Source organism: Silene latifolia, chromosome 2 (assembly GCF_048544455.1).
Source record: "Silene latifolia isolate original U9 population chromosome 2, ASM4854445v1, whole genome shotgun sequence".
Taxonomy (NCBI): Eukaryota; Viridiplantae; Streptophyta; class Magnoliopsida; order Caryophyllales; family Caryophyllaceae; genus Silene; species Silene latifolia.
In genome coordinates, this window is record NC_133527.1 from 174,057,869 (window position 1) to 174,201,560 (window position 143,692).

Below are 143,692 nucleotides of genomic sequence, written 5' to 3' on the forward strand. Positions count from 1 at the left end.
GCCTATGTCTTGATTGGATCTCGACACGTACTCAGAAAGTTTTGTAATGCAAATGTATACATTACAAAGGAAAACGAGTATGTAGTAAGGTTGAGTAAGGTACAAGAAGTTGATAAAACCTACTAACCAAAGCCTTCTCATAGGATTAACATGATGCGTCATGTCATTTCAATTAAATTGAGATGAATAACTACATAAAAGATCAAATTAGATTATAGAATATGAAGTAGTAATCAAGCATTGACTATTCATATGTGATAATCGCATTTGTCGTTTGAGTTTTACTTTAAAACTCTTTTATCATACCTTGTTACATCCAAACGGGTTGTAGAGACAATTGAACCCCGTTAAAGTGAACGCGGATTAGCATGGTATTCGCCCATAGTCACTTGTATGAGGTGACGTCTCGAAGTGACTAGAGTGTGATGCGATTGATGACAAGTTCAAGTGCCATAGAGTCATGTGAGATGACTAGTCGATCACATAGGCAGACTGTTAGGAACTTTTGTCGGGCCTAATGACCGCTTATAGAGTTCTGACAAATTTATATAGCCTGGTCGTGGCGAGAGCTGCTATAGTATTCAAATGAGTCGATTCTTTTGACTAAAGACTATTCACCAAGATGGCTCAGTTTCAGATTAACTTTGATTTGTGTTACTACGACCTTCGTAAATGGGGTCAAATGGGCATATTTTGGGTTATGATGGCTGTGGCTAGTCGAAGGGAATGAGTGCGATAGGAATTGTCCATCCCCTTGTCAGGGTTAAAACAATATCTCAAGGCCACTCGAGGAGTAATAAACTGGAAATGCGTGGCCACGCTCGGAAGGTATCCAGAGTGGATAAATCCGGTCAATCAGTTATTCTCCAGATCGAGGAAACCACTCTCGATATGATCACTTGCAAGTACGACACGAAAGACACCTTGCATTGAGTGGGAGATAGTAATAGGACAAGAGAATTGGTGACGCACACTTGTCGAGGACAAGTGGGAGATTGTTGGAATATGTGTCCTCCGACAATAATGCGATCACGACTGTTGATCATAATGATCACATGTTTAAGTCTCATTAAAATGAATGCAATTGGGAAGTAATATTGTTACTGTCAACCGGTCAACATATATCGGTAATGATTGTCGACTAGAGTTTGACATTCGTCGTGTGACGGTGGTGATCAGTTGACCCCCTAGGTCATACCTAAAGGGCAATACTCTTAATTGATTATTTAATTAATCATATAATGTTACGAGTTAATTAAATTACTTGAAAATTGACGGACGATTTTGGAAGTATAATTTACGTATCAAATTGAAATGTGATTAAATGAGATACGGTCTGAGTAATCAAATTGTATAATTACTCGGATGAAATAAAATTGTTTAATGTAACAATTAAATTTGAATGAATTGTTATAAATACAATCTGTTGTGATTTATAAATGGTAAAATATTTTGGCACAAGTAATTATGAAATTACTAAGTCGTTTTTGTATGTGACGTATTTTTATTAATACGTTGATTTTTAATATGTTAAAATATACATAACAAATTTATGTCACATATGACATGTGACATATTGACAATTGACAAAAATAAAATGGATAACTTGTTATCCAAATGTGCCGAAATTAGGGGATGTAAAGGGTTAATATTGTGTTTGATTAAGATAATGGCAACACAATGATTACCTATTATTTAGCCATGCAAGCCTATAGTGTATTGTAAAGAACAACACTTGCATGCATTGGCTACCCAATAAGCCCCCCTCCACCCGGTTTTTGATAAGAAAACCATCATTGGTTTTTCATCCAATTTTACCTAATATTACACTAAAATGTGTTAGTGATTAATTCATTCAACTCATCATCCAAATATAAGTTCTAGTGAGAAGAAAAAGCCTCCTCATCTTCTCTCATAAAAACCGAAATATATAAGTGTTTTATAAATATTTTGGTTCAATTTTCTACCTAGATTAATATTATACTAGCTCAAATAATATTAATTAGATTAAGAGAAAGCCTTGGGTATAAAGCTTAGGGAGAGATCCTATACTTGGATCTTTGTTCTTCCATAAGGGAAAGCTCAAGAACAAGAGAGAAAGGTGATCTCTCTTGTGCCCATTAAACCGAAAACATCAATGTAAGGATATGATTTCTCCTCTTTTGTTATATTTGTTTGCATGCATAAAATCCGTATTTAATTTTATGACAAATTAATTTTGACATATATGAGTATGTTAGTATGTATATAGATCTACATTTCTTTCAGATGTACTTGGGGAGTTGGCAGTATGGTGTGCTGTTCTCCAGGCTTCCTTTCTTGCATCTCTAGCCTGCCACTTCTCCCTTGCATTATTTGCCCACTCACTTCTAGCAATGGGCCTTCCACCAGGAGCTGCAACTGTCTTTGGAGGTGCAGGAGGATTTTTGCAGGTTCTTTTGTAATGCCCTGAGCCACCACTGATATGCGGGTAGAGGTCGTCGTACCCGATCAAACAAATTCTCAACTAGTAAAGGGTAGTCGAGGTCGAATCCACAGGGAGCATGGGTGATTACTAATTGTCTATATTCTTATGCTTAGCTAAGTCGGAAATATTTGGATGAGGTTGTTAAACTAAACAACTAACATAAATGAAATAAAATGCAAATTAACTAAAGATGATAAATGAGTAAGAGAGGAATAAAGTTGTAAATCAAATGAATAAAAGGCCTAGAACTCGGTTCTCCCACAACAATTCGTAATTCCACATACTAATTCCCTAGGCTAATCACTCGGGTAGACAAGCAAGGAGGAGATGGCTCTAATTCGCCTAAGACCCCCCTCTCGGGTTCGAAGTAGGACACTAGCACTACCCACCAACCCCCCTCTCGGGTTCGAAGGTCGGAATCCTTAACTCAACACCCAACAACCCCAAAATCATGCACAATTCCGAGGAGGTCAAGAACTTGGTCAAGGTCATTAAGCCCCCATCGTATTCCGGGTCATCCCACTCCCTCTCTCGAGGGTCGATTTCAAACGCTAGTCTAGAGGCACCCTCCCTTAGTTCTCCCTTTCGGTCTCAACTAAGGTTAGCGATAAGACCAAATTCCGAGTACCCGATTCCCAACCTAACCAACTCTCGTTGGTGGACAAGGGTCACAAATCAACATTACCCAAAATCGATCCTTAAACCATGTAATTCCTCTAAACTACCCTCACCAATTTCCCCAAATAATTAGCCTTCATGAGATTCAATTAGTGAAATTACTCATGTCGGGTCAAACCGAGTCCTAGTAGAAGACTACTCACTAATCATGTTTCTTAAGACAAAGGAGACAATAAAGAAGGATTCTTTAATCATGAACATGGTGGCAGAATAAATTCTACTACTAATCATGCAATTAATCAACAAAATTATGAGGAAAGGCAAATTAATCTAAGATGGAAAGAGATTAATGCAAAAAGACGCAAACTTTAACAATAGCAACTCAAAGATTCAATCTTTGAGAGCAACAATAATGAAAAACAAAGAAAAGATGAACAAGAGAGAGAATAACATCAATTAGACAACAAAAGAGGAGAATTCAAACATAAACAATTAAACAAAACTTAAAAGAAGGCAAATGTAAACTATTGAAATTAAAGAGAGAAATAAGAGTAAAGAATTATACCAATAATACTTTAACTTGAATTGATGGAATGAAGAACTTGGATAAACAAGAGATTAATTAAACTAATTAAGGAATGATTACAAATTTTATTGAAGAAATATTGAAAGGGAAATATTTAGGGTTCTACAATATTGAGAGAGAATGAGAAAATCAAATCAATTTAAGGTAAAGTAATTGAAGGAGTCCTCTCTTTCTAATTCTAATGTGTGGTCCTTTATACTAGTTTATTAATTAATAATACTACTAATTACTAATAATAATTATAATAATAATAATAATAATAATCCTAATAATTCTCTAATTCCCTCAAAAAAAAACATCGACACAAAGTTTTACACAAACCAAACAATTGAAAAACAAAGAAAAAGGAAAAAGGGGAAGGGGAAACACGATTAAAACGCAGCAGAGGTGCTCTGCCGGTCCACCGGCGGCCGGGCTTGATGCCGGCAGCGAGGCCATTGAAGAAAGAGCAGAAAAAGGATGGGTGTGCGTTATGCCGGCCTGTCGGCAGCCGGGGCACCGGCATGGAGCACAAAAGTGATGCGAGGTAGTTGAATTGGTGTGTTGTGCCGGCTAGACGGCTGCCGGTCCCTATACCGGTAGCGAGGCCTTCACAAAAAGGAGGAAAAATAGGTGTGTTCTGCCGGTTGAGGGTGTCGACTGCCGGGGCACCGGCATGGAGCACAAAGCTTCATGAAAGCTCGGTTTCGATCCCGAGTTCGAATTCAACTTTGAATACGATGGCTACGGTGGTTGATGGTGATTTGGGATTAAAATGTCGATGTCGGGTTTACGGCAAACAAACATGGTAATGGCGTGTTGTATGGTGATGCAGGGGACAACAGGAACAATGGTGAATGATGCGAAAAGGTGAAGACGGGTTTGGAGTATGGTGATGTCGGGTTGATGATGAATGATGAAGGTGGCGTGAATGGAGGAGCAGATGGTGACCGGTTTTGCTGGGTTTTGTATGTATTGAAATGATGAAGTTGGTGTACTGGGTTTGGACAAAAGAAATGGTGATTGTGAATGGTCATGAAGATGATGAATAGTGGTGTGCAGCAACCGTGTCATTGAGCACAAAAGTTGTAAAATAATGGGTCTTTGATTTGATAAGGTCAATGGTTGACCTTACTCCTCTATTATTTACATTTCCATTGTTTTCTTTATCCCCTTTGAATTTATTTCACCTCAAATCGGAGTAAAGCATAATGGAAGGACCTGAAATATGGTAAAACATTGCAATTAGGACCTCAACTATAATTACGAGGCTTTAAGGACCCCAACTGATTTATGCCGTTAACATTTCTACTTCCGTCTATTCACTGTTGTCTAATGTCTAAATACTCACTTTTAGAAGTTTAACAAAAAGTAATTCAGCTAGTCTTGCTTGTGACGGGCTATTTCCGTCACAAGCTTGTGACCTCTCACAAAAAGGGGAGAGGGGACAAGGTGGGGCACCCCCCATGTGCTTTTCCACTCACCTCTTATGGGTCATTTGTGAGAGAAAACGGTATCCGTCACAAGCTTGTGACGGATATCGCCGTCACAAATGAGAATTTGTGAAAGTAATTACTGGCCTCCATGCGCTCATCTCTCTCTCCTATTAAGTCATTAGGTAGGTTGATGATAGTTTTTCACCAATTCTTGTTTTTCCATTAAAGTGGGTAATACTTGACACGTTTTAATCATAAGACGGATAATTTAGTCTTAAAGAAGAATTATTTGTGATATAAATAAGCAATATCCTCCCATGTTGGTTTTATTTGACCCGTCACAAACTTGTGACGGTATCGGCCGTTACAAATGAGAATTTTTGATAAACAAGTATGTGCCAAATAAGAAATATACCGAAGTTACCGAATTCGTAACTTGCTCCAACCAACTCGTTTGGCAGGTCTAGATGGAAAAAGTATAAATTTAATTAAAAAGATATTTTCGTGTAATAAGTTATTCATGAAACAATATTTGACAATTTATTTTTATAATTTAATGACTTAATGTAAATGATATTAAATACTCCATATGATTTAATTTTGGTTCATTTTGGCTCACTTCAGTTGATTTCAAATGTGTTAGCTATGGACCTTGTGATTTCAAGCTCGGTTAGCGCTGAGAGTATATAAATGTATCATTCAGGTAATTTTCAGATTTTGGGTTCGTTTTATACTCGCCTCCGTTGGCGTACAAAAATTTCAAAGTCTTTAGTCGTATATCATTTCGAAATTTGCCCCGCTAAAATTTTCCACTCCCGATAACTTTAAATCCCGACTTTGCCATTAATCTTATTGAATCGTTTTTTTGTAATGCGTAAAAACTAGTGTTATTAGACATCCGTTTTTACAATAATAAATTTATCACCGTCTTACTCCCTCCGTCTCGGTCATTTTTTTTTAAATTTTTTTTTTCATTTTTGGGTGTCTTAGTCATTTGTTTGTCTTTCTATTTTAGAAATGCATATGATGGGCAATTGAATCTTCAACTTGTCATCTTATAATTGACTCTTTTCTCTTTTCTCGATCTTTACACCAAAAATAAAGGTAAAACAAATGACCGGGACGACAGAACTGAAGGGAGTATATACGTAATTGGGCTTAATGATAAATTGATAATCTAAACGCAACATCATTAACATTGACAAAATAAATTTCAACAACATTAACATATGGCAGCCGTTAAATGAGGGCTTGAGGTAGGGGGCTAAATAAGAGAGAGAGTGTAGTTAGCGAATTTAATTTTCATTTTGTATATTGTGTTGATGCAGAACGTAGATGTAAACGGCTCAAGTAGTAGAGTTAACGGAATAAGGTAGCTGAGGTCCTTAAAGCTTCCTAAAAATAGTTTAGGTCCTTATTTCTCCTTTTTATCATATTTGAGGTCCTTCTTCTTTACTTAACTCCCTCAAATCGTCTAGTCCTGCATTGCTCTTCAATTTCCGTTTCATTTTGCCCTTTTACCTACACATTATTACAATAACATAATATTAATACTAATTATTATATAAAATCCGACTAATTATTAAATATAAATAAAATGACTAATTATTATAAATTAGTTAAATAAATGAGCTAGTTAGCAAATTAAGCACGCAAAATCGAGTCGTAATAAGATATAAATGCGGGGTAAAAAGTGACTAAAATACTATTTATCAAACCTCCCCACACTTAGCCTTTACTCGTCCTCGAGTAAGCTCATTTAAACTAAATTGAGACCCTTAATATAAAAGACTAGCTAAACTAATAATATCCGATGAGAGGCAATTAACGGGCCTTCTCCGTCCCTTCAACTCACGCCAAAACACAATGAGGTATGCATTCCGATGCAAGGCAAGCAATTAGGGATGTGAACCAATAATATAGTGTTGAAGACAAAGTAATTAGGGGATTTGAAACAAATAAACTAGTGTTTAAGACATAAATTAAGAATTGAAACCCAGAAATTTGGGTTTTAAACCCAGAAATTAGGGGTTTAAACCCAGAAATTAGGGTTTCAAACTCAGAAATTCGGAACTAAAATCAAGAAATTAAGGTTTAAAAATCAGAAATTAGGATTTAAAACCCAGAAATTAGGGTTCCAAACCCAGAAATTAAGAGCTCAATCCCATAAATTAGGATTTCAAACCCAGAAAATATACATAAATACACATAAAGTTGGGTTACAAACCCAGAAATTTGAATAAAAATGACATCAATTTAACCTATAAACTGAACAACACAATAAATATGACTACGAACAAATAAATTCATTCGAACTTAAACCCAGAAATTTGAATAAAAATGACATCAATTAAAGCCCTAAATGAAAACACAAGCAATTAAGTTCATAAATTAAAACTAAAGACATGAATTCGGGGGAGGAAACTTACATATATGAATCTGGAACCGTCACAAATTAGGGAAGGAATCACCAACGCGCCAATTTGAAGGAGGATTTTAGAGTAAAAATTTGAATTTTTTTGTCGAGGAAAGTGAGGGAAATGACTGAGAGTTGTAAAAATTGAAACTGAAGAGACAAATTGGAAATGTTGGGTTAATCACAAAAACAAGGGCAAAACGTTCATAAAATCATACATTTCACCTGAAAGTCCATTTGGGTGCAATATTTGATCAGAGTAAGTTTTATGGGAGTAAAAAATTAAAAAGTTTTCATAAGGGAGTTTTTTTAGAAAAGTGATTTCTATAAGGGAGTAATTGTTAATTTACTCTTAATTTTCTGAAATAATATTCCCCATAAATTTTTTAAGTCGATTAGCCAAAATCTTCGACACGAACTTGTACAACACATTACATAAACTACGGAGTAATTGACAATATTATGGTGGATAGAATGATAAATAGAATCAAGGGTGGAACACACACGGATCGCCAAGTCGCCACACCTAAACTCTCAATCTCAACCATCGATTTCATCCACACCAAAATCCACCTCATCAATCCGTGTCCTTCCCCACTCACTATAAATACATTTCCTCATCCTCAACATCTCCCACAGCTCTCTCCATTCTCTCTACACAAACCCTCTCAATCTCTCACTACTTCTCTGAAATATCCTAACCAAACCCGATATCGTAAAATGGACACTGCTGGCGGAAAGGCGAAGAAGGGTGCCGGAGGAAGGAAAGCCGGTGGACCGAAGAAGAAGTCAGTTACCCGGTCCATCAAAGCCGGTCTTCAGTTCCCGGTCGGTCGTATTGGAAGGTACTTGAAGAAAGGCCGGTATGCTCAGCGTGTCGGTTCTGGTGCTCCGGTTTACTTGGCTGCTGTTCTCGAGTACCTTGCTGCTGAGGTATATATACAATTCAAACTTTAATTTTGATTTTTTTCCGTCTCAATCTTTTGTTTACCTTTGATTAAATTAAATTCCGCTCACAATGTATATACACAATTGAACTTTAATTTTGATATTTCATCTCAATCATTTATTAATTTCTTTAGGTTTTGGAATTGGCGGGAAATGCGGCACGTGACAACAAGAAGAACAGGATAATCCCAAGGCACGTGTTGCTGGCAATAAGGAACGATGAAGAGCTCGGAAAGCTGTTAGCTGGAGTGACAATTGCTCATGGAGGAGTTTTGCCGAACATTAACCCAATTCTGTTGCCTAAGAAAGCTGCTGAGAAGTCTCCTAAGGAACCTAAGTCTCCATCCAAGGTGACTAAATCGCCAAAGAAAGCTGCTGCTTAAGGACTGATTTTAAGTGATTTGTGTATGTAATCAATCTAATTAGGGTTTCGGAATAGTTTAGTATTGGTAGCGGTAACTGGTATGGTGTCGTATCTTATTTTAGAGTTGATTTCTGATTGATTCTCGTATTTTGTATTCTCTGAAGTATTATGAATGGAACTTTTATGATATATAAGCTTCAGTTCAGGCCTCTTCCAGTTGAATGTTTTCTTGTATTTTGCTGATCAATTCTGGTCATTTGCTTTTGTTTATTGACCGCTTTTCTATTGATGTTGATCACTAGATGTGATTTTGGCGTATGTTGTTCAGTGACGGGTTTATCAGTTATTTATTCCAAGTCTTGTTATGAAATCTTGAGTTAGTCTATAGGAGCGAGTTTTAACTAATCGCTAGCGGATTCGCTTGGAATTGCTGGTGAGTTTTAACTAACCGCTTTTTCGGAGTTTGCACTGTACTGAAATTTTGGAGTCTGAACTCTGTAAGCGGAATGTTAATGGATCAATGACTAAGAATGGAACTGGTCTCCCGTAATGAATACTCGATTGTATGGTAAATGGAAGTATTACTTGCAGTACATTCAGAAAGAGAGATAAACGGAAGTCCTGGAGTACGTTTCTACTAGTTCGGATCTAAGTTTTAGAACTGTGAATTGAAATCATGAGACTCGCTGGATTTTTGTAACATGCAGGTGATGCAAGTTCGGATCAACCATTGAGAAAAGTCGGTAAGACTGTCAATCGGAATCATGAGATTCTCAATTGTATCAGTATCTCAGTCGTAATATAATTACTCCCATGCAATTCTGTCAGCACATCAACTTTCAAGAACTGTTCTTGCAAACTGTAAGAATTTGGTGTGCTGGTCACTTATGAGTTCAGTTGGAAGTTAAGGAATGTGCCGAGAATTTCCAGATTCACCTCAGAGTGTATATTGACCGTGTATGATTGGATTTACAGAAACCCGCTACTCCAGCTTATATATATGGCTTGTTAAAATAGAAGAGAGATTTTGTATAAAGGGGAGACCTGAACAACCAATACAGGCATAGTGCCGAGACACGAAAACAAAGCTGGCTATTTGGACATACTGATGATCGATCACACAACAATTCAACTACCACAACTCCCTGACACTAGTCGCAGAATAAATGGATCTACAAATCAAATTTACAACTCGAGAAAAGTTCGATGGCGGTCAAATCAAATTTCAACAAAAGATGAGACTGAAATAAACACTTGCACAATAGATTCTGGAAATTTGGAATGCGTAATAAAGCAGTACAGACCATTTCCATCTCACATAAGAAATGCTCCTCAGAAACAGTTCTGAAGTACATTTCACAGAATTACACTTACCTTCATAACATGGAAAATTCTTACAGCAATAAACCATGAGCAAGTTTAGTAGCTTTTCAAAAGCCAGCAAAATCGAGCTGTCAACCTCGCAAACAAATACACACTACGGACATGAAAACCAGAAGTACGACACTGTACCAACAGACTGTCACTCAAAGAATTAAATCCATCCAGGTGACAATAGATTGTGAATATTGATCTAGATAGGCATAGCCATACTTCACAAGATTTATAAGGTCAAACTCAGAAAATTTAAGCAATATAACAGCCGGCGTCGTCCATCAACAAACTATTAATGTCACATTCTTTACACGTTTGGAAATAGCATGCAAGAAAGGTAAAACATGCTCATCCTAGCAAGCTGAACCAATGTGCGCGATCCTTGAATACATCTAGACCCATCTCTGTAGGATCGGTTGCTTGCAACTCTACCTGAATGCCATCCAACTCCCTCTTGAATCTGTCCTTCGAGCTTGCATATATCATTTTGCTTCTCACCTTTGCTGTGTCAGGAGACCTTCATAAAGAATCCAAATTGGCCACGCAACTTAGACTTGTCATATTACGTCTTGCAGCCTTGACAAACACTCCACACTTAAGACACTAGTAAAACTGTAAGGGAGTGTTTGGATAGCAAACGTGGAGAGAAAGGGAGAGGAGGGGGAAGGAGAGAAGGGAAGTGGAGGGGGAATGGAGTGTGGTTGTTTGGATACAATTTCCCTCCAAATCTTGCCTATTGTGGAGAGATTTTGAATTTTTGATTAGGCTTAGAGGAGGGAAAATGGATCCCTCCAAATCCATTTCTTTCCCCCTTATTTGCTATCCAAACAAGGGATATTATATCCCCTACTCTCCTTCCCTTTTTTTTTTTTACCTCCAATTCTTTCAATCCAAACACATCCTAAAAGTCCATAACATTCGAATGTTCATAAATGGCCGAGTAATACACTTAGATGCATCCGCATAAGATAACACTAATTATTTCAGGTGTTACATCTTATTAGATAAAGGCGCGACCGCGCGCAATTAGCCTCACATTATTTCATCATGAGATTGTGTTATGGAAGATTAATTGGAAAGAATTAGCTCTAAGCCTCTAACCAAATCATTTACCTTCTGGTAGCTATGAAAGGGATTGAACCAACTAAAGATGCAAGTCAAACATTTACCATGCAATGAAAAAAATCTTGCTTTTCTGGCAATTCTCCTCCGTCAGAAAATCAAAGTCGAAAACAGCATAGCGGCATTCATCAGCTGGAAGTGCTTTAGTGAAATCTTCATAAGTGTCAGCTGGCATCCCCAACTTCTCAACAATTACCTGCTTTTGCTCCATCTCAATCTTGAATACAATGAAGCGGTATGTGCGCTTAGCTTTCAAGTCCAGAAAATTCAGCTTGCAATCATCATGCACAGCCATCCCAGAAGCTGCGTTAGCCTGTTAATTGTGCAGGCAAAAGAGAATAAGATATAATTGGTTAGCAAAAGAACTTACGCACGACAGTGAGGGCACACCATGACACCAGTATATCCATAGGACCATACATAAGTTAAAACAAATACACTGACAGCAGTTTAGAGTGAGTAAGACAGTGCAGCTCAGAACCTATTTAAATTGAGTTACGTCTGTTACACCCTCTTCACTAACGCCACCATTTCATACTATTGGCGAAAAGCCACTGTCTATTTGCTAAACAAATGAATCGATAATCTGCCTTTCTCATTCTCATTCCAAAACTATATAGGCAATACAAATTAGGGTTAGGCTCACAGCTCAATACAAGACAACATGGATACGGGCTTAGAATATAAGACCCGTATTATAGTCTATTACCCCCCCCCCCTCAAGTTCGAGCATACGGGTTGAAAGTGCCCAACTTGCGAACCAATGACATGAACTGAGATACGCCAAGTGCTTTGGTAAGGACATCGGCTAGCTGAACCGTGGTCGAAACATGAGACGGCGCAATGAGGCCGAGCTGAATAGCATCATGGACAAAGTGACAGTCGATCTCAATATGTTTCGTACGCTCATGGAAAACCGGATTCTGAGCAATGTGCAAGGCGTACTTACTATCACTGAAAATCTCGACTGGCATAGGATGGGAGACCCCCAAGTCCTCTAGTAACCCCTTGAGCCACTTAACTTCACATGTAATGGCCCGAAGAGCTCGATACTCTGCTTCAGTGGAGGACAAAGACACAGTGGGCTGCTTTTTGGTCTTCCACGAGACAGGAGAAGAGCCCAAGAACATAAGCCAACCCGTTAAAGACCGACGAGACTCGGGGCACTTAGCCCAATCCGAATCACAACATCCGGACAACGTCAAAGGAGAGCGAGCAGATAAAAGATAAAAGAATGCCTTGGCCGGGAGTGCCCTTCAAGTAACGCACAACACGAAGAGCCGCATTCCAGTGATCCTCCCGAGGAGCACTCATGAATTGAGATAAAAGATGGACCGAGTAAGATAGGTCGGGTCGGGTAACAACAAGGTAGACCAACCGGCCCACTAGTCTTCTGTATGGCTCGGGATTGGTGAGAAATTTACTACCACTGGAAGCAAGGTGATGCTGTTGCTCAATAGGAGTAGCCGCGGGTTTGCAACCGAGAAGACCCACCTCTTGAAGGTCTTGAAGGATGTCGAGGATATACTTGCGTTGGCATAAGAATATACCATCGGAGTTACGGGCCACTTCGAGCCCCAGAAAGTATTTTAAATCACCTAAATCTTTCATATGAAAGCATTTATGCAAATATTCTTTGAAAGAGACAAGAGCAGGGAGATCATTTCCAGAGACAATAAAATCGTCTACATAGACAAGGACATGAATGCGGACCGCACCTTTCACAAATGTGAAGAGAGAATAGTCATAATAACTTTGAGAAAAACCGTACCTCTTCAGAGCGGACCCAAGCTTAGAAAACCAACACCGGGGTGCCTGCTTGAGACCGTACAAAGACTTCTTCAGGCGACAAACAAGACCGGGGACCGGAGACTGAAACCCCGGAGGTAACCGCATATATACCTCTTCCTCCAAATCACCGTGAAGGAAGGCATTGTGGACATCCATCTGATGAAGGTACCAATTGTTTGCAGCGGCCACGGTCAGAAAAGCACGAACAGTCGTCATTTTAGCAACCGGGGCAAAGGTCTCGTCATAATCCACACCTTCGGTTTGATGATTCCCGAATAGAACCAAACGAGCTTTATATCTTTCCAAGGTAGAATCGGACTTGTATTTAATTTTGTAGAGCCATTTGCTTCCAAGTGCTTTCTTACCGGAAGGAAGGGACTCGAGTACCCAAGTATTATTATCAATCAAAGCCTTCATCTCAGATTCCATGGCCGCGCGCCATTCTTTACTGTGAGCCGCTTCTTTGAAATTTCGTGGCTCGGTATGAGTAATTAAAGCTGCCAAGTAAGAACGATGTGGAGACGAGAATTTGTTACAGGATAAATAATTAGCAAGAGGATACGGAGTACCTGAGGTGAGCGTTGACACGTGGAGTGGAGCAGCACTAGATGGACTACTATCATTGTCATCACTGTCGAAATCTAGCACATAATCTCGAAGATTTGTCGATGGAATACGGGCTCGGTGACCACGGCCCATAGGAGGTGACGGTGGGGAGCTATCAGGCGTGGGCCCACTCGGACCAGTCAGAAGAGAGCCACCGGTTGAAGACAGGGTAACTGGTGGGGTGTCCTCCGGGTTATTAACGAGTGGTGGAGGGCCCTGATCAGCTGTCTCATCGTCCCATTCAATGATTTAGTCAGTTTCAGGAGTGTCACTCAAAATAGCAGACGAGGGTACAGTAGGGGATGCTTTATCTAGAAAAGGGAACTGATCTTCATAGAATTTTACATCGTGTGAGACAAAAAATTCTTGACGGTCGAGATCATTGAGGTACCAACCTTTTTGCCCGGACGGGTACCCCATGAATACACATTTTCTGCTTCGACTAGCAAACTTATCCCCTTTCGACCTTTGATTATGAGCAAAGCACAAAGACCCAAAGACCCTTAACATGTCGAAATTGGGCGGAGATTTAAATATTAGCTCATATGGTGTGGCACCGTTAAGTAAACGAGAAGGAGTACGATTAATGACAAAAGCAACTGCAAGAGCACATTCCCCCCCCAAAACCGAAGCACAGTCCCCCCAAAACCGAATCGGAAGACCACCCTGAAATCGCAAGGCCCGAGCTACATTCAAAATATGTTGGTGTTTCCGTTCTACTCTTTCATTCTGTTGAGGGGTCCCCACACATGATGACTGAAACAAAATTCCTTGTGCGGAAAAAAATGGTTTTAATGCATGGAATTCGGTGCCGTTGTCACTTCTTACAATTTTTATGTCAGCAAAAAGCTGTCTTTTAATCATGGCAATAAACAATAAAAATTTACTAGTGACATCGGTTTTGGCATTTAATAAATAAATCCATACACCCCGCGAGAAATCATCCACCAATGTCAAAAAATATCGTGCTCCGGTCGTCGCAGGAATGTCATAAGGTCCCCACAAATCACAATGTATTAATTCAAATGCATTCAGACTTTTATTATTGCTCAAAGGAAAACTGCTACGAATATGTTTAGCTCGATGACAAACCTCACATGGTTTTTGACAAAGAATGTTTGCTATTACGTAAGAAAGGGAGCAATTTAACAATTTGCTCGGATGGATGACCCAGCCTATTATGCCATAGCTTAAAAACAGACGACCCAACTGTCACAACATTCACCTCCTCCGGTTTTTGACAGAGATAGTAGAGTCCATCTAGCCTTTCACCCTTGCCAATCGCCTCCCTCGTAGCCCGGTCCTGTATAGTACATGAAGTGGCATTAGTAATGAATTCACAGTGAAGCGCATCACTCAACTCAAATGCGGAAATTAAATTACACGTTAATTGTGGTACATATAAAACCGGATCGAGACAAATAGTCGGAGTGACATCGACTCGACCAACAACGGAAGCAATAATTTTCGAGCCATCAGGTAAGCCCGCAACTCGACGTGAGGTATTTCGGACATCACATAGCAGCGCATAATTACCAGTTACGTGATGAGAACATCCCGTATCAATTAACCACTTACCAGAATGATCATGGGTGGGTGTGCCATATACCGTTACTAAGGATGCCGAGGATGTGGACGCGTCAGCAGTGGATGTCGTGGGATTAGTTTGAACCGAATTGGTGGCTTCGGGCTGGAGACCATCACCTCGACTACTGCCCTCCTGATTTGAGCGAGGACCACTTCCACTGCCACGGCCCCCACCACGGCCTCGAACAGACGACCCACGGCCGGAACTCCGCCTTTTGTTTTGTAATTCATAATACCAGTCGGGAACTTCTCCGGTGAGATCAAAACACATGCTGCGATCGTGACCACTACACTTACAATGGTTACAATATAATTGTTGGCGCTCTGTTCGCGACATCTAAGAAGGAGGTTTATGGGGAATTAAACCTTGTGAGCGGACATTAAAACTGGCAATTTCAGTCGAAACCTCGGGTGTTTTACCAAAACCGCGGACTCGCTCTTCTTGACACACCATATGATAAGCCCGAGCCACAGTCGGCAGCGGGTTTTGGGCCAAAATTAGAGAGCGTAGAGATGCATATTGTGCGGAAATAAGGCCTAACAAGAACTGATGTAAACGGTCTGATTCACGGCGTTCAAGGTGTTGCTTGGCGCTAGTACAATTCGAGCAGCACTTACACTCAATAATGGGTTGATGTTTGTCAAGGTCGTCCCACAGTTGACACAATTTTCCGTAGTAGACCGTGACAGACATCCCCTCCGACTGATGACAGTCCCGGAGACCCGCCTGAATTTGGTGAATCCGAGACCCATCAACGACTGCAAACCGCTCGTGAAGAGCATCCCATAAATGTTTAGCGTTTTCAAATTTCGGAAGTAGGGCATGTACCTCATCGGAGATTGTACGAGACAACCACGAGACAAGTATAGAGTGGATAGTTTCCCAATCATCATCCGAACAGGGGGGTTTTGGTTCGTTAATGGTACCATTAACGAAGACATACTTTCGGCGCGATTTAAGCGCAACACGAACATCGTGGATCCATTCATCGAAATTGTCGAGGGTAAGACGGATGTGGGTGATAGTGTCACCTGGTTTGTCTTGAGGACCCAGGTAATACGGGGAAGAAAGGTCGATTTTCCTCCCTGAGCTGCCTTCACCGTTTGTCATGGTGACGGCTAGGGTTTGTATTTTTATGATTTTGAGATATTAGACACTGATACCATGCTAAACAAATGAATCGATAATCTGCCTTTCTCATTCTCATTCCAAAACTATATAGGTAATACAAATTAGGGTTAGGCTCACAGCCCAATACAAGACAACATGGATACGGGCTTAGAATATAAGACCCGTATTATAGTCTATTACTATTACATCCTAGTTCCCATGTTGAAATTCTGAATTCCACTATATCTCTAGCAAACATGAACCGATTCGCTCACATAAAACTTAACAAACTGGCATTTACATTAGGATTATTTAATACGAATACTCTTAACTATAGGCGGTCTTCTCAAAATACTCTCAACTTCATTTTATTTTAGAATAAACTCAAGTATTAACATCTCTTCTCATAATAGACTTGAGTGACCTATTACCTGTTAGTCAAGTCATCCTTCAAAAGGCTATCCTATTATTATCATCTTTTTCACCCTTAATTAACAACCATAGTCCATACATCATTCTTATCACTTGTTCACCATTATTTTGAACATTGACAACCACACATCATAAACCATCAAATTTAACCACCGCCATTACCACCCGCATAAATCAACAGTTCAACACCCACGCTTCTTTACTGTTTTATGCAAATATTAAGATTAGTAATGATCAGTAGCATTGAATTGAATTCTAGACTAACTGGATTCCAATTAATAATTGAATGTATGAATCTGAAATGGCCCACGTTTAATTTCATCAGATGAGAACTAAGTTACAAAGAGATATTATCTTCGTCGCGATTTTTACGATCTGATACCTTACCATGACTAATAACATAGATTGTCACCATTCTACTCACTGTATTTTGACTATAGTATACCTTAACATTGGGTTTGATGGGGCATATTCTGCACCGCTGACCAAGTCAACATAATTGAACAAGGTCAAAGATATCCACAGCAAGTCAACGACTTAGACAGCCTAGCCGATGCAGCCCATCGGCCTGTTAGCCTGGGTCTCGGCGTGACAACCTGCCAGCCGGGACACATACCCGCGTACTCATATCCAAGACCCCTCGGCGGTGAGTCAACATGGCCCGCCGGCCTGCCATAGGTCCCTCGGCCGAGGGGTAGATCGGTCTTTCCACCTGCTAGCCACTTGGCCACTACGTGACAAAAGGTGAAAGCCTATAAATACTCCTCAACCTTCATTGAGGAAAGGATCCCACAACTTAACCTAAATACACTATTCATCTGGTAATATCTTCCTTATCTCTCTACAATACATATCTAGCCAAGTAACACAACTTAATCCTTTAAGTTTACTGACTTGAGCGTCGGAGTGAGTACGCTTGGCACAAAGCCAAGCCCTCAGTTCGTTCATTGTTGCAGGAGAGGCCGAGAGGAACGATAAAGGCAAGAAGGGTTCAACTCAAGACATTATTCTACAAGCCACGGGTGGTAACGATACTTGCTCTGGAATTACACCCGGAACAATTGGCGCCGTCTGTGGGGAAAGACACTAGAAGCTAGTCACATTCATTCCCAAACAAAAAAAAAAAAAACAAAAACCCACCCAAAAAGCTAAAGAAGATGTCGAAACAACAAGACGCAGTCGTGACCGACGAAACCGCATTCTACCAAGATGATACTTTCAACAAGTGGAGTCGTGCGGCCCTCCACCGGCGGAGTAATCCAACCGGAGTTCGGGATGCCAACAATACCCGACACGCCGCCGCCCGCCCAACCAGGTCACCATCATGGGACATGTGGTTGACGTAGCAAAACCGAAAATGCCCCTGGACCTAATCGCAATACGCCCGCTCACACCGTCACGCCGACAAGAGCGGCGGAAACCGTCCAGGAGACCAGGGCACAAAACGTGACTCCGAGAAATTTGAACGGAGCACTAGGAGAAGCTGACGCAGTCAAGTCGCCGGGGAGCCCAAAGTGGGCGCGGTAGACCTAAGTCCTTCCCGCACTCATGGGAGGACAGCGTCCCCCAGCAAGACGAACGAGGCTTACCCCAAAGGAGCCGTAGGAGTCCGACTCAACGAGTTGGAGGAGAAGTCCAAGTCGAAGAAGGAGTCCTTCCCGCTACGAGGAGAGAAGCCGGATTAGGAATGCGAGGAGCCGATCGCCGCGTGTCGTTCGACACGTGGTCGATGACCCCTCGCGCCTACGTCCTAGAAGTCCGGTGCCAACTAAGCTCAAGTTGCCACCTCTATCATACAAGGGGATAGCGATCCACCGACCACGCCGAGGCTTTCGAGTCTTACATGTCGGTATGGGAGCAACCCGATGAGGTCTGGTGCCGAGTTTTCCCAACAACTCTGCATGGAATGGCTCAAAGTTGGTACAAGGGGCTTCCCGACGGCTCGGTATACTATTACGCCGACCTAAGGGACGCCTTTCTAGCCCAGTACTCTTGCAACAAGAGAAGGGCCGTGGAGACATCGGACCTCCTAACTATCAAACGGGAGGGAGGCGAGTCTCTACGAAGCTATGTGAAGAGGTTCGACGGAAAGGTCCAGCAGATTCGGAAATCAATCCCGGCGGCGGCCTTGACCGATGAAGGGCCTCCCAAGGGGAGATTTAAAAATGAGCTCATCAAGTGCGGAGGCCTGGGCTTGGACGCCGCGAAAGTTGGCCGACCAAGCCATCAAGGTAGAGGACTATCACAAGACCGGGGTAGGCCCCAGCGAGGCCGAGCACTCGTAAAAAGAAGAGCGCCGGGAGGACAACCCGGATGAAAGACGCCGTGACAACAACGGGTCACGGTCCGATGAAAGACGCCGTGAGAATAATAGGTCACGGTCAGACAAGTCTGCCAGGAAACAGGACTCGGCGGGCGCCGGGTGGAGTTCAGAACGTACCACCGAGGCGGTATAGTGATAAAACCCCTCTCGTCGTATCGCCGCCGAGGTCTTCGCCCGAGCAAAACGAGGGCCGAAGTGGGAGAGACCCCCAAGCCAAAAAGTGATGGTGACACGAGCCGATCGTGAGTACCACGCCACACCGACCATCTAACCAACGACGCCGGCATCGAAGAATGCCATTGAAGAGCCGATCGGAAGGGGAGCCTCGACAAGTACGTTGCCAAAAGCCAAAAGACCGACGCCGACGGTTCGGGTAAGAAATCCGTCTTGAACGGATAGGAGTGATCCATGTTGTCATCGGGGCAACGAGAACGGAGGGTCCGCCCATGGGCACAAACGGCACCTGAACGAGCTATATCAGGCCATCAACTTTGTGCCCACCACAGCGATCCCCGCTTCCAACATCCCCGACATAACCATTGGAAGGAAGGACTACGAAGGAGTCATCGCTCCTCACAGCGACCCACTTGTAGTCAATTTGGACATATCCAACCACCTGGTCAAAAGGTGCACGATTGACACACAGCGCGTACACGAACATCATGTTCAGGGAGTGCTTCCTCAGCCTCGGCCCGAAAGTCAAGGACTTGAGCCCCCGCACCAACCCACTATACGACTTCTCCGGGGCCGGCCCGGTACCACTAGGATCAATCGGACTCCGATGACGTTCGGCGAAAAGAATGCGGCTAAAAATGTCCTAGCCGAGTTCGTGGTCATCGACGGCTCGTCCGCCTACAACGTTCTCATAGGCCGAATCACCCGAGTGAGGCCGACACGTGATGTCCATCGGGCCCTAACACCGATGTATGTCTCGGACCGGGGAAGCGCATAAGCTCGTCTCCAAAGACGAGAATGACGAAGTGGTCAACGTCCGATAGCCGCCGGAGGATGCAACATGCAATCCCTCAAAGTAGCAAGGAAATCAGAGAAAGGGAAAAGCCTATCCTTACAACAGGAGGGCGACCTCATGGATGTAGCTAGCGGCTGACCGGGAAGGTGTGCCTTTGATCGATAATCTCGGGAAAACTCGTGTAACGACGGAGGTGTCCAATACGGTTGTGGGCACCCCGACGCATGTTTTTTATCTAATGAAAAATCGTCCAAGTCTTCCATCAGAACGTTCATTTTCCCCATAGTCACTAGGAAGGCGGACGCCGCCGCACTTTGTCATACCGACAAGAGCGGCAGTCTCTATCAATAAGCGACGTCGGCTCACACTGTCACACCGACAAGAGCGGCGATCTCCTCCAAGAAATAGGCGCCGTCGCAGTCACCCCAAGTAGTAGACGCCACGCAGCGATCACCCCAAGAGGCGACGCCGTCGCATCACTCCAAGTGGTAGACGCCACGGCCGTCATCATCAAGAAACAGACGTCGGCTCACACTGTCACACCGACAAGAGCGGCGGTCTCCTCCAAGAAATAGGCGCCGTCGCAGTCACCCCAAGTAGTAGACGCCACTAGCGATCACCCCAAGAGGCGTACGCCGTCGCAGTCACTCCAAGTGGTAGACGCCACGACCGTCATCATCAAGAAACAGACGTCGGCTCACACTGTCACACCGACAAGAGCGGCGATCTCCTCCAAGAAATAGCGCCGTCGCAGTCACCCCAAGTAGTAGACGCCACGACAGTCACCCCAAGAGGTAGACGCCGTCGCAGTCACTCCAAGTGGTAGACGCCGCCGTCATCATCAAGAAATAGACGCCACTCACACCGTCATACCAACAAGAGCGGCAGTCACTAACAAGGAGCACTCGCCGGCTGACACCGTCACACCGGCAAGAATGGCAATCACCCTCAGGAAATAAATACCTCGACGGTCACGACCAGCGCAGTTGGTATTCGCAAAGCGATCAAAACGCCTTAGAAGCGTTGCACAGTTGAGGAACGCACTCTAAGACTGCCTCGACCAAGCCAAGGCGGAAATAGAGGAGACGCCCAATTAATAAAAAAAAAAAAAAAAAAAAAACTCAGACAAGGATGAGAAAAGACCTCGGCCGAGCCAGAGACAAAGTGAAACGTTAAGTACAGATTGAGATGCTCAACTATTAGCACAAGGAAAAGGGAATGAGGTAAAGACCTCGGCCAAGCCGGAGGCAGAAGAAACGAGCTCTTATTAAATATGTTCAACAAATTACAAGAAATACAAACGACGGCCGTCCCTATAAAGGTCAGCCAAAGGACAACCTGCCAAAGTTGTACAAAATACAAAGACGGAAAGGCAAAAGGGTACAGACATCATCTCCCTATGATCGTTCTTTGCTCGCCATCGCAGCGTAGTAGTAGCGCGTCTCCTTCGGTGGGCAACCCAGCGGCTTTCCTGGCAGCCTCAGCCTTTGCCTCGGCAGCCTCAGCCTTTGCCTCGGCAGCCTCAGCTTCCCTCATTCTCTTGGCCTCCTCATTGGCCGTCTTTGCTCTCTCAGCAAGGGCTGCTGCCTCCTCGGCCGCCTCCTGCTCTATCTTCACCCTCACCGCCTCCTTGACCCTCTCCTCCACGGCCTTCTCCTTAGCTTCGAGCTTGTCGTCAAACAGCTCGTCGAATTTGCTCCACGGAAAGGAACCTTCAAGAGGGAAGAGCTCCTCAATTACTTCCCTGGCAGCTGCTTCGGCGGATCCGGTCGGAGCACATGTCGGGGAGCATTTTGGTTTGGAGCATCTCAATGTCATCCTCCTTTTGCCTGATGAAGGCCTCCTTGCTCCGAATCACCTTCCCCGGATCTCGAAACCGTTCCTCGAATTCATTCCTCTGCTTTGGAGATAGAGGTCGGCGTGCCCCGAACGAGGCCACACTTCGCCGGCGACTTTTCAACTTCGGCCGCGAAGTCTCGGCCTTGGCCCTCTCAAAGAAGGACCTCCTTTTCGGCGTCCTCCCGAGCTTTCTCTCGCCCAAGAGCGCCTTCTCGGCCTCCCCGAAGCCTCCGCTCATTGAGAAGATCCGGCTTCGCCTTCGTGGCCACCTTCTTAGTGGCATTAAGCTCAAAAGCGGATTGAGCCACGGCCTTCTCCCCGCTCCATGATACGAGCGCGGTCGCTCGTTCCACCTTGATCTCTTAATCAACCTCGCGCCTTCCGCCACAAGCCGAGATGAAGAGTCGTAGCGACGTTATGATCACCACTGCGGACGGAAAGGAAAACCTTCTCGGGATGAAGAGTCGAGCGACGTTATGATCACCACCGCGCGGGTTCTCCTCCGTTTCTTCGCTTCAACAAGAGCGGCGGCCGACAGCGGTTGATCTACAAAATTTTTTAAAAAAAAAGGGGGGCATCAGTATCAACATACATAGGCATGCCGAAAAGCCTGTCATCGGCAGCGCCTGATGAACCGGCTAAATCTGAGCCACCGGATAGATCAATACCGTGCTTGGCCTTCTTGGCCGAAGGGTGCATTTCCTCGTCAGCAGCAGAAGCAACGGCAGCGGTAAAGGCTGTCTGCTTTCTTTTACGGACAAGGGGAGACCCCTCCTCCTCACCGGAATCATCGCCATTGGAGATATAAACGACTTCCACCGTCTCCTTCTGAACAGGGGGGGTGGAAGGCGGAGCCGATGTCGACGCCATCACCGCCGAAGGATTTGTTTTTCGCGTATGGCGCGGCATATTACTAACAACCTTCGCCTGGGCCTCCACCACATTCAAGCGTTTCAGCTGCTGGTCCATAAGATCATTCGGCGACGTCCGACGGTCGTGGGTCAGAGCCTTGGGATGCAAGTTAGCAACGGTTTTGTCTTTGTGCAGCCCCATTCTCCGGAGGATATCCTCGGACAAATCCGGTCCAAAGTGGTCTGCGAAGGAAACAAAGCAAGAATTAAATAGAGGAATTAAATCGGAGTTCGAAGAACAGGAACATTGACAGCGGTGATGGGCCTCATACCGACCCCACTCACCCTGTGCTAAGGCCGGTATGAGGCCGACATGGCAGAGCGGCACATCCTGAAGAATGATCTGCGTTGGGGGAATCCATCTTTTCGGCACCCCACTCTTGTCCGCCTCAAAGAGCCTCATGTGACCTCTCATCCTCCCTAAGAGAGACCCTGCTGGCATCCATCTTGAGTTTTTTCCGGGAGACCCATCTGTCGTGTTCCGCCTTAGTCTCACACCGCAAGTTAACTTGGTGCTGAAAGCAGCGGGGCAGCGGATAGTCATCCGACACCTTAACGTACACCCACCGATCTCTCCAGTCTTTGCAAGAAGTAAGTTTGTCAACAGAGACATAACCTTTCTCCATGTGCACACTGTACCAACCGACGCGGCCAGAGATTGACGGCTGGAGATAATGCAGCCGGCGGAATAAATTCACCGTCGGGGCCTCCCCCTTGAGGAGACAAAGCCACACAAAGCCGACTATCGTCCTCATGGCCAACGGATGCAGTTGGGCCACAGCGACGTTCATAGCTTTGATGATAGCCATGACGTACTCGTTCAGCGGAAACCGGAGCCCGTACTCCAAGTGTCGCATATATACACCAGTATGGCCCGGTGGAGGGCAACAGACGGCCTGACCCTCCTCAGGGATGACAATCTTATATCCCCTGCCAAAGAAAAAGTGGCCCTCAAAAAACTTCTCACCAGAACAACTGGCCAACTTATGGGTCCAAGCTCGGTCAACGCTTGCCTTACAGACGTCACCGTGATCCATAACGTACTGCCTCCTCTCTTTGGGACGAGCACTTTCAGCATCATCACCAAAATCGTCTGCGTCATCATCGACATCATCGTCATCCTCCCAGTCCTCCAAAATTCGAGAATCGACTTCAGGAGAAGGAGACCTAGGGCCCCCAGGCCTTATCAGGAGGGCGTCCAACTTCTCCTCCTCATCAAGACGCGACGGGGAACCCCCGTGCGCCGGTTTACAAGGCTCGGCATCAGCAGAAGACATGTTTACAATAAAAAACTTACAAAGTTAAGAAATTGGGAAGTTTGTTTACCTTGAAGAAAAACACTCGCCGGAGTAACAACTCTGAAAATTAGAAGACAAGGAAGCCCTTGAGAGTTTAGAGAGGAAAAATTTTGGAGAATGAAATTGGTGGCCAATTTCACGGAATAGCTGCCCTATTTATAGGGAAAAGCCCATAAAGAAGGACCAATCAGCGAACAGCCCATGAAGCGTCAACCAATCAGCGTGCAGACACGTGTCGGACATGCAACCACGGGATGTCAATCGTTGCAACAGTTAGACGTCAATTAATGCAACAGTGACCAAGCGTCTTCAACACGCCCATTCATATCTCTCCGCCTATTCACCTTCCTCAAAAAATTCCCAAGCATCTGTTCTCCGCCGGCCACTCGATCAACCAAGCTAGGTAGCGCCGGCCGGGGGCAATCAAAAACATCCGGCACTCTCAACCCTGGTCTCGGCCAGCGTCACTTTCTTTTCCACATCGGATACCTTTTACGCATCCATGTGGAGGGGGGATATGGTACGGCCTAGGGTAGACCAGGCCGAGGTAAAAGAAGCCGCCGCAGAAGAAGCCGATGCAGAACATTTGTTACAAATTACTTGCGCAGAATATACGCTCAAACGTACATCGGAGCCCATACCACGACATAGACTACGCTGGGGGCAAATTGATGGGGCATATTCTGCACCGCTGACCAAGTCAACATAATTGAACAAGGTCAAAGATATCCACAGCAAGTCAACGACTTAGACAGCCTAGCCGATGCAGCCCATCGGCCTGTTAGCCTGGGTCTCGGCGTGACAACCTGCCAGCCGGGACACATACCCGCGTACTCATATCCAAGACCCCTCGGCGGTGAGTCAACATAGCCCGCCGGCCTACCATAGGTCCCTCGGCCGAGGGGTAGATCGGTCTTTCCACCTGCTAGCCACTTGGCCACTACGTGACAAAAGGTGAAAGCCTATAAATACTCCTCAACCTTCATTGAGGAAAGGATCCCACAACTTAACCTAAATACACTATTCATCTGGTAATATCTTCCTTATCTCTCTACAATACATATCTAGCCAAGTAACACAACTTAATCCTTTAAGTTTACTGACTTGAGCGTCGGAGTGAGTACGCTTGGCACAAAGCCAAGCCCTCAGTTCGTTCATTGTTGCAGGAGAGGCCGAGAGGAACGATAAAGGCAAGAAGGGTTCAACTCAAGACATTATTCTACAAGCCACGGGTGGTAACGATACTTGCTCTGGAATTACACCCGGAACAGGGTTATTTAAAGTAAAATTTGTGTAATTTCAGGTCTCAGGATATTCAAATGACATCATCTCAAATCAGGTCATCTATTTTTCTTCTCCTAACCCCCAAATTGATTTGGGGATTTTTTTACTTAGTGCTAATTAGTCATTATAATTGGTGCTAATTAGCCACCCTATTCACAGACAAATGACCATGGAAAGAATGAAAAACGAAAGGCTGAAGTAGATGAATATGGCAATGGAGGAAATTTTAAGAAGAAGAGAGAAGAAAAAGAAAGTAAAATGGAAGAGGGGAGCGTTGCAGGTAAGGTAGTAAAAGGAATATGAGGGAGAGAAAATAGGATTATGAGGAACAAAGAGGGTCCTAATGTCCTATAAGAAAAAGGATCTGCTGCTTCCGGTTAATAAAACCGCAATTTTATTCTAGGACAATAGATGTAATAGTTGGGTATAATGTTAGTTAAATTAAAGTCTGTAGTAATTTGAGAAGGACCCTAATAGTTTTGGAGTATTTACATTAAATAACCCTTTACATTATCTACAAATACTAAAAGGTACATACATTCTCATTATCAAAATGGACAATCCGACATCTACATTATCGCGAAACAATGAAAGGCTGACTTTTGAATATTAATATATACTAAAGTACATACTCGTATACTATGTCAAAAGTTCAACTCTAAGAGCAGCCACAACGGCCTCTTCACGCCTCTTCACAATTTTCATGAAAAGTTACTTTTTAATAAAAAATAATAGAAAGGAAGAGAAAGGGTGTGAAATGGTGTGAAAATTCTCACCTGTGCGAGAAATGGAGAGAGTGTATGTGAGAATCAATAAAAAATTATGGAGATAGGGCTTGCCAAATTTTGTGGAATTTGTTTTTGTTTCTACCCAATAAGGGATTGCCACGTGGCAAACAGTCCAACAACTTTTTTATTTGCACACAATGACTATATGTAACGGCTCTTTTATGTAATATATTAAATAATTTTTTTTTTACAAAAGAAATAATATTCAGAATTTATGATTTTTTACCCTCTATAAAATGAGTCTAATATCAATATAGTTTCTCACACAATAATATGAATCCACCTAAAACGAATTAAAGTATGAGAGTTTCGAATTTACCTTAATTTATATGCAAAAAAGCCGTTTAAAAAAAAAAAGAAAATCGAATTTGCAATAATAACAATAAATTATAAAATCGAAAAATCGAAAAATTTATATGATTACAAATAATTAAAATGAAGTAAAAATAAATATAGTGTAAGTTAGTGGAATGTGTGGTGGAATGTGTGGTGGATAGTGTAGGGTATAGTAAAGTATGAAAGAGAAGGAAAGTTGAGTATTTGTTGATGTGGTTGTTTTTTGGTAAATTTTGGTGGTGAGTGGAAATGTGAGGTGAATGGTGAATTGGAGAGATAATAGGTGAAAAAGTGTAGAGTGAAAATTGGTGAATATTCACGGATGCGGATGGTCTAAAAGGTCGACAAAAATCTCATCTCGTTAGCAAATAATATCTAAATGGACACTCTTACTTGCCTCATGATCGAGCATAGCATGATTTTGGAATCAAAATTATCGGGCCACCAAATCTCATAACTCATATGCTATCAACTCCATAATACATTATGTCTGATACGCACTAACGCACCAAACACGCGAAGAACAGAAGAAGGGCTATTTAGTAATAGAGTAAATTATCAATTACACTCACGTCAAATGCACTTTTTTACATTTACTCCCACGTCAATTTTTTTTTTTAAATTACACCCAAGTTAATGGCTCAGGTTAAAAATTGCATCCCATCCCATTTTCAGGTGAAAAACTGTGTAAAATGACAGATTTGCCCCCGCGTGTTTCTAATTGTGAATCAACCTGTTAACTCTTCATTCACTTCCCCCCTTTCACTGTTAACCCTAATTTCATCCCAAATATTTCCCCAAAATCTGCCCCTTTCAAATTCCCCCAATTAAATCTTAATTATTAGTATATTGATCATCCGTCACCATCAATCACGTTAATAATCTTCTGTAAGTTCCCCTTTCATCTCTTCTTTATAATTTGTTTGTTGGTTAATTTTTAATTTTTGATTTATGTTGCTATCAATCACGTTAATAATCATTGCTATGGAATTATTCAATGTTGTTTATCCTAATTTGCGACTTTATCTTTGCTACCCATTGAATTAGTTTGGTTAATTTTGCTCATCCTAATTTCTAGGTTTTCATAATCTGTGTTTAAAATAATTTGCCATTAAATTAAGTTATGCATTTCTGGGTTTGAATTGTACTCTTGTTTCTTTATGCATTTCTGGGTTTGGTCTGTATTTCTGGGTTTGGGTTTGAAATTTCTGGGTTTATAGTGTTTAGGGGTTTTGCATTTCTGTGGCTTAGTTTAGGTTTTCCAATCTTTCAATTTCTTTATTGTTGTGGATATATTGTAGGAAATGGCTTCAAAAACTACTCATACAAGGGTAACTTTGCGTGTCTATTATGGTGGTGAATTTATATGTAACGAAGGGAAGTTTGATTATGTGGGTGGTGCTGTACATCTTCAATGTGGTGTCCTGCTTGATAATGTGACTGTAGACATGTATAAGAAATTGGCTCGTAGATTAACTAAGAGAGATGACTCAGAAATTTGGTATAGAAGACCAATGAGGAGTATTCGTGATGCTAATGGAAAGGGGTTATTGGTTTCTTGCTTTGATATAATCAATTAATTAAAGACTTTGTGTAAGAATACCAAGACACTAACTGTGTGGATTACTGAACCATTAACAATAGAATCTATTGCTTCTACTGTTTTACAAAAAGACAAAAGTGTCAATGTGGGCCCACTGAAAAAAGATGCTGTGGTGGGAAATAGTTCTTTATGTGATAAAGAACAAAGTACAGAGCCCCAAAGTTCCAGTGTTTGTCCTACCCAATTCAAAGCACCCACACAACAAATACCTACCCCAACTAATGCACCTCACTTACCTCTCTTACCTTTAAGAAGAAGCCCTAGAGAACACAAAAATACACCACAAACTTCAGCAAAACAGATCACAAAAGCTGACCTTGTTAATGTAAATGTGATCACTGGTAGGGAGAAGTTACCCTTAAAAAGGAAGTTAACCTATGATGTTCAACCTGTGATTGTGATTAGGGAAATAAATGGAGATTGTGAGCAGGAGACTGGTAGTGTGAGTGGAGTAGTTTCAGGGTTTATTGAGCTTGGGGTACATAAAAAAGCTAACAGAAAAGGTAAAGGTAAAGCTAAGGTCACTGATGTACCTGAGTTTGGTCATTTGAGAAAGGCTGCTAATGGCAAGAAGAAAGCAATTGTGAGAAAGGTAGAGAAGAAGTTAGTTGTGAGAAAGGGGCAGAAGAAAGAAGCAGATCTGGGAAAGAAATGAAAGAGAGTAGATCTGAGAAAAGGGAGGAAGAAAGTACCTGAAAAAATAGTAGAAGAATCTGAGTTTACTGATTCTGAGGTTAGTGAGCAAAGCAGTGATGATTTTGGTCTGGATGCGTTTGAGATTGGTTTAAATAAGACTGATGATTTATTTCAAAAGGAAGACACTGGGTTATCTGTAAAGGGAATAGAAGCTGCTTTAGGCATTGAAGAGTCAAAGGGAAAAGACAAAGGTGAAGTTGAACCTTCAAAAGCAAAAGAGAGGGTTTTATATGGGGTTGATGACTTATATGTGAATGTGGATGCAGATGTGGACTATGACTCAGATGAGTTGAGAAGTCTACATGGATCTGATGATGATGAGGGCTGTTCTAACCCTGCATTTAACCCTGACCATGACTTTAGCAAACCTATAAAGTTGAGGTTAGGGTTAACCTTCCCAAGTGTTGAGGTTTTTAGGAAAGCTTTAGTGCAGCATAACGTAGAAAATGGCTATGACTTCTACTACTCACACAATGGAAGGGACAAAGTAACAGCCCATTGTTACAATAGGTGTAAGTGTGAGTGGAACAAAAAGAGGTCAAAGTTGGGAAAGTGTGTTTGTGGGATTAAGAATCCATGTAAGTATAGAGTGCATGCTAGGAATATGACAGAAGAAATATTTGAAATCACTGGTTACACTTGAAGCATAACTGTGTAATGTCCAGTTACAATAGAAAAGTGGGTTCTGAGTACCTAGCTCAAAAGTACATTGAGTTCTGGAGAAACAATACTGATTGGAAGTTACAAAAATTCCAGAAACATGTGCTACAAGAGCTAGGAGTTCATGTGACCTACATGAGATGTTGGTTGGCAAGATCTAGGGCAAAGCTGATGATTCATGGTAATGGCAAGGATCAATATGCTAAGGTATGGGAGTATGCATTAGCAGTGTTGAAGTACAATCCTGGTAGTTCAGCATTTGTTGTGTGTGACAATATTGAGAGGCCTCCACCTATATTCAAGAGATTTTACATCTGCCTCAAAGCATGTAAAGAAGGGTTCATAACAGGATGTAGGCCTATACTAGGAGTGAATGGGTGTCATTTGAGAGGTGTATATCCTGGCATGTGTCTGGTGGCAGTTGGGATTGATGCAAACAATAACATATTTCCAGTGGCATGGGCTGTAGTTGAGGTGGAGAATAGAGAGAGTTGGACATGGTTTTTGGAGCTTCTAGCTAATGACATAGGCAGAGTGGAGGGAGAAGGGCTTACAGTGATGTCTGATAGACAGAAGGGTCTAATTGATGCCCTAGCTACTGTGGTGCCAAAAGCCAATATCAGATTTTGTGCTAGACACATTTGGGCCAATCTGAAGTTGAGATTTAGTGGTCAATTATACAAAGACACATTTTGGGCAGCAACCAGAGCTTTGACAAGGGTATGTTTACTCTTACATTTTGGTAAATTTTTCTTTTTTATGTTTACTTTTAACTGTTTTATGTTTACTCTTATAGTGTTTTATGTTTACTCTTAACTGTGTAGGCTGATTTCTCAAAAGAAATGGAGGGCATGAAATTTTTATCAAGGGATGCATGGTCCTTTTTGAATGACATTCCCCCAAGGCATTGGTCTAGGCATGCATTTGACTATAGTTGTAAGTCAAACCTTTTCCTTAACAATGTTTGTGAAGTATTTAATGCTGTGTTGAAAGATGCTAGAGATAAACCAATACTCACACAATTAGAATGGATGAGAAAGTATGTTATGCAAAGAATATGTCAAAAAAGAGAGGGTGCTAAATCATATGAAGGGAGAGTGATGCCCTATGTGAAAAAATACTTAGAGAAGGCAAAGGATGAGTCTAGATTTGCTCACTTTATGCAATCTGATGAACATGAATTTGAGGTGGAACTCAGAGGGGAACAAGTTGTAGTAAACTTGAAAGAGAGGTCTTGTGGGTGCAATTATTGGAACATAACTGGTTTGCCTTGCCCACATGCAATGGCTTGTCTCTTAGAAAAGAGAATGGACCCAAAAGATTATGTGGATGCATCATATTCAAAAGAGAGATATATGCTTACCTATGCCAACAAAGTTTCCCCTATGCCTGGGGCAAGACATTGGAAACCTGCAGGTATGCCAGAGCCACTGCCACCAGCTTTAAGGACCATGCCAGGGAGACCTAAGGTTAAAAAGAGAAGAAAAGAAGCTGGAGAGAAAGAAGACCAGCAACTCAGGAGGGGAAAAAGGCCTAAAACTTGCAGCAACTGTTGAGGCTCGGGGCACTACAAGAGAACTTGCAAAAACCCACCTGCACCTCCAAAGACTGCTGTGAGGGCACCTGGTGGCAGACCACAAAAAAGAAGTGAATGGGCAAAGAACATCAGAGAGAAAGCAATGGCAAGGGCAGCTCAAAAGGAGGCATGGAAAATAGCACATTTGAATGGAGCTTCAACAAGCACCTCTACTGCTATGCCATCAACAAACACTGCACCAACTACTTCTTTATCATTCACAGAGCTATTATCCCAAGCTTCTAGTATTCAAGAAAATCAAGCATGGCAGCAGTCTTGAGCATACTTATTCATTAGTTTCAACTAGCTTTTGTTATTTATGAACAATTAGTACTTGTAATGTTATTTTTGAACAATTAGTACTTGTAACCTTTTCTTTTGAACTTGATGTCATGTTGTTTTTCAATAATTAACATTGTACTGTTGAACAAGATGTTTTAATTCAACAAGTTTTTTTCACCCATCTGTGTCCAATTCATCAGTTCAGTATGATGCCAAGTGCATTATTTGTTTCATTTCAGTTTGCTAACCAAATGCAATTTGAGATTGAAGTGTGTAACGGAGAAACAATTAAGAAACATAAGGTCTGACATTATCATTAACCATTTAAAAGCCACATTGTCATTGCCATTACATTAAACATTGATAATTAGAATTACATACGACGAACAAATATGAAACTGATGATGATAAATGCAAACACTACCATAGGTACCCTTTGCAATAACTGCCCCCTCATACTTTGACATGAAGGCTTTGTTCTTCAAATTTTCAATCTCAAATTGCAGCTTCTTCCTATCCTCCTTCAACCACTGGATTTCACGAGTCAGACAACCAACTTCATAATCACCAATCCTCTTCTCCATCTTCAACTTGTTGATAACGTCTTTTTTCCACTCTGTTTGAACACGATCATGCCAATGAAACCAACGACAACCAACCATACCAGCTGTTGGGTTAGAGAACTTGCACTTCTCAAATCGTCTTCCTGGATTGTCTTGAGTCGAAGACGTAAAAATGGCAACTGGTACACCACAAAGACATTTCCTGGGTTGCTCATCAATGCCACTATGATGAGTGCTTTCATAGCTACTTTCAATTGACATTTTGATTGAATTTTTAACCCTAATATTCAAAAGACAACCTAATTATCAAGAACAATGACAACAATAAACGAAAACGAAATTAATTGAATAAAAATAAATAAAATTGCACACATTGAACAAAAACAAAACAATGGGGAATGAATTACCTTGAGGATGAGGAAAACAATGGAGGAAATCAAATTAGGGAAAATATGAGAGAAGGATGAAGAAGGGAAGGGAATGAATGAGAGAGTAAACATCAAACACACACAAGGTTCATAAAGAAAGGCAGAAGGGCAAAATCATCCTAAAAATATGTTTTATCCCAGAAATTTTGAAAATTGACGGAAATTTGGCCGGATTCCGATATTGGGTGCAATTTGTAAACTGAGCAATTAACTTGGGTGTAATTTAAAAAAAAAAATTTGACGTGGGAGTAAATGTAAAAAAGTGCTTTTGACGTGGGTGTAATTGATAATTTACTCTTAGTAATACTACCTCCTATTTTGTTTATCCTTTCGTTCCGATCATTTGTTGTCGTTTGGTTTTGGCACAAAGACGAAGGAAAGAGAAGAGGGCCAATTATTAAATGACAAGTGGACCAAATTGAATGTGTAGTATCAAATTACTCATCAAATGCAATCCTAAAATAGAAAGGATAACAATTGATTGAGACACCCAAAAATGGAAAATGACAACAAATGACGGAGGGAGTATCACTTACATTCCTCTCCTATTCCGTTAATTACATAGCTTAATCCGAGTCAATTCCAACCGATCAATGAAGATTAGCTTTAGATTGCTAGCCTATCAAGAATCAACTACTCAACTGATACAACCCAAAATTGGCCAAATGTCCACAACAATCAGACATTACTGCGATGCAAGATTATCAATCAGACTTGAAAAGTTTTGTTAGTCTACTGAGGTTTTATTTTGGAAAGCTAATATAATGATTCTTGTCTTGTGTTGGTAGATATGAAGGTTTTTTAGACATCATCCTAGACTAGAAACTAAAAAATGTTGGGTACTCTGTATATACTCTTATGTCTAAGTAGGAGATATTTTAAGCCTTTCTTTCGAGTCCTGTTCCTTGCTTGTTTGTGGGATTTGAATTGGACTCATGTCATTCTTAGCACATCCTTTATTATTTTAGATTCTATTGCACTTAATACTAGTTTTTAAACCTGTGCACTGCACGGGTGGTAACGAAAAGTGTTATTAAAAGTAAAACCTTACGTATTTTATTGGATTTAGTAAATTGCTAAATTTTAGAAAATTTCATTTTGTCTATTGATACACTTTGAAAAGTTTATTTTGCTTAATTTTATTTGAAATATTTTGTTTTTTTTCCTCGACTTTTTAACTTATGAGAGCTGAAATCTGAGAAGTGGATATAAAATTATTGTGGATTTCATAACCTGTTTATCTACACAATATACATTTAATTTTACTCATTGTTATACGCTTTTTATCAAATCTCTACCTTCTCTCTCATTTTTTTCTCCCACCCACCATCGTCTGGACGTTTGGAAGTAGCGTTAACTATCATTGACCGACCACCTCGAGACCCATCAGCACACCCTCCACCGCAGTGGTGACCGCGCCCAACATCTCAGACCACGACATCCTTTTCAACCCTATCTCAGCAGCCAGCAGCTACCAACAACTGATCACCACCTTGGAATCCATATCCCACGTCCTCCAACAACTTTCCTCCTTTTGCCTCCATTATCCCAGGCCCAACCCATGCGTGAATCTTAACCCTTTTCGTAACCAAACCCAGTCCAATCAAATAATTTTGAAAATTTAGGCTTTACTGAACTTCAAATTTCGATTTTGTCACATAAGATGATTTTTTTATATAGTCTAATCAAGTTTCGGATCAGATTTTTTTTTGTAGATGGATCGAGTATAGATTTGGAATGAATATGGATTTGAAAAAAGTATAATGAATCGGGTATGGATTTTGAAATATTTGGAAATGGATCAGTGATCCAATAAGTGGATCTGGTTTGGATATCGCAAAACCTGATCCAACCCGATCCATTGTCATCTCTAATTATTATGCTACTTACAAAAATACGCACCAACCATCACCGCCCCTCCCATGCTCATCGGCTGCTAGATGAAGTCGAATCACATTATCCCCACCCACCCAGACAGACTTCAACCTCCCAGAACTGCCACATATATCCTCTTAGACCCGCTTATGCACCCATCTAGACCCGTCTCTAGCCATCCTCCCGCCCTTTTTTCGCCTCCTTACGTACCCAACAACCATTGCTCCCTCGATTACATGCATGTCAGCCACCACATGAATCTAGGTCCTCTTTCTTTTTTCCATCCTAGCCACACTTTCCCATAACCTTGCACAACCCTAAATTAATTATTATAACTCCTTAATTTGATATAATCGATACATGCATAATATTATCTTCGTACATGTATTATGATTCAAGCATAATCGTGTTAGTTGTATATTTAGCCCCATTACTTTGCCTAATTGTGAAATTAAACCCAATAAGTTTAGATTGTAGTGATCAGGCCCCATAAGTTATATAAAAGATGAAATTAAACCCCTTACCTAAAATCTCATGGGAAATTCAATATATCATATATAAAAAGTGAAATTGATTATACTTGATATAAAATATACAATTAAAATTTAAAAAAATTAACAAATAAAATCATAATCTAAAATGAATTAACATCAATTAAAGAAGATTTTAAATTATTTTGTAAAAAAAAATATTTAAATTTTATAAATGAACTAAATATATTTCCAAAATATTTAACAATTCTTTAAAAAAATATACCATATATATATACTCCCTCCGATCTAGACAGATGGTAACACTTACCTAAAATGGATGAACCACACCAATGGTAACATACCATATTTGACATGAAAAAGGACTAAATTACCCTTACATCCACTACATATTTACAACTTTATCATCTACTTTTTTTTAGGTGAAATGTGAGTATGTATATTGATATTCCAAAAAAAGAAACTATTCCCAATTTACACTTTACCAAAAACTGGAAACACAACTCAAAGGCAACAAAATCAATCAGAAATCGAAACCCAGCTGGTTTCTCAATCCCGTCTCATCCTGTCCATTTCTGAACTTCACAAAGCTGCGAATCCTCTGCTGTATCAGTTTCTTCATCCTCTCAGCAACTAGCGCAGGCTTTACCACACTAAGCTGTATTCGGGCCTGATTTCGATGATACCAAACATAATACCGGTAAGTATTCAGAATCATAGCTAAAGCTTTCCATTTCATGGTTTTTCTGTTCTCCGCCATCAAATCATTGATATTAGGAAAAGGTCTAGCAATCCAGTCTTCAATGTGTCCACGAACTTTGCAGCTAAAAGTGCATTCCATGAATAAGTGGTCAATTGTTTCAGCATATTCATCACACAAGATGCATGAATCATCAGTACAATAACCATAGGCAAAGAGCTTTGATTTGATGTTAATCCCTTCTTGTAAAATCAACCAGGAAATGAAAGAGTGTTTGGGCAAATTCCAATCATTCCAGGCAACTGTAGTCCAATTTTGTTTGGGTGCTATGCCAGTGAGCCATTCGTACCCATTACCAATCGTATATCCTTTCTGGTGGGGTGTCCAGCAGCCGTCAGTGAACCCACTCTTAAGCTGCTCCTTCACCTTACAGATAGTTTTCCAGGTCCAAGTAGCATCATTTGCAGGTGTGTATTCATGCCAATTTGTGCCTTTTAAGTAAATACTATCCACCCATTTAATCCATAGTCTGTCAGACTTCGTATAGATCCAATTTACTAGTTTTCCAACAGATGCAATGTTCCAAATACTAGCCTTCTTAATGCCTAAACCTCCTGCAGACTTTGCCATCGTAACCTTTTCCCAACCAACCAAAGGGACTCTGTGATATTCAGTGCTACTATCCCACAAGAAGTTCCTGCATATGGCTTCAACTCTCTTGATGGCAGCTCTAGGTATGACAAACATCGCAGCCCAATAGTTATACAGTGTGTTCAAAACTGAGTTGATAAGAACTACCCTACCAGCATATGACAATTTTTTGGCTCCTAAACTCCTTATTCTCATCACCATCATCTCCACAAGTCAACTACAATCTTTTTTAGATATCTTACCAGGCTGGATTGGGACCCCCAAGTATTTAAAGGGCATTGTTCCTTTCTGAAATCCTGTGACTGATAAGATATCCCTTTGCAGGTCTTCTGTCATACCATTGAAAAATATTTCTGACTTCGTGTTATTCATCTGCAGGCCTGAAGCTTGTGAGAAAGAAGTGAATGCTCTCATCAGGAGAAGAATAGAGGGGGCATCTCCCTTGCAAAACATTAGCAAGTCATCAGCAAACATGAGGTGAGTAAGCTTTATCCCCTTGCATAATGGATGGTAATGAAATGGCCATCTAGCAGTAGCATAAGCAATGAGTCTAGTTAGGTAATCCATGCAGATAGTGAAAATAAGAGGAGAAACTGGGTCACCCTGCCTGAGGCCTCTCTGGCCCTTGAAATATCCAAAGTTGTTACCATTCAGAACTAGTGTATAGGAAGTAGTTCTGATACACACCATTAGGAGCTTGATGAAAGATTCAGGAAATCTCAACCCTATCAGTAATTGTTCCACAAAATCCCATTCTACTGTGTCATAAGCTTTCTGCAAGTCTATTTTGAATAAACATCTTGGAGAGACATTTTTTCTTGAATACTGATGCACAATGTCCTGACAAATCAATACATTCTCAATAATGGACCTTCCTTGCACAAAAGCCCCTTGACTCTCATGGATTATGTCTGGTAAAACCATAGCTAGTCTATTGTTATCATCTACTTACCCACTCACCAACTACTTATTTAATCCACCTAAACTCATGTGGCCCCAATCAAACTTTCCTACTTTATCCCTTACTTTTCCACATTTTCTTAAATCGGTCCGTTTTTCTTAAGACCATTGCTTTTGGTCTGAAATAAGACGGGTAACATGTCATCATTTTACAATAAAATGTTGTTATTTTTTGATAACATGTTACCATTATTGTTCACATCATTTTCAGGGTAAAAAATGACACCTTTAGTCATAACATTTTGTGAATTAATTGGTTACATTTTCTTAAAAAAATGGCAACATTTTATCCGTCTGACAAATAAGACCAAAAGTGTCCGTCTGAAACAAGAATTTGTATTCTTAAATAACCACTTTTTCCCTATGTTACCATTTGTCTGGATCGGAGGGAGTATATATATATATATATATATATATATATATATATATATATATATATATATATAGAGTGAGCATCCCATGAGTCTAGCATCTTAGATGAGTCTAGCATATCAATAAGAACCGTTGGATCTTATTGATCCAACCGTCCTGATTATGACACGTGTGTTTATTTAAAAAAAAAAAAAAAAAAAAAAAAAAAAAAAAAAAACTAGGCGCGCTGATATATAAAGAACGACACATTCATTATTCATCATAAATTCACTTCCATTTCTCTCTCTAAAACGCCTGTATCTCCCTGTACAAACCGCTTCACGTTCTTTTTCTTTGGCAGTTAATTCACTAAACCATAAATTTTTTCCGAAAATTTTATTACATCAAGCAAAATCGCACTAATCAAGTGAAGATCATTATTATATTTACTCAGAACAATCGTTTCGAAGATGACGAAGAGGTATAAAATCGCTCTATTTCATTATATTGTTTTTAAACTTATTTCGCCACTTCATGTTGTTGCTGTTGCTATTATTGTTGTTATTGTTGTTGTTTTTAGTGTTGATTATACTATTTTTTCTTCAAATAATCATCGACTTAGGGTTCCTATTTTGCTCAAAGCAGGAAATTGATTTTTCCGCGAAAAATTAGGTTATTATTGTTGTTGTTGTTATTCTTGTTGTTGTTAGTCTTGATTATAGTGATTTGAAGCGTTTATTAATTGATCGAAGAAAGAAATTGAGTTTTCAGTAAAAAATCAGGGTATTACTGTTGTTGTTGTTGTTGTTGTTATTGTTGTTGTTGTTAGTCTCGATTATAGTGATTTGAAGCATTTATTAATTGATCGAAGAAACAAATTGAGTTTTCAGTAAAAAAAATTAGGTTATTACAGTTCTTGTTGTTAATGTTGCTGTTGTAATTGATTTAGGCTAACTGTTTTGCTCGAAGAGAGTAACTGATTTTCTGCGTTCTAATTTTTCGCTTCAAAATTAAGGTCAATGATTTGTAACTAGGTTTGTGACCCATGAAATTCACGGGTTTATCTGTTTTAATTTTGTTATTTCTATCTTTTATTTATACTTGTCTGAACAATTAATTGATCCATTTAAAAAATATAGTCTTGGAATACATAAAAGTTAGTCGGTTAGTGTCTTATTTCTTTGACATTTTGGTTTATTTTCAAAACTATATATTGTACTTTAGTTGTTTATTTTGATTAATATACTAATAGCATGTGGTTTAAAAAGAAATAATTACCTTTAATAAGTCCAGTAATTCATGACAAATGCTTAAGATTACCTTTTAATTAGATTGTATAGATTATGTACTAAATTTTCTATGTGAAAACTTGAATGTCTTTTTGTCATTTAGGCCAATAAAGTTAGTACGTGAAGACGAAAGAGTAAATTAATCCATAATATTAAATTATTGATCCTTTTTTTTTTCTTTTTTTTTTGAGAATAATAAATCTCGAAATGTAAGGAGTTAAGAAGATATAGAATTATAGAACTTTTTATCTTCTCAATCTGTTAATTCTCATAAATCATGTTTTCTAATAGTAGAATAATTATGAAGTTTAATAAATGATAATCTTAATATATCGTTTATATCAATTTATCAAAAATCCTAAATTTTAAAATTTTGCATAAAAGATAAAATGAGTTAAATGATAGCCTACTACAAATCTCATTGTAATCTCATTTGTGTTATAAGACATACACACAAGATAATATGACATGTACGCATAAGTATTAGACAATAATTTACATTTAGCTATTATCAATACCAAAAGAGATTTTTTTGTCCAACTTGTTAATAAGATTGAGATCCTCGCAACTCCAATTTCATTCTATTAGAGCTATTTTTTGAATAAGAAAATAACACATACCCAAATAAAACATATAGTTAAAAGTTTCTGAAATAATAATAAAAAAAAAATATGAACTTAAAAACAATTACTCATTCACATTCATGTTGTCAATCTTGTAGTTAGTTTATAACATTGTATTGAGTGTAAGGGAGGGGAAGGGGGGGGGGGGGGGGAGTATTTGTTTAAGCAATTATAGTATTTCTCTCTTCATATAATCTCCTTTCTCCAATTAACTATCCTTACAAAAAAATCCATTGAGTGATTAATAACAAATAAAATTGTGGAATTTGATTTATGTAATATTAATTTTATCGTTATTAATTTAAGTTTTCTCTTATCACTCTTCTTCATATAGTCTTCTTTCTCCAATTAACTATCCATACAAAAAAAATACACTGAGTGATTAATAACAAATAAAATGGTGAAATTTGATTTATGTAATATTAACCTTATCGTTATTAATTTAAGTTTTATCTTAAATAAGGTAAGAAATAGGCATTGAATTATAAAGATATAAGTATATTTACCTTTGAATAGTTCATCTCCACAAATTTTGATAGTCTCTAAATGAAAACAAAATTACATATATATTAAGGTTAAAAATGTGAAGATTACTTCAAACCAAATAACTTAAAAATAAATAAATAAATTATTAATTTAAAAACTTTAATACACTTACCTTGATGATGATACAATGATAAGAAAGATTGTTGACACATATATACAATTCTTTTGGCAATAGGAGTAAAAAAAATTTTGGCTTGAATTTTGGCTCACAAATGTGCCTTCCATAAAACATTTATATAGCCAAATGAGGATGCATTTTATGAATTTTAGACTTTTTTTATTATTATTATCAAAGTTAATATATATATAAATATGTAGAAAGGTTTCATGACTTTTAAGTATTCATTTTCATTATTAGCATATTTATTATAGACATAAATATAGAGTAAATAGAAAGAAATGTAAAAGGTTTTTTTATTCCTTTTTTTTTTTTTTACAAAATTCACATTACATGAAAATTGTTTAGGGAGTTATCTTACGAAACTAAAAGAGGTGGATATTTTGCCTTGTCTTTTATTTATAAATTATATTTATAGATTTATTTATTTACCAAATTTAACAAAATTGAGCAAGTTTATTTCAATAAGATTTAAGAGGGTGTTGCACATATAAAAAATTTAAAATTAGAGTGATCTAAATTTTAAATTTTTCGTTTAACCTATTCTAGTTTTAAAAATTAAAATATTAAAATATTAATGTTTAATGTTAAGTATGTTATTATTTGCTCTTAATATTTACAAATTGTTTATTATTTTATAAATGGTGTAAAATTATAATTATGTGATATTTATTTATTGCTTAAAATATTCTAACAATAAACGTAAAAAATTTAAATTTAATATGAATTTATTTTTAATGGTTGTTTAATTTATCTAAAAATTAAAAAAGACAAAGTTAATGTTTGTTATGCTATTTGCATTTAATGGTTCAATTATTTTTCTTTTTAAATAAGAAATAATGACATGGCTTTCTATAATTGGTGACATGGAATTTTGGTTATGCAAGGTGGCATTGTCTATGTGGCTTTTAAGATTTACCCTTTTAATAATATTTATAGATAAATGAGCAATTAATGTGTATTACCGTTCTGCTTTCGATTGATTTATTTGTTCGTCGTGTTGAGTTATTTGTGATTTGCAGGGAATGTTCATTTTCCTGAAGTTAATAAAATTTCTGAACAAATCTACAAAGAATAACAATATATCAGTAAAAGCTGTCATAGTAAAAGTGTATCCCCTATCGTTTTAAAGAGTAGCAATTTCAGAATAGCAGATGTTCTTTGTAGTTTTATATTAAAACAATTGTTTGACAATACTTTTGTAACACTGTCTCATTCGGTGAGGATACTATCATTCTTATTCCATTCCACATTCTTTCTAAGACTCGTCCACCATCATTCCTCTTGATTGTAATATTTGTAATTGTTTTAGTTTTAATGTTATTCTGTTTTGGTTTTTTGATAAACAATCTCAGGAAAGCAGAGGTAGTACCGAAAAATCGACGTCGAGTAAGAAGGCTAAAGTGGAAGCATCGGAAAAGACGGCGAGCAAAAAGCGCCGACACAGAAGCCTTCCAAACCGTCAGCACAGAAAAACGTCGAAGCATCTCATGCTAATCAGTATGTCCCTATAACTCTTCGTCGTGCTGAGCTGATTTGAATGAAATGTCCCTTTTCCTGAAATTAATAATATTTTTCAACAGATCTACATTAACATTGTTACTGTAACACTATCAGAGTAAAAGTGTATCCCCTATCCTTTTCAAGGGCAGCAATTGCTTCTGTAACAGTGTTACTGTAGTTTTATAACAAAACAATTGTTTGACAATACTGTAACACTGTCTCATTCTATGAGGATACTATCATTCTTGTTCCATTCCACATTCTTTGTCAGACTCGTCCACCATCATTCTGCTTCAGTTTAATAGCTGTAATTGTTTGATAAACAATGTCAGGAAAGCAGACGTAGTAACTGAGAAAACTGCTGTCAGTAAGAAGGCTAAAGTGGAAGCTTCGGAAAAGACAGCGAGCAAAAAAGCGCTAACACAGAAGCCTTCCAAAATGCCAGCAACAAAAAACGTTGAAACATCTCATGCGGATTAATATGTCCCTATGACTCTTTGTTGTGTTGAGTTGTTAGTGATTTGCATGAAATGTCCCTTTTTCCTGAAGTTTATAATATTTCTCAACTTATATACATTAACAATGTTACTGTAACACTGATACAGTAACAGCGTATACTACCCCCTATCCTTTTAAAGAGCAGCATCATTACCTATCAGTGTAGTAGCTGTAATTGATTTACTTTTAATCTTATTCTGATTTTGATTTTTGGAAAAACAATGTCAGGAAAGCGGAGGTGCCCGAGAAATCATGCATGACGAAGAAGGCAAAAGTAGCAAAGATCGGAGAAGACACCTAGCAAAAAGGTGCCGACACGAAGCCATCAAAACCAACAAACATGAAGGAAGTCGAAGCATCTCATGCATCCGAGTATGTGTCTACAAATCTTTGCTCGACCGCAAGTCACTACTATTAGGGTTTATGATATATTGTCTCATTGTTCTGAAGAAATGAATCAATTGATCTTTAAAAAATTATTCGACCGCCATTATTCGTATTCCATTTGTCATTTCTTCAACGACTTGACTACCATCATTCCTTTTCAATTTAATTGTTGTCTGTTATATTGTTATTGTAAACTTCTGATTTTAATTTTTGAAAATAACAATGTTAGGAAAGAAGAGGTACTTGAGAAATCAGCTCCAACTAAGAAGGCTAAAGTGGCCGCATCAGAGAAGCCACAGAGCAAAAAGGTGCCGACAGATAACTTGCCAAAGCCGACTAAGAAGATGCAGACCGAAAAGCTTTCAAATCCTACGCCGTAAAAGGCGACGAAGGTGCCTACAGAGAGTCTACGCTGTGCAACACCCGCTCCTTCAAAAAAGGTGCCAGTGAAGGAAAGTAAGGTGCCTACTGAAAAGGTGCTTAAGCCACCAGCAGCAGTACCAAAGGAGCACGCTGCGAATGTTCCGATCCAGCAAAGTAAAAAAGAAACCAATGTGCCGAGGAACAAGGCAGCAAAAAAGCCGTCGCATGATGTTCCAGTGTTGTCGAAGGAGCAATCGGTGCCCATTGAGAAGCAAGCAAGTGCACCTCCTCAAAAGGCAGCAACTGTGCCAACGTCAAAGGCAGCGACTAAGCAATCAAAATCGGTTGCAAAGGAGACAAAAGAAGAGGTGCCCAAAAAAGTAACTGTAACAAAGGGTCAGACCCCGAAAACAGCAACGGCCAAATCTGCAGAGTTGGTGACAGAAGAGGTGGCAAAGAAGGTGCCCAAACAAAAGATGGCGGAGAAGGTTGTACCTAAAAAGAAAGTTTCAGCGGCAAAAGGGCCAATAGCAGAAAAGCTAGTAAGCAAGAAAGAGAGCGTGAAGGTGTCTGTAAAAAAGAAACCGACAAACGCAAAGTGCCAAAAAGGTGGCGAAACAAAGAAACCAAGACGAGTAACAAAAAAGAGACCTAGAGATAAGCCCATGTCATCTGAAGATGAAAGTGATAGAGATTATGAGGTTTCGGATGACTCGAGCGTCAGCACCAAAATGTCGAAGAGGGCTAAAACAGAGAAGAGACCAGCCAAGACGGTGGTGAAGGCTGAAAAAGGAGAGGTCTTAAAAAAGTATGTGTCTTTCTAGTGGCCAAAACTTGTATGTTTAAAGTTTCAGTTTCAGTTTCATTGTTACAGTAACACCTATACTGTAACATTTTTATTCTGTTTAAGTGCTACTGTAACAGATGTACTGTAACATTGTCGATTATACTTGTTTGTTAATTGATCTTAGAAGGAATTAATTTTCCACTAAAAAATTAGGTTGTTGCTGTTCTTGTTGTTATTGTTGTTGTTTGTGTCGATTATACTGATTCGTAATAAATTTAGCCTAACTGTTTTGCTCGAAGTGAGTTATTGATTTTCTGCGTTCTAGTTTTTCGATTCAAAATTAGGGTTAATAATTTGTAATAAATGAGCAATTAATGTGTGTTACCGTTCTCCTTTCTACTGATTTATTTGTTCGTCGTGTTGAGTTGTTTAAAGTTTCAGTGTTACAAGTAACACTTTTTTCGTATCCTTGTTTTGTTGCTTTCTTCGCTGGTTTGTTGGCATAAAATAGTGTCACACTTTGTTTAGCAGTGGTGCTAATTTACACTTCTTTAATACAGGCCGGATAAATACCCAACTAAGTGCAGGGCCCAGTCGTTGGTCGATGTTATGAGCAAGTTTACCGTAAAGCAAAAGAAAGCCATTAAAGAAATTGGTTTTGGAGGACTATTGAAGATGAATATATCAGTAGTCCCTTCCGGCTAATGAGACTTGCTTGTTGATGCTTTTGATTGCGGCAGTTTGAAGGTTCATGTAATGAAACAGAGGAGTTTGTCTTTGTCAAGTATGATGTTCATGACCTATTTTTACCGCCGGTGAAGGGTAATAATGTAGTCTTGACGCGACCGGTCGCGGATCCCATCTTGAGGACACCGAGTTAAAAAACAAATGGAGAAGGAAGTTCAACATCTCTACAAAGACCTGAGAACATCAAGCTAGATTTGGTGACTAGTTGGTTTAAGAATAACAAGGGTGCTTGCGGTGATGAGTTCAAGCAGATGTTCGTTGTTTATGCGCTCTCCACTTTTTTAGCGCCGACTCCAAATTATTCTGTTGATTTCAGACTGTTGAAGGCTGTGGACGATGTTGAAAAAATAAAAGCTTTTAATTGGTCAAAGTATGTCTATGAGAAGGTAGTTGAGGGTGTCAAGGGGTTGAAGACAGGAACGGTTAAGTGTCTTTGTGGGTGTATTGTGGTCTTCTTTGTTGGCCTACATTCACCGGTTTGAGTTCTATGGCGAGGTACAACCAACCGACTTACCTACGATACAACATTGGACAGATGAAAGTCTTTCAAAAAGAGTCAAAGACGAAGGGAAGATTGGCTGTCTAGGAGCTAATGAGATGTCAGAAACTGTCTATCCTATTTGCCTTGGCAAGGGATCCCCAGCTGAAGGTAATGTGGCACTGTCAGTGTAATATCGTCACTGTAATATGGTCACTATAATATCGTTACGGTAATGGCTTTCTTTGTAATAACATTATGTTACCTTACTATATTGTTAATTATTAATATTAATTACTAATTACTAATATGTTTCGTAAATAGGATGGGCGAGAATCGATGAAGGTGAGGATGACGAGGCGGTTTTTCTTAAGAGTAGTGAGGGAAGGGCGCATCTTGATGGAGAAGCTTCCCGGCATTGAAACAGATGTCGAGTTGAAGGAAAAAGTGTTGATGTGAGTTATTTTTATAAATTTAATTGTCCGCAATTGTTACAACTCCCAAAACGGTATCTAATTCATTTCTTTCTGTCTCGGTTTATTGACTTAGGAGACCGACCTGATGTTCTTTGATGTATAGAAGGGATTGCAACCTTGTTCACGAGAGATTTGCTCAATGATCGAAAGTTTTCGAATCAAAGCGTAAAAGAAATCACCACTAAAGCCCGAATACCTTAAATATGCCGAAGATGTTGTGCGAAAGGTGAATCGTTGAAGAGGAGGGCGAATGACTTCCCGGTATATACAAGGTCCAAAGTCAGTAGGAAGTTGGAACCATTTCCAACAGAGAAAAGTCCTAGGACGATTAAGTCGAGAATCCCGGTAAAGGAAGTATTGAGCGAGTTTAAGTGAGCAACATCATGAAGAAGATGATGAAGAGGACGAGGAGGTTCATGACGAGGACAGGCAAGATGAGATGGAGGACGGAGTGGAAAGTGATGATGAGGACGGGACTGATGATGGCAACGATGATGACGGGACTGATGATGCAGAGGATGATGATGAGGACGGGGATGACGATGGCGGCGATGTTGAGAGTCGTCTTAAAAACAAGAGGCTTCAAGAGGGTGGCACGGACATAGATAACGATGAAGAAAGTGCCAATGAGGAGGAAGACGATGAAGAGGATGAAAAGGAAAAGGAGGATGAAGAGGAAGAAGACCAAGAGGACAAAGAGGAGGATGTAAAGGATGCTGAAAGCCAATCTGGTGAAGGTAATAGATCGAGTAATGATGTTATGTTATTACTTTTAGTTATAGTTTTACAATAACAACATTATTCGTAATATTTTATATATATTAATAGTTAGTAATATAATATTCAATTACTTACTTGTGATGCAGATGAAGAAGATGATGCAGAGGAAAAGGATGATGCAGATGAAGACGATGATGCAGATGAGGAGGATGAATCTGGCAAAGGTCAAGAGGATGACGGAGATGAAGAGGAGGAGGAGGATAAAGAAGAAGAAAATGAAGACGACAAAGAGGGGAGTGGCGAGGATGATAAAGATGCATCTGATGAAGGTAATATAGTAACAATACTACAATAATCTAATCACTTGCACTAACACTGTTACATGATCGCTGTTATAGAGTTTTCATTTTACAAATAATTACTAATAATCAATTACTTTCCTTTTAGATGAAAACGATGATGTTGATGAATATGATGCGTCGGGCGGGGGTGGTGACAAAACAACTAGCGAGCCGGAAGATGGATATGGTGAAGGTAATAGTGTAATCTTTGTTATAGGCTTTCATTCATCGGGTGCTTTTTTAACAAACAATTTAGTAATATATTTTCATTCATTATACGCTACTGAGATGACAAGGCAGAGGCCGAAGGTGATGCATCGAGCCACTGAAGATAACCCAACTAGTGAGGCGGTGAAGAGGCATCTTCGAAGGTAATTGAGGAATCTATTTAAACTCGTTGTGTCCGAGGATGTAATCGTAACAATGTTCTTGTGACGTAATTTTAACAGAAATTTACGATTTATCTATTGTGCCTTTTTTTGTTCAAAGAAAAATTGTTAATATATATTGAATCCAATTACCGTGACACATGAGATGACGAGGAAGAGGCGAAAGTTGATGAATCAGGCAAGCTCGAAGACAACCAGACAATGAGGCGGTGAAGAAGGATCTCCCGAAGGTAATAGAGAAATCTATTTGCACTCGTTGTATTAGCTGATGTAACACTGTTAGCATTATTCTTGTAACATCTTTATATAACGCTTATTCTATCGTGTCGTAGTTTTATCGAAGTTTGAGTGATATATATATTCAATTATCTCGCTACACGAGATGACAAGGAAGAGGCCGAAGATGATGCATCGGGCCAAGTCAAGAGAACCCAACGATCGAGGCGGTGAAGAAGGATCTTCGAAGGTAATTGAAGTAGCAAATTTGATAAAGAACATCGTTAGTATAACTATGAGGCATTGTTGGTCGGAAAAACATTAGTAATTTATATTCAATTCAATTACTTGTGCCACAGATAACAAGGAAGAGGCCGATGATGATGCATCAGGCCAGGTTGATGACCAACCATCCAGTGAGGGAAATGAAAAGGAAGATGACGATAAAGATGAAGAGGATGATGGGAATGAAAAACCAGATGAAGAGAACGATGATGATAAAGATGAAGACAATCTTTGGCGATAAAAACGAGGATAAAAGAAGGAGGATGAAGCAACTGGTAATGAAGACGCCGATGGGAATGATGAAAAAGGCGAGGAAGGAGAAAAACCGGTGAGGTGATGATGAGACAGTTGGTGACGAAGAACCAATAACTACTCGGTGCGTCAGGTAGCGAGAAGATGACGACGATGATGAAGTTGATATTGTCGATGATTGCAGTGATGAGATCCTGTATGACAATTACGACGAAGATACTGGCGACCACTATTTGTTACATGTCGAAACAACTGAAGACTGGATGCACGTGATGGATCCTTGCTACGGCTGCACAATCGAATGTGGCCTACCAGCTCCGGATCTAACACTTGTGTCGAAGAGTATGATAAAACACAAGGAGATAATGGCGCCTATCCTTGAAGTTAGGAAAGAAACAATTGACTATTGTTTTATCGACGATGACGAGAACCTCTCAGATACGTGAGTACTTTATTTACTCTTGCACTGTGATAAACAAAACGTTTTACTTTGCAAGTGAATACTATTTCAATTGAATAGTTATTCTTTGTTAAACCGTTACTCTATTAAAAGGTGTTCGACTATTACATCTCATTGTCCAACAGGGAAAGGCTTGTCTCGTATGGGAAGTATCACTTCATTCCAAGGGAAGATTTAACTTCATTGGCTCCTGGTGAGCTTATTTATATAATGGTGACTGAATGTTGGTCAATGTTGCTCAATGACCTCATCTCCAGAAAGGTAGCAAGTGATACACCATTGAGGATCTTCATGGGCTTGGGTCAATCTGTATGTTACTGTAATAAATAAATTTTTATTCTTATTGATTTTGTGTTTCTATAATGTTTATTGACTTTGTATTTATATTTATTTTTGTAGGACGCATTAGCAACTATGTCTGTTGGAAAACCCATTCAAAACAGACATTTAGAAAGTGAAGTTTTGCTGTCCTTCACACAGTGGATCAAATACAACAAGAGTCCACTGAATTTCGACTGTGATATGGTAAACCACATTACTGTTAATAATTTTTTTTTTATTCTTATATAAGTAGAGTGTATAGAAGTTCTGTTTAGCAATGATATATATCTGCTTAATTGCAGATATTCATTCCACTCATTCTGGAGGACCACTTTTTCTGTGCTTGCATAAATTTCATGTCGAAAACCGTTGACTACCTAGACAACAAACCCTTGTATGCCAGATCCCGAAAAGCAAAAATGGCAAGAAATGCGGTAAGTTTCTCTACTTACAGTGACAATGTTATACCTTTAAATTTCCATTAATAATTTTGGCAATCATTGTTACAGTAACATAGATATAGTAACAGTATTACTTTTTGTGCAGGCAAATATCATGGGGAAAATGTTGTTAGAAATGCAAATTGCAAAAGGCTCCAAAGTGAAAAGTTTCCCACTTAAGAATGTGAAATTTAAATGGCAGAGCATTGCAAAAAACGTGGATTGTGGGGTTTTCATGATGATGCACATGGCTTTCTACACGGGGAAGGTTTTTGACTCGAGTGGGGATGAACGGAAAAGAATGTTGTACCGTCTTTGAAATATGTGCAATACTTGTTCTTAGCGACTTGAATCAAGTACGAAAAGAGGTGCAAGGAAGGATATCAAAATTCGGGAATGAAAGGGAACAGTGAAGGAAAAGTCGCAAAAAAAAGAAGGCTGGAAGAGAAGAAGGAAAAAAAGGAAGAGGAAAAAAAGGAAGAGGAAAAAAAGGAAGAGGAAAAAACAAAGAAGCCACAGGAAAAACAAAAAGGGGAAGAGCCCAAACAGCCGAGGGTGAAGTCGGTTGCTTACAAGCATTCTCCTAGAGCAATTGGTGAAGATGAGGAGATAATATTTAAATTTTTAAAGATGATGTTATGGGATGTTCTCTAGGTGACGGTGAAATTGACGGTGATATATTCCTAGTCTCTGAATTTATGAGAGAAAATCAGAAACTGCTGTCCAGTACAACTAATCTGAGAAGGCACGTTCTTGATTATGCGTTTATGGATGATATCGACTTCCACAAAAGGTAAAATACTTGTTGTTCTTGTGAAAGTGTTTCTTTGTTAATCGTTTCGTAAAACTGGTTTTTAAACACTGTTTATGTTACATCGTTGTCGAATTGTATGTTTACGATTTCGAGTTTCGAGTGTTACGATAATCATATCGTAACGTTATTATGTTGTTTCGATTGTTCTTGTTACACCTATCTTTGTAACATTGTTGATTACTCGATTTCTTAATTGATAGTAAAAGGAAATTAATGTTCTGTTTCGACGGGCCGGTTGCATGAGTGACTACCTGGACACAAAGGGCGACGTGAGGGTAATGAAATGCTCCGCTATCCTGTGGTAAATGTGAAGTTTAAATGGCGAAACGGGCTTCCGTATTTGAAGAGTCACCTGTATCACTATGATGTAGCCGTCTCAATTTTTTGGGATATGCAAACAAGTCTTCTTTGCTCAACAACACATTTTATCGGCGGGCATGTGCTTCCCAAATTGCTGCATGTTTGCTCATGGCTGACATCAACAAAATACGGGCTGAATTGTTGGACGCTGTTGAAATCTTCAAAAAATCAAAGAAAACAATCGGCCGATATAGCTGCAAGGAGGAAGCGGCTAGAATGCTCAAAGGGAAGGCAACGGAAGATGAATTGTCAGACAAAGAACCACCGATTGAGAATGAACCGAAGCCACTCAACACCGAAATGCCTGTACTTCGTTTTAAAGTGAAAATCAAGTGATGTACTCTAAAACAATGTTACTTTAACAACGTAATAGTGGCTGTCATAGACAGTGGAACATATTTTCGAATATTTTGGAATATATTACAAATAAGTTTGTTCTTTAATGAAGAACTTATTATATGCAGAATTCATTAACTATGTTATCAGAATAAAGATGTGTGATTTCAAGAGTGAAAAGAGAAAACATAATTTGACGTTTTGAATTCTTCACTCTTGCATGTTATTATAATCGCACTTCATAGGGAATACGAAACATGGGTTGGATAAGTTTCATGTCCGATTTTTGTCTGTTGGAATTCAAAAATTAACTGTTTGTTTAAAGCATTTAATTTTGAAAACAGTTTTTAAAATGTTAAGTGTTTTTTTTTTAAACAAAAAAAGTCGAGACAAAATGAAAATAATGTTACTGTAACACTGTGATAGTAATAAATGAAAATTATAATACTCCCTCCAATTTCATTTATTGTTCCCCTTTCTTTTTGACATAAAAAATAAGTGAATCAATTTGGACCACACAATACACATAAACCCACATCAAATTGATTTTGGACCACACAAAGTTATCCAAAAAAGGAAAGAGAGAACAATAAGAAAAATGGACGAAAAGGGAAAGAGGAACAATAAATGAAATTGGAGGGAGTAAAAGATTTTGACGCTTTGAATTCGCCACTCTGCAGCATTTATAACTGGACTTAATTATGGGGAACATGCACGTGGTTAACATCAATCATTATTTAAAAACAGTTTTCAAAGCAGTTAATAAAAGTGGTTTTTAAAGCAGTTAATTTTTTTTTTTAAAAAATAACTGTTTTGTTTTTCACAATTATCTATAAATAATGTCATTGTAAAAAAGCACAATTATGTTTCAGAATGTGACGGTTTTGACGCTTTGAATTCTACAATCTGCAGCAGTTATCTTTCTAAAACAGTTTTGCACTTTGTTCAAAGTGACGTGTTTCAAGGCAGTTATTTTTTTTTTATTTTTTTTTTTTTAAACTGTTCTGTTTTTTTCAATTATCTATAAATAATCTCATTTTCATTCAACATTTTTACACTTCATTTTCTAAACAAAAAAAATAAGCCAAGACAAATTCAAAGGTTTTTCATGTCTAATTTTTTTTAAATCTTTTGTAATATTAAAAACCTTGCTCTAATTGAGGGAAAACAGTTTCTGTTTGTTTATAAATAGATTTTGTTTTCTCTAATTTAGGGAAAACAGTTTATTTTTCTGTTTTAATAGGTTTTTTTTTTTTTTTGTTGCGTGAAGAGAAAAATGGAACGAATTCAAAGGAAACTAGAAGACACCAAGTTTGAACTGGAAGAAATGACAAGGCATAGAGATTCATTACTTGAGCAGGTTATATCATCTGATAGTAAGGTAATAGAAATGGCGGAACGAGTACAAGTGCTTGAAAATGACTTGAAAAATGCTGAAGCTCATATCAAGTTTCTGATGGCGGAAAACAAGTGTATTGGGAAACAGCTAGAAGAAAATAAGCTGAAGAAGTACACTGAAACAGATTTAGACCGTCAATTTCTCCTTGGTGTTACAGCTCTTAGGGAGTCATATGCTAAACTCAACCCTTCGATTAACAGGAAGTGGCCTCTTGTTGTCAAAGCTATTGAAGAGATGGAAGGTTACAAGAATAATCTGAAAAGGGAGTTGCTAGAGGGCGAAAGCAGCATTCATTCTCCTCCTGTGAATAAGCGACTAAGAAGGGAGTAAAAGATTTAATATTTCTTTCATTACATGAGTTTATACTTATGTGATGACTTATATTTAAGTTAACTCATCATTCTTGTTTCTAAGTATTTCGTTTGTAATCAGTGTTTGGAACACTTGTTTTTAATGAATGACATCTTAATTCGGTTAATTGTCCAATTTACTAATAGAATTGTGGTATATTAAATTGAACAACGATTATGTAACTATGTTTAAAATTGTCAAAAAACGGTCCTAAAACGGGACGGAAAAGGGTTTAGGGTTGGATTAGGCGGAACCGCTTCGCGGTTCTGCCTAATCCAACCCTAAACCCTTTTCCTTAAACAAAGGTTGTTACAAGAAAACCAAAACTAAACCCTAGGGAAGGACGGGTGATACCCTGTCGTGGACGGGATTTAAATTTGGGGAAAAACGCTCCTAAAACGGGACGGAAAAGGGTTTAGGGTTGGATTAGGCGGCACCGCTTCGCGGAGCCGCCTAATCCAACCCTAAACCCTTTTCCTTAAACAAAGGTTGTTCGTAGTACAACAAAGTGTTACAAGATAAAACCAAAACTAAACCCTAGGGAAGGACGGGTGATACTGTCGTGGACGAGATTTAAATTTGGGGAAAAACGCTCCTAAAACGGGACGGAAAAGGGTTTAGGGTTGGATTAGGCGCCACCGCTTCGCGGAGCCGCCTAATCCAACCCTAAACCCTTTTCCTTAAACAAAGGTTGTTCGTAGTACAACGAGTGTTACGATAAAACAAAAACTAAACCCTAGGGAAGGACGGGTGATACCTTGTCGTGGACGGGATTTAAATTTGGGGAAAAACGCTCCTAAAACGGGACGGAAAAGGGTTTAGGGTTGGATTGGGCGGCACCGCTTCGCGGAGCCGCCTAATCCAACCCTAAACCCTTTTCCTTAAACAAAGGTTGTTCGTAGTACAACAAGTGTTACAAAGATAAAACCAAAACTAAACCCTAGGGAAGGACGGGTGATACTGTCGTGGACGGGATTTAAATTTGGGGAAAAACGCTCCTAAAACGGGACGGAAAGGGTTTAGGGTTGGATTAGGCGGCACCGCTTCGCGGAGCCGCCTAATCCAACCCTAAACCCTTTTCCTTAAACAAAGGTTGTTCGTAGTACAACAAGAGTGTTACAGATAAAACCAAAACTAAACCCTAGGGAAGGACGGGTGATACCTGTCGTGGACGGGATTTAAATTTGGGGAAAAACGCTCCTAAAACGGGACGGAAAAGGGTTTAGGGTTGGATTAGGCGGAACCGCTTCGCGGAGCCGCCTAATCCAACCCTAAACCCTTTTCCTTAAACAAAGGTTGTTACAGTAAAACCAAAACTAAACCCTAGGGAAGTACCGGTGATACCCTGTCGTGGACGGGATGTAAATTTGGGGAAAAACGCTCCTAAAACGGGACGGAAAAGGGTTTAGGGTTGGATTAGGCGGAACCGCTTCGCGGAGCCGCCTAATCCAACCCTAAACCCTTTTCCTTAAACAAAACAAATCGTATAACAAATTGTATAATACATTCTTTGTAAAACTTAGGAAATATGCTCCTAAAACGGGACGGAAAATGGTCCTAAAACAATATGTGTTGCTGTATAAAATGTTGTAAGTGCTGTATAAAATGTTAACTATGATGTAGGACAATGGAATGACTTTTTACTGTGACATGTTATTGCCACAAAGAAGACACAATTCTACTTTTTATTTTTCTTTGTGACATATTATTGTCACAAAGAACACAAAATCCTACTAATTATTGCTAAGGTCACAATGTTATCGTAACATCATAACAAAGATCAAACTTTTTCTTTTTAGTCGCTTTCTCAAAGCAGCTACATCGCCTATGCGAAGAGGGCATGTTCTCTGTCGTGGGTAACTCTTTCTTTGCAAGTATGCACATAGCCTCTTTGGCTTGGCTGCTTTTTCAATGGCTGTTGTTTAGCCGACTTCAATCTTTTTCCACCGCCCTTGTTGCGTGCTTGTTAGGAGGGTGGATAGTGACTTCGAGACGACGAGCTGTGACCCAACAAAGACATCTCCATCTCTTGGTCTTTTGTAAGCGGTTCAATACATAACTTCTGCCGGAACTCAACTAGGACGGATGCTAACTCTTCCGTGTGTTCAACAGGTAAAGTTTTGAGAACACCAACTATCCGACGGAACTCGACCATACGTTGCACAAATGATCGTTATCGACGTAGCCATATATGAATCCTCAATGACATTCCCATTCGAATCAAGCTCGGAAGTAAAACAAGAGGTTCTTGTTTATCATGGTGACAATGTTACTTTAAGAAATTATGGTTACAATGTTATCAGTAAAACAATTACTATAACAAGTCAAAATCATCACAAGTAATAATGTTTCGAATCAAACCACATTCGCTGCGTGTGTGTTATTTAGCCAACGATCTACAATGTATTTGCTTGGTATTCGTCCAATTCCTTTGCCCTTGTACACACACAAAATATGCCTGCAGAGTAATCCAATTCTTTCGAACAGTTTACACTCGCATACTGCATCTGTGCTTCTAAGGTCCAACCTCACCTTGAAAATTCTGTCTGTCTCGGCATCGATTACATGAATTATGCGCACATGCTCCTCCTTCTCAAAGTCATCAACACCACATGAATCGGCCGCCATTACTTCTTCTTGGAACACCTTGAACACAGCATGTGTGTATATAATAGCGCCATGCTTTTCTATAGGTAATTCTGTCTTACGCTCAGGGAATGAGTGGTCGCTGTTATAATCATCGCACCTTCGTGTATAGCGCTGCTGGTCCATAGCAGTTTGGAACCTGGTTTTAATGCAACAAGGATTCGGCAACAAATTATTTATGTAACAATGAAACAATGGTACTGTAACATACACTGTTCCCGGGTACTGTAAGGAATGAAAAAGAGTTGTTTACCTCATCCAAAATTCGACCAGTGTACCAAAGTGATTCTCATAGCGCTTGAAAAACGAATTTGTACTTTCGATCGTTTGTGTTATTCTTAATATGCAGCCCAAGGCAAGGTCACGATGGTAGGCAGGAATCCAATGGTGTGTCGTGTCGAACATTGTAGTCAACCAATCATTATCTTCCGGCTCGAAATCGAAATGACCTTCCGCCACTTCTCTTCGAACTCGACGGCTCCATATCAGGTCCCAAACAACAGCGTTGAAGCGAGCAAGGAAGTCCGTGTCTCTGCAGAGTGCTGAACCAACTTTGTCCGTGATCTTTTGTGTAATATGCCACATACAATAACGATGCCTAGCTGTCTTGAAAACAGAAGGGAAAGCCTGTTGTATGCCAGGCATAATGAAACAGCAAGTCAGAACGTGATATTGACCAGTGATAGGGAAAGAGCAAGTGAGTAAATTATATGTTAGTAATTTAGTTACAGTGACATTGTTATTGAATAACCTTGTAAAAGAGGAAGAGATGGAACAGTGGTAGTTGGAGTCAGAAAGTTCTGGTACAATAATCTTAAATAAGTCTGTTACAGTAACATTGTCACACTATTACCTTCTTTATGCCAGGGCATTGATCCGTGATCATGAACTGCGGCTCTTTTTGTCCCATGGCAGTCAAGAAATGCTGAAAGGTCCATTGGAAGGAGATGTCATCCTCGTGTAACAGGAGACAACCGGCAAACAACACCGACTTTCTGTGGTGATTAACACTTGTGAATGGTGTAAAAACCATATCATACTTATTGGTTAGTAAGTAGGGTCGAAGCTAACAAAGATCCCCAAAGAATGAGTAGTTTCTAATACATGTAGCATCAGCCCAAAAGAACTTTGTTAGACGGTTTTGCGGATCAACATCATAGGCGAAGTAGAACTGGGGTTGGGTTGCTTTGAGTTTCTCGAGTCGATCGATGAAAAGGTCAGCATCTCTTAACCCAATGTAGCACTTGATATCTCTTTGAAAGTTCTTAAAATCTATCAATGTAGCACCGATATTTTCATACCCATTGACAAGTTCCTTAACCTGTCTAAAGGTCAATCCAGCGCCAATATTCAACTTGGAGTTGTCCAAGATAAGCGTCTTCTGGAACATATCAAGGGATCGTGAAATCTTATCGAGATCTCTGTTACAGACAGAGGTGAGACGATGATTGTGGACTTCAGAAAACTCGTCAATCATAGCTGGGCCATCAAGGCCATGTAGAAGGGCAAATCTGACGTATGCTCGGCATCCAATTCTTGTGATTTTAACTCGCCGTGTAACTGTACTAGCTGTGGACGAACCATCACCCATATTCTCATCATCCTTGGTTCTCGGGACGCCTGTTTCGGTTTAGATTCCCTGAACCCTTGACGGTTGCAGACTACGAATTTTTGGTGTGCAACACCACCTCGTAGTGTTTTCGTACTGTGCTTCCGAGGGGTAAATCCGCATGCCCGAGCATAAACCTCGTAGAACTTGATGCCAGCCTCAAGGGAGGCGAAAACTGCACCAATGGTAGGTCTAAACTTGTGCTCAACCACACGCATCCAGCGCTCACCTCCATTAGGCGTGTGAGACAGAACAAGCTGATTATTTGGTTGAGGATTGGGTTGCTCTTGGACAATTGGCGTAGAATGGGGTTGAGTGACAGTACTTGAGTCTGTAATACAAAAAGGAAAATACGAGTATTAGTGACCTGAAATACAACGGTGGTATTACAAAGAGTGACATTGTTACAGTAATAAAAGAGGACATCCAGAAGTGGTACAGCATATGTTATATGTGAAATGGAAAATGAATATATGTGATTGTGTTACTGATAACATTGATATTGTAACAAGCGAGCCTGTAAGCATTGACAAGCAGAACAGGAATATCTGAGACAATGGGACAGGAATATACAAAAACAGGAAAAGAGGTCAAATATAATGAAATTTGACCGAATTTGAACGTGAAAATCAACAAAGACGAGGATATTTGACCTAATATTTAAGAGAAAAGCAAGTAAGAGTATAATCAAAGGAAAGCAGACCGTAAATTGAAGTATAAGTGAACGAATTTCATTAAAGTTGAAGCAAACATAAAATCGATTAACCTAAAAAACTGAAAAGCAACAGAATAAAGACAAGTATAATCAAAATTGATGGAATGTAACGATAAAGCAACTAATGAATGTTACAGTAACAGTGAGACTGCTACAATGTGGTGACATTAGCATTGACAGCAGAACAGGAATATGCACACAGGTGGAACAGAGAGAAGAGCTCAAAAGCAAAGGAGTTTTGAAAATGTTTTGCAAAATTAATATCAGCGCAGCAGCGTATTGCTAATTTCAACGGGAAAACCAAGGACGATTTTAATCTACGGAAAGAATAAAGCAAATTTGCAGAGAAAGACGATTACAAATCAAATTCGATCGAATTTGACGGAGAACAACACCGGTGATAATGAAAGCAAAGGATAAAGCGAAATTGCAAATTCAAGAAAGAAAACAACGATTATAATCAAATCCGATGTAATTTGACGGAGAAAACTAGGACGATTAGAAGCAAAGCAAAGGAAAAAGCGAATTTGCAGCAAAAACATAGATTATAATCAAATTCGATCAAATATGACGGAAAACAACAACGATTATCACGAAAGCAAAGGATAAAGCGAAATTGCAAATTGAAGAGAGAAAACAACGATTCTAATCAAATTTGACAGGAAAAACAATCACGATTATAATCGAAGAAAAGGATAAAGCAAAAACAGAAAGCGATTACCTGCGCGGAAACTATTTTCAGTAGAATCGGCATCCATAGGAGTATCAACCATCAAGCAAAAACTGAGAACGATTGAAATGTAAAAATAATTGAATGATGAATTGAAAAGTAAAATTATTTGTGTATATTTTTTGCTGGATTTGTTTTATGCGAGAACGAAGAAAAACAGAGGGAAATTCGTAGAGAGAGAAAAAGTGTGAATGAAGAGAGAGAAAGTGAAATAGAATTGTAAGGTTTAGCGTGAAATCGAGCCTTATATAGTCTAATTATAATTTTTGAGATTTAATCTCAGCCGTTGATTAGGACTTGATCTAATGGCTGAGATTAAGATGCTAGACTCACCTAAGATACTTAGACTCACTTGATGCAATATATATATATATATATATATATATATATATATATATATATATATATATAGATTCGGGATCATATGAGAACCACTAGGATGATGAGAACCATGAGAACCACTAATAATACTACTAATATTAACATTACTAATTAATAATACTAATAATATTACAATTTACGCGCTCAACTCCCAAACCCTTCAACTTCAATCATTTCCCAATTTTCCCTTTCTCACTCATCTTCTTCTCTCTCTACCACCCTCATCATCCGCGTTTCCAACCGTCGCCATTTCCGTTCGTCTTCTCCGATCGTCGTCGTTGCTCATCTCTACCCTACCTTCATCGTTTCCGATCATCTGCTTCTCATATTACGGTTCAATCCATTCATCAGGAGCATTTTCGCGAGATTTATCAATCTCATTCCTACTAATTCAGGTACTATGCTTCCGATAATGGCGATTGTCCTGTAATTTTATCATGCATGTATTTTTCCCTTCGACATTCATCAATTCCTCCGAGATTCATCAATTCATATTAAACTATTAACCCTAATTTGCAGTAATTTCCCTAATTAAGGTATTTAAATTGTTATTCTATAATGAATTCTTAGATTCGGGGAGAAATTGAGTTTTAATGTGTTGAACACATTTGCATAGAAAATCGAGTTATACGTTGCTTATAGTTTAGTGATTTCGCAATTTTGTTCGATTGCATGTTCAAGTAATTTTAAATAATTGAATTTGCGGATTTATGAGTTTTTATTCTGATTGCATGTTCAAGTACTTTTAAATAATTGAATTTGCGTATTTTGTGAGAGTCTTTTAGTTTTAAATGATCTATATTGTTTGGATCTGAAAAAAATAGTCGAGTTGCTTGTTGTTTTCGGTATTTTTAGCCAAGGAAGCTGAGGTTTTAGGATACTTGTCCTCTGTCCGTGCATGAAATAAGGTACAGCGTGCATAAAATAGGGTTCAATGTGCATCAAATAAGGCCCTGTCCACATCAAACACGTCGTTACTTTAAAATTAACAGTAGGTTCATTGTCGATAAGGTGCCAATGCTTAATTAGTAGAGTGCCCTTGACTCGGAAAATCTGCATATTTACCAAAATCTAAATGCTCTCGGTTGTGCATTGGCCGAAATTTCTAATTTCACCTGTGTTAACATCAGTCAATACATTCACAGATATGAGGCGAAAAACTGTTGCAAGGAAGAAAAACACACCAGTCAAAATTACACAAATAAAAGGAGGTAGATCAGTGAAAGATTATTTCCCGCCAAACCCAACAAACTCAACTATAAATGATGTTGTTGACCAAAGTATGTTGTAAGAAACCTGCATAGTTTTGTCTATTTTTATGTTTCATCCCTTCCTTACCCCAAAATAATGATAGACTACATTTTAATGCTCTGTCTAAACTTGGATGCATTACCTGTATTGCTTGCTTAATGTGATATTTCCTGAATTTATCTTAGTGTTTTTCGGCATGCTTTATGTGCTTTTCAAATGACGGACTGCTTGTACTCTTTTCCTTACTAGTTTCTATTTCTAGTTTTTTCATTCGAGAGTTCAATTTGTGATGTTTGTAGGTCATTCTCTTACTGGTCAACTACTTATACATAGCCAAGTATGGCCAATTGGTGCAAGGGGTGGGTAGTCAATATTCATGAAGAAGATAAAGCACTTTTTGTCAAGAATTACGTAAGTGAAAAAAAAGAGGCTATGGGTTTGTCATTTGCTCCCTTAGCCAAAGTTCGGTTTCCGACAAGCGTTATCAAGCCCTAGTTGATGATGTTTTCAATAATCAAGATCTAGTGACTAACATATTTAACCAACTAGATTTTAACGAAGATAAGGCAAATATGGCGTTGGTCTGTAGGAATTGGTCTCAGCTTTTCCTCATACACCCAACTGCACCTCGCATTGAACATGCATATGGCATTTCTCTACGGACCAATGATATCAATGGTGTAAGAATTGTTCGTAGGGGTCCTAAAATAATTTATAAACGATGCAAATGCTTTATGACTGAAGATTTGGCAGCTAAATTGCTCCTGCATCATCAACAAGAGAAAAATATTTACCAAAGAGAACATCTAAATGCTCTTGATGATGCTGAACGTGCACATGTGAATGAGTTGCTTCATGCTTTAGCCACGCCATCTCCTGCACGTGACACAAATATTTGCCATTTCAACGAGACTTAGCAACTCGGGCATTTGCCTTTTTTCGGTTTTTTCCTCTATTTAGGCCTTTAACGGTTCAGGTCTTAAAGTTGCCCTAGTTTCAGTCTTTTGTGGTACTCTTGTATAATTATGTAGTCGGGTTTTCCCATTTTCAATGTTGTAAAGCTTTGTCATGTATGGATGATATATGTTTTATTAATGAAGTTTCTTTTCCTTATTTTGTTAATCATCGAGCTTTTCATTGTTTCATAATTACATGAAGTTTTTGGATCTATGGAACAACCTTGTAGATGCATCAAAAAATAATCTCAGTGCATTAAAATACCCCTGTATATGCCTCAAATAAGCTGCCTTTTTAACCTACTTACTTTGTCAGATAATCCTCCCAACCCAAGTACTCCGGTGCAAAGCCGGACAAATTCCTCCTCCACGTCGACGTGAGTCCACGTATCCAACCAAGAGTTCCGAGCAAGTACCACCAGATATGCTTTCTGGTAACAATAATGGTGAGGGTTTACCTTTTCTTGTCCCTTTTAAAGATTTCCAGTATATGTCGTTTGTTCGAATATTAATGGTGATGGTTTAAGGTGCAATACCCTTATGAATGCATCAAGTAGCCTTGTAGATGCATAAAAAAACAATCCATATGCATTAAACAACCATGCCTTGTGGTTTTCTTCCTGTTCGAATGACAATAGCAAGGGAAAGGGTTTAGGGTTGGATTAGGCGGACCCGCGGTAGCGGTCCGCCTAATCCAACCCTAAACCCTTTCCCGTCCCGTTTTAGGACACCCGGTCCCCTTTCTAAAATCCCGTCCCCAAAAAAAGGGTTCACTCGTCCCCTTCTAGGGTGTCTTTAGGTTTTCTTGTTCGAATGACAATAGCAAGGGAAAGGGTTTAGGGTTGGATTAGGCGGACCCGCGGTAGCGGTCCGCCTAATCCAACCCTAAACCCTTTCCCCTCCCGTTTTAGGACACCCGGTCCCCTTTCTAAAATCCCGTCCCCAAAAAAAGGGTTCACTCGTCCCCTTCTAGGGTGTCTTTAGGTTTTCTTGTTCGAATGACAATAGCAAGGGAAAGGGTTTAGGGTTGGATTAGGCGGACCCGCGGTAGCGGTCCGCCTAATCCAACCCTAAACCCTTTCCCGTCCCGTTTTAGGACACCCGGTCCCCTTTCTAAAATCCCGTCCCCAAAAAAAGGGTTCACTCGTCCCCTTCTAGGGTGTCTTTAGGTTTTCGTGTTCGAATGACAATAGCAAGGGAAAGGGTTTAGGGTTGGATTAGGCGGACCCGCTACCGCGGGTCCGCCTAATCCAACCCTAAACCCTTTCCCGTCCCGTTTTGGGACACCCGGGCTGATCGATGTTTTGTTTGGTGTGCACTAGTCTTGTGAATTAATGGACTAACCTTTTATATGCATCAAATAACTGTTTAAGTGCATTAAACAACATTCGTGCATGCATGAAATAAGCTGTCTTCCTGAAGCTAATCTGTGTTTTGTTTGGTGTGCACTAGTCTTATGAATTAATGGACTAACCTTGTATATGCATCAAATAACTGTTCAAGTGCATTAAACAACATTCGTGCATGCATGAAATAAGCTGTCTTCCTGAAGCTAATCACTGTTTGGTTTGGCGTACAATGGTCTTATGAATTCATGGACCAACAGTGTATATGCATCAAATAACTGTTTAAGTGCATTAAACTACTTCTGTACATGCATGAAATAAACTGTCTTCCTGAAGCTAATCACTGTTTGGTTTGGCGTACAATGGTCTTATGAATTCATGGACCAAGAGTGTATATGCATTAAATAACTGTTGAAGTGCATTAAACAACTTCTGTACATGCATGAAATAAACTGTCTTCCGAAACTAATCACCTTTGGTTTGGCGTACAATGGTCTTATGAATTCACTAACCAACCTTGTATATGCATCAAATAACTATCTATGTGCATAAAAGAATTTAGTATATACATGAAATAAGCTACCTTACTAATGCTGACTACTTTGACAGATAATTCTCCCAAACCAAACCCTACAGCAGCAGAGGCAGAACAAATTTCACCGCGGCAACGGAGTCCGCGTGTTAAAGCCAAAGTTCACGACGAAGTTGCACCAGAGTTGCCTCCTAACAAGAACAAGAGGAAAGCAGCATCAACAAGCAAAGAGCCAACGCAAAGTATAAAAAGAAGAAAGCGTTCTGACAAGTATAAGCCTCTCCTCACTCGGATGAGTCCTTCCTTGATCACTAATTTCATCAAGTTGGGGCCATCCGAACAGCAAATTGAAGCCATAAACAGTATGGGGTTCGGAGGGTTGTTACAACTTAAGTCAGAAGAAATCAATGGCCATCTGGCCAGATGGATTATCGAGACATTTAATCCGTTCAATTGTTCATTGATGAACCGCGATCTTGTTATCTCTGATGAGGATGTCCACGTTGCAACTGGACTTCCTATGGGACCGATTGACATTGTTGCAAATTTGGAATGTTCGTAAGGAAAAGGAGTACACAGAGGCTGTCAAGAGGTATAAGGCTCAGTTTACCACCTCAGATATTACGAAAAAGGTTCTCTTAGATAAGATGATGGAGCAACGGGATGGTGGAGACGATTTCAAGAGGAATTTCCTCATCTATATCGTCAATGTTCTCTTGATGGGGGTAGTAGGTGATCATCCTAGCCCTCGGATATTAAGCTCCCTTTCAAATCTCACCGATGTCCCTAACATGAATTGGTGCAAATTTGCACGGACCCATATGATCAACAACGTCATGTCGTGGAAGGCGGCTATAGCTAATTCCCCTAAAACTTATTTTAAGGGACCGATTCTGATTTTCCAGATTATCTACTTGGATAGATGTGTTTTCATGACGATAACGGTGTGTCGATCATTTCCCTTATTAGCGAATTGGACGGATGAGAAAATTAGAGAAAGGGTTAAGTTGGAGAAGCAGAAGGGGGTGGCTTTGGCAAGGGCTCTGTTGAACCCATATTTGCTTATGTTGCACCTCAACATGAACGTGAACCTGTACCTGTACGTTTACCTGAACCTGAACCTGAACCTCAAATTGAACCTCAACCTCAACTCGAACTCGAACACGAACCGAACTTGAAGCTGAACCGGTTGATGAGAGGAAAGAATCCATCAAGGTTTTGGCAAGCACAGCCATTCGACTTGCAGACATTTATGGTGACTTTACCAAAGCAGTTAGAAATGCTAAGTGTAAGGCTCCCGCATTCCCGGCTGTCACGCAAATGTCAAAGTTGGCAGATTGTTTATTTGAAGGATTTTCCCTTTCACAGCAGAGTACAGAAGAAGGTGAAAGGGAAGGTGCTGATTGTGAAAGGGAAGGTGCTGATTGTGAAAGGGAGGGTGCTACCATGGAGAACATGGAGGAGGATGAAGTGGAAAAGGACAATGAGAAAGATAAGAATGTATTGAAGGAGAGAAAGGAGGAGGTGGCAGTGGAGAAGGAGTTGAAGAAGGATGAGGGTAAAGTGGAGGAGGAGGAGTTGAAAGAGGAGGTTGACATGAGTTGTGCAGATGATGCATTTCTAGACAATCCCACTGTCATGGCTGAATTAGAAGGGATCCTTAATAATGCATACACTCATGTTGGCAAGGTGTTTGATTCACATCATGAAAATATGTGGAACGAAAAAAAGGAAAAGGAAAAGAGGGATAAGGCGCTTCTGGAAGGACCGTCTTTCAGCCTTTTTAGTGGTGATGATGCGCTATATAACTCTCAAGAGTTCCTTGAGTCCAGGTTGCGGTCGCTTCAAGTGTTCCTCATTCAAGCACAACAACTACGACGTCCTGTTCGATAGTTCGTCCTTTATCGCCAATATCGCCAATTTCGATCTCATCCCAACCATCCCAACCATCGCTTTGTAGTTATCTCCTCTCAATTATCGCTGGATGAATCGCCAATTGAGCCTTCTTGTCCAACTGTCCCCTCAGATTATGCCATTGAGAGGCAAGTGGCTGGTAGAAGGGTGCTCCCTAAGAGGTGTGTTGAGGTAGCGAATGTTTACCGGTCACCTTACTTTATCAGAAACGTGGACATGGTTCGTGACTTGAGTCGATCGGAAAAACTGGTAGGAGACTATGCATTTTCAGAGGACTTAGATGAAGAGTATGTATCACTCTCCTATATTTTAATTTTATTCGGCATATATGTATTACATTTTCTTTGTATAACACTAAGTTTCATGTTATTATAACTGTATAGGGAGGTTTTATTTAGCTGTGCGGGCAAGACTCTCACACGAAGTCATATGAAGAGTTTGCTTCTTGATCGTCGAGTTCATACAGATGTCATTTCTGTGTGGTGTGATTATTTGAATGAGGCCAACAAATTCAGAAATCGTAAATGCCCTTGCCGTCTATTTATCACAGAGACAACTGACGTAAGTGTTCCATGGTTGTTCTCAACCTTGGGATGCATTAGACTTTCGAATGCATGAAATAATCTTGTAGATGCACGAAATACCAATCTAGGTGCATTAAACAACACTGAACATGCATCAAATAAGTGCCCAATTATTACAAGTTTTTATTCTCTAATACGTGTCACCTAATTTAATGAACAGATTGACTCATTGGATGTCAAATTTGCAGACGTGGAGTTGGTAAGTCCTTCAAGATTTTCACATTTCCATGGTTGTTCTCAACTAAGTGTCTTTCTTTTCATTATTGTCTTTGTTTTCAATGTCGTACAGGTTTTCATTCCTATAGTTACACCCTTGCCATTTGTCTTCTGTTACCATGTTAGTAAGAAGTTGTTAGAAGTGATGCACTTGATGCCTCCGTCAACTGACTATTCCCGCCATGTTAGACCTGTGGTATATCTTCAGATCTTTTTTCCATAAAGTGCCTGATTTTCGTCTAATTTTTGTGAGAGATTATTTACTTGTCATTGTTTTACCTTTATCAGAAGAACTTGTTGGGTACGCTTTCAAGTAAGATTCCAAACTTGGTGTCTTCATGGCTTTTGATTCCTAAGTTGTATATTCCGCACGTTGCCGTTGATGTCGAGCATGATACTGGAATCTACCTCATGCGTCATATGGAGATGTACAACGGGGCTAAGGGACGCTTAGGTTCAAAGGTGGGTCGTAAAGGGATTAAGTCTGTATTATTTAATTCAACTTTTCCTTGTATGTGCATTAAATATGAAGTCACTGATGTTGATTTCTTTTGTTGTTATTGTTCAGAGAGTTGATGTTACACGTTATGTTGTGAGGGTTTGCAATGAAATACTAACTTGGCGATACAACTCTTATAAACTTCAAGTGACGGCTGCAGCAAAGGACTACAAGAATGGCGTTCAGCTTCGGTAATGCGAAATCTTAAGTAGCTTTGTTTTCCGTTTTTCCGTTTTTCCATGTTAATAAAGGAGCTTTTATTTTCCCCTTTTCTCAGTAATCAAGCGCCACATGATGATTTATCATATACAGATGCACACTTGATCAATTATATTCGGAATAATAAGAAGAACAAGGAGTAAGTTCTAACTGACCATACAGCTTTCTAAAAACTTCAGTTTTTGTCCACTCTCTGATGTTCCGTGTTTTCTAATCTAATTGCAACATGTGCATCATTAGTGAGGTCGTTGTAGAAACCGATTGGTTGCAAGTTACCCAACACGCTGCAGACCCTTTGCCGCCAGGAAATTGGGTAATGGATATGGTTATTGATCTTTGTTGGTATTCGTACTACAATCGAAAACCCGAGTGTTGTGTATTTTCCGACAATCATAAAGGTATTCATATTCCTTATTGTGTCAAATGCTTGTTTTTGGTTTTTGAAATGACAAATAATTTTGACAAATGTTCTCAAATTTCAGGGAGTTGTCGGTAAAAACGGGTTTCGAAGTCAATACGTCCTACTTGACTACTTGCCCCTCAATCTAAACACAACCCAACTGGTAAATAAATATTCTCCTGCTTTTTTTTTCCTTCTCCTTTTTTCCAATGCATTCTTCTTTCATTTGAAGTCGATAAATCCTACTTGACTAGTTTGTAATATTTCAGGCTTTCTTTCCTTATTGTGTGGAGAGATCACATTGGTTTGCATGCGTTGTTGACTTTGGGAAAAGGATGAACTTCATACTCGACTCCAACCTGCCCAGGCGCCGTGAAGTCAGGCAAAAATTTTTAGTTGAACAGGTATGATTTATTAGTTTTTGCACAAAAACATGTTACCCCTCACTTATTATATCCGGAAGGCTGCTCAACAGTTTTTGAATGCCCAAAATGCATTGTCGAATGAAAATACTGTTGGTGATCTTAATGTGCATGAAATACCCTTCTATGTGCATGACATACCCTTGCATGTGCATTAAATAGCCTTATACCACAATCACAATCACTCCTTGTGTCTTGTTTTTGTATAGCTCCCGCCCGCTTTGGAGATCATCGCAAGAGACTCTCCAAGATACACAAGGTTGTTGGAGATCAAAACTTTTCAGTGGGAGGTTGTGCAAGTGCCTCAACAAAACAATGGGTATTCTTGTGGAGTTTATTTGTTAAAGTGGCTAGAAAATTTGTGTGATCAAGCATCATGGAGTGATAAGAGTTCTTACGAGGTATAAATTTTTCACCAAACTTTTGTAAACATTATTCAGTATATTTTATTTCAAGCATTTCAATATTTGTTGTCAAATAAAATTTTTACGTAGGATTTGGATGAATATGGTACGAGTATGATTGCACGTCTCATCAAATGGAAGCGAAACAAGAGACAGGTAAATATAAAGAACCTTGAATGCCTAATTTAAATTTTGCCTACTTTTAATCTTCTTTTCATTAGATTCTGTCTCAGAGTGACTTTTACGTAACAGTATTTTCCCCCCCGTTTTTTTGTAGGATTATCCCTAGGTGATATTTTCTAAACACTTGATTTGAGGGATGTGCAAAGGGAGTGGCAGATGACCTAATCCAAAATTCGAAACACTGCCATTTTTTTATCAGATTCCTTGAGTCGCGGGATCTACAAAGGGAGTAGACCCTGGAATATTAGATTCTTGTGGAGTTTATTCTGGAATATGTAGTACACTAAGTCTTGAGAGTACATATTAGATTTTGGAATATGTAAGGCGTGTAAGACATGAAGTCATGTTCTAGACTAATTCTAAAAACATGTCACGGGGCAACGAAAACGAGAAACAATTTTCAAAATTGGAAAACGAACATGTCACGAGGCAACGAAAACGAGAGACAATTTTCAAAATTGGATAACGAAAAGGCTGTAATGAAATCTGAAAACATCGTAAATGCATTAAAAACTGTTCCACATGCATGGAATAACAGTGTGCATGCATGAAAAACAGGTTTATTAGACGACAAACTCGGGTTAGGAGGAGCGTTCGAGTTTCATCAGTAATTGCATATCATCTTATTACAAAAATGGTAGCATTTTGGTCAGCTCATTATTTACTACGGTAGATGTTACAAGTAGTTTGAATTATGCGACTTTTTCGCTTTATTGTAATTTTTCCCACCATGGATTGAGTGATTAATAATGAATCAATGAAACGGAAAAGCACAGTAAAATTTAAAAACGCTATAAATAAAATGACAACTTTAACCGTTACTTGCATAATGTGTGCATGAAAAACTGTTCCACATGCATGAAATACATCTGTATGTGCATGAAATACCGTTGTATGTGCACGAAATAATGGTGACAGAAACACTCGGGCTTTACATTCTAGAAGTGTTGCATTCATTCGTTTGAAGAAAAAAAGTCCAACATCTATCAAATAAAATAAAAAGTCACGAATTATTCAATAAGGCAAATGTCCAATATTTATCAAATAAAATAAAATTTCCAAATTTTTCAATAAGGTAAAATAAAAAATTACTCTACTCATTGTCGGTTGTCCTTCGGTCACAATTCCTACTGTCGTGGTTCGCCATCTCCCCACAGGCCCTGCATTTTCTTAGCGCTTTCTTGGTCACTTCCCCAGCTCGTTCTCTTTGTGAGATCAGCCTTTTTCCCGAGCCTTTGTTTTTGCACTGCCTTGGAGGCAAAACCTTAATCTCACTAGGCATGTTTGTTCCTAAAAGCATCCCAATTTCAGCATTCTTGTCCTTTACCTTTGCAATACCAGTATTTCCACTTTCATCAGGGGTAATTTTTACCCTTTCCTTGAACTCACGCAAAATCCCAAGCAACTCATCACAATGCCCAGGACTCTGTTCAACAAGTGCCACACAAGTAAACAACTCTGACCATAACTCGCCAACTTTGTTTTTCTGTACATCCATTGATGTACAATCAATAACAACCGGCCATTAGGGCCGACGATTGGCTGGCGGGTTGCTAGTTTGCTCCACCGACTAAGCAGGTAGTCACTTGGAACTTTCGAATTCCCGATCTTTAAAGACACACAGAGCATGTCGACAGAGCATTCCATGTCTTTCAAACTTCTTGCATGTGCATACCACTGAAACATCATCCTTCTTAAAACCAACCTTATATGTTTTATTTCGAACTTGATCTATGATATCTGTGTATAGAATTGGATAGGTTTTATCTTTTTCTTTATCCCCAACACCACATGAATAGCAAGCTGCTTCGACTTCCTTTTGAAACTCGCCGAAAATTGTTGGAGTGTAGATTTCTGATGCATGCTTTTCTAGGGCTAATGGAGTCGACAACTGGGGGAAGGAGTTTTTTGATTGTGCAACAAGTTTCGAATGAGTCCATCTTTGAGCATCCATTGCACTCTCAAATCTCATCCAAAACTCAACTAGGGTTAAATTAGGATTAGTGAAGTTCTTTGAAAAAGTGGTTTTTCGACTCGACGGAGGTCGTTCTCATCAAGCCTCCTAAAAACAGATCACGAAAGTAAGTTGGAACCCACATATTTCTAATGTTGTACTTCTCCTTAAGCCACTCGTTATCCGACAACCCATGAGATTCAACTACTGTTGTCCACCTTTCCTCAAATTCAGGCGGCTCCACATCTTCGCTCCAAACACATCGGTTTATCTTCTTGGGGAACTCAAGTATCTTTACATATTACAGGCCCTACTTTCTCGGGCAACTTTTTTAGTATGTGCCACATGCAATATCTGTGTTGCACCTTGTCTTTCCAGGCTAATTTCATTCCTTCTTCTATCCCCGCATCTTCATCAGTTATCATACAAACTGGATGACGACCCCCCATAGCCTCTACGAATTTCGTAAATAGCCAAGCAAAGGATTCCTTACTCTCATTTATAATAAGTCCAGCCCCAAAGGTCACGCATCTCTTATGATTATCCACGCCTGTAAAAGGACCAAATATCATCCTATACTTGTTTTTTCTAAAGGTCGTATCAAAAGAGGTCATGTCCCCGAATAGCAAATAGTTTTTAATACTAATAGGGTCAGCCCAAAACACATGTGACAATCGACCTATCTCGTCTACCTCAAAATCAAAATAAAAAGATGGACACATGTGTTTTATCTTCATAAAATGCTCAATAAGCATTTGAGCATCCCCCTATGATAAATAATTTTTGATATCTCTAGAAAAGTTCTTAAAGTCTTCCAATGACGCACCCACATTCCTATAACCTCTAACATACTCCTTGAACAACCTATACGACTTAACTGGACCTATGTTATTTTTGGAGTTGTCAATTATCATTTTTTTGTGAACTACATTCAACTCTCTCGTTTGTGTCAAATGTACCATTGTTGATGGTGTTTGTGGCATATGATTATGACCTTCATGAAAATCATATATTTGGTATTTACCCATATCAGGACCTTCCTCCAAAATTCGCTTAAATTTAATACAAGAAGGACATTCTATCCTAGTCCTTTGCCTCCGATGATTTTTCCCTTTCGCTTCACATACTCCAGCCTTATTACACACAACTTTTTTATGCGTAACGACACCATTTTTAGACTTTTGTGAGCTTAATCTAGTCACAAACCCAGATTCTTTTGCATATGCTTCATAAAACTCAACACCTAGTTCAAGCTTATCGAATAGCATACCAATAACAGGCTTAAGATGGTTGAGACACTCAAAAACCCGATTCGTGTTGCTTGAAGAACCTTCTGCTGCCTCCTCGTCCTCTGCCTCCTCTACTATGATATCTGCATATGTTGTGCAATTAAAGTCAGAAAGGCGAGGGATAAAAAGCATATGAAATGTACCTTTAAAAAGCTGAAAACATCAAGCAACTACCAGGATGAATAGAATTGTACCTTCAACAAATTCGAAAGTCACAACTTCAGGAACATCATGTTCATTTTGCTATTGCGAGATATTTCTAATATAGGTGACATGCATTAGCTTCAACATTCGCTCCTTCGTTTGTAATGACATTTGAAGAAGTTTGTGATAGTATTGAGGAGTTGTCTTTGTCATTATTGCTGCAACAAGAAATGTCAAAAATTAAATAAGTAACAATACAACAGTATAATTCATGAAATTGAGTCCCTGATTTTAACAAATGTAGGCAATTTCACAATTTCTCCAACCCTAATTTCTCAATTAAGCCAATTTGATTCACAAAATCACATTTTGATGCACCTAAACAGGAATTTGGATGCACATAAACAAGATTTTGATGCACATAAACGGTCTCCAACCCTAATTTCAATGTTTCCCCAATTTAATTCATGAAACCCTAATTTCTCAATTAGGCCAATTTGATTCACAAAATCACATTTTGATGCACCTAAACAGGAATTTGATGCACATAAATAGGAATTTGGATGCACATAAACAAGATTTTGATGCACATAAACGGTCTCCAACCCTAATTTCAATGTTTCCCCAATTTAATTCATGAAACCCTAATTTCTCAATTAGGCCAATTTGATTCACAAAATCACATTTTGATGCACCTAAACAGGAATTTGATGCACATAAATAGGAATTTGGATGCACATAAACAAGATTTTGATGCACATAAACGGTCTCCAACCCTAATTTCAATGTTTCCCCAATTTAATTCATGAAACCCTAAATTCAGAAGCATGATTTATCAATCCAGAAACTTAAGAGACGAATCAAACCCTAATTTAATGGTTTCAACAAATTTCTCAAATCCCCTAACCCTAATTTCTCAGTTTCCCCAATTTAATTAACGAAATCCTAAATTGAGAAGCATAATTGTTCAATTCAGAATTCTAATCGGTTAATCAATCCCTAATTTCACGAACAATCTAATTTAATCGACTAAATCAACTAATTTCACAACAAATAATCATAAAGATCGAAATTTTACCTCGAATTTAAAGGCGTCATTGATTGAAGCAGCGTCGAAAGGTTGATTGTCGAAGAATTTATCGTTCGATTGTAGAGAAAGTTAAGGTTTGATTATCAAAGAGGCGATGGCGGAAGGTTTTAATAGTCGATGAGATGAGTTGAAAGAGAGAGAAAGAATGATGAGAGAGAAAGCAAAATTTAACAATGTCTGAGTTTAGGTGGGTTTGGGAGGGACGCGCGAAAAAATTTGGGGTTTGTTTGAGATAATACACAGCGTGTGTATTATTGGATTGTAGTATTATTAGTGGTTCTCATGGTTCTCATTATATGGGTGGTTCTCACTGGATCTCGACCTATATATATATATATATATATATATATATATATATATATATATATATATATATATATATATATATATATATATATATATATATATATATATATATATATAGTAATAAGATCAAGTGAGTCAACCTCTTACATTTGAGTCCATGAGTCTCATTGTGAGCCTTTGGATCTTGAAAATGAAGGGATAGGATGAAACACAAAAAAGAGGGTTAATCCTCTAATTTTGCTCTCTTCCTCTAATTTTCTTATTAACTCCATTATTTCTCATCACTAATCATTAACCTCTCATTATCACATCTTCTCATTCTCTCTCTATATCTCACTTCTCCATATTCTCTAAAAAAAAACCAAGAAAAAAAAAACCCAAAAAACCAAACAAATAAAAAACCCAAAAAATCCAAATAAATCAATTACTCATCTATTCTTCATTCACCTACCACCACCCACCGGACACCACCACAGTCACCACCCCCGCCCCCGCCACCGCCGCCACCACCACGGCGGCCGCCGCCACGGCGTCATTTTTTTAGTGTTTTTTTTTTTTTTTTTAAAAAAAACTTGTGTTTGAGTGTTCTTTTTATTTCTTTTGTTGTTTTTTCTCCTTATATCGTCTTGCTATATAATATTGTTTTAAATTTGTGAGTTTTTTTTTTATTTTAATCTTAGATCTACTAAAATAGATCAATTTTCATTGACCCGTTTTTTTTGTTCATTTTCGTTTTGTTATTTTTTTTTTTCAATTTTCATGTTTTGGTCTTTTTTTTTTCATTTCCGTTTTGTAGTTAATGTTTTGTTTTTTTGACCCATCTCCGTTTTTTTTTGTTCATTTCCGGTTTTTTTTTTTTTTTTTTTCAATTTTCATGTTTTGGTCTTTTTTTTTTCGGTTATTGACATTCTTACAAATTATAATTTGATTTCGTATTTAAAATTTTCTTTTGGTATTGTGTGATTTAGGACACTTTTTTCCGTTAAAATTACATTTTTTTCCGTTAAAATTACAATTTTGTGGGTTAAAATTACACTTTTTTTTAGTTAAAATTACACTTTTTACCGTTAAAATTACACTTTTTTCCGTTAAAATTACACTTTTTTTGGGTTAAAATCACAGTTTTTTCATTGTTAAAAATACACTTTTTTCCGTTAAAATTACACTTTTTTGTGTTAAAACTTCACTTTTTTTTTCCGGTTAAAATTATAGTACTAAATGTATTAGTTATGAAATCTCATTTTTTTACTTTTTTCTTGTTGATATCACTTTGTTAATATCCGTCTTGTTATATATTTTTGCCAAATTTCGTATTTAATATTTTATTTTGGTATTATGTGATTTATGATCTATTAAAATTACTTTATCGGTTAAAATTACACTTTTTTCCGTTAAAATTACACTTTTTTCCGTTAAAATCACACTTTTTTTGGTTAAAATCACAGTTTTTTCCTTGTTAAAATTACACTTTTTTCCGTTAAAATTACACTTTTTCCTGTTAAAATTACACTTTTTTTCGGTTTAAAATTACACTTTTCCGTTAAAATTACACTTTTTTCTGTTAAAATTACACTTTTTTCCTTTAAAATTACACTTGTTTTCATTAAAGTTACCTTTATCTCTACTAAGGTTATCTTCTCAATGACTAAAGTTACGCTTTTGGACTAAAGTTAGAACAATTTGGTGAAATTTGAAATTTGGACTAAAATTACACAATTTGGACTAAAATTACACAATTTGGACTAAAATTACACAATTTGAACTAAAGATACACAAATTTGGACTATAGTTATACATTTGGATTAAAATTACACTTTTATAGACTAAAATTACACTTTCGTGGACTAAAATTACACTTTTGTAAACTAAATTTATACATCTGTGGATTAAAGTTACACATTTGTATACTAAAATTACACTTTTTTGGACTAAAATTACACTTTTGTGGACTAAAATTACACTCATAAAATGATAAAAGATACACACACTATCAATTTACTAAGTTACACTTTAGTGGACAATGATTGGAATTGCACAATCTAAATTACTCAAAATAAATGCATTGTGTAACTTTAGTTCTAATTGTGTAATTTTACTCTAAATTTAGTCGGAAATAGTGTATTATTAGTTCAAAATTATTCGTATATAGTGTATTTTCAGTCCAAAAATGTATTTTTAGTCCAAAATTGTATAATTTTAGTCCAAATTTAGTTGTAAATATTGTATTCAATTTAATCGTAAAGTCCATTAGTTCGTCCAAATAGTCCAAATTAAATAGTCCAAATAGTCCAAATTAGTTAGTCCATATTGTCCAAATTGTCCAAATTAGTTAGTCCAAATTGTCCAAATAGTCCAAATTAGTCTGTCTAACTTTAGTCCAAGAGTGTAACTTTAGTCATTAATAGAGATAAGTGTAATTTTAACAGGAAAAAGTGTAATTTTAACCGAAGAAAGTGTAATTTTAAAGTAGAAAGGTGTAATTTTAAAGGAAAAAAATGTAATTACAACAAGAAAAAGTGTAATTGTAACAGAATTAAGTGTAATTTTAACATAAAAAGTGTAATTGTAACAAAAAAAGTGTAATTGTAAGAAGAAAAAGTGTAATTGTGACAGAAAAAGTGTAATTGTAACAAGAAAAAGTGTAATTTTAACAGGAAAAAGTGTAATTGTAACAGAATTGAGTGTAATTTTAACATAAAAAGTGTAATTGTAACAAAAAAAAAGTGTAATTGTAAGAAGAAAAAGTGTAATTGTGACAAGAAAAAGTGTAATTCCAACAAGAAAAAGTGTAATTCCAACAAGAACAAGTGTAATTTTAATAGGAAAAAAGTGTAATTATAACAGCAATAAGTGTAATTTTAACCAAAAAAAGTGTAATTGTAACAGAAATAAGTGTAATTGTAACAACAATAAGTGTAATTTTAACCAAAAAAAGTGTAATTGTAACAGAATTGAGTGTAATTTTAACATAAAAAGTGTAATTGTAACAAAAAAAGTGTAATTGTAACAAGAAAAAGTGTAATTCCAACAAGAAAAAGTGTAATTTTAACAGGAAAAAGTGTAATTGTAACAAGAAAAAGTGTAATTGTAATAAAAAAAGTGTAAGTTTAACAGGAAAAAGTGTAATTATAACAGAAATAAGGGTAATTTTAACAAAAAAAAATGTAATTTTAACCAAAAAAAGTGTAATTGTAACAAAAAAAAGTGAAATTTTAACTAATATTAACAAGGCGAGATTTGTAAAAAACCAAGATAAACACCAACAATATTAGATCTAAAATAAAAAATGATGTAAAACGAAAATAAAAAATAAAAAACGATGTAAAACACCAACAATATTTAAACACCAAGATAAACACCAACAATATTAGATCTAAAATAAAAAACGATGTAAAACACCAACAAATTAAATAGAACCGTTTACAAAATGGAATCTATACCTTAAAAAAAGGAATCCGACACAAGTAAACACGGAATTCAAATTAAAACCGAATCTGAAATTAAAAAAAAAAAACCAAAAAAAAAACCAAGAATACTAGATCTAAAATAAAAAAAAATCGAAATAAGAACAAAACAAAAATCAAATGAATGGTAGATAATTAAAAACCGAAATCAAAAACCGAAATCAAAACCAAATCTAAGAAAACGAAAACAAAATCTCAGAAAAACGAGATCCAAAATAAAAATAAAAAAAACGAAAAAAATATATAAAAAAACAAAACAAACAAAATACAAAAACAAAGCTTGTGATGTCGACCAAAAACAAACAAAAAACAAAACAAAAGAAAAAAAAAACCGAAAAAAAAAAATTGAAAACAGCAGAGGAAAGCGTTTGGTGGTATTTTGGAAGTTGTTAATGGAAGGATATGTGATTGTGATATTATCAAGAGTAGTGATATTTGCAAAGATATCATAAGTTGTGCATATTCCATTGATTTATTAATAAGTGTTACTGTTAGTGTTTGCAAGGTTGTGGTGTTTGTATATTGGTGGAATGAATATAGGGAATGTTTTGGGTGTGGTGATTAATTTTGTGAAGAAATGATCGTGGACCAGTGGTTTTTTTTTTTGGTTTTTATTTTGGTTTTTTTTTTAGGTTTGTTGATGAGAGGAAGAGAGGATGAGAGATGTGGTTTTGATTTTGGAATGAATGAAAGAGAGATGAGTAATAAGATTAGAATGAGGAGGAGATTATGAATGATTAGGGAGGAAGATTAGCTAGATGCATTTCTAGCCCTCCATTGAGATGCAATCTCCTCCCTCCATCCCCTTCATCCTAAGGCCCTTAGAAGGACTAAGGGACTCAATTGATGTAAGGGACTTAGGAGAACTTCACACTATATATATATATATATATATATATATATATATATATATATATATATATATATATATATATATATATATATATATATATATATGATGGGGCATATTCGCACCCACGACGACAGTCAACATATTGAGCAAGGTCAAAGATATCCACAAACAAGTCAACGACTTAGATGACCCTAGCTAACCGACGCACCCGACGGCTGTCTCTTGGGTCCGGCCCGGGGCAACTAGACTAACCGGCCCGGGGCACACATCCGCGAACTCATATCCAAGACCCCTTGGCGGCGAGTCAACAGGGCCCGCCGACCTGCCATGGGTCCCTCGGCCGAGGGTAGATAAGTCTTTCCACCTGCTAGCAACTTGGCCACTTGGCCACTACGTGACAAAAGGTGAAAGTCTATAAATACTCCTCAACTCTCATTGAGGAAAGGATCCACAATTTAACCTAAGAATCACTATTCATCTGGTAATATCTTCCTTATCTCTCTACAATATATACTTCGCCAAGTAACAACAACTTATCTCTCTAAGTTTACTGACTTGAGCGTCGGAGTGAGTTCGCTCGGTCCAAAGCCGAGCCCTCAGTTTGTTCACTGTTTCAGGAGACCGAAAGGAGGGTTCAATCAAAGACGTCATTCTACAAGCACGGGTGGTAACAAATAACTGCTCTGGAATTACACCCGGAACAATTGGCGCCGTCTGTGGGGAAAAGATACTAGAAGCTAGTCACATTCATTCCCAAACAAAACAAAAACCCACCCAAAAAGCTAAGAAGATGTCAAAACAACAAGAGGTATTCGTGACTGACGAAACCGAATTCTACCAAGATGATACCGTCCACAATTCTGGAGTTGCGCAGCCCTCCACCAGCCGGGTAATTCAACCGGAGTACGGGATGCCAATAATACCAGATACGCCGCTGCCCGCCAACCAGGTCACCATCATGGGACATGTGGTTGATGCAGCAAAACTGAAGCTACTCTTGGACTTAATTGGTAGTACGCCGGCTCACACTGTCACACCGACAAGAGCGGCGGAACCCGTCCCAGAGACCAGGGCCTTAATGTGACTCCAAGAGACTTGAATGAAGCACCGGAAGAAGCGGCCCCGTCAAGACTGGGAGCCGGGGAGCCCAGTGCTAGTGGTAGAGACCGAGTCCTTCCCGCACTCGCGGGAGGACGGCGCGCCGCAAAGACCGACGAGGCATGCCCCAGAGGAGTGAGAGAAGTCCGACTCACCAGAGTCGGAGAAGAAGCCCGACTCACCAGAGTCGGAGAAGAAGCCCTTCCCGTCACGGGGAGAGGAGCCGGACTAGGGATGTGAGGAGCCGATCGCCGCGTGTCGTTCGACACGTGGTCGACAGCCCCTCGCCGCCACGTCCTAGATACCCCGGTGCCGACTAAGCTGAAGTTGCCACCCATAGCATACAAAGGAGAAGACGACCCAACCGACCACACCGAGGCTTTCGAGTCTTACATGTCGGTTTGGGAGCAACCTGACGAGGTTTGGTGCCGAGTCTTCCCAACGACACTGCATGGGATGGCACAAAGTTGGTACAAGGGGCTACCCGATGGGTCGGTATACTGTTACGCCGACCTAAGGGACACGTTTTTAGCCCAATATTCTTGCAACAAGAGGAGGGCCGTTGAGACATCGGACCTCCTGACTATCAGACAGGAGGGAGGCGAGTCTCTCCGAAGTTATGTGAAGAGGTTCGACGCCAAGGTTCAGAAGATTCGTGAGCCGAGCAATGAACCGGCGGCCTTCGCGCTGATGAAAGGCCTCCCGCGAGGGGACCTAAAAAATGAGCTCATCAAGTGCGGCGGCCTGAACCTGGAGTCCGCCAGGAAGATGGCCGACCATGCCATCAAGGTGGAAGACTATCACAGGACCTGGGTAGGCCACAGCGAGGCTGGGCACTCAGAGAAGAAGAGCCACCGGGAGGACAACCCGGATGAAGGACGCCGTGACAATAATAGGTCACGGTCTAACAGGTCCGCCAGGAAACAGAGCTCGGCGGGCGCCGGGGGGAGTTCGGGAATGTACTACCAGAAGCGGTACAGTGATCACACCCCTCTGGTCGTATCTGCCGCCGAGGTCTTCGCCCTAAGCAAGAACGAGGGCCAAAAGTGGGAAAGGCCCCCCAAGCCGAAGGGAGACGGTGACACAAGCCAGTACTGTGAGTACCACGGCCACACCGGTCACCTTACTGACAACTGCCGGCATCTGAAGAATGCCATTGAAGAGCTGATCCGGAAGGGGAGCCTCGACAAGTATGTTGCCAAAGGCCAAAAGACTGATGCCGGCGGTTCAAGCAAGAAATCCGTCTTTGAATGGATAGGAGTGATCCATGTTGTCATCGGGGGCAACGAGAACGGTGGGTCCGCTCATGGGCACAAACAGCACCTGAACGAGCTGTATCAGGCCATCAACTTTGTGCCCAAAACAGCGGTCCCTGCTTCCAACATCCCCGACATGACTATTGGGAAGAAGGACTACGAGGGAGTCATCGCCCCTCACAGCAACCCACTTGTAGTCCACTTGGACATATCCAACCACCTGGTCAAGAGGTGCCTGATTGACACAGGCGCCTACACAAACATCATGTTCAGGGAGTGCTTTCTCAACCTCGGTCTGAAGGTTGAAGACCTGAGCCCCTGCACCAATCCGTTGTACAGTTTTTCCGGGGCCGGCCTGGTACCCCTGGGGTCGATCAGACTGCCAGTGATGTTCGGCGAGGGGGATGCGGCTAAGAATGTCCTACCTGAGTTCGTGGTCATTGACGGCTCGTCCGCCTACAACGTCCTCATAGGCCGAGTCACTCTGAGCGAGGCCGACGCAGTGATGTCCATCCGGGCCCTGACACTAATGTATGTCTCGGACCGGGGGGAAGCGCATAAGCTCGTCTCCAAGGACAAGAAGGACGAGGTGGTCAACGTTCAGATATCTGCCAGAGGATGCAACATGCAATCCCTCAAAGTGGCAAAGAAGTCAGAGAAGGGGAAAAACCCATCCTTACAACAGGAGGGCGACCTCATGGATGCAACTGACGGCTAACTGGGAAGGTCCCTACAAAGTGACTGAAGAAATAAGACTGGGTACACACCGGCTGACAGACATGGAGGGTGTGTCTTTGATAAGCCATTAGGACACGGAAAATCTCGGGAAAAAACTTTGTATAGCGGCGGAGGTGCCCGAGACAACTGTGGGCACCCCGACGCATGTTTATATCTAATGAAGAATCGTCCAAGTTTCCATCAAAGTGTTCATTTCCCCCCATAGTCACTATCAAGAAGCAGGCGCCATGGCAGTCACCCCAAGAAGTAGACGCTACGGCAGTCACCCCAAGAGGTAGACGCCGCCGCAGTCACTCCAAGAGGTAGACGCCCCGGCAGTCACCATCAAGAAATAGGCGCCACGGCAGTCACCCCAAGAAGTAGACGCTACGGCGTCACCCCAAGAGGTAGACGCCTCAAGAAGTCACTCCAAGAGGTAGACGCCACGGCGATCACCATCAAGAAATAGGGCGCCACGGCGATCACCCCAAGAAGTAGACGCTACGGCAGATCACTCCAAGAGGTAGACGCCGCAGCAGAAATCACTCCAAGAGGTAGACGCCACGGCTAGATCACCATCAAGAAATAGGCGCCACGGCAGTCACCCCAAGAAGTAGACGCTACGGCAGTCACCCCAAGAGGTAGACGCCGCAGCAGTCACTCCAAGAGGTAGACGCCACGGCAATCACTATAAGGAAGCAGGCGTCGCGGCAGTCACTACCAGCGCAGTTGATACTCGCGAAAGCGATCAACATGCCTTAAAAACGTTAAACACAGTTGAGATACGCACTCTAAGCTACCTCGGCCAGGCCGAGTCGGAAACAAAAGAAGCGCTCAATTAATAACGTAAGAAGACAACTCAGACGAAGACAAGAAAAGACCTCGGCCAAGCCAGAGGCAAAATAAGCAAACTCTTATTAAAAATGATAACAGGTTACAAGTGAGGAGAATACAGACGATTTAGTAGTCCCCATAAGGATAAGCCAAAACACAACCTACCAAAGTTGTACAAAATACAAGGAAAATAAAAGCAAAAGGTTACAGACATATCATTTGAAGCGCCAAAAGATGGCAGGGAGGAAAGGCTTAATAATTGGCTCCCGAACAGCTGAAGCTATCCGAGACGCCGGGTGAGCCTGGTGACAACCGCCCGTCTCCCTATGCCATTGTTGCTTGCCATCGCAGCGTTAGCAAGCATCATCGCGATGGGCGACCCGAAGCTGTCTTGGCGGCCTCGGCTTGGCGACCTCGGCCTCGGCTTTCTTAGCAGCCTCAGCCTCAGCAGCCTCAGCTGCCTTCATCCTCTCGGCTTCCTCCTTGGCCGCCTTAGCCTTCTCAGCAAGGGCTGCCTTCTCCGTGGCCGCCTCTTCCTCCTTCTTCACCCTTACCTCCTCCTTGGCCTTCTCCTCCGCGGCTTTCTCCTTAGCTTCGAGCTTGTCGTCAAACAGCTCGTCAAATTTGTCCCACGGAAAGGAGCCATCAAGGGGGAAGAGCTCCCCAATCACTTCCCTGGCAGCTTCTTCGGCCAGGTCCCGGTATTGGGCGCACATGTTAGGAAGGATAACGGTTTGGAGCGTCTCAATGTCCTCCTCCCTTTGGGTGATGATAGCATCCTTGTTCTGAACCACCTTCCCCGGGCCTCGAAACATGCCCCTCCATTCATCCCTCTGCGTACGGTAAAGGTCGGCGTGCTTCTGAACAAGGTCACGCTCCTCCCAGCCTTAGCTTCAGCCGGCCGCGCAGCCTCGGCCTTGGCTCTCTCGATAAGGACCTCCTTTTCGGCGTCCTCCCGAGTTTTCTCTCAAGACGGACGCCTCTTCAGCCCTCGGCCTTGGCCCTCTTAGCCTCCTTGTTCGCTGCGTCGAGTTCAAGCCTTAGCCGCTCGAGCTGTGGGGCAGCTTCAGCCATGGTCTTCTCTTGCTCCACAATAAGGGCACCGGTCGTATCAGCCCACTTCGCCAGTAACCTGATCAAACTTAGGCCCTCCGACTTAATCTGGAGGGGGGTAGGTTTCGGGAAGGAGGTGACAACGGTGGCGTCTTGACCACTTGCTTGCGCAGTTTTCCCCTCGGCACGCCGTTCAATAGTGTGACCGGTAGACGGCAGCGGTTGATCTACAAAAAATTCAATTAAAGCATCCGTGTCAATATACATGGACATATCGGAGAGCCTGTCATCAGGAACGCCTAATGAACCGGCTAAGCCTGAGCCACAGGATAGATCTGTACCATGCTTGGCCTTCTTGGTCGGAGGACGCATTTCCTTGCCGGCAGCAGTATCAGCAGCAGCACCAGAAGCATAAGCGGCAGGAGCAGGCTCTTTCCTCTTACGGACAAGGGGAGATTCCTCCGCATCGGAGTCCCCCCCATTGGTAATGTCAACGATCACCACCGTCTCCTTCTGGACTGAAGGGATGGGAGGTGGAACTGATGTCGACGCCGTCGCCGCCGAAGACTTTGTTTTCCGCGTTCGGCGCGGCATGTTACTAGCAACCTTAGCCTGGGCCGCCTCCACATTCAAGCCTTTCAGCTGCTGATCCACGAGATCATTCGGCGACGTTCTGCGATCACGGGTTAAAGCCTTAGGATGCAAATCAGCAACGGTCTTATCCTTGTGCAGCCCCATTCTCCGGAGGATATCCTCAGACAGGTCCGGTCCAAAGTGGTCTGCAAAGGAAACAAAGCAAGAGTTAAGTAGAAGAAATAAATCAAAGTTCAAGAAACAGAAACATTGAGAGCAAAGATGGGCCTCACACCGACCCTACTCACCCTGTGCTAGGGCCGGTATGAGGCCGACATGGCAGAGCAGCTCATCCTGAAGAATGATCTGCGTCGGGGGAATCCATCTTTTCGGCACCCCACTCTTGTCCGCCTCAAAGAGCCTCATCGCCAGCTTCTCATCCTCATTAAGAGGGACCTTGTCAAGGCGTCCATCTTAAGCTTTTTCCGGGTGACCCATCCGTCATGCTCCGCCTTAGTCTCGCACCGCAAATTAACTTGGTCTTTGGAAGGACCGGGGCGCGGATAGTCATCCGGCACCTCAACGTACACCCACCGATCCTTCCAGTCCTTGCAGGAAGAAAGCTTATCAACGGAGACGTAACCCGGCTCCATTTGCACGCTGTACCATCCGACGCGACCAGCAAACGACGGCCGAAGGTGGTGGAGCCGACGGAATAAATTAACCGTTGGGACTTCCCCCTTGAAGAGACAGAGCCAGACAAAGCCGACTATGGTCCTAATAGCCAACGGGTGCAGTTGAGCCACGGCGACGTTCATGACTCTAATGATGGCCATAACATATTCATTCAGCGGAAACCGGAGCCCGTACTCCAAGTGCCGGATATATACGCCGGTGCAACCCGGTGGAGGGCAACAAACGGCCTGACCCTCCTCTGGGATAACAATTTTGTATCCCCTGCCAAAGTAGAAATGGCCCTCGAAAAATGTCTCGCCGGAACAACCGGCGAACTTATGGGTCCAGTGCGGTCGGGGCCGACCTTACAAGGGTCGCCGTGATCCATGACATCGCCTCCCTAATTAGGGACGAGCCCTTTCAAAGCATCATCGTCATCCTCATCAACATCATCATCGTCCTCCCAATCCTCCAAAACCTTTGGGTCAACTTCGGGAGAAGGAGACCTAGGGCCCCCGGACCTTATCAGGACGGCGTCTAGTATCTCCTCCTCATCAAGACGTGACGGGGAACCCCGGCGCAGGTTTACTAGGTCCCGGCATCGCAGAAGACATGTTTACAACAAAACTTACAAGTTAAAAAGAGAAAAATTTGTTTGTTTACCTTGAAGAAAAGCACTAGCCGAAGTAACGACTCTAAAGATTAGAAGAGAAAGAAGCCCTTGAAAGTTTAGAGAGAAGAAAATTTTAGAGAAAATGAAATTGGTGGCCAATTTGGGGACTAACCGCCCTATTTATAGGGAAAGCCCATGAAGAAGGACCAATCGGGCACTGACCCATGAAACGTCGATCAATCGGCGAACGAGACACGTGTCGACATGCAACCACGGAATATCAATCGTTGCAACGGTTGAACGTCAATCAACGCGGTGACCAAGCGTCTTCAACACGCCCCTTCATATCTCTCTGCCTATTCATCTTCCTCAACAAATTCCTAAGTATCTGTTTCTCGCTTGACCACATGATCAACCAAGCTTGTCGACCTACGGGGCAATCAAAAGCACACGGCACTCACAACCTCGGTCTCGGCCAGCACCACTTTCTTTTCCACATCTGATGTCCACTACACATCCATGTGGAGGGGGGATATGGTACGGCCTAAGCAGAACCAAGCCGAGGTAGAAGAAGCCGGGGCAGAAAATTTTTCAAACTTATGCAGAATATACGCTCAACATACATCGGAGCCCATACCACGGCATAGACTACGCTGGGGGCAAATTGATGGGGCATATTCTGCACCCGCTGACCAGGTCAACATATTGAGCAAGGTCAAAGATATCCACAGCAAGTCAACGACTTAGACAGCCTAACCGACGCACCCTACCCTATCGGCCTGTCTCTTGGGTCCCGGCCGGGGCAACTAGCCAGCCGGGGCACACATCCGCGAACTCATATCCAAGACCCCTCGGCGGCGAGTCAACAGGGCCCGCCGGCCTGCCATGGGTCCCTCGGCCGAGGGTAGATAAGTCTTTCCACCTGCTAGCCACTTGGCCACTTGGCCACTACGTGACAAAATGTGAAAGTCTATAAATACTCCTCAACTCTCATTGAGGAAAGGATCCACAATTTAACCTAAGAATCACTATTCATCGGTAATATCTTCCTTATCTCTCTACAATATATACTTCGCCAAGTAACAACAACTTATCTCTCTAAGTTTACTGACTTGAGCGTCGGAGTGAGTTCGCTCGGTCCAAAGCCGAGCCCTCAGTTTGTTCACTGTTTCAGGAGACCGAAAGGAGGGTTCAATCAAAGACGTCATTCTACAAGCACGGGTGGTAACAAATAATCGCTCCGGAATTACACAGGAACAATATATATATATATATATATATATATATATATATATATATATATATATATATATATTTTGAAAGAAGCTGAATACTCTAAAAATATATGTGCCTGATTTTAATTGTCTAAAGTTTTCTTAGGTAAAAAAAAGAAATGATTTAATAAAAAAATGTTTTTTTCTCAAAAAATATAAAATAAAATAAAATATTTCATTTTTTTTAGAATTTAAAAACATAATTTTATTTACATTTAAAAAATCCGATATTTTTTTTTATAAATAAAACATAACTAATTTCGGTTTTTACGGGATGAGAAAATGAATTTCTCATGAGATTTTGATATGGGGCTTAATTTCACTTTTTGCAAAAGTTAAGGGGCCTAATCACCTCGATTTAAACTTAAGGGGTTGACTCACAATTAGACTAAGTTAAGGAGCTAATTTACTACTTTCACGGTTTCAGAAATAAGATAACAAATCGTGTTGTACTTGTATCATGTATTTTGATGCTAATGTCGTATTATTTCTTTTTCTTAAAATCTAAGTTGTGTGGAAGGTTGCGTAAAAATTAGTACTCTTGTCTTAATTTCATTGTCTCACATGCTTTTAAACTTTGGGTAAGTTGATTTTTATCAACTTGTATCCATATGCATAGATTTTACAAATATCAAAAATGTTACCTGATGTATAAATTGGCTCCTTACTGTGTCCATTGGGCACATGATAGAAAAATCGTAAAATAATTTATCCAACTACCTTATTCAAGTAAGAAAATGATAAATTCTGAAAAATGTCCATATAAATTACATTAGTCATAACTCGTAACTATAAAGCCCCTTAGTTTTTGTCACAATTCAGGATTTTTAGCCCTCGTTTGCTTCTTACCCTCAATATAGTAGTCTATCAATATACTCAATTTTTTTATGAAATATTAATATTAGTTTCGGTTACCATAATCTTCTCTGAAAACCACTTATTAAATCTTTGATTTAATGATCTCAAATGTGGAAAGGGTAATGCGATTGAATGGTCAGACGTAATATTTTTCCCATGGGATTTAAGTTTTAAAAAGTGATACATGATATATTATTGATTCTATGATAATATGCTGATGATAACACAATCTCATTTTATAGCAATATTAAATTATCCTAGTTATTATGGGAATATGGCGAAGGCCAATCATAGAGAATTTTCCTCATTTAATGTTGTTATTATAACTTCCTCTTATAATCATGGTATAATCATGCTAATTCTTTTTCTTTGTTCTACGTATTATGGTGAAGAATCAATAATTGACATTTTATTTTCGGTATTACTTTTTCACATACGACTTTTATCTTTCATATACATTTTTTTTCATAATGTATCCAAACATTACCCTCCCATCAACTAAAAAACCTTCATTTTATCTTTTCCCTTTCTCCTAAAACCTAATTAAATCTTACTCAAATTCTTCAATTATGGATCTTATTGGACAAGTTATTAGTTCGATTTATCAAAAATCTACATTAATTTGCTTTATATTAGAGAAAATTGCATTACCCAAGTTGATTGCTTTGTATGACAGCAAAATTGCACGACCCTATTTCTTCGACTATATGAAAAATTTTCCAAATACAATCTCCATATTGCTTCTAAATTTGATATTTCAATCAAATCGTTATTCAATACTTAATTGAATTGTCATTTTTTTTTCAATTAACGAATTCAACATGCATGAGAGAATATGGAGATGATGGTGTGCGGGAATTATTTCATTATTATCGAGATCGACTGAGGGTGCGTGAAGGGTTGTTTGTTGGTGGAGTCGCGGCTGTGATCATCGGTTAGGGAAAGCGGCCGGTATCTCTGGTGGCTAGGATCGCTAGTAATAGGGGGTTGGTGGTGGCTCGGTAGAGAAATGGAGGAGGTGGCAGTAAAGGGAAATATCAAGTACTTGTATGAGAGACGAGGGATGAAACAAAATTGAAAAGTGAAAGGGGTAAAAGTGTAATTTGTGTATGTGAAAGAGTAAAATGTGTATGTGAAAAAAGCAATATCCTTTATTTTATTTTAGTTTAAAAAAAATATGAAAATAAAAATATAATATATTTTGTGGGAATGACACATGACAATTGGAGAGGGAATGACACGTGGCGATTAAAAGGGTAACTAGTTGTTGGTTTAATATAATATATGATGGTTCGCCCTGATAGATGTTTTGTGTTATTCTAATAATAGAGAAAATATTGCCGGTTGTTAAGAATCAACATTTACTACTCTGTACCTTGCTTATCTGCAATGCTGCCGCCATGGAGGTAAATTCTTCAAGGAATGCAATAATATTCCATCATTCTAATAATGTGTGTAGGTTATGATTGTGCGATCTTTTTTCAGACACTCCCAATTTTCCTGGATAGTTTGGTTACAGCTTGGGGTGCCATCCTCATTTCAGTGACATTAATACTTTTGTTTGGCGAGGTCAGTGGATAAGTTCTTGTTGTGCTAAATCGTTTTGATTCTTGTTCATAAAAGGTTTATTCCCTTCATCCCAATCATTTGTTTATCTTTGATTACAATACCTCACAAATAATAAAGAAGGTAAACAAATGATTGGGACGGAGGGAGTGTTTGTTTCACCTAATGCCTACCATATCCTTTCTCCATTATCTATGTTTTCAATGGTGAATGCTGTAGACTCTTAGAGCGGAGTTTGCTTTGCGATATACACAGTAATAATTAAAAAAGTTCTAGTCCGGTTGAGTACATGAACATATTACTTTGCTAAAGTATTGAAGTTGTTTTTCTTGTGTCATCACAATCAGTCTATTCTCGCTATTCCATAATTTGCTTATGTTCTTTGCACTTGTAGATTATACCGCAATCACTTTGTTCTCGCTATGGTTTGGCGATTGGTGCAACAGTTGCTCCTTTTGTTCGTGTACTTGTTTGGATTTGTTTTCCTATTGCCTACCGCATAAGCAAGGTGGGAGCTTACTTATATCCTTGCTGTACACTCGCTTTTGTCTTGAATGTGATATGGCCTTTCTTGAATATTTTCCTTTGTGTGGCCTACAATATTTATTGATTATATGTACTTTGATTGGTTCACAGCTGCTGGATTTACTTCTAGGGCATGGACATAAAGCTCTTTTCCGCATGGCTGAGCTGAAGACACTTGTGAATCTGCATGGAAACGAGGTATGTAATTTGTCTGTCTGTAAGTGATCAATTTTCCGTTCTGCACATGTGGGAGCAGAATCTTTAGAACTTGGGATTAAGTTGAAGTTTGATCAACATATTATCATCATAAATTTATACATGACCTTGTTTAGTTGCTCTTGTTCGTTGCATTCTTTGATGGTTATCCTTTTGTGCTTCATTTCTGTGATCCTATCATGGTGCTACCAAGTTTGGGAAAGGTGGGGAATTAACTCATGATGAAACTACAATTATCATTTGGAGCATTGGAACTAACGAGAGAAGACAGTGGTGATGCAATGACTCCAATAGCTGATATATTTTCGATTGACATCAATGGCAAACTTGATAGGTTCAAAAAATTTGAGCAGCCTTGATTTGACACTTAAAAACATATATAATTTTGTAGTTCAGCAACATCAACTTCAGCATTCAAAACAAAAATAAATTTTATACTTTCTTGAGCTTATGGATGCTCTTCTGTATAGGGACTTGATGAACTCAATAATGGATAACGGTCATAGCCGAATTCCAGTCTATTATGAGGAGCAGACCAACATTATCGGATGTATCCTGGTAAGTTTAGTGTCGATGTTAGCATTGGGTTTTCTATCGTTCAATTTTTGTCAATTGTTGATTGTATGGTTCTTTTATTCTGGCCGTCGTGCTAAACTGCATTAGCTTGATGCAGATGCTTGTTGCTTATTCAATATTAAATGGTGCACGTCATGTGTTCATAAAAAAACAGGCTAATGATCTTAGGGCTAGGACATGACAGTTCTCCGTGGTTAATTCTAATACACTCAACGCTCATATTGATAACAACTTTATTGTTGTGTTCTCTTGATCAGGATACTGTTATCATTTCGACGTGCACTTTAGTTTAGCCTGCTTGTTTGTTTGTTAGCGTGACAAATTTTCGGAGTGCACTAACAATTTTTTTTTTGGCTCTGAAATATGACGGAATAAAGCTAAAATGTTTTCACTTCTTTTTATTGTGAAGCAACAGACAATCAGAATTCTCGATTAAATTCTAGTTAGATCTAAAAATGATAGACCCACTAGATAATGCCACGTGTCCCCTATATAATTCTTATTTTGTGAATCTTAGAGCTTGTTTTGTGAAACTAGAAGGTAATATTGTGAAATTTGGTCATAAAATGGTCGAAATCACCTATTTTGCTCTCTTTCTTATTTTGTGAATCATAAACCTTGTTTCGTGAATCCTAGGCCTTATATTGTGAAAGTTGGTCATAAATGGTCAAAATCACCTATTTTGCTCCTTTTATTATTTTGTGAATCCTATACCTTATTTTGTGAATTTTAGAGCTTGTTTTGTGAAAATAGAAGGTAATATTGTGAAATTTGGTCACAAAATGGTCGAAATCACCTATTTTGCTCTTTTTATTATTTTGTGAATCATAGACCTTGTTTCGTGAATCTTATGCCTTATATTGTGAAACTTGGTCATAAATGGTCAAAATCACCTATTTTGCTCCTTTTATTATTTTGTGAAACCTATACCTTATTTTGTGAAACTTAGAGCTTCTTTTGAGAAAATAGAAGGTAAAATTGTGAAATTTGGTCACAAAATGGTCGAAATCACCTATTTTGCTCTTTTTATTATTTTGTGAATCATAGACCTTGTTTCGTGAATCCTATGCCTTATATTGTGAAACTTGGTCATAAATGGTCAAAATCGCCTATTTTCATCTTTTTCTTATTTTGTGAATCATATACCTTATTTTGTGAATCTTAGAACTTGTTTTGTGAAACTAGAAGGTAATATTGTGAAATTTGGTCATAAAATGGTCGAAATCACCTATTTTGCTCTTTTTCTTATTTTGTGAATCATAGACATTGTTTCGTGAATCCTAGGCCTTATATTGTGAAACTTGGTCATAAATGGTCAAAATCACCTATTTTGCTCCTTTTATTATTTTGTGAATCATATACCTTATTTTGTGAATCTTAGAGCTTGTTTTGTGAAAATAGAACGTAATATTATAAAATTTGGTCACAAAATGGTCGAAATCACCTATTTTGCTCTTTTTATTATTTTGTGAATCATAGACCTTGTTTCGTGAATCCTATGCCTTATATTGTGAAACTTGGTCATAAATGGTCAAAATCGCCTATTTTCATCTTTTTCTTATTTTGTGAATCATATACCTTATTTTGTGAATCTTAGAACTTGTTTTGTGAAACTAGAAGGTAATATTGTGAAATTTGGTCATAAAATGGTCGAAATCACCTATTTTGCTCTTTTTCTTATTTTGTGAATCATAGACATTGTTTCGTGAATCCTAGGCCTTATATTGTGAAACTTGGTCATAAATGGTCAAAATCACCTATTTTGCTCCTTTTATTATTTTGTGAATCATATACCTTATTTTGTGAATCTTAGAGCTTGTTTTGTGAAAATAGAACGTAATATTATAAAATTTGGTCACAAAATGGTCGAAATCACCTATTTTGCTCTTTTTATTATTTTGTGAATCATAGACCTTGTTTCGTGAATCCTAGACCTTCTATTGTGAAACTTGGTCATAAATGGTCAAAATCGCCTATTTTTCTCTTTTTCTTATTTTGTGAATCATATATCTTATTTTGTGAATCTTAGAGCTTGTTTTGAGAAACTAGAAAGTAATATTGTGAAATTTGGTCATAAAATGGTCGAAATCACCTATTTTGCTCTTTTTCTTATTTTGTGAATCATAGACCTTGTATTTTCAGTGTTTGTGAATATTGGAGCTAATATTGTGAACCTTGAAGCTAGTTTTGTGAACTTAGTACATGATAACGTGAAATCTTGACTTGATTTGTGAAGAATGATTTTGTGAAACCTGGATTTCATTTTGTGAAACCTAGACATGATTATGTGAACTCTAGACCTAATTTTGTGAAACTTGTTTATGTAAAACCTGGACCTGATTTGTGAACTTTGTACCTTATTATGTGAAATCTCGACTTGATTTTGTGAAACTTCATTTTCTGAAACCTGGATTTTATTTTGTGAAACCTGGATCTGATTTTTTGAAACCTAGACATGATTATGTGAACTTTAGACCTAATTTTGTGAAACTTGTTTTTGTGAAACCTGGACCTGATTTTGTGAAGGTAGGACTTAAATTAGTTAATTTTATAGTAAGAAATACTTGTATAAGCAATGTGTCATGTTTCACATGTACATGGAGTTACTAATGTTTTCATGTCTTTGTTACTTGTTGATGCATAATTTAATTTTGGTACAATATTATCTATTAGCTCAAAAGGTAGAGCATTGTGCTATTGCCCAAGGTGTGGGTTCGAGACCCACATAGATGAACAAATATAAATATACGATTATTATATAATAATTACCATTGCCAATGTATGTCTAAAGTCACGTATTCAAGTCTTAGATTCACAAAATAAGGTCCAAGATTCACAAAAACATGCATAGGGTTCACAAAATCAGGTCCAAGTTTAGATAAATCAAGTAGTCTCACAAGCTGTAGCTTAAGAATTTTGTTTGTTATATTTTAGAGACATAGAGTAAAGTATTTGGGCTTTTGTGTATGAGAAAATATTTGGGCCAAAAGAAAAGTTATGAATGACCCTAAGTTGCCAGCCCAATAAACATTGAAAATCAGTCCATGAAGGAATATGGTGAGGTCGGCCGCCTCGCCATAATTAGCGGCCTCACCGGATCCGGCCTATATATATATATATATATATATATATATATATATATATATATATATATATATAGAGAGAGAGAGAGAGAGAGAGAGAGAGATTGAATCATGTGAGGCACCCTTCTTAGGGTGAGGCGGCTGAACACCTTCTAAACCGTCAGATCTAATAACTAAAGATATTCCAGATGCTGCCACGTGTCCCTGTATAATTTTCTAACAAACACACATTTCCGTCATACTCAATCATTAACTCGTTCATTGACCATGTCCGCTTTCTCTCTCTTCAACCTTGAGCTGAGCTACATCTTCGCCATGATCAGAGAGCTTTTCGAAGCTTTTCGATCGCCATTGCAAGTCAAGTCAGAGACAATTGGGAATCGACAGTTAGCAACAATGTGAAGGTTGTAATTTTGGGTTTTGATTAATATAGGAGCAAGATACTACCAAGACAAAGACAGCGAATCAATAGTAAGAACAGCAAGAGACTCAGAAGGGCACGGGACTCATGTAGCATCAACAGCAGCAGGAGCATCCGTACAGGAAGCATCATACTATGGATTAGCCCAAGGAACAGCAAAAGGCGGCTCATCTTCATCGCGTATTGCTATGTATAAGGTGTGTAGCACCATTGGGTGCCCTGGTTCAGCAATATTGGCTGCATTTGACGATGCAATAGCAGATGGTGTTGACCTTCTATCTCTGTCCCTTGGTGCCTCGAGTGGGTTTGCACCCGATTTCACTGAAGACCCTATCGCAATTGGTTCTTTCCATGTTGTTCAGAGGGGGATTACTGTGGTTTGCTCTGCCGGGAATGATGGTCCTTCTCAAAAATCTGTTGTTAATGTGGCTCCTTGGATATTGACTGTTGCGGCTACTACTATTAACCGTGATTTTGAGTCTGCAGTAGTCCTTGGCAACAACAATGTTATCCAGGTGACTGCAATTTTCTTACATGCGCGCAACTGATTGATTGTGCTAATAATAATATGTTATTTTTTAATATGGAATTTCAGCTTTTCGACCGCCATTATCATCCGAAAATTACGTATTTTCCATCAACTAATTTTAAATTCATTTCATCGCTCTTTCATTCCGTATTTTTCACACTAATTTTCATTCGACTTATTTAATTCGTTAAATTATCATGTTCTTATCCAGGTTGTGATCTTTTTCTGAGCATAATCGAGTACAGCAGGAACGCATTAAATCAATTGAAGTCGATTTCTCCAAGCGAAGAAAATTCCATGGAAGATCGATTATCTCTCTATCAATCGTCGTTATAGCGCATTATTTTTCGATTTCTTGTTATTTTTCGCGTTTTGGCTCAGATTCGCAGGTGATTCTCTCATTCCTTCGCTTTAATTTCGCAAATCTCACATTTTTACTGATTTTGATTTGATTTTCGGTGTCAATTAATTTTAACTTCGCATGCCTTTGTTGCTTTATTACGGATCGAACATTGTTTAGATTTGTTGCATTTATGTTGTTGATTGTATTTTTATGATTGTATTTCTATTTTGCTCACTGATTTACTTGATTTTGTGTGTTTTCGATCCGAGCTTGTTTCTCTAGTTCCTTTTGCGTGAATGTCATTCTCCTCTTTATCACATATTCGCATGCTACCTACAGGTATGGTTGTCAGACACAGTTACATATTCAAGTGTCGGACTCGCCACGACTCAATAGACATAGGCACTTTGGTCTAGAGTGAAGATATTGGAGGACACATTTTTGATTGTTTGAAAAGATTAGACATCTCTGAACTGAAATAGAGAGATTTTTACTTTCATCGTGTGAACCCCTTTGCCTTTGTTTGAAAGAGTGTCTGATGGGAGAGGGTCAGGGACACATTCCATACCCATATTTTTGAGTGACAAGCTGTACACGTGTATGAGATACGATTTCATACCCGATGTTTATTACCTTATAAGATACGATCTCATTCAGCTAGCTAGTTTTGTGATTTATTACCTTATAAGATACGATTTCATACCCGATATTTTTGTTTGTGATACGGAGAAACAGGGTGAGTGTATAATGTCAGTTATCCCACTAGTCCTCTGTGCACAAATAGGCTAATATGGGAAGGGACATTGATATATGTTTGTTCAGGTGGAATTATTTTCCTTTGAATACTGTGGAGCATTAATTTTGAATATCAGTTATCTATCATATGATACTGGAATGCCTTTTATAATGATCCTGTATTTTTAGTCATTGCGCTTGGCGGAACAGGTCTTCATGTCTACTACATTGGAAGTTAGGCTTGGTTGTGTAATTTTCATGAAATTCCTCCGTGATTCTACATTCTAATGTACCTCATTGCTGTTATCACCTTTTTCGTGATGTTGCCATTAAATTCTAGATTTTTTTAGTAGATTAGTCTTAGGTGAGGGGAGATATTTTTTTTATTGAAGTGGTTGTCTCCGACTGTCCAATGATTTTCAGATCAATTGAGTGCCATGAGTGGTTCCCCGGTCATAGTTTATAGTCTTTTGATGCTCTCTGAGCTTTCAAGCCAAGTTGTAGTTCTCACGATAATGTGGCATGTTCTGTTGACTGGCAGTATAAAGGTCTTTTGTACTCGTATATCTTAACGGCTATTAGCTCAAATGGGAGAGCAATGTGCAAATCTTGCACAAAGGTATGAGTTCGAATCTCATATAGCCTAGTTAATTTAAGAATCTAGTGTATTAAACTTAAATACAATAACATTGAGGATGAGTTAGCCAAATCCGTACTCAGATGTGCAAATTTGAGGATGGGTAGAAGAAGCTCAAACTTAGATGTCCACAAACGGCGTGCATAAGCCAAAACGTCGTGCAGAGCCACTAAAGGAGCAAAGGATTACAATTTTGAGTCCTTTGTAAAGTCAATGTTAGAAATTATCTAAATTGGGTGCAATTGGACATGACAGAAAAGGCCAAAACCCAAAAGTCCACTAGAGAAATACCAATTAGGCTTTGAAGTAACAGTAGCAGTCAATAACCAACATGGGGGTCGAACCCACACCTTGTGCATTGCACAACGCTCTGCCATTTGAGCTAATTGGTTTTAAAATAATTAGTTTTCATCATGTGAATTGTTCCCTTATCTCTGCTCCCCCTTCCATTAGAGGAACGACTGAAGAAATTGATTCTCGAGGTGTGCTCTAGTCCTTACCTTGGAACTTTCCGTTTTTTGGTTAACTGCTACGCTGAAAAGAAATAGTTGTCACTTTGTTATTTTGCTTTGTACTAGTATAGTTGTGTATATAGCTTCTGATCTTTTCCCACCTTCATGTTGAGGAACAAAACAAAGTCTGAGATTCACCGAATAAAGAAAAGAGCAAAATAGGTAATTTTAACCAATTATAATGATCAAGTTTCACAAAACAAGTCCTAAGATTCACTGAATAAGGTATGAGATTCACAAAATAAGGTGATTCACCAAATAAGGAAAAGAGCAAAAAAGGTGATTTTAACCACTTATGATGATCAAGTTTCACAAAACAAGTCCTAAGATTCACTGAATAAGGTATGAGATTCACAAAATAAGGTCTGAGATTCACCAAATAAGGAAAAGAGCAAAAAAGGTGATTTTATGACCAAGTTTCACAAAACAAGCTCTAAGATTCACTGAACAAGGTCTGAGATTCACAAAACAAAGTCTGAGATTCATCGAATAAAGAAAAGAGCAAAATAGGTGATTTTAACCACTTATGATGATCAAGTTTCACAAAACAAGCCCTAAGATTCACTTAATAAGGTATGAGTTTCACAAAATAAGGTCTGAGATTCACCAAATAAGGAAAAGAGTAAAAAAAGGTGATTTTAACCACTTATGATGACCAAGTTTCACAAAACAAGCTCTCAGATTCACTGAACAAGGTCTGAGATTCACAAAATAAAGTCTGAGATTCACAAATTAAGGTCTGAGATTCACCAAATAAGAACAAGAGCAAAATAGATAATTTCAACCATTTATGACCATGTTTCACAATATTACCTTTTAGTTTCACAATATAAACTCTAAGATTCACAAAACAGACTCTAGGATACACAAAATAAGAACAAAAGCAAAATAGGTGATTTCAACCAATTATGACCAAGTTTCACAATATTACCTTCTAATTCACAAAACAAGCCGTATGATTCACAAAACAAGGTTTAGGCTTCACAAAATAAGAACAAGAGCAAAATAGATAATTTCAACCATTTATGACCACGTTTCACAATATTGTCTTTTAGTTTCACAATATAAGCTCTACGATTTACAAAACAAGGTTTAGGCTTCACAAAATAAGAAGAAGAACAAAATAAATAATTTCAACCATTTATGACCACGTTTCACAATTTTACCTTTTAGTTTCACAATATAAGCTCTAAGATTCACAAAATAAGGTCTAAGATTCACAAAACAGGCTCTAGAATTCACAAAATAAGAAAAAGAGCAAAATAGGTGATTTTAACCAATTTATGACCAAGTTTCACAATATTACCTTCTAATTTCACAAAACAAGGTCTAAGATTCACAAAACAGGCTCTAGGATTCACAAAATAAGAACAATAGCAAAATAGGTGATTTCAACCAATTTATGACCAAGTTTCACAATTTTACATTTTGCTTTCACAATATAAGCTCTAAGATTCACAAAACAAGGTCTAAGATTCACAAAACAGGCTCTAGAATTCACAAAATAAGAAAAAGAGCAAAATAGGTGATTTTAACCAATTTATGACCAAGTTTCACAATATTACCTTCTAATTTCACAAAACAAGATTTAAGATTCACAAAACAAGCTCTAGGATTCACAAAATAAGAACAAGAGCAAAATAGGTGATTTCAACCAATTTATGATCAAGTTTCACAATATTACTTTCTAATTTCACAAAACAAGGTCTAAAATTCACAAAACAGACTCTAGGATTCACAAAATAAGAACAAGAGCAAAATAGGTATATCTTAATCTTAAACAAAATAACTAGACACTTATTTTCTTAAATAATGGAGACAGGCACCCATCATTTCAAGACACTCTTTTTCTCCCTTGGACAAATTTGGAGGTTACAGAAAAAGGTAGATAATGGGAGGAGTAAGCCAGTAAGGAGTAACAGAAGTCAGAGAAGAGGAAGATTCACCCCAAGATGTAGATATCTGAAGGATTATCACTCTGAAGAAAATCATCCAGATTAAGCCCACCACCAGGAGGCCTCCCTCCGACATTCCAAGTCGCTACAAAAGTCCTGATGATTCAAGACACACAACCAAATTGGAGAACATATATATCATCTTAGAAACATAAGACAAATAAACAAACTACTGATTAGCTTATAGAGAAGATACTTAAAAAAGAAAGCTTTCAACTACTTCAAGTTCTTGACAGTTTGAGCTGTCGCCATTTCGGTGTCAGGGTCAGTCAAGGAATCCTCTTCTGCATTTGCCAAAGTAAAAGTGTGCATCACCAACCAGAAAAAAACAATTTAGGCAGAACGATTAATAACAAAAGTAAAGTATTTAAGACTACTAAAGAAGTTTACTGTGGATGAACAAATTTTCCAGGTCAACTTTGGAAAAAAGATTGCAGATCAAGCAAAGTCCGCGCATTTGTGCATAGCAATAGTTTACAGTACTGATGTGCCAATGCACAACCAAATATAGATGTATGTACTTTGCATTAACTAAGATAAAAGGCATCACAGAAACAACATTTTGAGATAAAAAACATCAATTACAAGATAAAGAGCTTAGTTTTTAAAAGGCTTGAGGTGGGAGGCATATATAATAATAGAACTAGAAGGGAAAACAAAATGGAAACTGCATAGTAGAGCAATATGAAAGGCACTTGAGGTATTGGCTAGTGCTTCAGAGAACTTGAGCCTCGGTGAACTGAACATTACCTGTGATGAACTGAACATTACCTGTGAACTGAACATTACCTGTGAAGTTTCTGAATACCTCAAGGCGAAAAAGACCGTCAAGAAAGTAGTCAAGAATTGCTTGAAAAACATCAAAAGTGAAAAGACCGATGCTTCTGAGTTCTTCATGAACAATGTTGAAGAGATAACGTTTGACATCTTTAGGTCCTTGTTATCTTACATTGGCGGTACAAACAGGCCCGTCTTTGAGCCCGTGCAGCCCGTGCGGCTGCACAGGGCCCCCAAAATTTTGGCCCAAAATCACAACTAAGTACATATATCAATCTAGCGCAATGTTTAGTGTAAAAAGCGTAATGGCTCAGTGGTTTGTAATTGGCTTTTTGTTTCCGTCATCTCGGGTTCGATTCTTCATCCGCTCATCTATTTTCCATTTTTTTTATATTGCTAGCACTTAATAGTTGGGCACTTGGGCCGTATAATTTGCTTCCTGTATTTTTTTTTCCCATATTCTTATTTACCTCTTAAAAGCTCAACCCAATTTAAAATAATTTCTATTAAGTAATGACCTAAAAATAGTGGGAGATGACTTTCAATTTAGCTCACAAAATTAAGTAACTAATAACTTTATATTTTTACGTGGGTTTAATTTATTGCTCCTATTTTATTTGGGTCCTAAATCAACTTTATAATAATAAAATTTACGGAGTAGGTTTAGTTTCACAATATGTTATCGTACAAATTTCCGCTTTGAACAAATGCAGGGCCCCATTTTTTATCTTCGCACAGGGGCCCCTAAATCTTCGAGACGGCCCTGGGTACAAAGTCTCATTCTAAGAAAAGCTGGTCTCTAGTCACCAAATTGATTCACAACAATTCCGAGAAACAAGCATCAGTGGCACAAACCAGTGAATCACGAGATGAATAGCTCCATTTACGAGAAACATCTGTTCGTAAATTAAAACCATAAGAAGATGATTGAATTGATCTGCATTGGTTCAAACCAGACCAAGCGTGATTATTTCGACCCCAATTTGTTAGGGTTTGGGATTGTCGTTGTTGTTGTTGACCAAATTTGTGCTTTTTGATGAATTTGTGAGAGCGTTGAGGTGGCGAATAACGCTTCCGACGACGGTTGTTGGTGTTCATTGTGGAATTAGATTAGATGTGGCCCTTTATTGAATGAGCCCGTCCCAAGTTTAATGAATGAATTTGGTGAGGCCGGCCGCCTCGCCATAATGAGGTGCCTCACCGGATCCGGCCTCTATATATATATATATATATATATATATATATATATATATATATATATATATGAGATGTGATCTCGAAATATAATATGTGAGATGCCGTTCTTTTTCATCTATTATTATGACTTTTATAAATTTTGTTTCCTTGTTTATATTCTCATACTCATAATACTCATAATTTGTTTCCTTATTTATATTGCAGCAAAAAATCAAATGCAAAAGGATATGAATATGAATTGTCTATTACACAAATCACGGCTTAATTGACGTTCTAATTGAAAGTCTTGGTTAGCAAATTAGGAATTTTTTTGGTGTATGTTCTAAATGACGTTGTAATTGAAAGATTTTTTGGTTAGCAAATTAGGAATTTTTTTGGTGTATGAAAAAGATTTGATGTATGTTGGACGTTTTTTTGGTTAACATATTAGGAAATAAAAAATTTGGACGGAATTTGAGTATTTGGTTAGCATATTAGGAAAGATTTCTTGTGATTTTGAAAAAGATTTGATTATGTTTATATCTTTTTGGTTAGCATATTAGGAAATAAAAAATTCAGTCTATTGATTTCAATGATTTGGACGTCATATGCTATGTAAAAAGAGTAGGTTTTCTGAGAGACGGTCTCTTAATAAGCTTTATTGAGAGACCATTGTATAATTTTAAGAAAAAGTGGTACTAAAGGTAATAAATAGGTACAAATCATGATTAATGATAAAATGGGTACATTTATTATGTTTATAGGTACGAAATTACTATATCACGATCAATAATAAAAATGGTACGAAATACAAATAAAAGGGTAAGAAAGATTGGTCTCTCAATAACTTAGTGGGAGACCGTCTCTCTCAAGTTTTAGTGATGTAAAAATCCAATCCAATATTGCTGAATTGCTTGAGATCTTACTTTGTTACACTAAAGTAAGATCTCAAGCAATTCAGCAATATTGTCGGTTCCGGTCCGGACCGGAATCGAGTGGACCGGAACCGGAATTAAAAATTCTGGTCCGGTCTCCGGTCCACCATTTTTCAAGATTCCGGTTTCCGGTCCGGAAACGGTATTTTCCGGTCATGACCGGTTTGGACCGGAATGCCCGGAATTATGGTTATTTTCATTTTTTTCTTAAAATTGTGTTTTTATTCTGGTTCAATCCGATCCAACCGGTCCGGTCCAATGGACCGAAATTTGAAAAAGTGGGTAATTCCGGTCCAACCGGTCCGGTCCGGTCTTGGACCGGAATTTTTCCGGTCCGGTCCCGGACCGGAATTTTTGTAATCCGGTCCGGTCCCGGTCCGTGAATTTTGCCGATTCCGGTTCCGGTCCAAACCGGTTCCGGTTCCGGTCCGGTCCGGTTTTGGACCGTGCCCAGCCCTAAGTGTAACTATAAGCTGCCATGTAATTTTTGGTTGCTTGATATGCTGCCATGTCAGCGGGCTACTTAGGAGATTAATATATAGATTATAATTGAAGTATACCCGGCTGAGCAAATGACAGAGACGATGCTGGTGAAGAAATCTGAAAGTGGATGTGTCATACTTCATCATTTAAGTTGAGTTTTACTCAAATGATCATTGCATGAAATCGTTCCATTATATTTTGTCATGTGGTTCAGCTACCGAAAACCACATTTAGCACATTTAAGACTGTAATGATCAGATTATAACCAACTTTTAAATAGGATACAGAGTAATAAGAAAATAATTATCCAAACTTGACAAATTTCACATTGTACATCTGCGCATATTTGGAAAAACTCGAATTGTCGAAATGAGACATTATAAATAGTAGAATGGAGGTGGGTATCTTATTACCAAACTTCTAACAATTCAATTCCCTACAACTTTCCATGGAAACAACAAATACAACACAAAAGACTATAGAGACATAGAGTAAATAACTAGATAACAATATAGACCTAAAGAAACATGAATACTAAGACTACCAAGTTACGAGAGTGAAAGTCCATATGGCCTCACCACTAATATCATTTGTCCAATGCCTGTCTCGATCTCTTTGAAAAGTAGTTAATAATCGATGTAAGAGATCTGGTGAGACCAAAAACCATTGTCAGCATACCTCGACCTTTCACGATCCCCTCTCGTATGCCTCGTGCGGTTCTCGCTACTGAAGGCTCGGCTGTGGCAGCTTTGGTGTTAATTACTTCCTGCATTGGTGCTAATGAAGCGAAATATGAATTTTAAAGTACCAAGCAATTATTTACACACATTTAAATACGTTGACCAGTATAGCTAAGAATATAAAAAAGGCAACCTCTTGGGGTCATGTTGGCAAAACGACGCAGTCTTTCTTCTGTCATGCGCACTGCATTCGTCGAGCTTTTAACTCCCTGTGTTAACTGCTGACTACAATAAAAGGGTATATGAACATAACTTCAACTATATGTTGGCCAAGAAAAAAACACAAAGTAGTCCAGCCTTTCAGGTATAGTGTTTACAGGACAATAGCAATTAACACAATGTACATAGTGGTGTTTACCAAACCTTGCAGTGAGTGCAGTAATACGAGATCATTAACTCTGAGGAATACGATTTGGTTATATGCATACATCCGCCTCATTCTAAGTTTCTTTTTGTCCATCCATGAATTATCATTTTTATTCAAATAAGACTCTTGTCTATCTGTAACCCAGTCTTTTCATTAGCTATGCGCATTCCATAAAATGATATACTCCCTCCGTCCCGGTCATTTGTTGTTCTATTCCATTTTAGGGTGTCTGAGTCAATTCTTGTCCTTTCTATTTTAGGATTGCATTTGATGAGCAATTGGATCCTTCACACTCAATTTGGTCCACTTGTCTTCTTATAATTGGTCCCCTCCTTTCCTTGGTCTTTGTGCTAAAACCAAAGGAAAACAATTGACTGGGATGGAGGGAGTATCAATCACTTTAGTCAATTTTACAGCATCAACTATTGTAAGACCAAACCCAGTAAACTGTAATTAGAAAAGTCTGCGCAGTTTTAAAATGTCATACCAAGTTTTCTGAGTCGAAATGTCATGCTATAGTTACATGGAGAGCTTGCCATAATAACCTACTAAGTATAAAGTAATGAATTAAAGAACATAATCCACTTGGGAAAATGTAAATGACGGTTTAATGGACGTTAAAGGTTGGAACTAAAACAAATAAAACTACAAGTAATAGCTTACCCCAAATCACTTAGCTCCGTCGTTAAGTCACTGATTTCCATACCAGATAAGCGAACTGCTGCCATTGTGTTAGGAAGTTCTTCTCTAGTAACATCCAACAGCTTTTCCATTGATTCTGCTGCTCTCTTAAAGGCCTTAAACATGCCAAATCAATCTTTTAGCATCTAATGTTAGATTCCAAAATATTTATGCCCTTTTTCGATAGGAAAAGAGAAGGGAAAGGGGAGGGAGACTTTTTCTTCTAAATCTTTCCTTTCTTGGAGATAATTCTATTTGTCTTGTAGGAGAGAAATAGAGGGTTCTCGTCCAATTCCCTACATCTCCATTTTGCTAAAAGAACAAAGGAAATCACTTCCCTCCATTTCCCTCCAAATCGGCCATAGTGATCAAATATCACATAAAACATGCACAGATTGAAACAGCTAAGAGTTCATACACAAATACTTTCTTGGTTATAATTTAACAACACTCCCAAGTCCTAAGAGCCTCGAAAACTTGGGGTTAGGTGGTAGTAATGTAGCAAAGGCGTGCTTTTTTTTGCTGATCAACACAAAGAGACGATTTCTCTAAACAATTCTAAGGACTAAGCACATCATGGAATATCAGTTAACAAGTTAACTGTCATCAAAATGACGCATTACAGTTCAATTACGAGTATTAATTTTAGCATTCTACGTCACAAACACACACAACAGAATCATATTCTGCCAACTGTTTGATCATAAAACTGAAGCTCCAATCCTAACATTTTAATTTTCCCCCTAAAAACAGGATTAAAATTCAAGGGCAAACACTACACTGAGGTCATCTTTGCGGAACTAAACAGAATTAAACTGAATCGAACTGAAGTGAGCTGAAATGGCACGTACCAAAAGTGTTGGAATAGCGGAACAAAATAGACACGTCGCCGATATTGCTACCTGCAAATTTAACAAAAAAAAAAACAATCAATGAAAAGGAAAAAGAACATAAATTAAATGTAGTTTATAAAATTAAGGAAAATACCGCAGAAGTAGCGACATTGAAGACGGTCAAGTGACGTCGAGAGAACGGGATTTGAAGCGACGGCGATCCAACGGAAGAAGTGAAGTCTGAAGAAATCGACGGTTCAGATGAAGTCGACGATTCATTTTCTGACGCTTGGAATGAAATGGCGGTGAAGCGTCGTGGTGGAAGTCGGAAAGTTTTGGTGGAAGTAGAAGTTAGGGATAGGTTTCCGGCGACATTGACGGTGGTTTGTCGGTGAAATGAGGTGGTTGGAGGTTGAATGGTTATTGATGATGTCATTGGGGTTTGTATTTGGGTGACTCAGTCGAGTGTTTGAGGTGGGCTATTTAGAGTTGGCATAAAGGGCCGCGGGCCGGTGGGCGGCACGGCCAGGCACGGCCCACAGCACGGCACGGCACGGCCCGACGAGAAAATCGAGGAAGCACGGGCACGGCACGAATGGGCTTTGGACGGGCTCCGACGCGATTTTCATCAAAAATCCGTCCAGCAAGCACGACACGGCACCAGACGGTGGGAGCAAGACGCACTAGGCACGACGGCTTGGCACGGCCCCAAGCACGAAGAATGACCCGTTTATTATTATTTATTAAATAAAAAGATAAGAACATTTAACAAAATATATATTTAAGCCCATTAATCATCATTTATTAAACTAAAAGACACTAATATTTAATAAAATATATATTTAAACCATTAATCATTATTTATTAAACAAAAAAAATCTTAAAAATATAACAATTATATAACTTTTTTATTTAAATAAAAAAAATATTAGCACATGGGCGGCCCCTGACAAGGCACGAAAAGCCCATGGGCTGGGCATGGCCCGAACGAAAAAATGGGCCGTCTTGAGCGGGCCAGCGTAGGTTTGGATCAGTGGCGCAGACGACGCCCGAGAAGTTTCAATATCCGTCAGGGCCGCTAATTTTTGGGAAAGATCGTGGGCCGCCAAAGACGGCCCATTCGCCTTACTCTAGGGCTATTGGCTATTGCAAGCCCTTACTACTTTTTTTCTCTTCAAAAAGTATCTAACTAAAAAAACAATTAGTCTCACTATAAATAGTTATATCCGTTTATTGTGAAAGACGGGTTAAATATACTTAAAGTGGTGACATTTTGTCTTATGCTTAAAGTGATTGGATATTTGGTCCGTCTATAACTATAGACGGATATCTCTCGTCTATAATGAGAATTTGTGCTAAAAAAGGGTAATACATCACCTCATTAATCATTATCCTAATGTCGAACCTATCATAAGGAACCCATTACCACAACAACCAACTTCTCTAGTAATTATTTAACAATTACATAAAATTTACCCAATTTATTCGGTAAATTCCAAACAAGTCCTAAATTATCAAGTTCTTATCTTAGGAATGAAATGGAGGGAACAATTTCTAATTAGGTTATGCTCATAGATGAGTACATGCATGTTTTCCAAGTAGGAAAATGCATCATTCAATTGTCACTAGCTATATAATACTACACCTTCAAAACGCGTAACTTCATATCGAAAACAAACACCTGAGATTGTAGCCTCATTCAAGTGCTAGACGTTTTACAGTTCTCCTGAAAAACTGTATTCTGTAACATCTTTTAAGCTGCACGACCTATACCTTCAAATTCTCGCATATCAAGAACTTGGAAGAAATCGCTGAGGTGGTTCACAGAGGATTCCACCCTTCTCCGGCAGCTTAAAACTCAAAGCATAACTTGTAGCTTAACCATAGGCTAATACAACATCCACTTTCATTATTGTTAATCCACATTGAGACATTGAGTAGTATACATGACCACCAACTCCGGATCGGGATACACAAAAGCCGATCACTCAAACTCAAACTAACTACTACATACATATACTAATATACAACTTAACTTAATGTGCTTCATAATACAACAGCAAATGCGTAAAAGTCAAAAAGGGAACAATATTCGATACAACTTAACTTAAATTACAGTTTAGACTTCGTCATTCATGAAACCCAACATCATATTGTTCAGCATAGGCGGCTAACCAGCGATTTTTTATCCAAGTTGAAATATGGTCTTCCCACCATGTTTTACCGCTAGCAAAAGGTAAAAGCCCACAAGAAACCGGGAGCAGGAGGAGAAAGATGCGGAACAAACAACGCCGTACCCAAAAAGGGAACAATATTCGATATTTCGCCACTTGACACACTTGAACAGCACCATATAGGATAGAGTAGAGGAATGGAGCAAAAGTGATGGAGAAAAAGTGGACTGAGCATAGAACTTCCCAAAACATGAGCCAAGTATACCCATTTCCTCCTAATGTATCCACACAAATTTTGCCAACAAAACCACCAAGGAGCCCTAAGAGAAGTACAATAGACGTAATCGGCATGCCTTGTCTTGCTATGTCTGACCGTTGGATAAGCGTCATTGCCACAGCGCCAATAATTAGCCCGCCAAATATAATCCGGCTGTACACTTGGACTTGGCAACTTAATGTTTGCCACCCTACATTTAACGACGCCATTGGCTTCCACCAGGATTTGGACCCCTTCAGGAAAAAAATGTGCAGCGTCATGCATAAACAAATCAATTTACAGGCACAAAAAACATTAAGGTAGGGTGGGCGGGGTACCAATCAAGTATAATTTGCTTGTGCTAATAAGACAATTGTCCATACCTCAGGAGGATAGCATGATTTAGTAAGTTCACGAAGATTGTCCAACGAGAAAGTATAAACTCCACAGCAAAGGCAGAATGACATGATAATCAAGCCAGTTACAAGGAAGTCTGCCAATTCTTTAAGGAGTTCCCCGTGTTTAGTCTCTTCTACTTGAGTCTTGAACTTTTCCACCTTGAAGGATGTCCTTGAAATGCCCAAAGATAATTTACACTTCTCTAAAAAGTTTGAATCAGAATCCAAAGCAAGTTGTACTTCCTTCATCTGCATCTTTTTCATCATCAAACTAATCTCCACGCTTTTGAGGTCATTTGCACGAGTCTGTTCAGACACAGACTTCTTTATAGTAGTTAACATTGAATGGTTGCTTAAAGATCGCGGGTCTGAACACGCAAGTTGCAAGCTCACAATCCCCTGCATGGGAAGTTCTTGGTTCCCACACTGTGAGGCCACATGATCTCTGTTTTCATCTCGTTTACAATATTGTGAAGCCTCGCCGTGGTCTACTGATTCACGGCAACCTTCAGTAATATCATTATTTCTCAAAGAGCACTCCCCTGTGATTGAGGAGATGGAAGGAGGGATTTTATCAGGGAGGCAATTACTGACATAAGAATTCCCACCAAGATTTCCGCCATTGTTAATTTCTGATCTTACCAATCTGATGGTATTTAATGTACTGCCAAATGATTTCTCAAAATTTATTGCAAAAGCATCGAACTTCTCACCAAACACCTGGTTGACATAATCATAGAAAAAACAAATAGGCGTAATAAGAGGCGGTCTTGAAGCAAAAAAGATAGGGGGAGAGGGATTTGAGCCCCTTTCCTCACATTTAGAGTGCTCACTGCTCAAACATCGAGTCAAGGGGAGCCAACTCTTAGCATACGTATGCACTGATATGCATACAAAGGCCAACATAATCTAGGCCCCCCGCACCAAAAAAAAAAAACAGAAATAAGCCACCCCAAGTCCACAAATACAACGAATCAAAATGATAACAATAACATACACACATCCGTGACATAGACGTTCAGCAATAGCTTGAAGCTTGGCTTACATTAGTTAAAGATTCTCTCACAGCTGAAGTGCAAATCTGCAAAACAGACAGATATTACATTTAAAAAAAACGAAACTAACATACAAAATCAATGAATAGCTCCAACTGGTGTGTGAAAAAGCTCTGTAATCAGCAGCAAAAGCCCAATTCACAATGTATCTGCATTATTTAAGTTCGAGTAGTAGATTACCTTGGACAAGTACTCAACAGATGCACTATCAGCAACTAAATCCTTCTTTTCCAATACCTGTAAACAACCAGCAATTAGTAAGATACTAAAAACCTCGTTTTCAAATTTCAGCTTTTTTTTCTTCACCAAGTAGAGCTCATCACATTGCAATTGTGATCACATCCTACTAAAAAAAAATCTATCTATTATTCCACAAAATTCAACCTAAAAAACAAAACTTCGCCAAGTCAAAACCCTAATAAAAACCAACTAAAACTAAAGTAACCTCCAACAACACCAAAAATCGAAACTTTGTGCAAAACAAACCCAAACGAGGATTGCTAAGGACCTTCTCTTTTTTACCTTTTCTCTCACAGACTAATCAAAAAGTATAAAGTATAAATTCGTCCACTTGCATATTGTGAATTGGGTTGTATTAGAGGAGAAGGTCGGAGAGAAGACCGGAAAGCGAAGGTCCTTAGCAAAACTTAACATAAAGATCAAAAATTAACCATAAAAATCCGAACTTTTTCGAACCCATATCAAATTCACCAAAATCAACACATCCATAACAAAAATTACACAAAAAACCGTAAAAATTAACATGAAGATCAAAACTTTCTCATCATCACGAGGAATAGAAAATAACCCATTACCAGAAAAATCAAAATTTGAATAAAGAATCAAGAAAAAAAACACAAAACCTGAGCAAAAACAGCAGCAATCGACATTCCAAGAGGAAAAGCAATAGCTTCAACATCAGAATGATTCCTACGGAAATGAAATCTCCGTTTATTTGGAATTCGAATTCCTCTTTGTGATAAGGAATTTGAATTACTGTTATTAATTGGGTATGTAGAAGTTAAAGATGACGTAGCGGAAGTGGCGTCATCGGAGACCCGTTTCTTCTTGGGTCTTCGGGTCGGGTTATGGCCGTTGATTTGGGGTTTTGGGTTTTGATGGGCGGTTGAAATTGATGGAGGATCGTCGTCGGGGATGGTGGGGCGGTGGACTCCCATCGTTGGGATGATTTAATTTAATTTTAATTTTAATTTTAATTGGGAAGAGGAAGTGTTTGGGGAGAGTGTGTTGCCGTTTTGGAAATACTCCGCGTAGTTTTCACAACGATCACTAATCAATTTCCAACACATTTAACTAGGAATAAATTGATTTTTTCTTTAGGAAAGAAATAAATTGATTTTTAGAAACGTTTAATGGAGTTTGATGCTAAATAAATTCAATTGGTCTCCCTTGTGACGGGTTACCATTTGTAGCGGATATTTTGTAAGATAAAATGGTAACAAAATGACTTAGTGGAGAAAGGGGACCACATGAATAGTGTTGCAGAGAGAGAAAAAATGGATACTTTGTGAGGTAAAATGGTATCCGTCACTCTTGAGTGACGGATATGTGCCGTCACAAACAAGAATTTGTGAAATAAATTAGATTTTTATTTTTTAGGAATTTTTTAAAATTTAGTACAATTATATTATTATACAAATATACTAGATTTCATGCCCGGGCGTTGCCCGGGTAATGTCGTAACAGTGACTTTTGAATGCATATTATAAGAGTATACTATATTTTTAAAAAGGCTTTTGTTAGAGAACATTCACTTGTGTCATTTTAGTCACTTTACGTTATACATATTAAAGAAGAGTAAGAAACAGAGGACCTAATAAACTCGATTTAAAACGAAATTGACTCGGTTTTGGTCGGTCTTAATTTTACCCGTTCTGAAACTGCATATAATGAAATTGATCCATGAATTATTGTATTTGGTTTGCCCGGGTCATGTCGCATGTAAATACATATAATACTTCGCATTATTCATAACCACATTTGAGAATCATAAATTGAAATGAAAATGCGTGTTTGTCAACAAAAAAATTCAAGGCTAATTTAGTTGTTAGCATAAACATCATCCATATATTAACAAATATAGAAAAGAAGTTTTCACTAATAACAATTCTTAGATAAAATCGTTTTACATAAGCATTGTTGTAACCATGTGATTATTTACCTAAAACCCCTCACTAATCAGCTAGCCCCCATAAATATAGAAATATGAGACCAATCACATGCTCGAGTCCTTGTATCGTTAAACTTCATCAATATAGAAATAAGAGACCAATCATATGTTCGAGACCTTGTATCGTTAAACTCATCAATTGTTTACAATGATACACTATATCAGACATTGATTATCCATTCGAAACTGTCTTAAGATCTTCACAAGTTAAGGGGTTATGGTTTTGAAAGTGTTTACTCGCGAGAGGTAGTGTGACATTTAGAGGCATGTAACTTTTCTATTAAATACGGGTATGAGAAGGCATACATCCGTCTTGTACCCTCTCCCATATGACATCCTTGTTTTTAAGGGTCATTTTTTGTTTTCATTATGCGAGACTTGGCAGTGTATTTAGCCGGGTTTCACTTTAAAAGCAAAATTCATTATCTTTTATTTAATTTTTTCTAAGTTGTGACACAAGCTATTGTTACGTAAACAATTGGCGATTTTACCATAATGTTATTGTAAAATCGACTCAAGTTTTTGTCTTCATAACCAAACTCTACTACACTAAGATAAAATTTATGCCAGTCATACATACTTATGTATTGGTTTTGGATCGATTTGTCATTAGCTATCGATTATAATAGTTGGCAATTGGTAGTTAGAGTGTTACTATAGTTCTTAAAAACAACTTAGTATAGATTATGTATTTGAGTGACATGTATCTTATTTATCTTATAACTTCAAATGTATTGATCATAATCCCTTTGAATTACAATGTTTCTTGTAAGTAGATCGCAGACAACGGTATGATATTCAATAAATTAGTGTTTTGTAACTTCAAAGTTCGTAAATAACATAATCAATCATAGATAAAAGCTGACAATAAAAAGTATGAGTAGCATCATTAATAATTGGAAATTAAAAATATAAAAATAATAATAATAATCAAAAGAAATAGTAATAATTTCAATTTATGAGAATGATTCGTGGAGTTGGAGGCAGATATATATAGCTGCTTGCAGAGAGTATTTATGTTAGGACTCTTGTAATCACACATATGAGTATTTACGACATTAGGAGACCTATTTTAATGTAGATTTTTTAATACTTAATATCTTTTTATTTATACACATAATATATTCAAAAAATAATATCCAATGAAATCGCTCTAAAGTAATAGCCAATGAAATTACTTTAAAAGTTCCTCTTTTAAGTATATATATTGATAGTCTTATTCAAGACTAGAAGTTAGAACCGGTTAGAGAACATACCGCTTGTATAAATAAGACAAGATTTTTGTTAATATATAAGCATGTAAGATGGATACTCTCGTCTTAAATAAGAACTTGTGATGTTAATGTAATGATGTATACTCGGGTATAACATTGTGTTGATGTAAATAGGCTTAAAGTCTTCTTCAACTATAAAGTTTCAGAGAACCATAATACGTTCATGTGTGGTCGATTAATTACTGATGATATCTTCGCAACTTTTGAGTTATTCCATCACATGAAGGGACAAAGATATGGAAGAGGGAGCATGGCGTTGAAACTTAACGTGGCGTAGGCGTACGGTCAGGTGGAGTGATATTTTATGGAGAGATTTGTAAATGTGGGTGATGGGGTTTGACACTAGTTGGGTGGACAGGGTGATGCATTGTGTGACTACGATTTCTTTCTCAAGACCCTTCTAAGAAATTCAGATCGAAAAGATGGGTTGAGATAAGAGGATTCGCTTTCACCATACTTGTTCACTATTCCTGCATAAGTCTTGTTGAGGATGGTGAGGAAAGAGAGAGCAAGGACGGGGCCCTATGTGAGATTCACATTACTCCCGAGACTCTTATATATAGTATTGCCTCCGTTGTTTGCAGACGGTAATTATTACTTTTTGCGAGCTGACGAATGGGAAGCAATAATGAAAGACATTTTTGAGGAGGTATGATAATCCATGGGTAGATGGCGAATCTTGATAAAATGATTGTGTCATTTAGTAAAGGAGTGCGGGAAGAAGTGTTGGAATTGTTAATATGTGCCATCGGGTTTTGGGCAGTACGTGGAGGCGTAAAAGAAGTATTTCAGGTTGCCACGTTTTTTGGGCATTCGAAGAAGGTGATCACGAATTCGATACGTGGCAAATTTAGTAGTTGTAAGGATGAAGGGGGGAAGTATTATCGAAGGTGGGTAGGTAAGTGTTGATAAAGGTTGTGGCCCAACCGATTCCTACATATGCAAATTTCCGCCAACTTTTGCGAGGAGATGAGATTTCAGGTAGACTGGTTTTTAGTGGAGGTGTGAGAATGAGAGAAGGAAAATGTCTTGGGTAGCGTGGAAGCGACTTTGTGAGCTTAATGTGAAGCGCTGATTGGACTTTCAAGATATGAAACAGATTTAACCTTACTCTTTTATTGAAGTAGGCATGGTTGTTGGTAACAAACACAGACTCCTTTATAGGCAACGGTGATTGTTGTGAGATATTTCCTTAATAGGTCGTTTATGAGTGCGGGCTTGCGATGGGCTGGTAGAGGTGGATTAGGTACATTTGGGAATGAGCAAGTGAGGATATTGGTGGAAGAGATATGACAAAAGATGGGATATAAACAAAGGGTGATCGGATATCCATATTAAAAATCCTAAAATTAGATATCCAATATACAAAACAAATGTTTCGGGTATCTAATGTTCGGGTGTCCAAAATAATCGGATCGGATGCGGATATCCATCAGATATCCATACTTTTTAATTTACTTTAAAATGAAGTTTGAAACACGATATTCAATCTTACATGATGATTTTCTTTAGTATTTTTACTCCAATATTTTCGACATAAAATTTAAGTACCATTTAATTATTTCTCTAATATTTTAAACATTAACTAAGTTGTTGTATCAAATAAAATTTTATTTTCTCGAAATTATACTAGAAAAATATAGTTTTGGATCGGATCGTATATTCAAATGTTTTAATTCTAATATCCATATCCAAACCAAACCAAAGATTTCGGATCAGATATCCAAACCAAACCTAACTTTTGGATCGAATATTCAAAAATTCGGATCAGATTCGGATCGGACATCGGATCAGTTTGGATAATCGAATTTTTTTCTCAGCCCTAGTTTGTATGGTGGGTTTTTAGCCGCTTTGAAAATATCGAACAAGGTAATATTCAAGGATAAGGTGTCGAGGACGTTGGTTGTCGTGAGGAGAATGAGATAAATTGTGAGTAAAGAGGAGATGGTAGGCATGGTGGAGAGAACTTTAATGGGATGGCAGCAACCACCGATAGAAATGTTCAAGGTAAATATTGAAGTTGGAGTAAAGGGGTAAATAAGGGATCAAGGATGGGACTAGAGTGTGGTTTGCAGGGATGATAAGAAGGCAATGCGTTGGTGTGTGGTGGAGCAAAAAAAAAGGGGTACCACAGTCGTTGATTGATGGATAGCCGGCTTCGTTGTGCAGCCGAGTTTGTTGTTTTGGGATGACAACAACCACCGATAACATTTCAAGGCAACTCGGGAAAATCTAACGAAGAACTTGAAATGTTATTTTTGCAACTATACCCTACCCATATCAAATTCGACCTGATCTATGATCACACATTCACACCTAATTTTAACCATCCAAATTATGCTGAAAAAACAGAACATCCAAGTTTGACACACTCACTTAACCAAAGAAAGTTTGTTGTTGTTTTGTCAAGTGACACTATTGTAAGTTCTATGACCACAAGTTCACATTACTTCACAAGATGGTTAACTAAGCAACAAAAAGAAGCATGTGGCGCGGACTAAACCTTGAGTTACGTCCAACCAATCACAACGGTCGATAATCCCGACTCTCATCCTCCCTTTTCCACTAGTCTTCTCCCTTCAACCACAAAACATCTCCCTTTTTCTTCCATTATTTTATTATTTCATTTTCCGCCATGAAAATCAGCTTCAACAACCAAGCTTAATTAATTCACTTTATTCCACTATTTCATCACATTTATTTATTTCAAAACCTCGATTATTGATTCATTAATGGCGCTTTCTCCGTCGCTGACGTCATCTTCTCGTTATTTATACTTCACTAGAATCGGCGGGATTGAAAACCCTAGACGGTATCGTTTTGTGAAAGTTCGGGCGGTGAGGGAGTCGCCGACAGAGGAGAGAGGAGGTAGAGCGGTGGTTATTAATGGAGTTGATACTGTTAAGTTGAACGGTAAAGGAAATGGCACGTTTGATGCTTATTTGAATGGTAATGGTAATGGTAAAGCTAGTGGTAATGGAAGCTTGGTGAACTTCGATTATGGTAATGGTAATGGTAATGGTAATGGTAATGTTTCGTCGGTGAAGGAGAAAAAGAAGGTGAAGACGGAGGCGAAGACGGTGGAGGAAATTGGACAGGAGGAAGCTTGGTTTAAGCAAGGCGGTCGCGATCGTTTAGAGGTACATTCTCGATTTTATACTCCCTTCGTCCTAATCATTTGTTTACTTTTTTTTATTCTTTACGATTAAGACGGAAGGAATACTTGGTTTTGTTATTAGGGGCGGAGTCGGAGTTACTCGGGCCAGTCAGCCAGTGTAATGAATTAGTCATTACAATTTTTCGGGTCTTTTTATTTTACATATTGCCTTGCTAGTGTACCCCTCAATTATGGGCATTTCTAAGATATACGGGTCTCTTTTTAGAATCACTTGTGCCTCTTATTTCTATTGATGTTAATGAATAAACAGTGACTCCTAGTGATGACCAAAGTTAGAACTCTGTTGACTTAGTTTTCCAAGTGATGATTTAGCAAGTTAGTTAGCCACAAATTGATATTCTTTAATGGGTACGGAATAGGGGCTAAAAGAGGCTCAATGCAGCCTCCTCTTGGCTCTTTCAGCCACTACATAATTATACTGTCGTCAATGCAAGCGTCTACTAATGGCGGACTGGCGGTTAATGGGGTATGGAGAGGGTCTGCAGGTTGTAGTGGTACAATGGAAGGGGTATGTCAGCGTTGCGTTGGAAAGGTGATGGGGATGTGGGATGAGGAAGAAGGTGTTGCCACCTAGGATGAGGTGATATGGTGAGCACTTAGCAAGGATGGCTTCGGTGAGAATGTGGTGGTCAGAGAATGGAGGTTGGTGGAAGGAAAGGTGTTTACAATGTGGACCGATCAAGGTGAAATATTAAGGTACATTAAGGTCAGTTAGGAGATAATTTATCGACACATGGCTACTTAACGCCTTAGTGACAAAGTAATGTTGTTGGTTATGGTGTAAACTTGTAATGTTTCCAAAAAGGTAGGGTACGTCGGTACGACTTAGAAAGTCAACAAGTGAGGGGTAAATCATAATAAAACCCTTAGATTAGTTGCACTCACCTTCATAGGTTATGTTTACGCTAAGTACATTTTTTCCTGGGTTTTGTCAAACTTATGTTTTAGTACTTGTGGAATCAACCTTATTTATAGGATGCTAGGAGTAGGTATACAACAAAGTGCACCCTTTTAGAAGTACCACTCCCTGCTATGAGTTGAAACCGCCTATGTCGTGCCTAGGACCCAGACCCTTTTAGAAGTACCACTCCCTGCTATGAGTTGAAACCGCCTATGTCGTGCCTAGGACCCAGACCTCTAAAATGGACTAGCTCAAACTAGGAGTAGGCATACCGTGCCGTGTTGTGCCGTGCCATAATTTGGAGATGGCGTTGTGGCCAGTGTGACAGCCGGGTTCTGCCTGTCATAAATCATAATCCTGGCTCCTGTGCCTAGCGGTGCCTGTGATATGTTTGTATGGCAAGAAAACCCCACTCATTTTTGTTAAAAAAATTCCGTTCATGGCAAGATAAATTAAACAAGTCTAGTTCTGGTACATAGGTCCACATACGCTTCCTTTTATTTACAACAAAATGCAATTCTTTTTTCTAACGCGCGTTTGGGACGACGCACAGAGTCGTGTACTCGTGACACCAAAATATATTCGTGTGTGGGGTCATGTTTCTCTTGGGTAATGTTTCCATCCTTACTCCCCCTCTCATTTATATCGTCCTTGACTTAAATGGTCAAAGAATGTTACGGAGTAGATTTTATTTTGATAGATTAAATGTTAAAATTTATACATATATTTTATTTCTGCATATATTTAGAGAAATTAATGGTTAAAATTAATCTCACTTAAGCAATAACGTCAAAACCAGAAAGTATAAATGAGATAGAAGTAGAATAAAGAATGATGTTTTTGATGCTGGATTTCTAGGCGTCTAGCTACCGTAGTACCAATGTTTCTGTAACTCGAGTACGCTGTTATCTATCGACTCATTCACTCCCCTTTCGACAAACAACCCTTTTACAACAATTGTAGAGTCTGATTTCAAATAATTTGAGCTCCACTAATATGAACCCGTTACAAGGACCTGTAACTGGGCCCACCATTCTTCTAAAGTTGGATAATTTTATTAGTGCTAGTTTTGGTAATGATGGTGATAGTGAATGGATGGATAAGAGAAAATCATTTGGTTGGATATGGTTTGAGCAGGTTGTGTCCCGATCGTTTTTGTATTATTATCTCTGTGACTGATAACTTATTCCAAATAAAAACTGATCCATGTTATGCTGCCTTTTGCAGGTCTCTGTTGCCCCTGGAGGCCGTTGGAGCAGATTTAAAACATATTCTACAGTACAAAGGACTTTAGAAATTTGGGGATTTGTTCTGACATTTGTCTTTCGAGCTTGGTTTAACAGTCAGAAGTTTTCTTACAGAGGTAGATACAATCATACAAGCTATTTTCTGTAATTGTTAGTCTCACTAGGACATTAAAGTGGCTGAGAGGCAGGTGCTCAAGCGTTCTTGTTTGTTTGTTTGCAGTTTGTTAAAAAAGATTTTCAGTTATGAATTAACTTATCCAAAAAATGTCGGTAACGACTTACAACTTACTAGAGGCTAAGTTAGTATTTCTTTATTACGGAACTACCCGACATTTCAGCTTGACTCCTGCTGTTAGTTTTCCTTGTCTATTTATAGGCTCTCATATCACTCAGAGGTAGGGACAAGAAATCTTCTTTACCCTTATACTGGCCCTTAAGGTGATGGTTGAGGCCCAACTATTATAACTATTCCTATTACGCCCCCTCACTCAAATGTGATGGTTGGGGCCCAACTATTATAATTATTCCTATTAGTTAACCAATAACCATTGCGAAAAGTCTTCTCATGCTCTGTCCGTTGCCCTTCTGTGTAGTGTAGGTTTTTCGCCTTCTGGGATATATTGGTAACATTCATTCAGTTGTGTAACTTTTATCACTGGACATATCAAGAATCTGAAATCACATTTCTTGTTTTTTTTGTTACTTTTATCACTGGACATATCAAGAATCTGAAATCACATTTCTTGTTTTTTTTGTTACATTTATGTAGCTAATCAGCTAATGTAAGTGAAATCCAATACTTATTTGCAGGAGGGATGACTGAAGAGAAGCAACGACTAAGGCGAATAGTTCTTGCAAAATGGTTGAAGGAAAATATTTTGAGGCTAGGTCCAACATTCATTAAAATCGGACAACAGTTCTCCACAAGAGTAGATATTCTTGCACAAGAATATGTCGATCAACTTTCAGAACTTCAGGTTGATTTTAATTTAAATGAGTTTGGAAAATAATCAGTTGGAGACTATCATCATGGTTCTTACTTAGTGAGAAAACGAAGTTGTCCATATGATGATAATATTTTGTTAGCATTTCTTTCAATGCCTCGATCTTACTTCATTCTAGAAAAGTGTTTGCTTGTGGTTTTTATAGAACAAGCCTCTGATAATTGATAATCAAGAGTTAATTCAATGCCTCGATCTCTTACGTCAAACCTCTCATAATAGGATTCAAACTACTCCTCAGCTAGAGTAGTTTTAATGAGCCAGTAGATGTTTATTTCCGAAGAATTGTGTTTTGGCCATTGAATAACCTTTGTTCATCTGCAGGACCAAGTCCCTCCTTTCCCATCAAAGACAGCACTTTCTATTGTTCAAGAAGAGCTTGGATCTCCCTTGGGTGATGTATTTGAACGGTTTGATTATGAGCCCATAGCAGCAGCAAGTCTTGGTAATCATTAGACCTCTTCATATCTACTTCAATTGATTGTCTTTGAAATAGTAACGTAACACATTTGGTTTTCAGGTCAGGTTCACCGAGCAAGACTAAAGGGACAGGAAGTCGTTGTTAAAGTTCAGAGGCCTGGGCTTAAGGATCTATTTGATATAGATCTTAAAAATTTGAGGGTTGGTTTTATTTGTTAATTTACTTGATGCTAATATCTTCTTTTTATCTCTATTCAAGTTGTTTCTTTCTGCCGTTGTTGGAACTAGGAACCCAAATAAGTGAGTTATTTCTTTAGCTCGAAAAGAAGCATGATTTAGGCTTTTGGCATCTTGAAAGTAGAAAGAGTTCAAATTATTGGAGATTATTGTGAGCAATTTAGAAAAAAAGAGAAGAAAACCACAAGTCTGATATCTGGCTTTGTCATGATATAATGCGGGTATGCTGTAACCAAACTTGAGTTAGAGGTTCTCTTGGTAATTGGTTGCTATTTGGTGAATGCATTTACATGAGACCATATATTGAAATAGGTTTGGACAAATATATTTGTGGCGTATTGCTACGCCTATATCTGGTAAGCTCACTATATATATTTAGTATAGAAGGACCTTATTGACGATACTACATACATGCCGAGGAATTTGCTTGGAACGGATCCCTGGGTAATTTCATGTGGAATTTGTATCTGAGTGGAAGCAATTCAGGGCTAAGTTATATTCCCAGTGTTATCCTTTAAGCTGTCGAAAGTATTCAAAGAATTTGAAACAGAAAAGAATGCGAATGTGTTAAGTCACAGTCTGATCGACTGAATGAATGTTGTTAACTCTCGTGTCTTGATGATGTTAGGTACTTCTCACCCCTATGACCCCAAGATTTTTTTTTTTAAAAAAAACATTCAAGGACGTTTCATTGTTTTTTTTTGGTAGATCGAGGACGTTTCATTGTTTGACTCATGACTTTATGCTGTTTGTCTCCACATGTTTGTAGGTGATAGCCGAGTATCTTCAGAAGATAGATCCGAAGTCAGATGGTGCAAAGAGGGACTGGGTTGCGATTTATGACGAGTGTGCTAATGTCTTGTACCAGGTTGTTGTCAAACTTATGCCCCTTTGAAGTATTTTATTTCGTACTCAAATAACTTGTTCTAAAATAGCAAATTTCACACCTTCATCCTCTGTTGTGGATACCTTCAAAGTCTGCACTAGGATATATTTAAAGCTCATAACTTAATCACATTAAAAAAAGTTACGACATTATTCAGATGGATATTATTCTGATTTTCAAGGTTAAGGGGACACCTTTATGTGTTTATATATCTGTTTGCAAAGGAGCCAAAGACTCCGTATTCTGTTATTCTCAATTACGACAGAAAAGCAATGACACACTAAACTGGTTGAACTTTTTTTTACTCTGAAGTAGGTGTTATTTGGTTCAATGCTCAATGCAATTTCCATTACGAGTCATCGGAAACAAAACAACCTCTTTGTGGAACACGGGGAAAAGGTTGCATACATATAACTGCCCTTACCCGCCATTGTGTTAATGAATATCAATATAAATGATTAAACCTCAAAAGGCAATATGATGACGTATTCCACGTCTCCATTTCTTGACTAACAGGGATTTTCCATGACACATAAAAATAAAATTGCAAATACGTGAAAGACTTGACTGATACTTAACATCGGCAATCTTCCAGAATATAGAGTTTGCCTGCTAAAAGATATGTGAAATTACTGTTTTATATTATACCCAATTCATAGGATTTTTGGTTGCTATGATTTGAAGACTGTCATATTTAAGTCTGGGTTTGATGAGATACAATATTTGTGCTTTTTGTGAAGTTTATATTCAGTTATTATTGTATTAGGAGTAGTTCTATACTTCTATCTATAATTTTAGTTTTATTGTTGAGTCTGCTAACTTGTGAAAATTTCAAGGAAATTGACTACACAAAGGAAGCTGCTAATGCGGAGCTGTTTGCTAACAACTTCAAAAATTTGGAATATGTCAAGGTTCCCACAATATATTGGGAATACACCACTCCACAGGTTCGGTGGCATAGTATTTTGAGAATTTTGTCAAAACGGACTTCGTATTCGTTATTCTACTTCCATGGCATCAAGTTGACATATTTTACTTTTGTTGTAGATTCTGACAATGGAATATGTCCCTGGAATTAAGATAAACAGGATTCAAGCATTAGACCAGTTGGGCGTTGATCGCAAAAAGTATGAAGCAACCAATGACTAACATCATCTTAAACCACCTCTTACTAGATAGTTTTGACATGAAATTCAGTTTACTGACTTACTATTGGTTTACTGTCTCTCAGGATAGGTCGTTATGCTGTTGAGTCTTATTTAGAGCAGATACTTTCTCATGGTTTTTTCCATGCTGATCCGGTTAGTATTTACTGCTTCTCTTTTTATAAGTTTTGAAGCTCCTGGAATGACCTTTAGAATTTTGCAAAAAATTAGCCCCTTTAGAAGAGATGTGTAACGATGGTTATACAGCATCTATGTGCTTGAAATAATGTTGAATTGACTAATGACCAAATAATTTGTTATGCTGTGATATCTCGCTCTAATATGAAACTGTGAGGACTACTAAGTTGAGTCCTGTATTGCTTTCTGGTTAGTGGTTGAAATTTGAAAATAATATACATTATCTCATAGTTGTTATTCCTGAAATGCTTGTAATTTTCTTTACTGCAGCACCCGGGGAACATTGCAGTTGACGATGTAAATGGCGGAAGGCTAATATTTTATGACTTTGGAATGATGGGAAGGTAATTTGTCCTTCCTCTGCTGTTCATCTACTTCTGAAATCGTGTTAATAATGTGAAGTTATTTATGTTGTGCAGCATCAGTCCAAACATTAGAGAAGGCTTGTTAGAGACATTTTATGGAGTCTATGAGAAGGATCCTGACAAGGTTATAAAGAAAACTTATACCATAGCTCCTTTTAATTAAACGGACCTTGGTTTTGTCCTCCTATTGTTGTTATGTATGAAATTTACTTTCATCTGCAGGTTCTTCAAGCTATGATCCAAATGGGTGTTCTTGTGCCTACTGGAGATATGACTGCTGTCAGAAGAACTGCAAAATTCTTCCTTGACAGGTACTCGCATTGAATATGTGGGTAGAAAAATATGTTGCTGGTGTTGTTTATGCGAGGTCGATACTGTCGTATTGAACAAATTGTTAGGCAACAACGCCCCCTCTGCCCTCTCTATCATTTTGAGTGAATTACAAATTTTACTTGCGGACTACGAGCTCCTTGCTACTGATTTTTGCCTGCTACAATTTCCAAGATCAAGAAGATGGCCCTTTTAGTTAGCAAGCTTAGTTTCTTTATATTGACTATTCCGAAGAAGGTTGTATGTCAGAGTAAAAAGAGGTTGAATATCCTCAGTAATTATTAACCTACCTGAATGACAAAATGTGATACAACCAAATGATTGGGTGCCTGAAAAGAACATAAGATAGAAGCAATCTATTGTTGTAATACCCATTAATTTTTTTTCACTCAGTTTTGAGGAGCGTCTTGCAGCACAAAGGCTAGAGAGGGAAAAAGCAGCTGCAGCAGAACTTGGATTTAAAAAGCCATTAAGCAAGGAGGAAAAACTTCAGAAGAAAAAGGAACGACTAGCTGCAATAGGTATAATGCAGGCTGCAATAGATAATTGAAGTATTTTTCGATTCTAACTTAATTGGTTAAAAGCTGCTGAATTATGACAATTTTGTGCCATCATATTGCAGGGGAAGATTTGTTGGCAATTGCTGCAGACCAACCATTCAGATTTCCTGCTACTTTCACATTTGTTGTCCGAGCATTTTCTGGTAAATGACAATTGGCTGCTACTTGTAAATTTCATATCCACCTGCTGAATCTTAACAGAAAACTCTCTTATGCTGTTGCAGTGTTAGATGGCATTGGCAAGGGCCTTGACCCTCGTTTTGATATCACTGAAATTGCCAAACCGTAAGATTAGATTTATATTTTTCATTGTAAGCATTCAGCCTCAAGGCAGTTGGTATGTTTATTTATTTTACTATTAAGACATCAACATTGTCTTTCAGCTATGCTCTCGAATTGTTGAAATTCCGTGAAGTTGGTGTTGAAGTTATTTTGAAGGTACAAGACTTGAATTCATATTTCTCAATGACAATGTGCTATATGGTTAATACTCCAAATTTTTTTAACTGAAAAATTTAACTTGATTTAGGATTTCCGAAAGAGATGGGACCGGCAAGCTCGTGCATTCTACAACTTGTTTAGGCAGGCAGATAGAGTTGAAAAGCTTGCTGAAGTTATTGAACGACTGGTACACATCCTCTTTGACCTGAAGAGAGACATATGTTAGTATTTGATGTTACTTCGGTACCTTACCATGCATGTGGCAATATTTATTTAACAGGAAAAGGGAGACCTGAAGCTTCGTGTTAGGGCTTTAGAGTCCGAGAGGGCTTTCCAACGAGTAGCAGCAGTTCAGAAGACAATAGGAAGTGTGAGTTATTAACTGAATGTTTTAAACTTAAATCACCGGTTACTGGCTAGCATGGTCATTTTACTTTCAATTTCCATATGCTTCTTCTATCAAACCTAATTGATTTTTTGATTTTTCTGTCACTGAGTAATTTTGTCGTTTACCCTTAATGGACTACAAAACCCAACCAGACAAATTGGTCAACTGCTTCTCTGTGTTGGCATGATTTTTTGTTTGTCGGCATGTTTATAGACACCCATGAGAGCTCAGCTGCAACGCACAACCATTCCTTTATTTTCATACGAGTCCTAGTTATGTGGTCTAGGGAGACTAAAGGTACAGTCAAGAAGCTTAATCTTGTCATCTGCCAGTTGCGTCGTTTCCTATCCACCAAAGTTAATCCCGATCAAGCAGAACTAGGAATGCTCATATTCGTCAATTAAAGTATCATCCTAAGGGGTTTGTCAATAGGACCTCATAGTATAGCCATGCTTTGATGTGTATATTTTATGTAATGAGTAACATATTTGAGGGTTAGCCTTAAGACGTGTACAACTCGAGATCTCAAAACTTTTCTTCGTTTCTCTCTGCTTGATGAGCCTTGAAAGTTGCCTATGAGCTGTGGATTTAGTGTCTTGGAGAATTTCCATCAGTAGAGAAAATCTTGAGTATCAGAATAATTGCTGTGGCGTCGCTAATGAAACTGTTTGGGACAACATTGATTCTGTAACGTAGTTGATTAAACTGTCGGATGCAGATAGATTCCAAAAATTAGCAGTCGTTTCTGTGTTGTTTTCCGCACCTTTCCGAAAACTGTCCGTATTAACACTGTCGACTGCTGACTTTAATTTCAATTGTATGTGGCATCAGTCAGGTCACTGAGAGGTAATCTTAATTCTGTTTTACAATGCTCACAGGCCATAGTTGCTGGGACCTTGGTCAATCTGGCGACAATTTTGTATCTTCATTCAATCCGAGTAAGTGATCCTTTCGATAATTTTTACTGCTTGTTCTTGTCACTTGAAAGAAAGGCTGAAAGAAATACCAAACTAAAATGACTGATAAAATTATAAATTACCCGTTTCAGGTGCCTGCAATTACTGCTTTCACAGTTTGCGCTCTTTTTGGCCTTCAAGCTTTATTTGGTGTTCTTAAGGTCAAAAAGCTGGATGAAAGAGAGAGATTAATCACAGGAACTGCTTAAAAAGAAGGTTATTGAATGAATCTCCTTGACTGTGGACTTTATACGACTTGGTTTCTTGCACATTTAAATAGCTTGAACTAAGGTTCGAACTTTCAGATTTTATTCCGGTTAGTAAATATATTTTTCTGATACAAATGGTTCTGCTTTAGTCATCTTGCTGTTCTATACTGTCTAAGATCGGGGCAATTTGAGCCCCTTATTCTCTCAGCGAATGAAACACCTGACATTTCATATACGGGTTATTCTATGAGCCCGCTTTATTTAGCTTTGGAATTAATGCAAAAAGGGGTCACTAAATTGTATACTTTTAGTATCGAGTAGTAGGGGTCTGGAAATACCGTTCACTAAGCAATTTATATTTATATTATGGGTAATCTAGAAAACACCTCTTTGTATTTGAACACAAGGATTAGTCTGCAAACATCCAAACCCCTACCTCACCATGGGTCGGACTTCTGTAAGAAATTAGCGTAACTTGTATGATTGTGCAGGTATTTTTGCATCAAAGTGTATACTGATTGAACTTCGTGTGTCTCATAGGTGATGGTCATACACTGCTTCCACTCTTTCCTCAATTACCATGATCATAAACTTGACTGATAGCATCAGACAGTCCAGCTTTCATTTCATCTTGTACATCCGACAATTATTCCGGACAATGAAGCTACAAATACAACCAGTAGCCGAATCCAACATCAAATCCTCAGACTAAAATTGTATCAACTTTATGATTTCTCAGACAAGTTCCATCCTGCCTTGTTCGTAGAACCTGTAAAACGAGTGCTCAGCCACGTTGAGCTGCTTATGTATCTCAGCATGTCTTAACTGAGGTACGCTATCAATTTTCCCAGTAGCTTTGAGTAAATATCAAACAGTACAACCTGTAAAAGATGTACTATTTTTTGCGGTGATCTGATATGCCAGTAATATAAATGGTACTAATGTGCCGTGTAGAAATAGTCTTTGTGTGTAGTTAACAAACGGGCAAGGTTGTGTACATCGGACCCCCTTACCTCGCTCTTTGCGAGGTCCTTTACTTGTAAATGAAAGAGAACAGTCCATTTTTGTTTTTGAAGCATGTAATACATACACCTGTTCGAGCAGCACAATTGGCAGAATTCCTGCTATTTTAACCTTTGTTAGGACTATAGAAGATTATACGAAGCATACCATGCCATTTGTCTTTTTGTTTCGGCTCGTAACGAACAAAGCTTTGTTTGTGTGCATTATCTTGACTTTGGCTGTGTTACACTATGCTCTATTTTTATAATTCTGAACTATTGTACACTTCTGACGTCGTTTTTGCTGTCCATTTTCTGCGCCCGACATACTTCAAAATTAAAAATAGTGATGGCAGAAGTCTGTCTTTATTCTTGCAAGAGTGCCTATCCAAATATTACCAGAAGTCAGATATGGGTGCCACGCATTGTACCCGCCATGGGTGGTGGGGTATGGCCGTAGGGGTGAATTTGCATCATGCGGTTTCATACCTCCTTACCCGCCAAATACTAAAAATACTACTACTATTATCACAAATATAATGTTTTTTAGTAACTTTATACTGTGAAAATGTAATTAGTAAATTTTTACTGTTTCCTCTAGAAAAAAAAAATATACTGTACTAGTAAATGTAAGATCTTGCGATTTGTGCCTGCTGCTCCTCTGTCATCTGTCTAAGAATTTTTTAGTTTAGTACTCAAAAGAGATTAAACAGGAATTGAGGAAAAAGACAGGAAATAGGAAATCTGTCAAAGTTTACAAATTTTAAGCTGTGATCAATTCTCATGCTCCATAAGTCAAAGCTTTATACCAGCAAAATGACCTGATAAAGAAGAAACAAAATGTCGATAACCTCAAGACGTATCGAGTTCACTCAAGATGGAAACCTTGACAATTGGTGGTGCCACCACTGGCATGAGAGCTATTACTGTGTCCGTGTGGCGACACCAATTCCTCTGAATGGGTTGCCCAAGCATCGGTGGGACCAGGCATGCCAAGGCACAATGCCTCGGCCAAAGGACCACCAGAAGGTAAATTAGCCCAAGAACTCATCCAGTTCAGTGGTTGTTGCTGAGAAGTCCGGGTCTCCCTAACACAATGATTATCGTCTTTGGCGTTATTCTGACTGTTAGGCTCGAACCTGGCTGACATAGACAATGTAAGGGGTAAAATGGTATCCACCGAAGAAGAAGTATTAGGGTACTTGTTGAGATTAGTACTAGCATCCTCCAAGGACCAAGCGTCGATAAAAGGCCGTTGTAGTGGATCAGTAGTGTGGTCGGAGAGACTCATCGTAGGGCTAAAACGAGAGGTATGCGAAAACTGTTCTATTTGATTCGGGTACAAAATTTGAGCAGTTGGTGTAATAGCTTCATCCTTCATAAACCACTGCGGATACCTACAAAAGTACAAATTTATTGATATAGTAAGTCTTGTGTAAAACGATCTTATTTGCAATTGAAATGGTTTTCAATTTATTACCACCTGCACCATTTACTAATGCAAATTCAATAGACAGTGGGGAAAGGGAAAGTAGACATAAATAAGCAGACCCACCATTAAATTCCTACATCCCCATCCACACAAACAAAAATCACTAACAAACAACGGAGAATATATGCAGTAGAAGTATAGTAGTATACACTATACAGAGTAAATATTATTCCCTCCAAAATATATACTCTATACTGTTAATATCATTCCCCTTAAAATATAAACTATAGACTGAGACGGAGTGAGTGACCTTCAAACACTTATTACTAAGGTACTATGGTATTGAATTACTGTCTCCATCTCAACCATCTCTTCACGTACTCATATCGGTATATTTAAGCAAATTCTTTACGCTTATTAATTACGCGAAGCAAATCCCTCGTGTTAAAAGGACATTTTTGCTCTCATTTATTTTCTGACTTATTTCACCCATGTGACTTTTCATACCTTACGTGTACGTGTTTGCATAAGAAACTCGAGTTAACAGAAAACGTAAGGAAATGGACTCAATGGGAACTGTAAAATTTCAGTTTTCGATTCCAAAGGGAACAAATGTATGTATACAGATTTCCTTAGCTTTACCAATTGACCTAGCTGACATCCGTCACAACATAAGATTATGACATTGGTAAGCAAAAACATAAAAATATAAGGATAAAAAGTTACCTTAGAGAAGAGGACATCTCATGGGAAGAAGAAGGGTTAATAAAATTAGGGTTACTGGTACTGGTACGACTAGTAGTTGCAGAGGAAACGAGAAGAGACGATTCCACAGGCTTTCTTGAACGAGCTGAAGGTCGGGTTTTATGGGAATGTCTGTCACAGTATTTCTGATCAGGTGCTACATCTCTTGAACACCTCCACTTCTTGCCATCAGTTCTTTTACACCTCCATGGTTCTGGATTTCCTCCTACACTGCCGCCACCCCGGCCTAAAGCATTGTATCTCAGTTCCATGGCATTTCTAACAGAGGATTGGTCAGTGTGACGGAGCGAAGATGATGGGTACTTTGAGACTGGAATTATGAGTTCTGGTGGAACTGGCATGGATGCCATAATGTACTTGTATATCACTGTTTGTCTCTCTAGTTCTTGCCTTTGATTCGCTGTAAATGTCGTTTTTGCACATCCTTCTCCTATACAAAACCGACATCTCTATCGTAAGGATTATTAGATCTAGTTTGAAAATGTGATTCATTGTTCGAAACCACTAAAAAGAAAGATTGAGTAAAACATAACATTAGTAATTCACATAGATGGAACTATATAGCCAAATATATCAATGCATATACAAAATTGTCGACTATACAAGCACAAATTCTCACTTTAGACGGAGCTGGAGACGGATAATGTCCCTCTCACAAAATGTGAGTGGATAGTGCAAGATAACATCAAATTACACACATAATTAAGGCCTCTAAACTATATATGAAAAGCATCTACTCCTTCCGTCCACTCAATAGTTTACACTTACTTTACTTACCCCTCACAAAATAAAACATGTGTAAACAAATAACTGGGACAGAGGGAGTAGTTCAAGAAGATAACAGCAAAATTACATATTTCAATAAAGCTAAATACAATATTTTGTTCCCGTTCATAGTTATCTTTGATTGAAATCTCGTTTAATTAGAAAAGGAATACATATAACTATTAACGGATTAGAACCCAACTTTCTGCCAATCCAATTTAAAAACATACTCCTTCTGTGTCTCGGTCAATATTTTACATTTATTTTATTTTCCTTTAATAAATAAAGCAAATGTAAACTATTCACTACACAAATTAAAGTATAACACAAAATTAACTTAAAGAACCAAAACACATGCAAAACCAAACAAATACAAGGATTATGGAAATATAGGGTCTAGTTCAAAATGACACCAAAATCACAATAAAAGACTAAACACCAATTTGTATGTAAGACCGTCTTACCTTGAGACGATTCTAAGATTGTGAGAAATAAGTTGACTAAAATATAAAACTGACAACAAACAGAAAGAAAGACTAAAAAAATGCAATAAGATAATGAAATAGAGTGAAAAGGTAACCTGAGGGTGAATATTCTGGATGATGTTGTTGTTGTTGTTGTTGTAACCTGAAATTGAAGGCAACATCATGGTATCTTGTCTCTCTTTTGTCCCAATTTACAAACCCACTTCCTTTTTCATTTGACATTCTTTCTTCCTTGAAAAAAAAAAAAGTTTTTGGTCTACTTTACTAATTTTCCAAGAATTTTTACTATCAAAATAGTTAAAAAGTAATGATATTTATAGAAAGATAATTTTTTTTTTTAATCTTAAATGTAAGGTCATCAGACAGTCAGACTTCAGTGGCTTGTACAAACAAAAGGGTTTCCCTTGCACCGACTGTGACGGACAATATTCGTCATAATACTCGTTATAAGGGAGACTTCCTGTTTTATGTTGGGTTTGGAGTTTTAAGTAGGAATTGGAGATTTGGGGTGGTGTAAGAACGTTAGAAAAAGGAAATACATGCATAATGCTACATAGGACTACATGAGCGGTGCCGCCATTGTCAACTATTCCCTTGATTTTTAGGGTGTAGTAGACTACTAGACTAGTAGTGTTACTTATGTCGAATCTTTTAAAATAACTAACTCGATATAAAATTAATGGGTTTGAGTTAAGCTTTAACGTCTCTTTTATGTTAGTGGGTCAATATGGACACGATATAAAATTTAATTGGGTCAGATTTAGATTAAACTCTAAAACACGAACCCGGTACAAATGACTTATTTATTAATTTAATTTTAATTTTTGTGATATTGTATCACATAAATATATATACCAGTTAGTCTTGCTGAAGACGGGTCGGAGCAAGTGACGGGTAATGCCACTCACAAAACGAATAGGGGGGACAAGGTGGGGGCACCCCATATGCTTCCCTCTCTCCTCTATTTGGGTCATTTGTGAGAGAAAATGGTATCCGTTCCGTTTTCAATGAGATTTTGTGATATATATACACTTTCCTAACATTAACATGACACGAAAATACTACATGAAATTAACGAGTTTGGGTTAAGACTTGATGACTCATTTATGTAAATGGGTTGACACGAACACGACATGAGATTTAATCAGGTCGGGTTTGGGTTGAAAGGATTTTTGACCTGTTTACATGTGACAAGAGAACACGACACGACCCGATCTATTTGCGAGGTCTAGATGGCTCAAATAGCAAAATGTCTAGGAAATGATAAAACATTCTCATCTATCTGAGAAAAAAGAACATACATCCGATGTACTACCTCCAACTTTTTTTGTTTTTGAGCATATATGTATATTTTTTTAGCTTATTACCTCAAACTCTATGTGTTTTTTAGTGTATTTATATTTTTTCTGAACTTATTAAAATTTATTATAAGTTAGATTTTAATTTTTTTTCCATCAAAACTCAAATTTTACTAAATTTATATGTAATGTTTTTGAGTTTTATTGTAATTTTTTAGAGCTTAATGTTTAAGTGAATAAACTTAGAAACTTTATATAGTAAACGTATAATTTTTAAAACAAAACTCAAAATTTTTATTATAATGCTCATAAATTATATAGAATTGGTGATAATACATCAGATGTATCTACCTACTGCTATCTATCTATATATAGAATAATATTTGACATTTTTTACACTCTTAAGAGTCTTAACAGAGGCCAACTAATACTCCTTACGATCCTATCCTAGGCAAATTCTCATTGTAGCCAGTCATAAGTTTGTGACAACTTACAACCGATTAAAATACTTAAAATGGAAAGAAAGTTGTAAGAGGTCATAAGCTTGTGACCATCTTAAGGAAGACTTTCTGCTTACCCTAGTCCCTAATGGCCTAAATTATTGAGGCACATTTAACAAACGAGTTTGTGAGTAAAAATGGAGGTGTCATTTGTACAGTGAGCAAGTCTCTTTTAAAATGAATATATCCGTTGTAAATTTAAAATAGATATAAGGTTGCCTCACTTGTATAAACGAGATAAATATTTTGGCAACGTTTTATATCTATGCATTTTATTTTTGTTTTATCTATTTTATTTAATCTACTTTAAAATTAAGATGAATATATCCAATTTAAACAATAATTTTTCACAAATTCTCATTTCTGAGTTGTGACAGATCAAATATTACCCATTTAAGTAGGTTAAGACAAATATTTTGTGATTCCCTAGACTTGTCTTTATCTATACAAGTGGGAGATACTTGATACATTATAAGCTTGTGACGGATATACCCGTAACAAGGGTGACTTATGTATAATTTTTATTGTGCATTGTCCATTGATATACAATAGGTCTTGGTATAGACGGGTGGGGCGAACAGACGGGTAAAGACCTCTAATAACATGGGTAGTGGGGACAAGGTGGGGCACCCCCTATATGCTTCCCACTTTATGGCAAACGGATATTTTGTGAGGGAAAATGGTATCCGTCTATACGTATAGACGGATAGTGTCCGTCTATAATAAAAATTTGTGATTGATATATCCATCTTAAACAACAGTTTTTGGCAAACAAGACTAGTGGGGCAATGTTTGGGCAGATGTTAAGCAAGTGGAAGGAGCTGTGCCTTTTCAAAGGCAACATTGGTCAATGACAGTGAGAATTGAACAGTAAATAGTACAGCTACCACAGTAATTATCAGTAGGAGTGGCAGTCAATTTTATTTTGTCCTTCTTAACTGTCCCTCTTGTCAGACCACTTCAATGCTTTTCGATTTTTACTCCTTGGAAGTTCAAAGTCCACTAGGTATTACTCTCTCTTTTAACTCGACAAGACCACTCCCATCCAAAATTCTAAGTTAAGTGAGTCATTAACCAACTTTTAATCTCTTTTAGTTATTTGAGTTTTATCGAAGAGAAATGATCATGTCAGTACATTCTTTGATGTCCATGCCATAACAATACGAAGTACAAGTTAAGTAATCTAAGAACTATGTTACTATTCACGAGCTCACAAACATAAGTGACGTTAGTAATTTCGGAGTGACATTATGTCTTTCATTTATTGATAACAGCCTACAATGATGTTCCACGCCTTCCGACCCACCCCCTCGAGAGTACGGATCCTCTCCATTTTTTCGAGGTCCATTACCTTTTTAATGGTCCGGATTAACTGTAGGTTCGGTCCAATGATTGTAAATTTACTTGAAAATAAAAAGGTTAAATAGTGCAATTGGAATATATAATGGGAGTATACTAATTCTTGTGTAAGGAGATTGACAAAGGGAACGGAGATCCTTTTTTTCTCCCTCGGGGGTAGGGCACAATTATTTTTGGGAAAATGCACGTGGTGCTTTTGAAGTTTCGATTTTTGTCCGAAATACCCAATTTTATGTTCCGGAAATCTTTAAGAGGCTATAATTCGTGTCTACGAGTTCAGAAAATGATAATTTTTTTTTTCAAATCGATTATCTTTTCGAGAATTACATTTGAAAAAAAAAATTATCGTATTTGGATCCCGTGGCTAGGAGTTTTTGTACGTCAAAGTTTTTTTTAATGAACAAACTTTGAGTGACCATATCTCTCGGTCACGAATTCCAAACTCGACAATTGTTTTTTTCAAGTCGTAGTTCTCGAAATGATAATCAATTTGAAAAAAAAAAAAAAATCGTCACTTTCTAAGTTCGTAAACACGAGTTATAGTCTCTTAAAGTTCTCTAGATAAAAAAATTGGGTATTTCGGGCAAAACATCAAAGTTGAAGGGCACCGCGTGCATTTTCCCATCATTTTTCAATGTATTAACTTGTTGTACTCCGTCGTCCATTCCACTCGCACCTCATATGCGAAATCAAACTCGAAAGCTTTTCCTAAAGCTCCCCTAAAGTAAAAGGTTCGACTTAATTCGATGTAATATCCCGAAATAAAAATATATTATTTAGTTAAATAATCTAGATGATATATTTTTATATCGTCCGCTAATATGAAAATATAGTTAATATCGGATAGATGTTTGTATGAGAGATCGGACCGAACCTATTGTTTTGACCTTAATGAGCCACGTGTGATAATGATGATGATTCATTATGGGATTTGCATCACCTATGCTAGGCTACGTGCCTTTTTATCAAGAAATCCTTAATGGTTATGGATTTGATATATGTCTTGGTGGCTAAGCAATTTTTTGGCTACAAATAACCCTTTCCCCATTCATAAAGTTGGGAAAAATCACTATTATTTCTTACCTAGGTCAATGTAGATAAGTAAGGTATGATTTCAGAACCCTTCGTCGATATAAGTAATTGTTTTACCTTGAAATAAGAGATTAGAAATAATCGGTTACATTAGTCTTTATTGTTAATTTCATCTTATGATTGTTATACTGCTCACATGTTATATTAGTTACCGTCTTATGAATATATGACTATGATAAGGGTACTTCTGTTATAATGTATAATTGGTCAATTGTAGCATTCGGAATACGATTATTGGTTTGAGATGACATTATTGAGGAAATCAAAACTGTGTACACAGTAGGAGCGTTGGCTCTATATATAAAAAGGGGCAACGTTGGTACTAGAGACATTGGCTCCAGGGCGTTGGCCCATATTAAAAAGGGAGCGTTGGCTCCGGAGCGTTGGCTCCGGAGCGTTGGCCCATGAGATATACGTAATGTCTATTTTCTTCAGTAATGGTATACCGGCATTAGTGTCATATGAATATATATTCTGTTGGTATGGTAGTCATATAATGTTTTCGGGATACCGGGTTGGTCCCTGGCAGAGAATACTGTATTTTGGTAAGTTATTTTATTGGGTGATATATGGTAATAAGGATAATTCTGATTGAATAAATAATATGACATAAGTCCGGTGGAGGCAACTGGAGTCATACTCGGCCGTGGTTGGTTGATTCCATTACTCTCTCTCTTTTTCAGGTACAAGTATTTGGGAAGGTCAAGTGTGAGGAATTCTAAGTAGAAGATAGAACCTATAAGATGTATAGTTTATAATTATAGAGTTTTTAGTTTTACTTTTACAAGTATATTTATTTTAATCGTATAAGCCTTGTATTTCCGGAGGAGAAATACGACGGTGACGCCCTATGTGACACCCCGCGATAAAGCGGAAAATATACCTAATAATTTAAAGCGGAAATTTGTGATATTTTAAAAACTTTTAAATTACTAGTTAAAGATTAACACGCGGGCGCCAAAAACGAAGTGAAACAAAAACAATAATAGACAAATTTAGGTTATTACAACCTAAGTCTAGAAAGCGGGGAAAAGATATCCCACGAATAAACATATAAGGGGTTTCTAAAGTAGCAACTAAGGCCCAAGGGTTTAGTTCTCGCTAGCCCACACGTCTTCCCCACGTAAGCATCTTCACCACTTGTCATTCATGTAAACATGAACGCCACAGTCAGTGGGGGAGTAACTCAAGGTTCTCCCAGCCACAATACGTCGAAACGAACATAACAAAGAACATAAACAAACAATCATATCAGATAAGACATGAGTGAATCGAATTATAACTAAACATGGGATCATTCGTGTTTAAACCAACAGGGAATAAAGAAATGATGTAATAAACAGGTAAGGCATAAGCAACAATAAATAAATGGAGAAGAAAGACAAGGAAACAGACACGACCACTTAGCCACGAGCACGTATTTCAAGGAGATATGACCACAGTAACCATCCAAATAATGCAAGACATTTACTACTCTTAGACTATAATTTCCCCAGGTAGAACTACGATAATAATACGGTCGTAGTCTAAATCTGCAGATTCTCGGGGGTACATCCCGATTCGACATGCGCCAGCACAGCACGCACCCAAGACTCGACTACTAAGGAGACCGAGTACCCCAATCGCCAGAACAGCACGAAAGTGGCGGAAAGACTAAGATAAGACTCACATGCCAGAACAACACAAGTGGCCAAAAGCCGTACTTGCCAGAACAGCACAAGCAGGCCAAAACCTTACTTGCCAGAACAGCACAAGTAGGTCAAACTCGTACTTGCCAGGACAGCACAAGCAGGGCGAAAATGCATGTCAAGCACATACGATGGTAATATGACATTTCTACAAGAATACGACTCTTACAAGTAATCGTTTATGTTCCGGGTGTAATTCCAGAGCAGTTATATGTTACCACCCGTGGCTTGTAGAATGATGTCTTGAGTTGGATTCCTCGTCTCTATCGTTCCTCTCGGCCTCACCTGCAACACTGAACGAACTGAGGGCTTGGCTTTGTGCCAAGCGTACTCACTCCGACGCTCAAGTCAGTGAACTTAGAGGGATAAGTTGTAATTACTTGGCTAAGGATATATTGTAGAGAGATAAGGGAGATATTACCAGATGAATAGTGATTCTTAGGTTAATTTATGGATCCTTTCCTCAATGAAGGTTGAGGAGTATTTATAGACTTTCACCTTTTGTCACGTAGTGGCCAAGTGGCCAAGTGGCTAGCAGGTGGAAAGACCGTTCTACCCTCGGCCGATGGACCCATGGCAGGCCGGCCGAGGGTCTTGGATATGAGTACGCGGATCTGTGTCCCGGTTGCCAGGCCGAGACCCCAGGTGACAGGCCGATGGGTTGCATCGGCTAGACTGTCTAAGTCGTTGACTTTGCTGTGGATATCCTTGACCTTGCTCAATATGTTGACTTGGTCAGCGGTGCAGAATATGCCCCATCAGTTTATAATACCCTTTTCGTACTTATAACATATAAATAAACATTTCATTTCATAATTATACATGCCGGTTAAATAAAATAAACAAGTACAACAAACAAGTACATGGGACGAGATTATTACTGTCACACTCATACTTATGACTTGCATCTCACCATAAGTACGGATGGGAACATCAGTCCCGACGATCATATCGCAACTAGAGAGCCTATGGCTCACCCCTAGTGTCCGATAGGACCAAGACTCTCACAACCGAACCATACAAGACATTATCAAGGATATGACTCTGTAACACCCCCATACTCCAAGTGCCTTACCAGGACCACTCAGGTATGAAGACATTACCATCTCGGTTACCCGAGGCAATGATAATCAAACAACAATGAAGAAACAGCGTTTAATATAAATAGTTTCACGAATAGTTACAATCCTCAAAACCAAACCAAAAGTACGATACATGATTCCAAACTGACTGTTCTAACTGAAATGTAAATAAACTAAAGGCTACAGCGGAAGACTCCTATCATCATGTCGTGGCATCCCAGCTATCCCAGTACTCATCTCATTACCTGCTCAATATCTGCTCAACATCCCCGAATGGATCACCGCAGGTTTACAAAACAACACCGGGGTCAGTACTAATCACACAATCAATATGTATAACGACAATAAGATAAACAGAGAGAACTTAACGTACACACACACACACACAACCAACCAATTCCCATCATCTCAATCGATTGTCCTTTGGACCAGACCACGCCGATGGGGGACCGCGGCCGTACCCACCAAATCCCCGCTCCACATAGTGAGCGATAACCCTGTCCATTAATGTGCACATCCCTTCTGTGGCGGGTTCCACAGAAGGCGAAACTAGGGCGTGAAGCCACTCCCGCAAGTGACCCCACTCAGCCGAGGCCACGCCTCGCGAACCATCAACAACGATCACAACCACAATCACAATACAATTACTATATCAAACAACCAAACACAATACATCAACCAATATCCCATTATGGGACTAATACTGAGTAGGAAATCCTACCTGGTATGCACACAATCAGACGGTCTCTACTTCTGAGTCAAAAAGCCTCTTCTATGAACCCTCCTCCTATCATACAACACATAGAGGCTACCAATCACATACTACACATAAAAACCCCCAAATCTCTAAATTAGGGTTTAACCAAATCAAAGGAAAAACAATAAAAAGGGTACATTGATCTTACCCTCGACGCAAGGAACCCAACGATTTAAACAACGACAAGAACTGACCGTCTGAACTCCGGGAATTGCTAAGAATGCGATTAGGAAGATGAACTTGTTGCTTTCTCTCTTAAACAGGAAATTAGGTTTTGTAAAAGTGGTTTAGAATAATAACGACGGAACTTAAATACCTTAATCGCATAATTAACAAAACCCGAGAAAACTCCCCGTAAAACCGGGCACTCGATCGAGTACCCAAGGTACTCGATCGAGTACCCCCTTACTCGATCGAGTGCCCCAGCTACTCGATCAAGTACCCAACAGTCGAAACTATTTTATTTCGCAACTTACCCTTACTCGACAGAGTAAGGGCTACTCGATAGAGTACCCCAAGACTTATAAATACGGAGTATTACAGTCTTCCCTCCTTAAAAGGAACTTCGTCCCCGAAGTTCAAACCACTACTAAACAAAAGGTACTCCCATAACCTTCCCGACTCAGCAACCAAAACAAAATTCAACATAAAACATGATACTAACCCAACTCATCCCGACAAACATCCCGACACAACATATAAAAGGGGTATAAATTTCTTAAAAACTGCTCGCGATCATCTCCTACCCCCCTAAAGAAACAAGGTTACGTCCCCGTAACCATACATACCTGATAAAAAAGGAAAGGGTAACGCTCTTTCATAGCTTCCTCTGGCTCTCAGGTAGCTTCCTCGGTCTCGTGGTTAGACCACAGGATCTGAAGCAAAACTGTCTCACCACTCCTAGTCTTTCTAACCTTTCGGTCTAGAATCTGCTTAGGCACCTCAAGATATGATAAGGACTCATCTAGCTCTAAGCTTTCTGCCTCCAACACATGTGACGGGTCACTCACATACTTCCGCAGCTGCGATACATGAAACACATTATGCACTCTCTCTAGTGCAGCTGGTAAAGCCAGGCGATAAGCAACTTCCCCAACTCGCTCTAAGATCTCATAAGGCCCTATAAACTTCTGACTTAACTTGCCTTTCTTCCCAAATCTCATAACCCCACGCATAGGGGACACTTTCAAAAGAACCTTGTCCCCAACTTGAAACTCTATGTCCCGACGATGTAGATCTGCATAACTCTTTTGTCGATCCTGAGCTGCTCTCATCCGTTCCCTGATCATCTTAATCTGTTCCACCATCTCATGCACCATCTCTGGTCCTAAAACCCCTTTGCCTCAAAGACTATCGTCCCAACAGATTGGACTCCTACATCTCCTCCCATACAAAGCCTCAAACGGTGCCATACCTATCTTTGGTGTGATAGCATTTGTTATTGTAAGAGAATTCTATCAAGTCCAACCTCTGCTCCCGGCCTACCACCAAAATCCATCACACAAGCTCGCAACATATCCTCAAGAGTCTTGATTGTTCTCTCATCTGCCGTCTGTCGCAGGATGAAATGTTGTACTCATCTTCAAAGTTGTTCCCAACGATTCCTGCAACTCCTTCCAAAACCTCGATATAAACCTCGCATCTCTGTCAGACACTATGTCCTTAGGGACTCCATGTAACTTAAGCACCTTCTTTCGATAGGCCATAGCCAATTGTGCCTTAGTCCATGTATCTTTCATTGGAACAAAGTGAGTGACTTGGTCGACGATCCACTATCACCCAAATCATGTTGTTACCTTGTTGACTCTTCGGCAATGAAATCCATGGAAATGGATTCCCACTTCCACTCAGGCACCTCTAAAGACTGAATCTTACCTTGTGGTCGTCGCTGTTCCCCTTTAACTCTCTGGCATGTCAAACAACGGGACACAAACTCAGCTGTCTCTTTCTTCATCCCAGGCCACCAAAACGTTTTCTTCAAATCCTTGTATAGCTTGTCTCCACTGGATGAACCTGAATATGGTGTGCAATGTGCCTCTGTCATGATAGTCTTTTTCAACTCCTCATCATTAGGAACACACCACCTACCATCAAACCTCAAACTACCATCTCTATGAATAGAAAACCAGGACACTTTGTCCCTTTCTCTACTCGACTCTCCACTCCACTATCTTAGGATCCAAAGCCGCTTATCCCGAATATCATCATAAAACTCCGGATGTCTTGTCATATCACCCATGGCATCTCCTTTCGCATCATATGTATCCCAAAACTCGCTACCTCATCCCTCAGCCTCATCAAAGATAGAATTTTGTACACAGGGAATGTACACTCTTCCTACTCAAAGCATCAACTACAACATTGGCTTTCCCTTCATGGTAGATGATTTCCATGTCATAATCGCCAATCAGCTCCATCCACCTCCTCTGTCTCATGTTCAACTCCTTCTGCGTGAAGATGTACTTGAGACTCTAGTGATCAGAAAATACCTTAAAGATTGCTCCATAAAGGTAATGTCTCCAAATCTTGAGAGCAAACACCACTGCACCCAACTCCAGATCATGAGTAGGGTAGTTCTCCTCATAAGGCTTCAATTGCCTAGAAGCATAGGCAATCACTTTGCCATTCTGCATCAACACACATCCCAGCCCATTCTTCGAGGCATCTGTATAAACCTCAAAGTTCTCGCTCCCTTCAGGCAATGCTAAGACAGGAGCTGTGGTCAAACGCTCCTTTAATGTTTGGAACGCCGTCTCACAACTCTCATCCCAACGAAACCTGTTCTCTTTCCTCATCAACGCTGTCATCGGTCTAGCTATCTTGGAGAAATATTTCACGAACCGTCTGTAGTATCCAGCTAAACCCAAGAAACTCCTAACCTCAGCAACATTCTTCGGTGCTTCCCACTTCGTCACTGCCTCAATCTTCGCCGGATCCACAGCTACCCTATCTTTAGAGATCACATGCCCCAGAAAAGCAACTTTCTCTAACCAAAACTCACACTTGGACAGCTTAGCATACAACTCATGATCCCTCAAAGTCTGCAACACGATTCTTAAATGCTCCTCATGCTCCTCCATAGTCTTAGAGTCGACTAAGATGTCATCGATGAATACCACTACAAACTGGTCCAAAAACTGTCTGAAGATTCTGTTCATCAAATCCATAAACACTGCCGGCGCATTATACAACCCAAACGGCATCACCACATACTCATAATGGCCATACCTCGACGTGAAAGCTGTCTTTGGTATGTCCACCTCTCTAATCTTCACCTGATGGTACCCCGACCTCAAATCAATCTTAGAAAAGACTGTTACACCACTCAACTGATCAAACAGATCTATCCTTGGCAAAGGATACTTGTTCTTTATCTTCACACGGTTCAGCTCCCTGTAATCTATGCACAACCTTAAACTCCCATCTTTCTTCTTCACGAAAAGAACTGATGCTCCCCAAGGCGATACACTTGGTCTAATGTACCCCTTCTCTATTAAATCATCCAACTGCTTCCTAAGCTCCTCCATCTCCTTAGGACCCATACGGTACGGTGCCTTAGAGATCGGCCCCGTCCCTGGCTTCAACTCAACAGTGAAGTCTATCTCCCTCTTCGGTGGCAACCCCCGGAATCTCCTCTGGAAAAACATCCGCAAACTCTCCCACCACTGGTATCTCATCAACTGTCGGACTCTCTATCCAGTCATCTCTCACGTGGCACAAGATCAAAGGACATCCCTTCCTCAGATAAGACTTCAAGGTAACAGCTGCAATCAACTTAACTTTGGGTTTGACTAGAAACCCACGATAAGACACACTAACACCCTTAGGACCTCTTAAAGACACTTTCTTTTGATGACAGTCTATCTTAGCTTTATACTTTCCTAACCAATCCATCCCAACTATCATCTCAAAACCGTTAAAAGGAAACTCTAGCAAGTCTACAGGGAAATCAACTTGCCCAACTATCAAAGATACATCTCTGAACAATCTCCCACACGATACAGACTCACCCGAAGGTATGAAAACTTGCTCACTAACAGACTCATATACTCTCAAACCCAACTGTTTGACATGACTCGAAGACACAAACGACTGAGAAGCCCCCGAATCAAACAAAACGAATGTAGGAATACCATTAACAAGGAATGTACCAGTGATAACGTGCGCATCTTCCTCAGCTGCTTTCTTTTCCATCATGAATAACTTGCCACTGGTCTTCTGCCCACCTCTCCGGGACGAGATTGGCCGAGGTGGTCGGCTTAGCACCCGACCCTTGATTGTTGTTGTTGTTATTTGGTGGTTTCGATAAGAATTACCGCCGTTGCGGTTGCCTCCACTCTGGTAACTCGACTTCCCGGTTTGGCCATGATCCGGCCGGTGCGTTGCTCGCGAAACTCGCGCAAGTCTCCGGAAAGATCCCGGTGCACTTGTGCACTCATGTATCTTGTGGCCTACACCACCACGTTATAGCGAGTAACTCCCCAACTATTACTCACACTTCCACGGCCACGCCCAAAGGAAGCCCCAAAGACTAAACCCGGACCCGAAGAAAATCCCTTAGGACCGATTGTGGTTGCCTTTATTGTGATTCGATTGGCCACCACCCTCGCTCTCAGACTTCCTCTTCTCACCACCTAACCTCTCCTGAGCCATCTCCACCAACCTCTCCGCTCTCCCAGCCCTCTCATAAGCTTCCTTAACATCAGTAAGGATCCCCACGGGTAACTTATCCATAATCTTAGGGGTCAACCCCCTCTCAAACCTCAATGCCAGATTCTCCTCACTCAAACCCATATCCTCAAAGATACCTAGACTTCTCATTGAACAACCTGTAGTACTCACCCACGAGACATCTCGGCGGTCATCTTAAAACCATCAAACTCTTCTCTCATCTTACTCCTCACATGTTCCGGTACAAACTCCTTCCTCACGACCCCTACGAAACTCCTCCCAAGGTATAGCAGGTAAGCCCTGGTTTGTATATATCTCCTTGGCACTCACCTTCACTGAATCCCACCACTTGCCTGCTGCCTCCCTCAGATAGAACGCAGCCTGCTCCACTCTCATCTCATCAGGACAATGAACCAAGTCTAATATGTTCTCCATCTCTCTCATCCAACTATCAAGAAGATTAGGCTCCCCAACTCCCTTGTATTCTTTCGGGTTAAACCTCGCAATATAGAGGCTGATTTTTGAATGACCAACCTCCTTCTCCTTATCCTTATTCTTGTCCTCATTCACTTTCTTTAGGGTCTCAGTAAGAGCATCCTGGTGCTCTAACATCTTAACGATGTCATCCACGGTCATAAGCTCAGCCCTCGCATACAAAGCAGTTCTCTTGGGCGGCATCTTGAAACTATACATATATAAGAAAGGGTAGATATGAACATACGTACTAAACTTCAAAACACGAAGACACGACCCCCAGAACCTACTCGATCGAGTTCCCAGACCCACTCGATCGAGTAACGGGCTACTCGATCGAGTGCCCAACATACTCGATCGAGTACCCAAACATCAGACCCCTAACAGACCTTCTGATCTTTTACCTACTCGATCGAGTGACCCCCTACTCGATCGAGTACCCCCAGTTACTCGATCGAGTACCCAAAAACGCGATTCTGAACTCAAAATCGTTAAAAACCCACCCGATCGAGTCAGTCCCACTCGATCGAGTCACGCTAATACATAAAAGCTACCCGCATGTTACGTCATATCCTAACATGCTAAACTTATAAACCACATTATATCATAATAAACATGCTACGCATCTTTCTATTATCTACGAGATCGTTTCATCAGGTTATTAAATGCCACATTGTAAATCATCCAACATGTTATCATCTTCATCAACAAGTTCCCACATATCACCATTTTTTTTTCACATGCTTAACTTTCTACTTCAACACCCAACAATTAACACATTTCACCACATTCTTACACAAGTTAACCAAACACACATACGACTCGACAAACACTTCCCCCATGTGACCGGTTCAAAGTTGTAGGGCGACCCCTGCGACTTTAGGACGTCTCCCAAGCCTTTGCACTAGCTCCTACAACTTTTACCCCGGGTTCATTTTAATTGACTCCCTATGTTCATTAGGTTCATTGGTTACAGGTTTCAGGATCGTCGCTCTGATACCATTTGTACCACCCCCATACTCCAAGTGCCTTACCAGGACCACTCAGGTATGAAGACATTACCATCTCGGTTACCCAAGGCAATGATAATCAAACAACAATGAAGAAACAACGTTTAATATAAATAGTTTAACGAATAGTTACAATCCTCAAAACCAAACCAAAAGTACGATACATGATTCCAAACTGACTGTTCTAACTAAATGTAAATAAACTAAAGGCTACAGCGGAAGACTCCTATCATCATGTCGTGGCATCCCAGCTATCCCAGTACTCATCTCATTACCTGCTCAATATCTGCTCACCATCCCCGAATGGATCACCGCAGGTTTACAAAACAACACCGGGGTCAGTACTAATCACACAATCAATATGTATAACGACAATAAGATAAACAGACAACTTAGCTGTACACACACACACACACAACCAACCAATTCCCATCATCTCAATCCGACCGTCCACTTTGGACCAGCCCCGCCGATGGGGGACCGCAGCGCGTACCCACCAAATCCCCGCTCCACATAGTGAGCGATAACCCTGTCCATTAATGTGCACATCCCTTCGGTGGCGGGTTCCACAGAAGGCGAAACTAGGGCGTGAAGCCACTCCCACAAGTGACCCCACTCGGCCCGAGGCCGCGCCTCGCGAACCATCAACAACGATCACAACCACAATCACAATACAATTACTATATCAAACAACCAAACACAATACATCAACCAATATCCCATTATGGGACTAAATGCGAGTAGGAAATCCTACCCGGTATGCACACAATCGACGGTTTCTCTCTTTGAGTCAAAAGCCTCTTCTATGAACCCTCCTCCTATCATACAACACATAGAGGCTACCAATCACATACTACACATAAAAACCCCCAAATCTCTAAATTAGGGTTTAACCAAATCAAAGGAAAAACAATAAAAAGGGTACATAGATCTTACCCTCGACGCAAGGAACCCAACGATATAAACAACGACAAGAACTGACCGTCTGAACTCCGGGAATTGCTAAGAATGCGATTAGGAAGATGAACTTGTTGCTTTCTCTCTTAAACAGGAATTTAGGTTTTGTAAAAGTGGTTTAGAATAATAACGACGGAACTTAAATACCTTAATCGCATAATTAACAAAACCCGAGAAAACTCCCCGTAAAACCGCGCACTCGATCGAGTACCCAAGGTACTCGATCGAGTACCCCCTTACTCGATCGAGTGCCCCAGCTACTCGATCGAGTACCCAACAGGTCAGAAACTATTTTATTTCGCAACTTATCCTTATGTGGATAGCGGGCCGCCCACGGGGGCGCTTGGTGAAGGTCGGAAAAAACAAGCGTTTGCATTTTGTAAGGAGTCGCCACCAATTTTTATGGGAAATTGGAACCGTTCGAATACCTCGTGTCATGTCAAGACACAAAGTAGTGACATGAACACTAAGCAATCGTTACCCTTAGCATTCTATGTCTAGAATGACTCTCGTGGATGCCAATGAACACGGGTACTCACAGAGATCTGGAGTAAGGGGTGAGGGTACGTATTAGGAAGCTCTTTTGATCGAACACCTAATCCCGCCCGCCTCGATAGCGGCCTCTACTAATGATTAGGGAAGTTATTCGTACTTGATATATCGTCGGCTATATGCATGCAATGCAACATCCATGGATTAATCCTAACATGTGAAGAATTAACTAAGTCGGTTGACAAGTAGTTTAGCATACAATTTATGTCGAAGTCGGGATTTAATGCTAATTATATGTGAAAACATTCAAACAATAAAAGCAATACAATAAATTACAAAAATGAAAATTACATTAATTACATTGGAATAGGCGATTTATGTCGAAAATACCTTTAAAACGGATGATTTGAGAAAAAGAATAAAAGAATAAAAGAAATAAATTAACGAACAGAAATTAGGGCGATAATACGATTAATAGTAGATTAATACGTAAACTAAATAACTAAGTCAAGGCGTAAACGGAGTTCAGAGACGACGAACTCGGCCAGAACAAAGCAGCAGCAGAGCGCGTCTTTGAATAGGCGCGGCAGACGCGCGCGTATGCACATTCTTGGCTCGATCCCGTCGTGAAGCCGTATTTGCAAGCCGTTAATGTCAATTGATGAATTTAAAGGATGATTAAATTATTTACTCGGATGAAAGTGATTAATATGTTATTTAACATGTGAATGGGTCATGAAAACAGTAAAACATGAATAAGACGGAATTAAGATGGATTAATTTACATGAATGAACGAATAATTAACGAATAAATAAACAAACAAACTAATTAGATTAAACATGACGAATTGATGACGAATTGATGAAAAAAGAGATACAAATATGTCAACGGTGAATTCCGGAGACTCAATATGAATGAATTGAATCTCTAAAACCCGAATTGAGTTTAATGACGAAAACCCGCAAATATGAGATTATAAGGGATTTAAGTCGGATTTAAAGACGGATTAAACATGTTAACGATGATGAATAATATACATGTGAATTATTGATGATGAAGAATTAAAGAACAAACATATGAAAACAAATAAGGAAGACGGAATTACAGAGGACGAAGGAAGAAGAAAGGAAGCGAGGAGGCTGCGGCGGCCTCACGAAGAGCGCGGCGGAGGCTGCGCTCCTTCAAGAGAGCGCGCAGCGATTTGCTGCGTCCTTTCTCGACGTCTGTCTACTGGAAATCCGTAAAAAAAGGTTTCTTTAAAGACGGTTTTAGAAATCAGTTTTAATAGATGTTTTCGACATAAACCTTACATTAATTATACAATAAATAAAATACAATAAATAAATAAGGATTATACACCCTCAGACTTACATGTTGACGAAACGAGAAGGACTAAGATATCGATTAGTGATGCTCGACGCGAATGTAAATAAAGTGCCCTCGTAAGAGGAAAACGATTAAGACAAATTGACTAATTAAGTTGATTGATGTGTAGTTGGTCAAGTTGGTCGGTCATGCAACGGAGAGGCTGGTGCCCGGAAAGATCCGAGCTTACGTGGTCGAAAGTTCAAGCACGTAGGCGCCAATTAGTAAGAACGAAGTCTAGAATGCAAAGGGAGAAGAGAAGGGCGGACACTCGCGTGAGAAATATGAGGAGCGAAGGCTCCTATTTATACTAATCACACGACGGAATTATGGTAAGACTAGGATACGGAAGGAAAGATCCGGAAATAACCGACTTAGGTTAAAACACGGAAACTTGGACAAAAAGAAAACCCTGGGAAAAGGCGCAGCAGGTGCTGCGTCCCTTGGAAGAGGCGCAAAGACTGCGCGTCCTTTCCCGGGTAGGTTCCTCTGCGCGTAGAAAACGCGTTTGACAGCCTGTCGTATTTTAGGCATCACTTTCTCTACAAGACTCGGATTAAGGTGATTTTGGTGGCGTTGAAAAGCTAAGAAAGAGATCTAGAACTTTCTGTGAAATAGG

At 38.9% G+C, this 143,692-nt stretch overlaps 13 protein-coding genes across 15 annotated transcripts; 5 read left to right on the top strand and 8 right to left on the bottom strand.

Annotated features, from left to right (window-relative positions):
* The first annotated feature begins 8,125 nt into the window (after positions 1-8,125).
* Positions 8,126-9,019, top strand: LOC141643407 (histone H2A-like). Its single transcript, XM_074452560.1, has 2 exons — positions 8,126-8,435; positions 8,585-9,019. Exons 1-2 carry the CDS (start codon positions 8,223-8,225, stop codon positions 8,831-8,833), a joined length of 462 nt encoding a protein of 153 aa, XP_074308661.1. The 5' UTR covers positions 8,126-8,222; the 3' UTR covers positions 8,834-9,019.
* Positions 9,020-10,407: 1,388 nt separating this feature from the next.
* LOC141643408 (actin-depolymerizing factor 2-like) lies at positions 10,408-33,068 on the bottom strand. Of its 2 annotated transcripts, none has more exons than XM_074452561.1 (3): positions 32,931-33,068; positions 11,358-11,623; positions 10,408-10,705 (listed from the first exon to the last, which is right to left on the bottom strand). In XM_074452561.1, the coding sequence occupies exons 2-3, from the start codon at positions 11,603-11,605 to the stop codon at positions 10,537-10,539; spliced, it is 417 nt and encodes a 138-aa protein (XP_074308662.1). In that variant the 5' UTR covers positions 11,606-11,623; positions 32,931-33,068; the 3' UTR covers positions 10,408-10,536. The 2 variants fall into 2 exon arrangements, with proteins under 2 accessions (XP_074308662.1, XP_074308663.1); XM_074452562.1 differs by lacking the exon at positions 32,931-33,068 and adding an exon at positions 11,792-11,893.
* LOC141641656 (uncharacterized) lies at positions 15,632-16,405 on the bottom strand. The gene has a single exon (XM_074450311.1). The coding sequence runs from the start codon at positions 16,403-16,405 to the stop codon at positions 15,632-15,634; it is 774 nt and encodes a 257-aa protein (XP_074306412.1).
* Positions 27,333-31,582, top strand: LOC141631231 (uncharacterized). Its single transcript, XM_074443931.1, has 3 exons — positions 27,333-27,474; positions 27,888-30,265; positions 30,370-31,582. Exons 2-3 carry the CDS (start codon positions 29,543-29,545, stop codon positions 31,099-31,101), a joined length of 1,455 nt encoding a protein of 484 aa, XP_074300032.1. The 5' UTR covers positions 27,333-27,474; positions 27,888-29,542; the 3' UTR covers positions 31,102-31,582.
* Positions 33,069-35,283: 2,215 nt separating the features above from the next.
* Positions 35,284-36,312, bottom strand: LOC141641657 (uncharacterized). The gene has a single exon (XM_074450312.1). It carries the CDS (start codon positions 36,310-36,312, stop codon positions 35,284-35,286), a length of 1,029 nt encoding a protein of 342 aa, XP_074306413.1.
* Positions 36,313-54,276: 17,964 nt separating this feature from the next.
* LOC141641658 (protein FAR-RED IMPAIRED RESPONSE 1-like) lies at positions 54,277-54,693 on the bottom strand. The gene has a single exon (XM_074450313.1). It carries the CDS (start codon positions 54,691-54,693, stop codon positions 54,277-54,279), a length of 417 nt encoding a protein of 138 aa, XP_074306414.1.
* A 13,328-nt stretch (positions 54,694-68,021) lies between these two features.
* On the bottom strand, positions 68,022-68,426 carry LOC141641659 (uncharacterized). The gene has a single exon (XM_074450314.1). The coding sequence runs from the start codon at positions 68,424-68,426 to the stop codon at positions 68,022-68,024; it is 405 nt and encodes a 134-aa protein (XP_074306415.1).
* Positions 68,427-86,313: 17,887 nt separating this feature from the next.
* LOC141641660 (DUF21 domain-containing protein At2g14520-like) lies at positions 86,314-87,335 on the top strand. Its single transcript, XM_074450315.1, has 5 exons — positions 86,314-86,385; positions 86,465-86,548; positions 86,940-87,053; positions 87,182-87,268; positions 87,327-87,335. Exons 1-5 carry the CDS (start codon positions 86,380-86,382, stop codon positions 87,333-87,335), a joined length of 300 nt encoding a protein of 99 aa, XP_074306416.1. The 5' UTR covers positions 86,314-86,379.
* Positions 87,336-90,906: 3,571 nt separating this feature from the next.
* Positions 90,907-93,261, top strand: LOC141641661 (CO(2)-response secreted protease-like). The gene is made up of 3 exons (XM_074450316.1): positions 90,907-90,919; positions 91,379-91,881; positions 93,163-93,261. The coding sequence occupies exons 1-3, from the start codon at positions 90,907-90,909 to the stop codon at positions 93,259-93,261; spliced, it is 615 nt and encodes a 204-aa protein (XP_074306417.1).
* Positions 93,262-99,831: 6,570 nt separating this feature from the next.
* LOC141643413 (uncharacterized) lies at positions 99,832-102,569 on the bottom strand. Of its 2 annotated transcripts, none has more exons than XM_074452567.1 (5): positions 102,224-102,569; positions 102,088-102,138; positions 101,219-101,352; positions 100,322-100,413; positions 99,832-100,214 (listed from the first exon to the last, which is right to left on the bottom strand). In XM_074452567.1, the coding sequence occupies exons 1-5, from the start codon at positions 102,503-102,505 to the stop codon at positions 100,204-100,206; spliced, it is 570 nt and encodes a 189-aa protein (XP_074308668.1). In that variant the 5' UTR covers positions 102,506-102,569; the 3' UTR covers positions 99,832-100,203. The 2 variants fall into 2 exon arrangements, with proteins under 2 accessions (XP_074308668.1, XP_074308667.1); XM_074452566.1 differs by having other exon boundaries at positions 99,832-100,225.
* Positions 102,570-103,944: 1,375 nt separating this feature from the next.
* LOC141643409 (protein CPR-5) lies at positions 103,945-107,274 on the bottom strand. Its single transcript, XM_074452563.1, has 5 exons — positions 106,816-107,274; positions 106,133-106,189; positions 105,943-105,978; positions 104,883-105,617; positions 103,945-104,753 (listed from the first exon to the last, which is right to left on the bottom strand). The coding sequence occupies exons 1-5, from the start codon at positions 107,128-107,130 to the stop codon at positions 104,199-104,201; spliced, it is 1,698 nt and encodes a 565-aa protein (XP_074308664.1). The 5' UTR covers positions 107,131-107,274; the 3' UTR covers positions 103,945-104,198.
* A 4,615-nt stretch (positions 107,275-111,889) lies between these two features.
* Positions 111,890-122,950, top strand: LOC141643411 (protein ACTIVITY OF BC1 COMPLEX KINASE 8, chloroplastic-like). Its single transcript, XM_074452564.1, has 21 exons — positions 111,890-112,557; positions 114,724-114,859; positions 115,554-115,720; positions 116,069-116,189; positions 116,265-116,365; positions 117,171-117,269; positions 118,124-118,234; positions 118,335-118,414; positions 118,519-118,588; positions 118,901-118,974; positions 119,050-119,119; positions 119,218-119,306; positions 119,719-119,846; positions 119,948-120,028; positions 120,110-120,170; positions 120,269-120,323; positions 120,415-120,513; positions 120,607-120,696; positions 121,593-121,652; positions 121,763-121,886; positions 122,420-122,950. Exons 1-20 carry the CDS (start codon positions 112,150-112,152, stop codon positions 121,877-121,879), a joined length of 2,217 nt encoding a protein of 738 aa, XP_074308665.1. The 5' UTR covers positions 111,890-112,149; the 3' UTR covers positions 121,880-121,886; positions 122,420-122,950.
* A 646-nt stretch (positions 122,951-123,596) lies between these two features.
* Positions 123,597-126,788, bottom strand: LOC141643412 (uncharacterized). Its single transcript, XM_074452565.1, has 3 exons — positions 126,423-126,788; positions 125,039-125,507; positions 123,597-124,277 (listed from the first exon to the last, which is right to left on the bottom strand). The coding sequence occupies exons 1-3, from the start codon at positions 126,547-126,549 to the stop codon at positions 123,749-123,751; spliced, it is 1,125 nt and encodes a 374-aa protein (XP_074308666.1). The 5' UTR covers positions 126,550-126,788; the 3' UTR covers positions 123,597-123,748.
* Positions 126,789-143,692: the final 16,904 nt, after the last annotated feature.

Excerpts from the sequence above, each read along its gene's own strand:
- LOC141643407 (XM_074452560.1), top strand. The coding sequence starts at position 8,223 with ATGGACACTGCTGGCGGAAAGGCGAAGAAGGGTGCCGGAGGAAGGAAA. Across the intron at positions 8,436-8,584 it reads TCGAGTACCTTGCTGCTGAG|GTTTTGGAATTGGCGGGAAA; the intron begins GTATATATACAA and ends TAATTTCTTTAG.
- LOC141643408 (XM_074452561.1), bottom strand. The coding sequence starts at position 11,605 with ATGGCTGTGCATGATGATTGCAAGCTGAATTTTCTGGACTTGAAAGCT. Across the intron at positions 10,706-11,357 it reads AAGATTTTTTTCATTGCATG|GTCTCCTGACACAGCAAAGG; the intron begins GTAAATGTTTGA and ends TTCTTTATGAAG.
- LOC141641659 (XM_074450314.1), bottom strand. The coding sequence starts at position 68,426 with ATGGATGTACAGAAAAACAAAGTTGGCGAGTTATGGTCAGAGTTGTTT.
- LOC141643409 (XM_074452563.1), bottom strand. The coding sequence starts at position 107,130 with ATGGGAGTCCACCGCCCCACCATCCCCGACGACGATCCTCCATCAATT. Across the intron at positions 106,190-106,815 it reads TTGCTGCTGTTTTTGCTCAG|GTATTGGAAAAGAAGGATTT; the intron begins GTTTTGTGTTTT and ends GGTTGTTTACAG. Across the intron at positions 104,754-104,882 it reads AATCATGCTATCCTCCTGAG|GGGTCCAAATCCTGGTGGAA; the intron begins GTATGGACAATT and ends TTTTTCCTGAAG.
- LOC141641658 (XM_074450313.1), bottom strand. The coding sequence starts at position 54,693 with ATGGACCAGCAGCGCTATACACGAAGGTGCGATGATTATAACAGCGAC.
- LOC141643411 (XM_074452564.1), top strand. The coding sequence starts at position 112,150 with ATGGCGCTTTCTCCGTCGCTGACGTCATCTTCTCGTTATTTATACTTC. Across the intron at positions 120,029-120,109 it reads TGTTGTCCGAGCATTTTCTG|TGTTAGATGGCATTGGCAAG; the intron begins GTAAATGACAAT and ends ATGCTGTTGCAG. Across the intron at positions 121,653-121,762 it reads TGTATCTTCATTCAATCCGA|GTGCCTGCAATTACTGCTTT; the intron begins GTAAGTGATCCT and ends TACCCGTTTCAG.
- LOC141631231 (XM_074443931.1), top strand. The coding sequence starts at position 29,543 with ATGTCCAGTTACAATAGAAAAGTGGGTTCTGAGTACCTAGCTCAAAAG. Across the intron at positions 30,266-30,369 it reads CAACCAGAGCTTTGACAAGG|GCTGATTTCTCAAAAGAAAT; the intron begins GTATGTTTACTC and ends TTAACTGTGTAG.
- LOC141641660 (XM_074450315.1), top strand. Across the intron at positions 86,549-86,939 it reads TAATACTTTTGTTTGGCGAG|ATTATACCGCAATCACTTTG; the intron begins GTCAGTGGATAA and ends TTGCACTTGTAG. Across the intron at positions 87,054-87,181 it reads TTGCCTACCGCATAAGCAAG|CTGCTGGATTTACTTCTAGG; the intron begins GTGGGAGCTTAC and ends ATTGGTTCACAG.
- LOC141641661 (XM_074450316.1), top strand. Across the intron at positions 91,882-93,162 it reads GCAACAACAATGTTATCCAG|TCATTGCGCTTGGCGGAACA; the intron begins GTGACTGCAATT and ends CTGTATTTTTAG.
- LOC141643413 (XM_074452566.1), bottom strand. The coding sequence starts at position 102,505 with ATGACATCATCAATAACCATTCAACCTCCAACCACCTCATTTCACCGA. Across the intron at positions 102,139-102,223 it reads TCAATGTCGCTACTTCTGCG|GTAGCAATATCGGCGACGTG; the intron begins GTATTTTCCTTA and ends TTAAATTTGCAG. Across the intron at positions 101,353-102,087 it reads CCGCTATTCCAACACTTTTG|GCCTTTAAGAGAGCAGCAGA; the intron begins GTACGTGCCATT and ends GGCATGTTTAAG.
- LOC141641657 (XM_074450312.1), bottom strand. The coding sequence starts at position 36,312 with ATGGTGATGAGAATAAGGAGTTTAGGAGCCAAAAAATTGTCATATGCT.
- LOC141641656 (XM_074450311.1), bottom strand. The coding sequence starts at position 16,405 with ATGACAAACGGTGAAGGCAGCTCAGGGAGGAAAATCGACCTTTCTTCC.
- LOC141643412 (XM_074452565.1), bottom strand. The coding sequence starts at position 126,549 with ATGTCAAATGAAAAAGGAAGTGGGTTTGTAAATTGGGACAAAAGAGAG. Across the intron at positions 125,508-126,422 it reads TCCAGAATATTCACCCTCAG|GAGAAGGATGTGCAAAAACG; the intron begins GTTACCTTTTCA and ends GGTTTTGTATAG. Across the intron at positions 124,278-125,038 it reads GAGATGTCCTCTTCTCTAAG|GTATCCGCAGTGGTTTATGA; the intron begins GTAACTTTTTAT and ends GTACTTTTGTAG.